At 36.9% G+C, this 144,179-nt stretch overlaps 1 long non-coding RNA gene across 2 annotated transcripts; it reads left to right on the forward strand.

The window, feature by feature from the left end:
• The first annotated feature begins 18,920 nt into the window (after window positions 1-18,920).
• LOC139080748 (uncharacterized) lies at window positions 18,921-111,538 on the forward strand. 2 transcript variants are annotated; one of them, XR_011535489.1, is made up of 9 exons: window positions 18,921-19,058; window positions 48,703-48,806; window positions 55,252-55,310; window positions 101,447-101,584; window positions 102,241-102,321; window positions 103,679-103,749; window positions 105,430-105,554; window positions 105,795-106,002; window positions 110,649-111,538. It is a non-coding gene; the product is annotated as an uncharacterized lncRNA (long non-coding RNA). The 2 variants fall into 2 exon arrangements; XR_011535488.1 differs by lacking the exon at window positions 105,430-105,554.
• The last annotated feature ends 32,641 nt before the right edge of the window (window positions 111,539-144,179 follow it).

The following is a 144,179-nucleotide window of genomic DNA, read 5'->3' on the forward strand; positions in this document are numbered from 1 at the left end:
TTAGCAAGGTGTTGGAATCTATAAAAAGGGACCAAAATAATACTCTAGAACTAAATAATAAAACATTCAAGATTAAGAACTCATTGGATGGTTTTAACAGCAGCCTGGACACAATTTTAAACAAAATTAGTAAACTGAAAGACTGCTCAATGTAAAATATACAAATTAAAGCACCAAAAGAAAAAATAAAGTAGAAATTAAAAGTAGAAGTATAGGACATTGTTAAATGGTCTCATATATGTACAATTGAAGGCTGAGAACTCAAATTCTCAGAATTGGACAATAACACAAAAGCGAAAACTGAATGCCTGACAGTTGAGAACTTTCCGATATTGATGAAATGTGTTAATGCTAAACCTAAGCAGAATAAATATGAAGGAAACCACATCTAGGTACAGCATGGTCAAATTGCTGAACATCAAAGACAAATTCGGGAAGAAAGAAAGACTGGAGAAAATAAACGTGTATAAATATTAAAGAAGATTGACTGTTTAAACAAAAAATAGCAACTATATCTATTTGCATTTGTAACAGCTGTAGACATAAAACTGCCAACATTAACACAAAGATCCAAATGAGGTGGAAAAGATTTAACCTGCTGTAAGACACTTGTACTATTCCAAATAGCAATTTAAGAAATAATCTAACAAGTTAAAGCATAGATGTTAGTATTCACACTTTTAATTAGAAAAGAATAAAAAAAGTTATGAAAACAACACAAATGGAAAAGATATAATTAAATGATTAAAAATACTTGATTATTCCAAAAAATGGAAAAGGAGGAATAAAGAAATGAAAAATGGATAGGACAAATGTAAAACAAATAGTGAGATGAAAAACTCAAAGGCAACAATAATATTAAACAAAAATGAACTAAGTACTTCACATTGGAAGATTAAGCATTGTTCTTCTAGTTGATAAACCTATTTAGAAGTCTGCAGAATTGCTGGTTAAAATTAGAATGGTGGTAAACTTTAGAACAGAGGTTTGGTGAACTCCAACCTTTTGAGATTATCCAAAGAAGAAGCCATCAAAGGAGGATGAGAAGGAGGAATCTGGAAGATTGGGAAGAAGTAGGATAATGTAGTGTCATGAAAGTCAGCAAAGGAGAGAGTTTAAGGAAGGAGAGTTCAGAAAGTGCTGAATTCTGCTGAGAGATGGACAGGAAAAGGACAGGACAGGGTCTCTTAGATTTAAAATTATGGTCTGTCCTTTCAAATCCTTATAAAAGATATTCTTTTTAGACTGTGGGAGAAAAACATATGAGTAGAGTGGCATATCATGGGAATTTTATTTATCTATCCATATGCTAATATGTTACTCTCTTAATGACTCTAGCTGCGCAAGTTTTCACCTCTAGATCTTTGTGTAAGATGTCTAACTTTATTCTTATCTTGGACCTTTGCATTCCCATAAAAATGTTGTAATCAGCTTGTCAATTTCCACAGTCTGCTTGACAAACTCTGCTGGGAGTTTTTCTAGAATTGCTTTGAAACTATAGATCATTTTGGAAGCAATTACATCTTTACAGCATTGAACCCTTAATTCATAAACTGCTATATCACTTCATATATCGAAGTCTTCTTTAATTATTCTGAGTGACGTTTTGTAAACTTCAGAGTAAAAGCTATGTACATTGTTGGTAGATTCATTGTGACATTTTAGATTTTTGTGATACTGTAAATGGTATTACTTTTAAATTTATTTTATTCACATTTAATTTGTCAATTTAATTATATTTATATTTATTTGCTCCTTGCTACTATATAGAAGTATAATTGGTTTTTGTATTGAACTCATCTCCAGTGACATTGTTAAATTCACATATGAATTATCATAATTTATCTGCAGATTCTTTTGATTTCTAGGTACACAAATATTTCATGTGCAAATAATGACAATTTTCTTTTTTCACCTTCCTGTATCTTACCATGTTGTTATTTTCTTCAATATTGCATTTAATTTTCTTTCAGCTAGCAGGAATTGAGACATTTTGAGTTCAAATTTCAGACATTGTGAGTACTATCTATTGAGTGATGGTTCTGCTGAGTAGTATATTCTCAATAAAGAAAGGAGAAGTCATCAACTGAAAGTGGGAGGCCACAGAAGTGGATAGAAGATAAAGCAAGGGTTCAAGAGAGTTTGAACAGAAAGAATAACGTTGAGAACCAGTAACCTTCAAAAATCTGAAAGTGCACTTAATAGAAAACGCTTGTGAATTGCCGGGCAGGTTATGTAATTTTTCTGTAAGGCAACTTTCTCACCTGTTTTATTTATCCAGCCCATCTTGCAGGCTTGATATAGGCTCTTAAGAAATAAAAGCTATAAAATGTCTTTAGAAGCTACAAAACATTATAGAAATACATTAAGGTACAAATAAAAAATAATGATTAGTAAAAGAAGAAATAGGATTTGGGAAATGTCAAAGAAAGTAGAGGAGTGAGAAATACCGAAATTCTTGCACTTGGCCCTGGGGGAAATAGGGAAAGCTGATTCAATTTTGTCTTGGAGGGGCCCACACTCCTGTGTTCAGTGAGGAGGAAGCGGAGGTGAGGTGCTTACCTTGGGAGTCAAATGTGAGAGCCCTGCTAGTGTACCAGGAAAGGAGTTTTGAACCCTGCACACTTAGGTGCAATTTTAGGAGATTGTTATTAATTTATTTTTGGTAATTAGAACATCTGAGCATTCTGCATCTCTGCAGCAAAGACAAGATGGAAAAACAAGAGTTAAGATTCATTATTGTTATTATTGTTATTGTATGTTTTAATAAATGCAGACTCTCAACCTACTGTCCCCAAAGGGGTTTTGCAATCACTAGGCATTCAGCCAAACAGTCATGCATTATTCATGAGGCTAGCCTGTTTACTTTAAAAGATATTTAAGAGCTGTTCCAACTGCATACCACACCCAACCTCTGTACAGCATCTGTGAGCTTTCAATTTTACTTGGGCAACCCTTTTCATCTTGAAGGCTTAAGATACATGTTCTTTACTCTCATTGTGAGTCTTTGATTCCTGCATCTCATTTATATATGTCTTCACTGCATTGTGTCATAATAAAGAATGTTAACAACCAGTAAAATCACATTGTTGAATAGCAACCTTGCGTGGAGCTCCCTGTGCATAACTTGATGATTGTGTACATCACAGGAGGCCTGTCTCTCCATGCAGTTTCTGTGCTTCTTGAGGACGTGATCTGTAGCTGGAGCTATGGAAGGATTCAGGGTTTTCTGAAGGTTACTGGTTATGTCCCAGGTATCCAGGCAATAGGATTAGTTAGCACTTTCAACAGTGCATTTGTTTGAGGAAAATTTGGTTGAAGGAATGATTGTTTCATCCGTTGGTAATGTATGAACTAGCATTTGTTTAGACAGTGTTTATTGAGCACCTATGATCTGCAATGGTTTGTGCTTCTATTAAACTTCTATGAAGTCAATGGAGTATAAAGTATGGTCCTTCTCTATCAGTAATTTTTAATTAGCCAAAGAGACAAACCATATATACATAAAGCAGTTTTAATAACAATAACTTACATTGCAGAGAATTTAATAGTTTTAATAGTTTACAAAAAACTTCAGTGACATTCATAAAACTCTTATAGGAAGATTAAAGCAATTTCTATAGTGTCCACTTTAAGTATATTAGAAGCTGAGTTTCAGAACTGCACATACTCATAAATGGCAGAGAAGGAGCTTGAGTTTTACATGAATGATACCCGACCCCCAGACTTGTGCAGTGGCGAGGCCCTGTCAGTGCACGTCCAAAGCAGTACATGCAAGGACTAGGTTGCGGGATTAAGCATGGTATGGCTGAGGAACTATAATCCCACGTGGCTGAAAGCAATGGAACCTTGTAAAGTGACCTTGGGCCTGAACACAGAAAGGGGGTGTAGCCTCTCGAGAAACGGAAGTTGGAGAGGACATTCTAATCCAGAATAGTGTCAGCCTAACTTTCACTCAAGATTGAGTATGACATATTCCATTGACAGTCCAGGGTTCTACCCAACTGAAGCAGAAGTCTCGGTTTTGGGTGTAGTAGATACAAAATTGGGTAAGAAAATAGGGAGTGAATGGAGATGAGCAGACAATGGGAGCCATTGCTGAATTGAATTAGGGAATTGACGCTGTCAAAGAGTTTTAGTTCTACTTATTGAAAGGCTTATTTTATGTAAACCTGTGGCAAAAGGGTGGTTGAGTTTATGGTGTCTTACACAGATCATGATACATTATTTTTATAAAGTTTAAAAAAATCTCTTTAATCATCACCGTAAGAGAGTTGTAACTTTACTCAGCTCTAAAACAATTGCACCCCTATCTATGTATATATTTAGATTAGAAAGATGCAGCTGGGCTTTGACATTGCCCCCATGCATTTTCCCTTCCGTAATTTGGCAAACCTATAGCAACCTTTTCTCAAGCCTTGGCCTCTTTCCTTGTTTCAGCATAAGGAAAGCTTTCACAGCTCTTCCAAAAGGCTTATTCACAATTATGCAGCCCTTTATGGAAGCTTCCTACAGAAAGCCACACAGAGGGATGCAAGAACCTGGTTTGTCTGGGATCCTGCCGAGAGGTACCAATTTAATGAAAACGAGGAAGCCAGACCACATCGTGAGTAAGATTTTAATGTGTGAGCCCAGCATACTAAAATGTTAACAACCCTGCTCATATTGTCCACATTAATAAAAATGCAGTTAGTCTAGCATCCTAAATGCACTTAATTTTAAAAGCACTCTTCAGTCACATAACAACCAGATTATGTACTATTTTTATCTTTTTTTTTTTGCTTGAACCTAAGATGATGGGTCAGAGAGAAATATGCTTCCTGTGTTTATACTAAAAAAAAAGAGCGAATTCTTGCAAATAGCAATGAGATATCATATTTCCACTCTAAAAGATTTAACATTATTCAGAGGAATATATTTAAATGAGACTAGAAACGAAGCATAAAATATTTAGTTTCCCCATGCAGCAGTGTTCACTCTCTTTCATTGTTTTGCTAACATCCTACTAGAAGCTGCATTGAGATGAAAAGTTCAACGCGGTTAGATTTGCTAGCTGTTTACTTTAATATATTTCAATAATTATGAAATTAGCTCATCATCTCTTCCACATTCGGTCTTTCCCTCCTAGCTACTTGCTTTGTTTACTTTAGGGACTTTTTGAAGTTCTGTGTATGGAATTAATAAGTGGAATAATTTATCTCTTCACCCTTTGCAAAGAATCATTCTGGTTTGGAGCAGGTTTATCCACACACAGTCCGGGACCCTCTGAGGATGCCACACTTCTTGGTTATTACTGATTCCAGGAATCAATTTAAAATATAGTTCACTCTTTATTCTGTTACATTTTGATTTTTTAACCTATAGATCTTGTATTTGAAGTCCTTTTTTTTTTTTTCTGGGGAAGGTTAACATCTACCGCCAATCCTCCTCTTTTTGCTGAGGAAGACTGGCCCTGAGATAACATCCGTGCCCATCTTCCTCTATTTTATATTTGGGACGCCTGCCACAGCATGGTTTGATAAGCGGTGTGTAGGTCTGCACCCGGGATCCCAACAGCGAATCCCGGGCTGCCCAAGCAGAGTGCAAACTTAACGACTGCCGCGTCCGGCTGGCCCCTGAAGTCATTTTTAAAGAAACTTCAAGTCAAGGATATTAAATAACTAATCAAAGAGTCATAACACATAAAATATGGAACTGGGATAGATTTGGGACTGAGAAAAAACAAGAGGGCACTAATGACATTTTGCCTGGAGAGATAGGACAAAAGTAAATAGAGTTTAAAAATTTTGAATGAAAATGGATGACAATTTTCTTTTTCTCTCTTTCCTTCCTTGCCTTTGAAAAATCTATTTAGAGGCTAGGAAGCTAAGCAGGAATGGCTACTGCAGAAAGATTTCCAGAGACATAGGAGGGAGGGAGCAACTCCGGTTGATTAAAGAAGAGAGATAAAGACAGGTGGGTACTTTCTTTGAGTGAGACAAGGATATCAACAGAAAAAATTTCCTAGAGATGAGAGGAGAGAAGGCCCTTAGCAAATGTACCCAGCACGGAGGCGATAAGATATTATTAAGATTGAATTAGCAGCTGGCCCTGTGGCCAAGTGGTTAAGTTCATGGGCTCTGCTTTGGTGGCCCAGGGTTTCACCGCTTTGGATCCTGGGCACGGACATGGTACCGCTCATCAAGGCATGCTGAGGTGGTGTCCCACATAGCACAATTAGAATATACAACTATGTACTGGGGGGCTTTGGGGAGAAGAAAAAAAAGAAGATTGGCAACGGGTGTTCTCTCAGGTGCCAATCTTAAAAAAAAAAAAAGATTGAATTATAAAATCTACCAAAGAAATTACTGGGAAAAAATGCATGTAGATTCACTGGAATTTTCCCCAAATCTGAGAAGTCAAACTAAGGAAGTACCGCGTGGTATAAATTAAATTGAAATGGGTTTCAGGTTAATTAAAAGAACTTCCAAACCATCAAAATTGTTATGAAAATGTAATGTGCTGCCTCAGCAAGCGACACACTTTTCATGAATTGAGATGCTCCAACACAATTTATCATCATTTGCTGGGTTCATTTCTGGACAACTCAGATATGATTACACAGAATTACTTCAAAGTTCTGTTTTAACATTTCATTCAAGATGCTAAGCTTTTTTTCTTTTTACACTTATTTTTTAGCTGTAAAGATAAGCAGATAGTATCTTTGCTAGTTTTATAAGAAGGATGAAAGGGTGGGATCTGATTTCACTTCAGCGAAGCACTTCATAGCTCAGAACATGACCTTTTTGGCCATGCTAATCTGGCTCAACGAAAAAAAGTAAAGAGACCAGTTTGGAAAAGCACATTTATGTCCATAATTGCTGAAAATGAAGGCATAACAACTTTGTCAACATTTAATTTCCAAACTTGAGCAGATAACATTAACATATTTTTTAATACCTATAGTGAATATATCCTGATATGCTGATAAAAATAGGATGAGGAGGCTAAAATCAAGACAAGACCAAGATAGAACTAATAAATAAATGGAGCAATTAAATGAGAAAAGTCCATAAAAATTCTTGTTCAATGACTCTGTATCTCATTATTATTTTTACATTAATTTAATTATGACCTCTCCGCAGACAACCTTAAACTTCTTAATATAAATAAAGAGGAAAATACCAGTTCGCAGCCTGTTGTATTTTCATTTCCCTTCAGTTATACATATTATCTTATTTTCTTTGAGGTTTTCTTTTTGATCTGTGGCTTATTTACAAGTGTATGTTTAATTTCCAAGTGTCTGAAGAGTTTCATATTGTCTATTATTGATTTCTAATCTGATTCCATTATGATCAGAAAACATACTCTGTGCGACAATTTCTTTTAAATGTGTTGAGGTTTGTTTTATAAACCAGAATATGATCTGTCACTGTGAATGTTCCAAAGATGCTTGAAAGAAAAGGTGTTTTCTGCTGCTTTTGGGTGGAGTGTTCTTTAAAGGTCAATTAGATCCCGTTGATTGAGGGTTATTCACAAACTATTGAAAAGCTCCTCTTTAGATGTTTTGTTATATGTTAGAAAAATATTTTAGATAAGACCCATTTTTTAAACTTCCTTTTAAAAAACTGCAAGATGCATTACATTCTGTGTATAAGTCTGATATAGTCTTAATTATAGTGTAGATTCCCACACAGGTTTCCCTCAGAACACTGTTTCAAAGGATTTTAACACTTGCTTAAAGGATTTCAGTGTTATAAACAAAAGATTCCATTATAAAATGGTAAAATAAACCTAGAATTAGGCAATGTTAACACACTTCCTTATTACAGTAACTTCAGAGCCATTTATATGGTAATGATGACATTAAGTTGAAGAAGTCCACCAAGGCTGTGTGTCTTCTTTTGTGGTGGTCACTGTAAGGTTAGTAACTTATCTCTTCCTTCAGAAGGGGTGTTCTCTTATGTCCAGTCCAATCAATATCTAGAAATGGCATCAATGGACAGGTTCCTTTGAGGTTTTGAGGGGAGAAGGTGTGGAGCGGATCTGGAAGAGCAAACAGATGACCGTGATGTCTATGCTGGGTGAAGGATGTGGTGAATGTCTGCGTATCATTGTTCCTTGATAAGAAAACCTGGGTGTGTTAAGCTTTTGTGGATCCTACTTTATGTTGGATCACTTCTATGAGCAGTGTTGCCATTCAGATTCTGTGAGGAGTGTCTTGTCTTATCAGCCTAAGACTTCAAGGTGGCTTTCTCCCGTCCTGCCATCCAGAAGGTTTTCCTTGCTTTGTCAGTTTCCAGGGGGAGAAAAGCCAAACAGCAAGTCATATGTTCTTCCTCCATCCCTTGCTTTGTTTGCTTCAGATCTGACAAGTGGGAGACAAGGGAAGGAATGAAACCATGAGTGGGGTTTCTCACCTAGGACTGAGAACGGCTGCTGCTCTCCATAGACCTATACCGTATAAAGCTTTCTACATTTTGAACACATCTGATGCATTTCCCAAGGTATTAGTCAGCAACTGCCACAGTGCTACCTCATTACTGTTGACCTTCAACAAATAGACAGCCAGTTATTTCTCCAGCAAAAATAGGTTTATTTGGGATCAGCAAAGAATTGCAACTTGGAGTCTGCAATTATGGTGAGCCATGTTCAAGTCCCAAGCAGCAAGGGGAGGAGAAACTTATTTACAGTGGGGAAGAGGCATATAGGAGAGCTATTGTGAGCAGAGTCCATTGGAGGAAACTGGGGTTCAAGCTGTAGCAGCTTTTCTCTGGTTGAGTTGTGGTGGTCTCTCACTGGCTGAGCTGTTGCGGAGCAAGGAGAGGAAGTCTTTTTTCTTCCTGTTGGGCTCTACAATCATTGTAGAGTGTGAGAGCTCCTCCTCCTGGCCCCCTGGATCCATTTGTAATGAAGTTTCTGTTTGTTAACTTTCACATTTCTCCCTTTTGATGGGGATCTTTCCCTGGATGCATCGCTGATCAAGAGTCAGGTTTTTCTGATTTCATCAGCTTTTTGTCCCTTCATGCCAGCAAAGAACTTTCCTGGGTGTCATGTCCCATGTCAGAGGGAAAGTGCACAGGGTGGAAACCTATTGGGGTCACATTTGACTAACAAGGAGAGGTAGGAGGGACAACTCTCCTGCTTTTTGTTTTCCCCTAAAGTCCAAATGTTATCGAGACCATGGCATTGAAGATCATCCGAAACTTTATGCCATCATCAAAGATTTGGCAGACAAACTTGCAACAGGCCTGGCTCAGACATCTTGGGAAAGATGTTTCATCAGATGTCATCTGCTTCAATTCCGGGAAATTTTTCCTTTTAAGTCACCAGATGATGCACAGGTCCAGGTAGGGTTTTGCGCTCTCTTTAGGTGTGTCACGCAGATCTAAGAGTTCTGTGGCACAAGGGGCAGTTAACAGTACCTGAGGGGCCCTTTCCATTGAGGTTAAAGAGACCCCTCCTGGAGATGTCTTTTCCAATGGAAAAAAATCTCCCGATTGCAAAGTGTGATGCTTATGGTCTGGAGTGCACTATGAAAGATTCCTCTACCCTGGAGTGCACTATGAAAGATTCCTCTACCAAGACATGGATGTTTTTAATAGGAGCAATTAGGCCTTTGCAGTTCTTGGCGTGGATCTCCTTTTATCTACTGTGGGTCAAAAGAAGCAGCAGCCAACTGGTTTGGGCATCTTTGACTATCTCCAAGTTTGAGAGTATATGAGTTCCAGGGGATGGATCTGAGTTTTAGAAGGACCACTTGCAACACTTTGACTCAGATAGTTGTAGATTCTCTACAGATTTTGCCAATTGAGTCTTCAAAATGCCATTAGTGCATTCAACTAAACCAGAGGATTGAGGGTGGTAAGTTCAGTCACAGTGTTGTTAACTGGCCAAACAGTGCAGACTTGTCAAAGTACCTAACCAGTAAAATGAGTTCTTCCGTCACAATGACGTGTGAGAGGAGTACACCGGGTAGGGGTAATCTTTCCCAAAAGGACTTTAGTCACAGAAGAGGCAGTAGCCTGTGAAAAAACATACAGACCATGACTAAAAACATATTTATATCCATGAGACAGGGGAAGTTGTAAGAAATTCATTTGTCAAAACTTGACTGGCCTATTAGGTAGTTTAAAATGCCCGGGGATAGTACAAAATAGGCCTCCTTGGGTTTTATTTTAGAAAAGTGGGACAAGTGAGGTTAGTACTTTTTGTGACCTTGCTAATATGTCCCCACCAATACTGATTCATGAATATTATCATTTTGTCAGTAGATCAATGGCTTAATGCATGTACCATGGTTAGGAGTGGGAATTTTAGAGTCTCAAGTAGGACTGGGTTGTTAATTGGTCCAAAGCAGAGCTTTCTCTTTTTATCAAACCAACAATTGTTGAAATTTCAATCTTGTTTTTCCTTTTCTGAAACAAATTGTTGCTTCTAAGTTATAATTTGGTGAAATATCCTTTTGGATCATGACAGAGGTTTGGCTCTTGTTGTTTCATTTAAGGGTTGCATTCCTTGCAGAAGTACCAGCAAGGTGATTTCCTTTAGCTTCCGGAGAGTCAAGTTTAGAATGCCCCGGGATTTGAATAACAGCTAAAGTGTCAGGTAAAAGCACAGTACCTAATAATTCTTGAACATCGGGACCATTTTTAATTTTATTTCTGGTGGAAGTAAGGAAGCCACATTGCTTCCACAACATTCCCAAATTATGAGCTACTCCAAAAGCATTAATTTTCACATAACAGAGTATCTCCAAAACTCAGTCCCTTATAAATATATGCACTTCTTCTCATGTTTGTAAATGTGCAGACAAGTGGCATTTGGCTGATGGAGGAAGTCCTTGACTGGCTAGCCGTACTTCAGGTTGTCAGTTTCCTACACTTGGTTCCAGCTGTAACTGGCTCAGGTGTTCTATCCAGGTGTTTGCTATCGGGCCAGGGCTGAAGATGCATCAGCTCCCTGGAGTGTGTTTTCCCATTTTAAATCACTGTAGCACAAGAGTAGAGCCACACTGCACAGCCTCTTAGGGTCTCTGCTCACATCATGTCCCTCTAACATCCCATTGGCCAAAGCGGGTGATACGGCCAAGCACCATATCACATGGTTCAGAAGACCTCTGCTTTCACTGATTGATGGGGGAGAAGGTAGCAAATATCTACTGAACAATTATTCACACTATTACATAAATCCAGAGCTTCCGTCCCTCTTCTCAATACACTTCTAATCGAACTTTTCTCATCAGGCACAAACAACATGTTTAAGGGAGACCATAGAGAAGGAGATATTATAATTAAGTAAAGAGGGAAAGGAGATCACATAAATTTTCCTATGATGAATATTGATTTAAAGCAGAGAAAAACAAATTCAAGATAAATGATGGACGAAGTGAGAACAATAGTTGGGTAAAAAATTGGGGCAATAGTATTCTTCCAAGATAAATAAACAGGAGGGAGTGGCTAATCTGTTTTTCCTTTGGTTTAATTTGTCTTTTATGAAACTGACAAGATTAGATTGCTTGACAATAGGAAAGCATAATTACGTAGTAATAAAAATGCCTCATATCAAACTCTCATGTACCTGTCTTCTTCTCCCCTGAAATGTAATTTGATGGAATTCTTTTTTTAAAAAGGGCCTTTATTTATTTCTTACATTGAAATTTATTCCTTGTGTGTTCAGTATTAGACTGGATTTACTGCTTGAGGAAAAATAGATTATAAAAATAACACCTAGGTTGTAACACTTTTAAATTGTGGAAAGCACTTCATTTTTTCCATAGAAAGTAATATATAGATTGACGAAGGGGATGACTGAGCCCATGAATCTACAACTCTCTCCCATATATAGTCTCTAGATATGCGTGGAGGGGCATTTTTAGAAAGATTAAGTCCAAAGAAACAAGAAACAATAAAGTGCCATCAGCGAACCTAAAATTATAAGTAATTTCTTAAAGGTAAAAGGCAGCCAAAAAGTGCTTCAGGAAATACCTGAAGCAGATTTGGCACAGCTATTAGGCTGTTAGGTGGGACCTGTGAAAAACTGCAGGGCTCCACTGGGCAGGATCCAAATTATGTAGCATTTGAAAATGATAGGATATATATATATGTGTGTGTGTGTGTATAAAATGAGAGCTAATAAATATGTATAATAATGCATATGTTATTTTAATTGCTTTGTAATTTTATGTCTACATATATAGGAATATTTCTAAGAGATTATATTAAGAAAACATAAAACAAGTTTTAGAGCAATAAGTTTAGTAGGAACTCATTTATTTTATTTTTTTAGTTTTTTGTGGAAGATTAACCCTGAGCTGACATTTGCCACCCATTCTCCTCTTTTTGCTTAGGAAGATTGTCTGTGACCTAAGATCTGTGCCCATCTTCCTCTATTTTATGTGTGAGATGCCTATCACAGCATGGCTTGATGAGTGGTGTGTAGGTCTGCACCCAGGATCCAAACCAGTGACCCCTGGGCCACCAAAGCAGAGTTCATGAACCTAACCACTGCACCACCTGGCCAGCCCCTCATTCAGTATTTTTTTAAATCACATCAATTATGTTTTTATTTGAATATAAAATTGAAAGTAGATGAATGGAGAAAAAATCTGGAGGGTAAGATATCTTGAATGAGTGAACTCAGACTTGAGAAATCTAGATTCCAGAAACAATTTCACTTCATCTATATCATGTGAGTTGCTAATGATGAGATTGTCTTTATCTATAATGTATGTATGTAATTAAGAACAAATAAAAGAGTAAAAAATAAAAATACAGATCATTAGAAAAATACTTAGCAAATGTGGAAAAGGAAAAAGAAAATCATCTAAATATCTCCATTGCTGAAAAAGAATACTATAATATTTTGGTACAATTCCTTACTTATTTGCAGATTTTACATTATTTTATTTTATGTAAAGCAGAGGTTTCTTTTTTTTTTTTTTTTTTTTACCATTTGCTCAACCTGTCATGCATATTATTATATTTGCATCTATTATTTATTCAACTCTTTCTGTTTGGCATGCCCTTTCCTACATTCTATGCCTAATTCCAAATTTTGCCTATTAAAAATTTATGTTTCACCCAGCAATGATTATACTTAACCCACAATTTTTCTTAAAAAACAACCTATAATACATGAATTTGTTAGCAATTAACTTATGTACCAGTTATCTTGTCATTTAGTTATATTCTCTTTTGTGAAGTTTTGGGCATGTGGATCGTGTGTGTGTGTGTGTGTGTCCTCTTCAAATAGAAAACCCCTTGAGGGCAATACTCTTCTCAGGACTTTTTTTTAAGTATACCACCTGGGGCCTACACAGTAGACCATTCTTGATGAAAGCATGGAAGGAAGGGAAGGAGCAGGACATACCGGAAGGAGAGATGGAGAGAGAGAAATTTTCTTAATATGATAATTCAGTTGACAGGGCTGTTCATGAAAGTCTGAGGACAGTAGTCTCAAAAAGCATCTGGAGAATATATTTTTTTTGATTTTTTTTTTTGAGGATGATTAGCCCTGAGCTAACATCTGCTGCCAATTCTCCTCTTTTTGCTGAGGAAGACTGGCCCTGCGCTAACATCTGTGCCCATCTTCCTCTACTTTATATGTGGGACACCTACGACAGCATGGCTTGCTACATGGTGCCAGGTCCACACCCAGGATCCGAATTGGTGAACCCCAGGCCACCGGAGTGAAAGGCGTGCACTTGACCACTGAGCCACCAGGCTGGCCCCCTGGAGAATATTTTTAAGATAAGTCCTTCCATCCCTCTCTGAACCATGGAATCAAGGGATACATAACCGTGCACGTTTTAGGTAAAGCTCTGGAGATATTCCCAGAGTCAGTGTCACTCCTCTCTCCATCTTCCTTCCCTGTCTTTTGAGGACCACTATTTTAATGAGATAGTCATACAAAGGAATACCTGATATATAGGGGCTGAAAGGACACAATAAAGAGACAGGATTGCATTATTCCTTTCCCCTGCTGACAGAAGAAATAATAAGCAAGAAAAAAACAAACAAAAATCTCCCAAGTTTGCTCATGGCCTACAGGAACAACCACGTTAATTTTTTAATATCACATAAAGTATTTTTCAGTCCTAAATGAAACTACATGAAAAATCAATAATAAAAATGTATCTAGATAATCTATATATAATTGCAAACTCTACAGCTCAATTCTAAATAGCTCAGAGGTCAAATAAGGAATTAGAAAGGAAATTTGAAAAAATATTTTGATTGAAAATGAAAATATAATCTATCAAAAATATTAGGAATGTAAGAGCGGATATCATGCCTTGTGAGGATACAATGAAAGACCTGTGACCCAGAAGAAGGCTCTCACCCTACCACGCTGGCCCACTGAACTTGGACTTCCAGCCTCCAGAACTGTGGGAAATAAATGTCTGTTGTTCATCAGCTACTCAGTCTGTGTCACTTCATTATAATAGCCTGAATGGACTAAGACAATGGAGATATGTCAATGCAGGTTTGTCAATTGTAACAAACGTACCACTCCAGGGGGGCATATTGATAATGGGGAGGTTGTGCATGTGTGGGGACAGGGGTATAGGAGAAATCTCTGTCCCTTCCTCTCAATTTTATTGTAAGCCTAAAATTTCTCTAGATAATAGTCTTAAGAAAACCCCAGAACAAACAGAAAATTAAATCAATATAGTTGAACTTATTACAGGACTAAAAGAAGAAAAAGACGTAATGTGATCTTACTATATGCAGGTAAAACATTTGACAAAATTACACAGCAATTTATGATAAAAACTCTGAGCACAGAAGGAAGGGAATTTTTTCATCTTATAAGGAACACCTATTTAGCAAAAAGAAATGACAATGTAAATCTACTCAAAGAACTTTTCATAGAATTATATTCATAATGGCCAAAAACTTGAAGAGGCCTAAACTTCCATCAACAGGCAACTTTGGGATATCCATACCATGGACTACTGCTAAGCAGTAAAAAGAAATGTACTATTGATATGTGCACGGTTGTGATAAGTACTGTCTGGGAAATTCATAACGTGTACAGCACAAAATGTACAGTAATGATAATGCCACTCAGCCTGGAACTGGTATCCACAACGGCTTTGCAAAGACACTTAGCCCAAGTCCCGGAGGAAGAACGGGAGTTAATCGCATGAAAATCAGGCAAATGTTTTGGTGAGAGTTCTTTAGGGTCATTGCAACTGCAAGGATCACGATGTGGGGAGGAGGTCCACGCATTTAAGGAACTGAGAAAGGATCAAAGTAGCAAGAGCAGAGATTAGAAAGCTATGCATGGACCAAAACAAGCTACATTCGAAAAATTCTTTTTCCTTTTCCTTTAATAGTAATTAAAATACCATTTTTGGGCCGGCCAGGTGGCGGGTGCAGCGCTTAAGTGCGCACGTTCCACTTCTCAGTGGCCCGGGATTCACTGGTTCCGATCCCGGGTGCGGACATGGCACCGCTTGGCACGCCATGCTGTGGTAGGCATCCCACATATACAGTAGAGGAAGATGGGCAGGGATGTTAGCTCAGGGCCAGCCTTCCTCAGCAGAAAGAGGAGGATTGGCAGTAGTTATCTCAGGGCTAATCTTCCTCGAAAAAGAAAAAAAAAACAAACTAATTTTTTCTTTACTGTCTTAATTGGTGAATGATATAGAATGAGTTCTAAGTGTTAAACCCTGAATTTCTGGGATAAACCTCACTTTGTCAAGATATTGTATCCTTTTTATATAGGGTTTGATTAAATCTGATAATATTTTGTCAATCATTTTCGCAATTACTTTCATAAGGGCTATTGATATGTAACTTTCTTTTCCTGTAATGTCAATATCATGTTTTGAAATTAAGGTTATGTTGGCATCATAAAATGTGTCAGAAAGTGTTTCCTCCTCCTTTATATTCTGAAAGAGATTTGTAAGATAGTTTTAATTCGTCTTTTAAGTATTTGAAAGAAGTCACTGAAGCCATTTGGTCTTGATTTTCTTTACAGTAAAATTTTTGAATTTGTTAGGCCTTGTTTTGTCTTTCAGTTAGTTGATTGGATGGTTTTAACAGGAAAGTTTATTACTTGTTAATGCCTGCCTATCCCACTCCTGGGTCCTGTACAAAATTAGTAAATATAGTTTCCGGTCTCAGGAATTTACAGTTAAGATTTTTAGTAGAAAATTTAAATGCTTAATGATTTAGCACTATTCAAATTTTCTGTTTGATTTTGTGTCTGTTTTGGTAATTTGCATTTTCCATATAATTTGTTTTATCTATGTTCTTGAATATGTTTGCATAAAGTTATTCATAATAATCTCTTTTTATTCTTTTGATGCATATAGTAAATCTTTGACTCCTAATATTTTCATTTTAGGTACCTCTTTTTATCTTGTTTGGTTTGGAATTACCAATTTTGTTGATCTTTCCAAAGAGCCAACTTTTGCCTCTGGTATTTTCTTCTCTCTTTTTTCTGTTTCCTATGTCTTTGATTTCTATTCTCATCTTCAGTATTTTATTCTTTCTACTTAGGTTAGTTTCTTCTTTCTTGTTACGTAAGGTTGCTGTGCTTTTCTTACTTCTTCAGGTAGAAATTTAGATCATTGAATTTAGACATTTATCCTTCTCAGATATATGCATTTAATGGTCTATGTTTCCCTGTTAGTGCTCCTTTAGTTATTTCCCACATTTGTGATATGTTGTATTTTCATTTCAATTTTATTTGAAATATTTTCTGTAATCTTTCATGACTTCTTCTTTGACTCATGTATTATTTAGAAGTATGTAGTTTAATTTCCAAATATTTTTACTTTTATTGATTTTTCAATTAATTACATTGTAGTGAAAGAAAATAGTCTGTATGACAGAAACCTGTTAAATTTATTGAGACACACTTTATGGCAAAGGATGATCCATCTTGGTGAAAATACCATGAGCATTTGAAAAGAATATGTATTCTGCAGTTGTTGGATATAGTGTTCCATAAATAACAATTAAGTCAATACAGTTGATAGTATTGTTCAAATTATATATGCCTTTACTATTTATTTTCTCTAGTTTTCTATAAATTTCTGAGAGAAGGAAAATATTAACTTTTCACTGGAGAACATTGATAATCTATGACTATGTAATCATATCTATTTACCTCTTGTTATGTATTTTGTATTGCCTTAAATATATACACATATATTTATTTGAGGCAATATCTGTACATAAAATATATAAAACGGTATATATAAAGCACACATACATATATATAGATGTAGGTATAGGTATGGTTAATACATGTAATTTAGGTAATATTCATTACAAAATTATTAGAATCATTTTTTAATTTTTCTTTCTCAGTTATATACTCTTTTGGAAAATGTAGCTAGTTAGTCATGCAACCAAGGATGCCAACTAACTAGATGGTAGTCACCTGTATTCTATACTCTCTCTATTAAGAAATGATTAACTTGTGTAAGATCAACAGAGCCAAACCAAATCCTAGCAATGCTAAAAAAAGACATTCTTTATTAATTTCCCTCTCAAGTGGATAAGTTTCCACACTTTTTAACGAACAAGTATTCCATCCCAAAGGTCTTCATTGCGGCTCAAGTATAACTGCCAATATATGTATTACTCAGGACCTTTTTTTTATTTTTTAAAACTCAAGTCAGAATACTCTGGATGTCTTTTATGTGCTGTGATAGATTTTGTGCAATTCAAAGTGTTATATTTTCTTATTAATAAATACTAAGAAATAAAAGAAATTTGATGTTCTCCTTCTAACGGAACATTTTGTCTCCTTAAAGATATTTATTTATACCGATTAATTAGATAGTTTATAAAAAGGACAATCTAGGAGAGCATTCCAATGCATTTTTCTCTTCCTCTTTTACTTTTGATGGTAAAGGTAGAAGGCTAGTTTGGAAATTCTGCGTGCATTCCCGCTTTTGTTTCAGTCTTGTTGCGTTGTTGTTATGTATTAGCTGTGTTTAGTTTGTGTCTCTCTGGCAATGATGCAGCTCGGCGGTGCTTGGCTTCTGGGTAAGTTAACCCCGGCTACCATTGGGGCAGACGACTACTTCAATTATTACATTATATTTCACAAGATGCCGTATACTGAAATACTTCCCATTTATCAACCTAATAGCTCAGTGAGTATCTCCTGTAGTCTTTATGGTCTGGGTCAGTTAGCTCTGGAGGTCAGAGTGGTGATTATGAGGCCAGGGTTGGTGGTTTTAATCCTTGTATGGGCCAGTTACCTTCTCAGTTAGAAAAACCCTCATACACAGCCATGACCTGTACTTCTAACCTTGCTGTCTTGTAGTTGCCCATTACGGATTATAAAGGTGATATGTCTGAGAATGTAGATGACATGGTGCAATTCATCATCACTATTAGGAAAAAAATTCAAAGCAAATATTCCCTTGACTAGGTATTTATTCCATCCTAAAATGGGGAAGCATATACATTGATTTGAAAGTATATATGCTTGCATCTAATTGAATCTTTTTTGATTAAATCAAATATAAAATCAGTAGCTTCATTGAATTTGGAATATTGAAGAATAAAGCAGATTAGCGCTTGAATTTCAGAATACTTTTAAAGCTCACAACGTGCCATATCCAAACCTCCCAGAGGCACATCTTACTAGGCTCATGAATCCCTTGAGGCTAATTTGAAACTGTTATTTTTCTTCTAGAATCATCATATTTGCTCTTTTTCACCGAGGTGCATTTATTTTCTAGCCTTGTTTGGATTGTCAACCCAGTCTTTACCTGTGTAGGTGGCCGAGTCCTAGTGTATTCTAAAGTCAGTCTTCCATCTTTTTAGTAATTGTACTTTGCCTAGTGTAAGCCATGCTTTTGGAACACTCTTTTTGCCAGCACCACCTTTCGACTCCACTATCAACAGAAAGAGTTTGGGCTCTTACTCAACATCTTTCTCCACCCCAAATATTTGCTGACCTCTGCTTTCTTCAAACTGAATTATAATGTAGAGAAAACAGCAATGAATTGCTTTGAGAAACTTCATGTTAGGCTCTAGGAAAAAAGAAAGGACATAATTTCAGTTCAAGAAAGACCATCGTTTCATGAAACAGAGGGTATGGTAAGTGTGTAACCAATGCTGAGGGAATCCTTCAAATACTGAACTGTGCTAAATGTTGAGTTCATTGCTTTGAATTTCATTCTTCTCAGTATACTTAGCAGAAAGAATATAGAATTAGGAAGCCAGTATAGTTATATTTAATTTATCCTAGCATCTCTATTTATTTGACCTAACATAAATAGTTTAGCTGTCTGAATGTTAATTTCCCCACCCATAAATGGAGGATGATAACACATATATTGTAGAGATTTTTGTGTGAACTATCAATAATATATTTGAAAATAAGCACATTTTCTGTTACAAAAGTAGATGTTCAGAAAGTGTTAAATAAACAGGTTGATAGATGGATTAAGGCTTGCTTCTAAAGTAAACTGTATTTCTTTAAAAGAATGATACAATGGTGAAATTATTATATCCTTGAAATTTTTTCCTAAAGCACGCATTTTCTTGCATTCCACCTCATACTGCCTCAGTTTAGGTCTTTACTACCTCATGAATGGAGTGCTAGAATAACACCCTTACTGCTCACTTCTGCCTCACCTCTTTTTACAAAACAAAACAAGCTGAAAAACAATGAACACAATCTATTTATTTGCAGTATATGCTAAATAAACTCACACATTGCAAATGTATACAGAGGGAGTCAAAATACCAATATCTGTTAATTTTGTCATCAGAATTTGTGGTTTTTCCAGCTATATAGATATAATCGACATATAACTGTGTAAGTTTAAGGTGTTCAATGTAATGATTTGATATATGTATATTTTGCAAAATGATTGACACATTAATGTTAGATAATGTCTCCATTGCCTCACATAGTTAAGGACTTTTTTTTGCTGAGGAAAATTCGTCCTGAGCTAACATCTGTGCCCATCTTCCTCTATTTTGTACTTATGTTGCCGACACAGCAGGACCACCCATGAGTGGTGTAGGTCTGCGTCTGGAAACTGAACCCGGGCCACCAAAGCAGAGCATACTGAGCCCAATCACCAGGCCATGGGGCCAGCCCCAGGTTAATGGCTTTTTAATTTTTTTGGTGAGAGCTTTTAAAATCTACTCTCACAGCAACTTTCAAATATACCCCAGTATTCTTAACTGTAGGCACTATGCTATACATTACATCCCCAGAATTTATTCATCTTTTAACTGGAACTTTTTGCATTTTGACCACCTTCACCCATTTCCCCCATTCCCTGCCCCCGACCCAGGGAAATCATCAGTCTACTCTCTGTTTCTACGAGTTTGGTTTTTTAGATTCCACATGATAAGCGAGGTAATTCAGTGTTTGTCTTTCTCCATCTGACTTACTTCACTTAGCATAATGTCCTCAAGTTTCATCCATGTTGTTGCAAATGGCAAGATTTCCTTTGTTCTGTGGTGAATAATATTCCATTGTGTGTGTATGTGTGTAGCTTCTTTTCCATTCATCTGTTGATGGACATTTAGGTTGTTTCCATGCCTTGCCTATTGTAAATAACACTGTTCTTAACATGGGGGTGTAGCTATCTCTTCAAATACCGATTTCATTTCCTTTGAATACATACTCAGAAGTTGAATTGCTGGATCATATGGTAGTTCTATTTTTACCTCCTTGGTTAAATTTATTCCTAAGTATTTAACACTTTGATACTATTGTAAATGAGATTGTTTTCTTTATTTCCTTTTCAGATAATTTGTCATTAGTCATAGAAACACAACTGATTTTTGTATGTTGATATTGTATCCTGAAACTTTACTAAATTTGTTTATTAATTCTAGCAAATTTTTTGGTAGAATCTTTAGGATTTTCTATATATAAGATCATATCATCTGCAAACAAAGACAGTTTTGATTATTCCTTTCTGATTTGGATGCCTTTTATTTCTTTTTCTTGCCTAATTACTCTGGCTAGGACTTCCAGTGCTAAAATAGGAGTGGTGAGAGTGGGCAACCTTGTCTTATTCCTGATCCTAGAGGAAAAGCTTTCAACCTTTCACCATTGAGTTTGGTGTTAGCTGTGTGATGTTGTCATCTAAGGCCTTTATTATGTCAAGGGGACCGAAGTCAGGAATGACCTATGTCTCCATCTTGATGACATCACTCCCCAGCATTTGTTTTTATCATTTGCTGAAGTCTGCCAATATTTTTTCCATGCATAAAATATCCGTATTTTTTATTTATTTTTATTTAAAAAAGTTTAAGATGGAATCCATTTCCTTTCAGCCTTACTTTCCTGCTCCAAAAATATATTTCAATTTCTTAAAATATATATGTATATAAAATACATATACATATATATTTTTTTCCAATGATACTTCTTATATAGAGGGTTAAAAGTTTAAAAGAATAGCTGTTTGTTTTGACATAGTTTTTCCTCAGGACATTTTCAGCACTTAAATTCAGGTCATAAAGATAGGTTAAAATGCCATTTTCAGAAGACAGGAGGGTGACAGCTGCAGTGTTTTATTTCTATGCTCTTCGCTTTATTTGTGCAACACTGCAGCATACATACAACAGCATCAGAAGACCACTGCGCAATGAAGGGTGACATTAGGGAAAGGAATCTCATCACATTAATGGGAGCTGTGTCTCTATCTCCCTGTGTGCTTTACTGAATGCCACTCCGACCTCTTCGGTCCCTTTAAAAGAGAAAAGCACATCTGCTTTGTCCACTTTTCTCTTCATGCTGCTTGCAATTTTGACCTCTGCTGAGATGTCCATGCATCTTGGCTCTGTGTCACAGTCACTGTACTTTACGGTATAAATGCTAAGGGCACAGAAAGAATTAATCTTGGAAAAATGACTGAAGTTGAACATTTTTCTATGAAAAAGAAGAGTTTATTAATGCACTCAGAGAAAGAAAATAAATGCTATATGTGATCGCATGGAGTGTAGTATAGTTTTTATTGCCAGGAGTTGGGAATAATCACATTACTCATCTGTGTCACAGATATGAGTGAGTTAGGAAGGTTTTCTTTATCAAATAGCTATAAAAGCTTTCTTTAGGACTATTCCACACCATCCCAATTTTTATTTCTGACAGTTGTTGTCTGTAGTTTGTTTGGATTTTCTCTTTATTATTCCCTTTTTGGAGCTGGTGAATAATACAATTTATATGCTTTCCCTTGATGATATGATAAAGAGTATATAATTAATTTGGAGATCCTAGAGTTTGAGATTGTTTCATATAGTAAGAGTTTATACAGTATAATGGAAACACAAGAGAGAAGAATAAATCTTTAAGGGCACAGGGATTGACTGAGTACTGATCTTTTTATGATACTTAAGAAATACATGAAGCCACTGTAAAAACCAAACAAATTTCCAACTGCACTACCATCAATCAGCATTCTGTAGGGAGAATGCGTCTTTGTTGATCTAGGAGGGGTATTGGTCAGGCATGGTTTCTTGACAAAATGATACTGAATCCTCAACAAAGAGGCATAGCAATAGAGAAATATTTTCAAAAAATAAAGATTAGTAGAAGATAAGGCTCTTATTCTACCAGATAGAGAAAAATATGATAAAGTTATAATGATTAGGAGTGGAATGCTATACAGCTTGTTTCTGGTTATGATGGATTGGATTTGAACTCCTGTCTTGAACAAAATACAAAAAGTTTTTTAAATTGTTTCAGATATTGGAAATAGGTGGCATAATATAGATATCCCTGGAGGAAGGGAGATGAATGAGATGAATCCTGGAGTTGACTCAGCTCTCTGCCTGGAGGGAATTTCCAGATTGCAGTACAGGGAATGGGAACCCATTGCAGGGTCTGCTTGTCTCCCTGAGTTGAGGCATTATAATTCAGAATAACTGAGAATTTATATTTCTGAGAGGATAGGCAGCTACACATCAAGAAGCCAATTACTAGAGAAGGCATAGCAATATACAGAGATCTGAAGCTTAGAAGAGGGGTCTCCTTGAGACTCAACTGAGACCTGAACAGTACACAAGCCTGGGAAAAGACAACTGGAAATGAGCCAGTGGAGTTATCCCAAAATCTCACTTTAGGTTAAGAATAGTGTTTGTTCTCATCAGACAGAGTGGGAAGATGTGCCAACACATGCTAGCTTGAATAGAATACTCCAAAGGCTCTTGCCTCAGTGCTTTGGCCAAATTAGCTCTAGATTAGAGGCTGTTCTGTTGCTACTTAAGAATGTTTAAAGACAAGCCTAGAAGGATCACCTGATTTCAAGTAACTTAACAGAATCCTAGAAAACAGCTCAAATATAGTGAAAGATATATGGGGGAAAACTACCACTCAACAAGGTAAAAATCACAATGTGCCTGTCAGGCTTTTGAACAAAGCAAGAAAAAGGACCCATGATAGGGAGAATAATCAATCAATAGAAACAGCCCATGAGTGGCACAGGAAATAGAATTCGTAGACAAGGACATTATATTTTGAGCATGTTCTATGTGTTGAGGAAAGTAGAGGAAACTATGAGCATGTTGAGGATAGACTGACGTGCATAATATACTCACATCAAAATTCTAGAGCTGAAATATGCAATGTTTCATAATATATATATGGGGGATTAATAGTATTCTTGACATGGCTGAAGAAAGATTAATGAATTTTAATTCATCATAATTAAAGGACATAGCAGAAAATAACTATCCAAAAGGAAACACAATGAAATAAATAAGTAAAGAGATAAACAGAGAATCAGTAAGCTGTGAGACACCAAGAGGCCTAATATATGTATAATTGGAATCCTAGAAAAGGAGAATGCAGAAAAAGATCTGAAGAAATATGGCCAATTGTTTTCCTAAATTTAATAAAAACTGTAAATAAATAAACCCAACAAACTTCTTAATGAATAAGCAGCAGAAGTATGAAGAAAAGTATAAGGATAATCATAATCAAATTGTTTAAAGTCAGAGGGAAAATATTTAAAAGAACCATCCAAAGATACTCATTATGCAAAAAGGGAAAAGGAAAAATAGTACAGCAGACTTCTCATCTTATCAAATAAAAAATATATAACACTAGTTATAAGACTGTGGATGAACACATTTACAGTAATATAAGGAGAAAAAATTAGAATTCTATATGCAGTTATTTTTTTAAATAAAGATGAAATTAATTTTTTTTGATATACAAAAGCTAAACAAAGTCATCCCCACCAACCAAAGTAATACTAAAGAAAGTCTTTCAGTCAAAGGAAAATTATACCAGATAGAAATATGGGCCTATACAAAGGAATTGAGAGAGCCTAAAGTGGTAAGTGTGAGAAATAACGCTTCATTCCTTATTTTAAAATTCATTTTAAAGATAATGGAAGTGTCTCAAATGAATAATCTAAGCTCTCACTTCAAGAAACTAGAAAGTGGATAACAAAATAAACCCAAAACAAATAGAAAGAAGGGAATAATTACAATAGAGCAGAAATCAATTGTTGAAAACATAAAAATAATAGAAAAATCAATCAAACCAAATGCTGCAGTTTTAAAAATAGCAACAAAATTGATAAACTTTTAGCAAAACTGTCAAAGAAAAAAGAGTGGAGACACAAATGGAGAAGATTGAGAATCGTGTGGAAGTGATATCATCAGAGACCCCAGAGCCTTTTAAAGAATCCTAAGGGAAAATTAGAAATACCTATCCACACATCAGTTTGACACCTTGGAAAAAATGGACCAATTCCTGGACAACTACACATTGCCAACCCCCCTCCCAAGAAGACTTAATCCTAGCAAACATTGAAAGAAGAAATAACAACAGTTTTACACAATCTCTACCAGAGATAGAATAGGAATGAACGCTTGTCATCTAATTTTAAGACACCAGCTTTACCCTGACTCTAAAAATACGCAAAGACCGTACAAAAAAGAAAACTGCAGAAACAATATCCTGCAAGAACAAAGACCCAAAACTCCTCAGCAAAATATTAGCAAGTCAAATCCAGTTATATATTTATAGATGGATAGTTATAGATTTATATTCATATACATTGGATGGATAGATGATAGAACGATCAATCAATGTATTGGTCAACTGATCTATCTGAAGAATAATACACCACCAACAAGTCAGGTTTCTTTCCAAGTGCTAAACTTGTTCGATATTCAAAAATCAATCAATATAACCCATTATATTAACAGTTTAAAGAAAAAACTCACATGATTGTATCAATAAATACAGAAAAAGCGTTTGACAAACTATCCTCATTCTTAAGGCTTTTCAGTGGCTTCTGATTGCCCTTAGACCAAAGAATAAATTCTGTCAAGTGTCCTGCAGCTCTGTCTGAGCTGGCTGCGTAGGATCTCTCTGGGACCGCTCTCTCCAGCTCGTTATTCCAGCCATGCTGACCTTCTCAGGGTACACGGAGTAGACTAAGCTCTGTACTTCAGGTTGTTCTCAATCAAAATTGTCTCTGCTTCTCCACCATTTCCCTCTCTGCATCGCTAGATTTAAGTCTGTGTGTAATTTGATCAGGGAGACTTTCCTAGAAAAGGCCAATATAAGTGAATTCTCATCCTGTTACAACTCATCCTCCCAATTCATATTTGTGATTGTGGTCATATGGTAAAGTTTATATACACATTTGTGATTGCTTACCACTGTAACTCTTTCATCTAACTCATAATGGGTACTAGCAAATATTTATTGACTGAGTGAATGACTCACTTCACAATGACTTCAGCGTTAGAAGTATTTTATTAATGGGCCTTTCATTCTTATTAGGCAGAGCAAATAGGAGAAAACACATGGTTGAAAGCAAGTATAAGTGGATCAACATTTTACATTTAAGTAGGCCTGCTATTTTAACTTTATTGCTATATTAAATGTATTTATTAATTTTGTGGTTTATTTATGAAATGAAATTTATTGAATTTCTAATATGTGCCAGGCACAAAGGACACAGCAGTGAATAAGGCAGACAAAACTCTCAAATCTATGAAGCATACAGGCTTGTGGGTCTTTTTGTTGTTGTTTGTTTCTTTTAAGAAAGAGAATACAGTAAATGAAACAAAGAGTAGTCAACAGTCTTCCTTCCCACATAACACTAGTTAATATAAAAGAGTGCCACTCACACATAGTTAAAATATTTAAACCATTTAGAAAGAAATGAAATGAAAAGTGAAAGCATCTATTGTCATCTCCAACCCTTATTTATCTCCCTAAAGGTGACCATTGTGTTAATTTTCTTATGATTTTTTATGGAGAAAAAAGAAAAAAAAATCATATATTCTTCTTTACTTAGAGAAAATGGATGACAAGATATTACTCATCTTTGTTTTTCACTGAAATCACGGCTTGGAAACTTTTCATATCAGCGCATGCATATCTACCTCCTTTTTATGGCTGTGCAATATTATAGATATAACATATTAAAGTTATTAATATAATTGTTAGTATTTCATAATATTAATATAACTATTGTCCTATTGAGTACTCTCTATGTTCTAGGTTTTCTATTATAAAAGCATTTTGAGGCCCAGTGGCATAGTGGTTAAGTTCATGCACTTCACTTTGGAAGCCTGGGGTTTGCCAGTTTGGATCCCAGGTGCAGACCAATGCACGCTTATCAAGCCATGCTGTGGCAGGCACCCCAGATATAAAGTAGAGTAAGATGGGCACGGATGTTAACTCATGGCCAATCTTCCTCAGCAAAAAAGAGGCTAATCTGGGCTAATCTTCCCCCCAAAAAATAAAAGGAAAAAACATTTCGATAAATACGAAATATGCTGTAATAAACAAAATATTTCATCAGTGAGGAGTGTCATATAATGACAATTAGTTCATTCGAAAAATAAAATAATAGACTTTATAATATTAAATATTATTCTGATCCTATAACCTTCCTACAAAGTAAAGAAGCAGAGTCCAGTAGCTCAGTATCTATTACTTATCTATGTATTAAAGGACCAGAAAATCAGTCATAAGACAGGGAGTGAGTAGTTACTGAATCAATCAGTTTTTTAACTATTTTCTCCTTTTTTGGAGCAGAGCTAAGAGCTTTTCCATAAGAATCTTCTTCTTCTTCATAAAAAGAGTCAATATTCCAAAAGTATACATGTATGTAGGGAAAAATTCCTGCTATATGTTTTGATAAACTCATATAGGAGTAATGGCAATGTCTTTTGACCAACAATTTGGGCTAAAATTCAGAATTTTCTATTGTCATGTCTCTGATGAGCTCCACATTTCTTCTGGAAGGCAGTTGATACAAGCATAGCAGTGGCTCTGCTAAAGGTAACATCCTCTGCTTTCAAGGAGCTGTGAGAAATCAAGACAGTCCACACAATGCATCACACATAAGCACTTTGACAACAAAATGAGAGCGTTCATCTGAAACAACCCACCAGATGCTTGCATGATATCCTGTCAATATGGTTCACTTAATTCTGTCAAAGCCCTTCTGACAGTGTGGTTGTTTCGTCTTGTAACTGTCAAAGATTCTTTTGTATTGGCAGGCCCAGCAGGTATCATTTTTGAGTTCCTTTTCTTCAAACTCACATGATCACACAGATGCAGTGAAGAACTGATCAATAAATTAGCATAAGGTTCTAATGAGGAAAATACATGTGCGAGCTAATCCATTTCATTGTTTAAAAAAATATGCTGGGGAGATGCTGTATACTCAAGAAATAGACAGTTCTCCTAACACATTGTTGCTGGCTCCACTTAGTCTCTGCTTTTTCATGGTGTTAGGAGTATGAGATACATGTTTTCCTTTTTATTTCTTTTAAGCTAGAGACTGTGTAACTAAATGTGTTATATTTGTTCCTTAAACCTGCAGGATTTCTGGCTGAACCTCTCTCTAAATGTTGAAAGCAGTGTTCTCTGAAGCTGAAAACTTTAAAGCTCAAACAAATCAATTTGTGGACAGAGCTGAACCAATCACAAGACTTAACTTGTGGAAGAGAAGTATCCAAGAAATATCAGGAATAGAACAGTTCAACTGGATTTTGACTTAAAGAATTTTGGCTCAGAATATGTCAGAAAGTTTCTCAAAAATAAGGTTCACTCTCCAAGAGTTAGATTTTTAGAAACTTTTAATTTGAAATACTTAAATTAAAAAAAGTTGGAAAAATGGTAGCACTCCCCTATATCTTTCCTCCTGCTTTCTCCAATGATAGCATTGTAAGAAACCACAGTACATTATCAAAAGCAGAAGTTTGACATTAGTACACTACTAATATATAGCTACACACTTTACCAGTCCTATTATCCTGGCAACTATGATATTGTCTCCATCACTGTGATTTTATTTCAAGAATGTTATAAAAATTAAATGATAAAGTGCATAAATTATTTTTAACAGCTTTATGACTACAGAATTACACGTAAAATTCATCCATCTGGAGTGTACAATTCAATGCATTTTAGTATATTCACAGAGTTTTGTAACCATCACCACAATCGAATTTTAAAACATTTTAACCTCGAAAAGAAACCCCATACCTATTTGCAGTCACTCCCCATTCCCCTACCCCCTGAACCTACACAGAATTAGACAATGAAGAATCAACTTCCTACTTTCTGTTGCTATAGATTTTTCTGTTCTAGATACTTCACATGAATAGAATCATACAATATGTAGTCTTTTGTGACTGACTTCTTTCACTTAACATAATGTCATCAAAGTTCACCCATATTTTAGCATGCTACAGAAGCCCATTCCTTTTTTATTGTTGAGTAGTATTTCATTTTATGGATATGCCATATTTTATTTATCCATTTATCATTTGAGTTGTCTTTGGCTATTATGAATAATACTACTATGAACGATTGTTTTCTCATTTGTGTGTGGACAAGTATTACCAATTGTTGAGTCATGTGGTAACTGTATACTATCATAATGGGCAGGTCACATCTTACACAGCTCTGGGTTGCAGGATTTGAGTAGAGATGTTTTAATTCCTCTATTATAAATATCCAGGAATGCAATTGCTGGGTCATATACTATATATTTAACTTTGTGATAAATTGCCAAACTGTTTCCAGAGTAGCTATAACCATTTTACATTCTCACAAGCAGTGCATAGATATCCACACGCTCATCAGAACTTCATATTTTGAGTATATAATTTTTTATTTTTGCCATTCATATAAGAGTGGTATCTCATCATGGCTTTAATATGTATTTCCTAATGGACAATGGTGTCCACATCTTTCATGTGCATATTTTCTATTGCATACCCTCTCTCCTTCAAAAGTCTTTCAAGTCTTTTGCTCATATTTGAACTGTGTTGTTTGTTTTCTTACTGTAACATTTAGAAAGTACTTTATATATTATGGAAACGAGTCCTTTGTCAGATATGTGATTTCCTGATATTTTCTCCCAGTCTGTGGCTTGGCTTTTCATCCTCTAACCAAGGTCTTTCACAAAGCAAAAGATTTTAATTTGGGTGAAGTCTAAGTTATTGATTATGTTTTTAATGGATTGTGCTCTTGGTATCCTATCTAAGAACTCTGCCTAATCTTAGGTCACAATGATTTTCTCCAATATTCTCCAAGGTTATACTTACACATTTTACATTTGTATCCATAAATTAATTTTTTAAATAAAATGTGAGCTTTACTGAGGTTTTTGTTTGTTTTGCCTATCAACATCCATCTGTTCTAATATCATTTGTTTAAAAGGCTATACTTCTCCACTGAATTGCTTCTGCCACTTGGTTGAAAATAACTTGGGTGTATTTGTGCTCATCCATTTCTAAACACTTGACAATGTTGAATTTTATCTGAGCCCTGCTATCCTGGAAAGCGGTAAATGTTAAGAAATCCCCTTAACCTTTGGATTTGAGCAAGATTAATGTTTTACCTGAGGCCAGTCTGTTTTCCAGGAGGAGCACTTGAAAAGGGGCAGCATGCTGGCTTAGGCTCAGTGGGCCAAAGTTCAAGAGAATCTTAACCAGTTTGCTTGACAAGCATTTTTTCCCATTGATGCATAGGGACAAACAGTTCAGTTAACCACTTACAAGGTAAAGAATGGGAATCTGGAGTGTCTGTTTCTAGCCTTGTCAGAGGTAAGCAGCGTGGCATCCCTGAGTCTTACCTATTTCATACGGCAGAGGATGTTACTTTTAGCAAAACCTCTGCTACGCTTTATATCAACCGCCTTCCAGGAGAAATGCAGATCTCATCAGAGATGTGATGATAGAAAATTCTGACTTTTAGCCCAAATTGTTGGTCAGAAAAAATTGCCGTGACTCCTATCCCAGTTTAACAAAACACGTAGCAGGAATTTTTCCCTATCCACATGTATGTTTTTGGAATGTTGCCTCTCTTTTTCTTTTTTTTTTTGGAAGAAGTTTACTTACGGAAAAGCACTTAGCTCTGCTCCAAAAAAGGAGAAAATAGTTAACAACTGTTTACTTTCCAAGTGTGATTCCGTAACTATTCGCTCCCTATCCTGTGACGGACCTTCTGGTCCTTTAATACTTAGGGAAAGAATAGTTACTGAGCTACTGGACTCTGCTTTGTGGAATGGTCATAAGATCAGGGTAATATTTAATATTATAAAGTCTATTATTTTTCTTTTGGAATGAACTAAACATCATTTTATCACATTCCTCACTGAGAAAATATTTACTACAGCATATTATGTATTTGTCAAAATTATTTTATAATAGAAAATTGGAGCTATTTAATCAAAGACTAGTTATATTAAGTATGATATAGCCATAATACTGCTTTGCTACAAAAATGAGATAGAGGGGCTGGCTCTGTGGCGTAGTGGTTAAGTTTGTGCACTCTGCTTTGGTGGCCTGGGGTTCTCAGGTTCAGATCCTGGGTGTGGACCTACACACTGCTCATCAAGCCATGCTGTGGTGGCATTCCACATACAAAACAGGGGAAGATGGGTAAAGATGCTAGCTCAGTGACAGTCTTCTTCAGGCAAAAAGAGGAAGATTGGCAACGGACGTTAGCTCAGGGCCAATCTTCCTCACCAAAATGAGGAAAAAGGAATGAGATAGACATGCATGCGTTGATGTGGAAAATTTCCACATCACAATTTCAGCGGAAAACAGAAGTGAACAACTATCACCCTTTTTCTCTAAGTAAACAAGAATATACGCATATGTTTTTCAGAAAGAAAGATATATAGACTATTTAAAGCAAGTAAATGAGACGTTGTACGAATGGAGAAAAACTCAGTACGTGGCTGGACAGAGAATAAGAAACTAGCAAGTGAATTGTGCAAAATTCAACCCACACAGGTCAGAGGAAAACTATGAAAATGTGATATCATGAAATCCAAGATAAATGAGTCTTTCAAGAAGGAGAATAGTTCAGCTGCTATTGAGAGGTCAAGAGTAGGAGGGAATACAGTGTTTACTGGATTTAAGTACGTAGAGATCACTGGAGTTATTGGCCATAAAATGTCCCTAAGGAATGACATTGTAGTGAACTGGAGATTGATTCAGAGAAGAGGAATGGAAAGAGGGAGTGAAAGATACTTTTGAGAGTCTGGTTGTAAAAGAGTATAAATTGGGAGGGCAGTAATTGGATAGAAACATAAAGTCAAAAGAGGGGCTTATCTGCTTTAGTGAGACATTCTAGAATATATTTGCATATTCAAGGAAAAGTAATTAGGAGAGAAAAGTAGGTTCATTAGATAGGAGAGAAAATGTGTGCCAAGGTAGAAGGAACATGATTCTGGGGGAAGCAGAATAATGCCCCCCACCCCCAAAGATATCCACACCCCTAATGCACAGAATCTGTGAATCTGTTACTTACGTGACAAAGGGCACTTTGCTGATGTAATTAAGTAAAAGATCTTGAGATGGAAAGGCCATCCTGGATTATCTCTGTGGATCCAATGTAATCACCAAAGTCCTTAGAAGTGAAAGAGGGAGGCTGGGAGACAGAGGCGGAGGAGAAGATGTGATGATGGAAGCAGAATGTTATTGTTGGCTTTGAAGATGAACAGGGGCCAAGAGCCAAGGAATTCGGGCGCCTCTAGAAGGTGGAAAAGGCAAGGGAAGGGATTCTCCCCTGGAGCCTGCAGAAGAAATGCAGCCCCTCTGACATCTTGATTTCAGCCTCCTGAGACCCATTTTGGATTTGTGCTATCACCAGCAATCTACTGCAGCTTCCATCTGGTCTGCTTCTCCTAAACGTTTCACATCTGAAATACTGGTTGTGGTGGCAGGACCTTATTTCTTACTGACTTATTTATTCATAAAACCATCTCATTAGAAGTGCAGACTTGATTCCTACTGACAAAATTGCTTTCCCTTTATATAAAGAAAACATTTAATTATCTATGTAATTAAAATATTTGGTATTCAGGTCAAGAATGACCAGTATAAGCTCAATGTTTTCTCATGTCTAAGATAGCATTTAAATATCACAAATGTGACATTTATTGGTTTTCTTTTTCATATCTTCCCAAAGTTAATAATCAGAAACAAAATCTTGAGAAATTCCTAACAACACATGATTATGAGGGAATTCCCAGGAGTGATATTTGACATGTTCCCGTGGTATATCAGACAGCACGGAATCTTCAAGATATAGAGTTCTTGGGGAGTCATCAGATCTTATCTTACAGATGTGATGTAAGCTTAGTCATAATACTGATGGAACTGTCACAGTTTCTGCATGTGTGGCTCGCACAAATGCCACACGTTCAGAAGGGAGCAGTCTTCTTTTCTCTGGTCTGCAGCTTTTCCTGACACTAGCATATGAGTTTCCACATACTTCATACATCGCTCTGTTATAGAAAATTTGATAATATATAATAGTTATTAATTTACAGTATTTTTTACCTGAAGGGTGTAATAAGGATAGGAATATTGCATAACTAATTTTTATATTTATAGCTCTAATCATCATACCTAATATATAATAGACATTTAATAGAACATCAAACTGAATATAAGTCAGTGTTTTTTATGACTTTGCCACAATTTGTACATTTGACCTTTCGCTTGGTCTGAACAGAATCTCTGAAGTTATGACAATAACTTGTCAAAAGCTGTCACATTTGCAGCCTGTGTCGCTTTGCTCAAGTTAGGAAGTCTACCTTTGGCTCAACTTTCACATCTGTAAGATAAAGATAATAATAGTACCTAGCTTGTGTTGTCATTTGAATATTATATAAGATGTTGCATACGAAACTCTTAGCACAGCACCTAACATAGTCTATCTTCAAAAAATGTTAACGGAAATCGTAATTATCCTGCAAAATGATAATATTATAGTTAACGAATATTGATATTGTTATACATTTATTTTTCTCAAATGGAATACTAAAGGACAAAGTAAGCTGTATTATCTATCACTTTTTATATTAGATACTTCATTGGAGCAACAAATAAAATATCACTAATGTAACCTGAAGAGGAATGTATTAAAAGGATATTGAATGATTCACAAAGCCCATAGGAAATCTAACAAACAAGATTTGAAGGCTACATAGAGAGAAGCAATTCTCAGAATCAAGCCAGCGGAAATACTACTGCTGGAGATATAGCCAGATGCCTACCACAAGCAGCAGACAATGCAACAGAGTCGTTCCCATTGTGACCTCTAAGACCTGGACGTAACTGCTATTGCCACCACCACCCATAACAAGAATGGGTTCTGTTCAGTCTGTGGTGTATCAGATCATGAGCTTATGACTCAAATTATTGGGTCCACATGTTCAGTTGGAGAATTCTAGGTCATGTGCCCTCCTTGCCTGCAAGAGAGCCTGAGAAAATGAAACTTTGGCCTTTTTAGTTTCTATGAGGGGAGGTGAAGCTCTGTTTCCTATGACGTAATTCCACAATCATAGAAAGGCATTTCTGTAACTCAATAGCAAAAGAAAATGTAAGAAATCCTCTATGTCCTAGCATGTGTTAATATGGAGAATTCATGGGATTTCAAAGAAAGGAAAATTAAGTTTAAAAAATGCACTATCGGGGCCGGCCCTGTCGCCAGAGTGGTTAAGTTCATGCGCTGTGCTTTGGTGGCCCAGGGTTTTACCGATTCGGATCCTGGGTGCAGACCTAGCACAGCTCATCAAGCCATGCTGAGGCAGTGTCCTACACAGCAGAACTAGAAGTGCCTACAACTAGAATATACAATTATGTACTGGGAGTGGGGTTGAGGAGAAAAAAAAAAAGGGAAAATAGGCAACAGATGTTTAGTTTAGGGCCAATCTTTGAGAAAAATAATAATACAGAAAATATACTATCTTGAGGTTAGTCATGTATCAGATTTAGCATCCTTAAAGATCTTTGTGTCAGTAGACTAGCCCTCACCTTCCTACAAACCAAAGTGATTTCCCCTCTCTTTCTGTGGTACAAATGTTTACAGTCCTATTTCTTTCCTCTTCTTGGATTGGAATAAGGATGTGGTATTGGGAATGATGGCTGAGACATAAGTGTCGTGATTCTTGGGCTATTTGTGGCAGGTGAGCAGCATGGGCGTGTTCTTCAACTCGGACATATTCTAAAATTCTCAGAGGGAAATCTTAAGGCCAATTCTATATGTGGAGTATGGTCATCGTATCCTCTCCTTTGTTCTATAATTAAATTATTCCTAGATTTCACTCAGACCATAACCAAATCCTACCTCGTGCCTACTACACAAAATGCATGGAACTTCCACATGCACACTAGGTAACTGAACAAAGTCTTTACTTTTACAACTTTTTAAGCAATTGTTTAAACTTTTTCACTTGCCTTTTGATTTCCCAAGGGCATCTTCTTGAATGTTGTTTCAAAGAAATAATGTTTCTGTGTTGAACATGGTAAATATGTAACTAGAATAGATGTGAAATTCCTGACAAAAAGGATTTCTCCTAAGTGTTTCACAAGTAATATAATGAATTTTCACTATAATTTCGACAAAAAGTCAAGTTTCTTATTATGGTAAGGTATTTCAATTCACTCGGAGTTAGAATATTCAGAAGCAGCACCGTATTTAAATATGTATGAATATGCGTGTATATAAATATTCATATTTGTACAGTTTATTAGTTACACACTATGTCTCTAAGCCCAGGGGTGCAGTAATATAATTTAAAAAACACATTCCACATTTCAATGTTTAAGGCATTTAAAGTCATTATGAAATATATGGTAACTAATAATGTTAATATAAATTTCTTTTGCAATAGTTGTGCGTGTGTATACATATCTATAAAATATAAAAACTATTCGGCTAAATATATTCTTACATGGGAAAAAAAGCTTTTTATTTCCTAAATATCAAGAACATATTAGATGTCAATGAATGGTAGATTAAGTTCATTTCTCATGAATTAAAATTTAAAGCAAAGATGTAAGGTCCTTACATAATATCCTGGACAAGAAGAAAACTAAGTCATGAATCTACAGGACAAGAAAGCTCTGGAACCAGTATTTCTCCAAGAGTGTATGCCAATTTCTGATGGCTTAAAACACAAATTTAAGAAGCCATTATAAGAGAGAAGAGAGAGATCCAAGTCCTTGAGCAAGGGGAGAAATTGCATTGAAGAAACCCTTCTTCATGTAAGACCCTCTGGTAGGTGGCCCATTTAGTGGATAAAATAGGAAAAAATCTAGAATTCACATCCAAGCTAAACATTTGGTTGTGCCAATCTTGGGTTGGTAGTGTCTCCTAGCTCCTAGAGAAAGCAAAAATAAAAATAACAATAATAATAAGCAAAATAGAATGTGTGCATATACAATAGAGAGAGAGAGAGAGAGAGACCTATTCAGAAAAAACAGACTTTTGTTCTAGGCCTCAAAGCTTTCTTACCAATGATGTTAAAAACAAATGTTCTCAAGCCAAATCTCTATATGTAAAATGAAAAGAGGCCACAATTATTCTGATCCATCAGCAAAAACTCACAGATATAGACACACGATGACTACCGGCATTTGACTCATCATATATAATACATAAAATAAATATATTTGATATACTTAACGAAATAAAAATGACTCAAAATATAATAAGGGAAAATAGAATATAATATGTGAGAATAAATTGAAAAATGAAACAAACGCAAGCTCTAGAATAAAAAAAATTACAATGGAAATTAAATGGCTGTACACCAAAATAAACATAGCTGAAGAGCAAATTGGCAATAGATCTGGAGAAATTACACAGACAATTTGAAGAAATTACACATGAAATGCTCCGTAAAAGGGAGAGTGCACATATTAAAGATAATTAAAAATACATATAGGACAGCATGAGAAAGCCCAGTACACATATCAGAACCCCAGAAAGAAACAAAGGAGAGAATGGAAAGGGGAACAAATTGGAAGGTGGGGATCACAAATTTCCATTTTTTTTGAGATACAGCAATGTACATATTTAGAGAACCCAGCAGTCTGAGATAGCCAGAACGAAAATAGAAAAACAATAGAGAAATCAACAGCGACAAAATTTTAAAATATCGAGCAACTGACAAGTCTTTAACAAGAGTGACCAAGAGAAAAGGAGAAGACTCAAATTACTAAAATCAGTAGTGAAAGAAGGGAAATTACTACTGAATTTTCAGAAATAAAGATCATAAGGGAATATTCTGAACAATTGCACGCCAGCAAATTATATACCATAGATAAAATGGGCAAATTTTTGAAAAGATATAAAATACCAAAACCAGTTCAGAAGAAATAGAAAATCTGAAAAGACCCATAACAACTGTACAGATTGAGTATTCCAGATAATATCCGCAAAGAACAGTCCAAATCTACATGACTTCACTGGTGAATTATAACATTTATTTAAGGAATTAACACCAATCTCAGAGGAGGAAACACTTTTTAACTCATTTGCTGCAACCAGTCTTACCTGATACCAAAACATTACAAGAATATAGACACAAAAACTCAACAAAATTCTAGAAAACTGAATCCAGCAGCATTTCAAAAGGACTATGCAGCATGTCCAAGTAGAATTTATCACAGAATTGTAAGGATAGTTCAACACGCAAGAATTAGTCAATACTATGTACCATGTTAATAGAATAAAGGGAAAAAATAAACACACAACCATGTAATAGACACTATTATCTCAATAGACACAGACAAAGCATTTGACAAAATCCAATACCCTTTCAAAATAAAAATGCTCAGAAAACAAGGAGCGGAAGCAAACTTCTTGACTTGATGAAGGGATCTACCAATAATAAAACAAAACAAAACAAAAACATAGCTGACATCATACTTAGGGATAAATTTCTGAAAGCTTTTCCTCTATGACCAGAAACCCGACACGGATGTTGTCTTAGTCCATTCAGGATGCTATAACAAACTACCACAGACTACGTGGCTTATACACAACAGAAATTCAATTCTCACAGTTGTGGAGGCTGGGAAGTCCAAGACCAAAACACTGGCAGATTCCATGTTTGGTGAGGATCCACATGTTGGTTCAAAGACAGCTATCTTCTTGCTGTGTTTTCACACGGTGGAAGGGGTGAGGGAGCTTTCTGGGGTCTCTTTTCATAAGGACACTAATCCTATTCACGAGCGCTCCAGCAACATGACCCAACCACCTCCAAAAAAGCCTCACCTCCTAATATCATCGCATTTTGGGTTAGAATTTCAACATATGCATTTGTGGGGTTTGAGGGCACACATTTTCAGTCTATAACAGGTTCTAATATGGAATTCTTGTCTCAAAAGTAGGTAAAAAACAAAAATAAGAAAAGTATTAACTGGAATACATAGGGCTTTCATATCACCTCTCCCATGTAGGGAAAGGATAGAGACAGATCTGGTTTACCGGTAAAGTGATCAGGACTAGGAATTTAAGAGATTTCAGTTTGAAACCTGGTTCCTCCACTAAGACCCTCCCATACCATTTCTGAGTCCCCAAAAGGCCATGTGCAATATATCTAAATATTAAAAGACTGCAAATCAAGGTACCAGGCTGTTGAATAAAATGTGTTCACTCCTCTTACCTCTTCAAATATATCTTTCTAACAATCTAGGAGGCTAGGATCAAATTGTGACTCCTTAGATTTCTCCCCAAGTCCCTGGCCTCACACTCTCTATTCTTACTCCCAACTCTATGTTGCAGCACGAGAAGTCTTAAGTGTATGTACATGGACACCTCCACTCACACACCTAAGCTGAGTCCCCTGAGAAGCCAGCCACTTTTTCTCCTGGGATGAAAATCTTGAGTGGTATGGTTTACCCTTGGAAGGAGAAAAGACTTACTGGCTATGGACGTGAGCTCTAACCACTGCGCAGGGAACCCTGGAGTTCCGGGGGCTTTGAGCATGGTCTATAGAGGGGAGTAGTAGCTCTAACAGCCATATCCCTTTGTTATCCAAGACTCTTTGCCTGTGCACAGAGATGTCGTCAGAGAAGAGCCATAGTGGGACCTCTGAAACACAGGCTCCCCTTCTTTGTCTCCAAAGACAGTATTTCTTCCACCAATTACTTGTGGAATATTTGGCAAGTGTTGTTATCCTCAGCTGTAAGATAAAGATAATATGTACCTCATTGAATTATGAGAATTAAAAGAAACGAGAAATAAAGAAAAAATATTCCACGTTGCCTGATACGTGGAATGATGAGAATTACCTTTCTTTCTTCCTCCTTTCATCGTTACCTTAATTTCCTCTGGAATCTTAGATTATTCATTTATAGAATAAGACTAATATTAGTGCTTAATTCTCAGGATTGATTTAATGAATACATCATATAATAAGTGAAAACGAAACCAAAAGCGGTCAATAAGTGGCATAAATGGCAGTCAATACATAAGGCACTGAACTGAAGAAGAAAATATCCTCTTGGGAAAACATAAGTGGAATTTATAACTATTTGGGAGTTTCTGATAGAACCATCCTGATAGTTACACTTTTATATAAAAATTTTCTCCGTTAGTTGACCTAGAAATGCTTTAACTTAGTTTTAGCCAAACCTGATAATATATAAACTAAATTTGGAAAACTCACCGAAGATTTATCGTATAATCTCTGATAATACATGTCAGGGAGATTTCTGTTGGTGCCAGGCCTCAGATGTTCTGCTTTTCTCTTGGCCAGCATAAGCAGACGACATCCTGCAAAGAAGTTGGCCCAGAGATAGAATTGGAGGAGAAACTCTGTGTGCATGTAATTTGAAAGCAATCTGGATCACGATAAACCAGACATCATGGTGGCATTTTGAAGCTCACTGGAGTCACCAAAAGAGGAAAATATTCTCAAGTAAGCCCTGAATAGTCTCTCTTATCCAGCCATGGCACCCTACCTACATGCATGTGAAACAGTGCGAAACCCTCTGAGATTTTTACAGCATCTTTATTCAACCACCACTTCTGCTACTCTACCCACCACACACCCCCAACAGCATGAATGAAAGTACCACTTTATTGCTAAGCAGTACATCTTCCAGAAGAATTCAGAAAGTTTAGCAAAATCTGATTCATGGAAACCTCTCAGATGCTGATGTTTAACTGGCATTTGGTATACAGTAGAAAAACAATTAATGGATTTTGCACTGTTAATTTAAGAAGGCATCATATTAACTTTCGGAAAAGTCAATCTGTCTGATACATAACTCGTTTAGTTGTATCGATACATTTTAATGAAGATCCTTGAGTTACAGAAAAGAAAGGAACAAACTTTAACCAAATTTTCAATTTATCTCCAGCCCAGCTTTCTCCAACCAATACACCTTTTGTCCGGATTCCTTTTTAATGAGAAAAATTGACTTTTACTTCCCCTAAGTTTCCTATATCATGCGAATATATTCTAAAATAGTAAGGACATATGGCCATGGCTTACTTATCTTAAAAAGAATATGCCTAACATGTAATCCATGATTTTGTTAATGTGAAGAGAAATTCCACTGAGAGACAATTCAGCATATGGTTATTTTATTTTTGAGAAGAATAATCCCTTAAAATTGCAACTTAATGTTAAAGTTGATAGACAAATATACAGTGTTCTATATGAAAAAGTTACTTTACATTCTCTCTATTGTATTCTTAAGAAACACATAAAGGAGAAAACTGTAAAGAAATTACAAGTATTCCATTATTTCTACAAAGTTCAAATTAAAAATAAATTTTACAAAAAAGGCAAATTTATAGAAGCAATCATTAAGGGATAAGTATAAAATTATATGATGGCTTAGCTGTACTTTTTCCTCTATATTACATAAATAGAAACTTTACAATATTCCTCAGAGTTAGGCTAGTGTATTCCCTATTATTTTACATACATTTTATCATATAAACCTCGTATATATTATCATATATACTTAAAGCTTTAAAGAGAGGAAGGACTTTCAAGTAAAGAAAGTGTTGTATAGTTACCATTGGAAGAGGACAAAATATATGAAACTTTGGTCTTCTTCTCATTTTAATAAATTACCGGATATATCAGTAGCTATCTTCTGAGGCATAGAAATCCAAGACTGATGAGCAGAGAGAATCTCTCCAAAGACCCAAAAAGCTGATATCCAGGCTAAAGCAGAGTGAGAGCTCCCCCAGTTCAGCAAGTAACTAGATGGGTGGTAAGTAAAAAGAATTCTTCATTTTTTTCCAGTGGATCACAAGCGTTGCTGATCAGAAAGTTCTGGTCTTATCCTCAAATTGTCAGAAGCCAAGGGTGAAGTGACTATTACCAAAGCAGGAACAATGTTCAGCCCTGGCTTATGCTGACTCATGCCACCAGGCTGGCAGTCTGACAGAAGGAGGTGTGTGCCATTTTCTGGGACTTAACATCACTTACTTCAGCCTCTACTTTTCTTTTACACACAAGGTCCAGCTTACAGTAAACAATTAGGAGAAACACAAAGAAGAAATACAATATGATCCATTGTCAAGAAAGGAAATTGTCAGCAGCGGCGGACATAAAAATAGACTACGTTTTTGAATTGTTAGATGGGTTATTTAATGTAATGTGTCTTTAAAATAACCTTTAAAACATCCAGAATATATACGTTAAAGTACCTAGTGAAAAGATGGACAAAATGCGTGAAGAAATTGGTAAGTTTAGCAAAGAGATGGAAGCTAGAAAGAAGAACCAAATGGAGATGACATTCGTGAAAGATACAATATCAGAGATGGACATGGTAGAGAACGTAATCAATAAAGATGAAGTCAGGTTACACAAATAATCTTATATGAAACATATTAAGAAAAAAGATTTAAAAAGAACAACATCTGATATCGGTGGAAGAGAATAAAATTGTCTAGTATACTTGTGATTAGAGTCTCAGATGAAAAGAAGAAGAGAATGTGGCAGAAAAGAACATATGAAGAAATAATATCCAGAGGCAGCCTGGCAGCATAGTGGTTAAGCTCATGCACTCTGCTTTGGCAGCCCAGTATTCGCCAGTTCGGATCCAGGTTGCAGACCTACACACTGCTCATTAAGCCATGCTGTGGTGGCATCCCACAAACAGAATAGAGGGAGGTTGGCACAGATGTCAGCTCAGGGCCAATCGTCCTCACCAAAAAAAAAAACAAAAAACAAAAAAAAGAGAAAGAATATCCAAGATTCTAAATTTCAAGAAAAACAACACCTAAGATCTAAGTAGAGTGAATCCTTAGCAGGAAAAATGCAAGGAATACCACAGCTAGATATAAAAAATTCAAACTGCTGCAACAAAAATAAGGAGAAAACCATAAAACCATCCAGATGGGGGAAATACACAGTATATAGGGTATTAACTATTAGAATGATAGCTGACTTCACATCAAGAAACTATGACTTCCAGAAAACAATGGAAAAAATATATCTTAAGTTGCTCAAAGAAAGAAAAAATAATCTGGAAACCTATGCACATGAAAAATTAGGTTAAAAAATACATAATTTTAGACAGATGAACATTGAGAGAACATATCCCCAAATGAACCACTTTACAAGAAATGCCAAAAGAAGTTTCTTCAGGGAAAGGGCAAATGATATCAGATAGAAATCCAAATCTGTAGGACAACATAAAAGACACCAGACAGGAAATATAAATATGTACATCTGACCATTGACTGTTTCAACAATCCCAAAATAGTAATGTATTATATGAATTATTATGTATGCAGAAGTAAAATATACATCAATGAAAGCACAAATTATCTGGTGAAATGAAGTTAACTATAGGCATACTGTTTGAAGAGTAGATTGTAATAAATTAAATATGCATATTGTAACATCCAGGACAACTATTAGAAATATAACACAAAGAGGAAAAACAATAAAGCTAATAAATAAGATAAGAAATAGTACTCACATAATACTCAATTCATCTAAAAAGAGTGGATGATGTAATCAATACTTGCATTTAATATGAATGCACTAAATAGCCTGAACAAACCAAAGACTTTTAGCCTGGGTAAAAATCGAACTAAGTAATTACAAGACTTTCTTGAAAGAAATTGACGACGACATAAAGAGATGGAAAGATATTCCATGCACATGGATTGGAAGAATAAACATAGTTAAAATGTCCATACTACCTAAAGCAATCTACAGATTCAATGCTATCCCAATCAGAATCCCAAGAACATTCTTCACAGAAATTGAACAAAGAATCCTAAAATTCATATGGGGCAACAAAAGACAGCGAATTGCTAAAGCAATCCTGAGCAAGAAAAACAAAGCCGGCGGAATCACAATCCCCGATTTCAAAACATACTACAAAGCTACAGTGATCAAAACAGCATGGTACTGGTACAAAAACAGGTCCACAGATCAATGGAACAGAATTGAAAGCCCAGAGATAAAACCACACATCTATGGACAGCTAATCTTCGACAAAGGAGCAGAGGGCCTACAATGGAGAAAAGAAAGTCTCTTCAACAAATGGTGCTGGGAAAATTGGACAGCCACATGCAAAAGATTGAAAATTGACCATTCTTTTTCACCACACACCAAAATAAACTCAAAATGGATCAAAGACCTAAAGATTAGGCCTGAAACAATAAGTCTTCTGGAAGAGAATATAGGCAGTACACTCTTTGACATCAGTTTCAAAAGAATCTTTTCGGACACTATAACTCCTCAGTTGAGGGAAACAATAGAAAGAATAAACAAATGGGACTTCATCAGACTAAAGAGCTTCTTCAAGGCAAGGGAAAATAGGATTGAAACAAAAAAAACCAGCTCACTAATTGGGAAAAAATATTTACAAGCCACTTATCCGACAAAGGGTTAATCTCCATAATATACAAAGAACTCACATGACTTAACAACAAAAAAACAAACAACCCGATCAAAAAATGGGCAGAGGACATGAACAGACATTTCTCAAAAGAAGATATGAATATGGCCAATAGACACATGAAAAGATGTTCATCATCGCTAATCATCAGGGAAATGCAAATCAAAACTACACTAAGATATCACCTTACACCCGTTAGATTGGCAAAAACATCCAAAACCAAGAGCGACAAATGTTGGAGAGGTTGTGGAGAAAAAGGAACCCTCATACACTGTTGGTGGGAATGCAAACTGGTACAGCCACTATGGAAAACAGTATGGAGATTTCTCAAAAAGTTAAAAATAGAAATACCCTATGACCCAGCCATCCCATTACTGGGTATCTATCCTAAGAACCTGAAATCAGAAATCCCAAGAGTCCCTTGCACCCCTATGTTTATCGCAGCATTATTTACAATAGCCAAGACGTGGAACCAACCTACATGCCCAGAAACTGATGATTGGATAAAGAAGATATGGTATATATACACAATGGAATACTACTCAGACATAAAAAAAGACAAAATCGGCCCATTCACAGCAATGTGGATGGACCTCGAGGGTATTATGTTAAGCGAAATAAGCCAGTCAGAGAAAGACGAACTCTATATGACTCCACTCATAGGTGGAAGTTAGTATATTGATAAGGAGATCTGATCGGTGGTTACCAGGGAAAAGGGGGGGTGGGGGGAGGGCACAAAGGGGGAAGTGGTGTACCCACAACATGACTAACAAAAATGTACAACTGAAATCTCACAAGGTTGTAATCTATCATAACATTAATAAAAAAAAAATTATGGAGAGGGGCACACCTATAAGATGACTAACAAATAATAGTGTGCAACTGAAATTTCACAATGTTGTAAACTATCATAACCTCAATAAAAAAAATTTTTTTAAAAAGCCCAAAAAAAAAAAAAATCAAACTAAGTAGAGCCAGCCCTGATGGCCTTGTCATTAACGTTCGCTGCACTCCACTTTGGTGGCCTGGGTTTGCTTCCTGGTCACAGAACCACAACACTTGTCTGTCAGTAGCCATGCTGTGGTGGTGGCTCACATAGAAGAACTAGAAGGACTTACAACTGGAATATACAACCACTCACTGGGGACTTTGGGGAGAAAAAAATAAATAAATAAGAAGAGGAAGATTAGCAACAGATGTTATCTGAGAGCAAATCTTTCCCTGCAAAAAAAAGAAAGAAAATAAAAGGGAAAAAGTAACAACAAAAAGGCCCCAGCCAAACAAAAAATTTTTAACTTATGACATAGGCAGGTTTATAGTAAAAGGATTGAAAATTATACATCATGTGAGCATTAAGCATAAGAAAACTGGAGTAATCCTAATGAATATGAGACAAATTGTAGCTCAAGATAAAAAAATATTATCATGAATAAAGCAAGCCATTTCACAATAACAAAAGAGTCAATTTATCAGATATCTATCAATCTTAACCATGTATGAATCTAATAATAAAGCTTTAAAATACATAAAATAAAAATTGAAAAAATACTAAGGGGATATATAAATATATGAATATAGTTGTAGACTTTGCAACGTTTCTCAAGGATGGAGAGAAATGTAGATAAAACATCAGTAAGGATATAGAAGATTTTAACAGCATTTAGTCAACAAAATCTAATCAATACTTAGAGAAAACTTCAGCCAACAATTGCAGAATGCACCTTCTGCTCCAGTAATAATGGAACATTCACTAAGGTGGGCCACATTATGGGCAATAAAATAAGTCTCAATAAATTCCAAAGGACTGAAATAATACTGAGAGACTTCTGGTTTTTGGTCTGGCACGTTAAGACCCTAAAAATGGTCATTCCCATTCTCACAACAAAAAAAAAGCTAAGAAACAAAAATCAAGGAGAATGGAGGTCCTAGGACAAACCATTGACCCAAAAACTGAAGAGACAGACAGGTGGATACAGAGAATCACAACTTACCGGAACAGAAACCCAGGAACCTCTGCGGGAACAAGTACCGGTGAGGAAAACCTAAACTGTAGTTGACAAATTGCCATGGGCTCAGTGTGCACAAGGTAGAGGGTTAAAAATTCTAGATTCTAGACTAGGAAACACTAATCTCTGGTAACAGAAATCAGAGTACCGGCTGTGGAGATTGGGGCACTAATTGATAAGGAAGATTCATGCAGGAACTTTATGGGTAATGAAAATTATATCTTAACAGGGGTGTAGGGAACATGGATGTATACATTTGTGAAAGCTCAATAGATTATACACTTAAAACCGTTATTTGAACTGTATTTGAGTTGTATTTCAATAATAAATTTTAAAAATTAAATAAATAAATGCACACCTAACTCTGCTACCATTTACTCTTTCTAAAAATAAAATTCAACTAATTCAGGAGAATCAATTCACTGCCTCTATTTCAGAATGTGTTGTGCTATATGCGTGTGTATGTGTATGTATGTGTTTGTGTGAGGGGGGAGAGAGAGAGAGGTAAAAGAGATGGAGACAGGAATGTAGAGATAAAGAGAGATAGATACAAATAGAAAGAAACATTAAAAAAAAGTAGAAGTGTAAAAAGCTTTTTCCATATCGGCAAACTTCAGGAAAGATACTTAAGTCTTTATTTTCCCACAAGGCAAAGGAAATGTACCTACTACTGTACTCCACTGTACTATTCCTTTTTTTTTTTTTTTTTGAGGAAGATTAGCTCTGAGCTAACGCCTGCCACCAATCCTCCTCCTTTTGCCAAGGAAGATTGGCCCTGAACTAACATCCATGCCCACCTTCCTCGATTTTATATATGGGACACCTGCCACAGCACGGTTTGATAAGCAGTGCATAGGTCTGTGCCTGGGATCAGAACCGGTGAACCCTGGGCCGTCAAAGCAGAATGTGAGAACTTAACCCCCTTCAAAGCAGGGCACACAACTTAACTGCTGTGCCATCAGGCCGGCCCCAGAACTATTCTTCCTTTTAAACCTTGAACAAACCAAGTAAATACAGTCAGAGATGGAGGCAGAAATTAGAACCAAGTAATGTTAAATTAGAAACGCAAGATACCTGATAATATTTTCCTCAAAATATCAGTTTTACCCACTTTTTCCTTCCATTTTAAGTGACCCTCATTTTTTCTGTGTCAAGAATTCCCAGAGTTTAGGAAAAGAAGGCACCGAGGGAGTCAATGGATAGCCTGCATTAGCTTTTCTGTTTCAAGCTGTCACAGCTGCAAAATTGTTCAGTGTAACTCCACAGGGAGTGCTACCCAGATATGTAAATGAATTCCAAATGTGACATTTGCCAGAATGGAAGGAGGTGACTGTGAAGGCTGAGTGACTGCCACCAGCCTGTCTGATGGATTGACTCATATCACCAAGGAGCCAGCCGCCATTGATTTCTGCTCATCCATCTCATCAGAGTGACCTTCTCCTGAAAGAAGGAAAGGAGGGAGAAAGAGTGGACGAACAAAAGAGTGTTACAGTGACAAAGAAAAAAATCAAAGAGTTTCTTTCTTTACTTATCCCCCTGACTCTCAAGTACTTTCATCGTTATGTCATTCCCCTTTACCAAGCCATTCCTTTCACCCCCATTACACACCATACTCATACCATAACCAGCTTAATAACTAGTCTCATCGCTCCTCTGTCCTTATTACGTCACATAGCTGGGTGTTGCTTAATGAGTATTTGTGTCACGTTTTTAAGTATTTACTAATTAAAGAACAGAAATAACATAAAGATTTTTCTAGTACGATGTAAATTCTAAACCATGTAGGCAGAAGATATAAAATGCTGTCATTACTCTTTCACTAAGAAACGCCTGTGTTACATTATTTACTGTTTTTGTCAGGAGACCCCTGCTTTAGTGAAGTAATCTCTTCCTTTAGGAAAACATTTTGGTGGATGGGAGGTAACAAGAGAGGAGAGGTAAACAGTAAGTAATGTGAAAAAAGGGGGTCGAGGGACCAACCCAGTGGCATAGTGATTAAGTTCCGGTGCTCCGCTTCAGTGGCCCTGGGTTCGCAGGTTCGGATCCCTGGCACAGACTTAGCACCACTCATCAAGCCATGCTGTGGTGGCATCCCACATAAAACAGAGGAAGACTGGCACCGATGTTAGCTCAGTAACAATCTTCCTCAAGCAAAAAGTGGAAGATTAGCACAGATGTCAGCTCAGTAACAATCTTCATCAAGTAAAAAGAGGAAGATTGACAACAGATGTTAGCTCAGGGCCAATCTTCCTCACCAAAAAAAAAAGGGGGGGGGATAGAATTAAAAGCTGAAAATATCCCAAAGAGGTTCATGGATCTGCAGTCTAGAATGTATTTCTTTCTAGATATTTTTGTTCTCTTAATCTTCTTTTTCTGAACTGGCATGGGTCATCCTGCTTTATGAAAGTGGACTTTTCATAGAAAAGAATTGTGCCATAAATTTAAGAATTTAAGAGTTATCCCTCTTGTTTAAAGAGTTACAGAGAAGGCAATGATGGAATGGTGAGAGCAGGGCAGTTGTACAAATAAGTTCCTGTTAACTCTCTTTGAGCAATTCACACTTTGATTCCCATAGCCTCTTTGAAATTCTCGGCTGAGTTCATTCAACAATTTACTTCTTCAATCTTTAAGCAGAATTAGTAGCAATATAGAAGACCCAGGGTATTATGGTCTGAAGAATTAAAAAAAGGATTTTCATCCTTAGAAGAGTCTGTAAGCAATAAAGACATCAGAATATAGATGAAATCAGGATGTGGCTGTAAGACTCACTTTTAAGGATTCAGGAAGATTTAAGTTAATGGATAGTGAATTCAGCTAGAATTTATGACAAAAGGGCTTTTAAGAATCATCAGCATATTGTGCTACAACTCTTTCACACAAGGGCTAAAGTATAAAAAGATCTATCTCCAAAAGATTTATGGATGGGGCTTCTGGAGCAAGGTTTGAATCCCAACCATATTCATAGGAAACCCATAAAAGGCTTAAGAAGGTTGTATGAAAGGAAACTCCATAACTAGCTTGAAGTAAAGGCGACAGGAACAGTTTATAATAAAAGAAGGACTAACAGCCTACAAATATCTATGGTGAAGAAGCTGCTGCTTGACAAAATTATACTTTTCCATTTTTATTTTTAATCAACTTTACTGAGGTTTTTAATACATAAACACAGACATATATATCTATAACCTATATATATGATACCTATATATATATAATTGTATAATTCACTGAGTTTTCACAAATGTTTATACCCACGTAACTGCTACCACAATCAAGATATAGAAAATTCCATTTCCCTAAAAAAGTTTACTTGACAGTTAATACATCCCTTTCTGTGTTCCATGCAACTACTATCTCTTTTCTATAAGTATTGATGAAATTTAACTTTTTAAGAATTTCATATAAAGGGAAATTATAAATTTTAAATTTTTAAAATTTTTTTATTTTTACTTTTTTCGGATGTACATCATATTTCGAATTCTGTGTACATTACATCATGTTCACCACCCGAACACTAATTATAGTCCATTCCCTCACATGTGAGTCTAATCACGTCTGCATTTTTTCAAATTTCTTATTTACAGATAGAAAAAAAAATCCACGCAAATTTTCTTCCAGTTAAAAAAGAAAACAAAGGATGCATTTATGAACATTATGGGCATCTCAATCTATCACAGGAATACTTCTGGTAAGATCTTTATGTTTTCTAAAACCTGTATTTTATCTCAGATAATTATAGCATGATTCTTCAAACACAAAATAATTGTTTCATCATTATGAATTATAAATAAAAATAATGAGATGCTTAATTGTGTTTTTAGAATCTCAGTACGGGTAAGCCAAGTTAAGCTGCAGTAATAACGCCTACAAAATCTCAGTGAGTTGCTGGAAAATTTACTTCTCCCTGACACAGTCTGTGTGGCCTGGGCTACTCTCAGTCCATGAGTTGGCTCAGCATTGCAGATTGCTTTGGTCTCATGGCACTTCAGTACCAATACCTGCCTCCACATGGCAAAGGCAAGATCATGCTGGAGAGTCTAGAACCAGCAATTCAGTGACACATCAGTTCTGTCCACTTTTCTTGTCCAGTGCAAGTCACTTGGCCATGCTTAATCTTGAGACGGTGGAGAGCTGCAAGGACCTTATGCCTGGAAAGAGTAGAACAGGAAATATGGGTGAGAAACTCTAACATCTACCACCAATGCCTACATGAAAAAATAAGTAAAAGTTTTGATATTTAATCGTTAATTATTTTAACCCGATGAAAGGGGCTATGCCAGGCCAAGAACAACTGAAGATTCTTCTAGAAAGAAGATTCTCAAAAACTTTGAGAAATTTGTTCTGGGGCTGATGGTCTGAAAATTAAGAAATCAAATATGTTATATGTTAATTAATATAACATTAATTAATACTCAAAACCAAAGTAATGACTAATTTGATCCTTCATAAGGTGAAATTTGTGCAGCTTTCTTGGATCAGATTAGAGTAGAAAGAAGTTTCTGCTCATCTAAATAGTATAAAATATTCAATGAAGTAGAAGACATTTAACCTGATTACTTAAGGATCTTTTAAAAAATATACCGACCAGGGGCTGGCCCCGTGGCCGAGTGGTTAAGTTCACGCGCTCCGCTGCAGGCGGTCCAGTGTTTCGTCGGTTTGAATCCTGGGTGCGGACATGGCACTGCTCATCAAACCACGCTGAGGCAGCATCCCACATGCCACAACTAGAAGGATCCACAACGAAGAATATACAACTATGTACTGGGGGGCTTTGGGGAGAAAAAGGAAAAAATAAAATCTTAAAAAAATATATATATACCGACTGTCTGGAACTGTTAATGTAATGGGGAGAAATATTTATAGTTTAGCAAAGAAATTCATTCCCATTTATTCATGCATGCAATATTAAGAAATATTGCTCTAGTCATTTAAAGACATAACAAGAACGACAATATAATAATAATAAATGGCAGTATGTACCATTTTAGGTAATAATTCACCATTTCTTTTAAGTGTACTAAAATAATTGGTATGTTTTAAAATACCGTAAGAACCATAGATTAGACAGGCATACTAAAATTTTGGAAATCTTTATTCAACTTTAGATAAATGTTCCCTGAAACATAGAATAAATTTTAATTTGATGATAGTATAAGTTAATTAAAATATTCACTTCAGTGAATTTAATGAAGAATCATTACTAACTTAAATGAGAGGTTGTTCTCTGTTTTTAGCTTCTCAGAGAATTTTTTAAACCAAAGGTTAGTCCAGGGATTGGGAGAAAATGTTTGCAATACATGTATCTGTTAAGGATTTGCATTTAGAATATATAAATAGACATTATTGCTCAATAATAGAAATAAAAAATGAATTAAAAATGGCAAGGGATTTAAATAGAAACTTCACAAAGTTAATATAGAAATGACCAATATGCATGTGAAAAGATGCTCAACATCACTTATCATATGGAAAAGATAAAATAAAACTACCATGAGATACCACTTTATATCCAAAAAATGCCAAAATTGAAGTTAATGACTCAACCAAATGTTGACAAGAATGTGGAGCAAGTACAACCTGTATACATTAATGGTGGGATTACAAAATGGTACAACAACCTGAAAAATTCTTACAAAGTGAAATATACACCTAATTTATAGATATCATTATCCCCATGTTCACAGCAGCAATACTTACAATAGGAAAGCATTGGAATCAACCTGAATGTCCATCGACAGATCAATGAATAAAGAAGTTGTAGTATATATATACAATGGAACATTATATGGCTATAAAACAACCAAGGAAATCCTACCATTTATGACAACATGGATGGGCCTTGAAGGCATTATGCTAAGTAAAATGTCAGAGAAAGACAAATATTGTATGATGTCACTTATGTATGGAATCTAAAAAAAAACCCCAACCTCATAGAAACAGAGATCAGATTTGTGTTTACCAGAGGCACAGGGTGGGGGAAGGAGGAAACACAGGAAGGTGGTCAAAAATTACAAACTTCCAGTTACAAGATAAATAAGTGCTAGGTATGTAATGTACAACATAATGACTGCAGTTAACACTGCTGTATGATATATAGGAAAGTTAAGAGTAAATCCTAAGAATTCTCACTACAAGGAGAATTTTTTTTCTGTTTTTCTTTTCTTCTTTCTTTTCTTTTTATTGTATCTATGTGAGAAGATGGAGGTTAGCTGAACCTATTGTAATCATTTCATAACACATGTACATCAAACCATCATGCTGTAAGCCTTAAACTTATACAGTATTGTATGTCAATTATTTCTCAATAAAACTGGAAGAAAGTTGCATAATATTCTAATTTTGTTTCTCTTGTATGTCACATAGTCTTTTTGCCTAGAAACACAAACGATCTTTAATTTTTTGTAAGTCTAGTAATTTTATCAGAACGCACACTGGTTTTGGTTATTATGCAGCAATATTATCATGTGCAGTGTTCTTTTTCAAGTTTAATTTTAATTATTTAAAAAATATATTTAAGGAAACCTTCCTGGAATTACAGCTTTAGAAATTTTCTTCTACAGCTTGCTATTTGGAAAATAGAAACAGAATATATTTTAAAGAGAAGAACTAAAATGTATGCCAATTTCTAGTTTTATCTTCTGGAAATGTCTAGAAATTAATATCAGGGAATGATCAGGATATTCTTAGCAGACCAACGCAGGTCTAATATATTAATCATGAAATCTACCATTCAAGTGAGGATAAAATTCTGAGCTATAATCCAGAGAGTGTTGGCTGAAAGAGTTGTGTTTGCTAAATTTCCTAAGCAAATAGAGTAGAAAGAATTGGAACTATATGGGAATTGACCTGGAAATGCATTACATCCAGGAGGTGGAGATGGGAACAAGAGAGAAAGACTTAATACCTCGCTGGAGAAAAGCTTTCTAATTATGCAAAATGTTTCTGTGGAAAACTTATTCCTTACAGAAGTAACATTGGGTTCTGACACTGTGTTTCTGACATGGTCAAGTAGGTTTCTATCAAAACCTTTATAACTAAAAAGAAAAAAACATCCTGAGAAACTATATACCAAACAAAGAATCTGCACTGCAATAAGCAGCATATTTAAGTAGATATTCTTTTAGTTGGGCTACCTGAGGTAGAAATTACAGGGAGGTGTGGATGCACGACATAAGTTTATGCACAAGGATGGCACAAAGACTAGAGGAGAAAGCAGAATGTCTGTCTGCTGTAATTCTGCACCAAACTGTCTTCAAGATATGAATATATTATGGATAATATAATAAAAATAGATAAAGGTTGTCAGGAGCTAAACATGATCGTTAAAAGTAGATTTACAAGAATGCTGAATTTATATGAGGGCTTCCTATTGGTAATGAAGATGTATGATGAGTTTAGGTGGATTCTTGGAAAACTACCTTTTAGAACAAAATAGATGTTTTCCAAAATGATTTCAAGAAAGGATACAGAAGAATTCAAAACTTTTTAAAAAAATGCTTGTTTTTTAAGCTATAAAAGATTGTCTATGATAAATGAGAATTAATACATAATCATAAACATCCAGGACATTCCTCTAGCACTTTTGAGAAATAATGTAGTGTATAGTTGAGTTTTCTGTCCCCACTTAATTGAATCCTTATCTGAGCCTCCACATCATGATTTTCTGACTCAAGGGTCTATAATAATGTACCTTGGTAAAGGGCTATGAAAATCCAATGATGACACAGAGCAGGACCTTGATAGATTAAAATGCTCACTGTGTCTCATGTTGTGAGTCTTCTGAGAAAGTGGGTTAATGAAAATAGAGTTTTCTCACAAGCCCAGATAAAACGCATCCCCAGAAAAAGTTTGAGAGGCCACCAGACTCTATAGTCAGGCTAGTTAGTGAAGATCTTCCTCTGAATGAAGCCAGTACATAAAGACTGGAAGGTGGCTGTTTTTATAAACACACAAATGCCACCAAAAAATGACAAATCATATGAAGAAACAGAGAAACTTAGTCCACTCAAAGGAACAAAATTAATCTTTACAGACCAGAGCTAAATAAACAGAGATCTATGAATTACTTGAAAAAGAATTCATAACCATCTCACAGATGCTCAGTGAGTTGCAAGAGAACACAGACAACTAAATGAAATCAGGAAATGATAAGTGAGCATAATGAGAATATCAGTAAAGAAATAGAAACTGTCAAAAACAAACAGAAATTCCGGACCTGAAGAATACAATAACTGAACTGAAAAATTCACTGGAAGGGGGTGTTCGATGGAAGATTTAATCAGGCAGAAGAAAGAATCAGCAAATTTGAAAATAGGTCATTTGAAATGATCAAATCAGAGAAACAAAAATAAAAATAATAAAGACCTGAGAAAAGCTGCAGATTAGACGAATATACACCTTAAGGGCGTCTGAGAAGGAAAAGAAAGAGAGAAAGAAGAACAGAGTTTACTTGAAAAAATAATAACCAAAAAATGTCCCTGATGAAGGAATCTGATGAAGGAAATGGATACCCAAATACAAGAAGTTCAAAAGATCCCCACTAAGATGAACCCAAAGAGGTCCACACCAACACACAATATAATCAAACTTTCCTAAGTCAAAGACAGAGAGAATCTTGAAAGCAGAGAGAGAAAGGTGACTTGTCATGTGAAAAGGAGCTTCCATAAGATCCTTAGTGGAATTTTCAGCAGAAACATTACAAACCAGAATGGAGTGGGATGGTATATTCAAAGTGCTGAAAGACAAAACCTGCCAACTGAGAAGGCTATATCAGGCAAAACTGTACTTCAAAAACGAAGGAGAGGGGCCGACCCAGTGGCACAGTGGTTAAGTTCCCTTGCTCTGCTTCAGTGGCCCAGGGTTCACCTGTTCGGATCCCAGGCTCAGACATATCCACCATTCATCAAACCATGCTGTGGCTGGTGTTCCACATATAAAATAGAGGAAGAGGGGCACAGGTGTTAGCTCAGGGCCAATCTTGCTCAGCAAAAAGAGGAGAGTTGGTGGCAGATGTTAGCTCAGGGCTTATGCTTACCTTCCTCAAAAACAAACAAACAAATAACAACAAAAAGAAAATGAAGGAGAAATAAAGACCTTCCACTTGTCAGTGCTGTACTGCACACTTAAAAATAGTTAAGAAAGTAAATTTAATGTTATGTTTCTTTATCACAATAAAAAAAAACTCCTCCCCATAAAAAGAAAATAGTTCTCTTCCTTTCTTTTCTCCATAATGGTAAATAGATCATGATTGCTTTCTCCATTTCTTCAGTATATTTAAACATGAAATGCAAAACTAATTTCTTGATTAGTCTTGGTTTAGTCATATGCTCATTGGCTTTTCTCAATATCAGGTATAAAAAAACACAAAAATATTTCTTGATTTTGTGACTGTGTAGGGAGAGAACTAAAACAAGTGGGCAAAATGCATGCTGGGTGTGGCGTATGTAGTGGCACCTGCTAACACCCTCACAATGGCTTGTATTCAATTAAACCTCCTGACAGTCTAGCAAATAAGGAGAATGTGTTTCACCTGAACATACTTATATTCCGGGAACAAGGGCAAGTCTAAGGAAACAGTCCATCTCTGTAAAGCCAGAGATTTGTTCAGTTTTTCAGTAGAAAGAAATCATAATCATTTCCGCTATGAGAGACAAGAGATTGACTAGTATGGAAAATTTTAAGTACTTCCATCTACAAAAGTCTGCTTCTTAATTTCACTATAGGCCCTGAGAAAATACAGACATAATACGTTTAAATGTTTACATTTTTTCAATAATTTTGGTAGTTTAAGTTTCCAGTTCTAAATTCTATGCTCTGACATATTCTTAAAAAGCAACTGCTTCTTTTTCAATATTTAAAATCAGAAACTTATCTTGAGAGCCTTTTCCTTTAAAATTGCTATATGAAGTCTATTCTTTCAATTTCCATATTTTTTAAGAAACCCAAGAATTTCCTTCTCTGAATTGGACTGTGAACCTTTATTATAAATAAGAGCAATAGCCTATATCTTTGAGGAAGCAGGTTACACAGGACCACTTTCCTCATGAACTATACCGGGATTCGTTTCATAAGCAAAATTTTAAGCGTCAGGTGATCATAGCAATTGACCTGCTTTTACTAATCCTTCCTTCTAGATTAGAGAATGCCATTTAAAGGTGGAAATGCACGTACAGTATTGGATGACTCCCTTCAGGTACGTTCTTGTTATTGTTGATGTTTTAGGATTCCATCGACTTCTAAAGTACTACTGATGGGGAAATGAAAATCTGAGCAGCATCTTTTTAATTTACAGCTGGAGATTCTCTTAACTCAGTGGGAAATATTGGGAGGCCATGTTTGCACTCAGTTTAGTGAATACACACCACTAGCAGAGCCAAGCACAGTTCTGATTGCCCTGTGCACCAAGCAGGGATCTTTCATTTCATTTTCATGCATCATTTAAAAGTCACTGCAGTGGTTCCACAAAGTCAGCACATCTCACCAAGTTAACACAAAGTGAATCCGAAGGGAAGAAATACATTCCGTGGTATGTAGGCATGTTTGCTTCTGTCCATTGATTGCATTTAAAACACAAGTCAATCAGGAAGAAAGATGAATACTTGGGGTGGGTGTTAGCAAGTGTGCAGGTCTCCACGTTAAGGGGATTGTTCACTGAGCTCATTTTGCAGCATCAACACGACAAAACTGAGCTTTGTATTCTAAATTTGGAGGATCAAGACGCAGACTTTACATTCTTTACATAAATATATGTGAGTAAAAGCATGCTCACGAAACAATTATACATAAAGAACTTCCACAACTAAATAGTAAGGGGGAAAAGAGGAAAAGAATTGAAGCAAACACTTCATGAATGAAAATAAACAAATGGCAAAGTATCACTTGAAAAGTTGGTATGTATCATTAGCTATTAGGGAAATGAAGTTTAACGTGACACTTATTAGAAACGTTAAAAAAAATCTGACAATACCAATTACTGGCGAGGACGTGGAGCAACTAGTACTCGCTTACATTTTGTGTGGAAATGCAAAACGATGCAGGCACGTTGGAAAACAATTTGGCAGTTTCTTATAAGGGTAAACATGAACTTAACAAATGGCTCACTCCTAGATATTTACCAAAGATAAATATAAGTATATATCCACACCAAGACCTGTGTGCAAATCTTTATAAAATTTTTATTCATGGTCACTGTAAGTGTAAATAACTCAAATTTTCATGGTGAATGAGTGAATAGGAAAAAGATTGCAATGCATGCATACAATAGAACGCTACTCAGCATTGAAAAAGCAGCCATTACAGGTATGTGTGACCACATCAATGAATCTGAAAAGCAGTGCTAAGTGAAAAAGCCTTATACAAAGAAAAAAAAAGACTACATACTCAATGATTTCATTTATGTGTGACATTTTGGAAAAGCAAAAGAAACAAAAAAACAGATGGTGGCTGCCAGGAGCCGGGGATGGGAGCGGGTGATTGACTACAAAGGAACAAGAGAAAACGTAATGAGGTGGAGAAAATATTCTGCTTCTTGAAAATATGGGTGGCTATTGACTGTGGCAAGTTTGTCAGGTGTCATAGAACTGCAAACCTAGAATGGGTAAATTTTATTGTATGTTAAATATACCTCAATAAACCCGACGTAAAAAAAAAAAAAATATATATATATATATAGAAAGACTAGGTCATTGTTTCTGAACTGTGCACACACAGCTCTGGGGGGTCTCATTAAAAAGGCAAATTCTGAAACAGTCTGTCCGGGCTGGCCTGAGATTCAGCATTTGTGACACGTTCTCAGGTGATGCTCATGATGCTAGTCTGTGGACCACTCTGAGCAGCAAGAGCTCAGGCTACACCCTGGTACAAATCTGATTGGACTGTATCTATGGAGTTAAAAACAATTAAAAGATAACTGGCACACACCATAGCCCATAATTTGGAAAAGATTTCGAAATGTTTGGAAGTTGAAAATCTTCTCGAGGGGCCCTATTTAGGTCAAATCTGTTAATTAACTGTAATCTGTGAGGGAGGACTTCTGGGTTCAGCAAGACAAAGGCTTCAGGAATTTGATTCCGTTGATCTTGATTTATATAAATTTTGTCGACATCAGCAGGATCTGAATTTCCAAGGTTCCGTCCACAAAATTCTTGTGAACTTTTGTGCACACATCCACTCTCATTACAAGATATCATGATGCAAAATTTATTTTTTTCACACTTGAACTTTTGGAGGCTGCAACATAATTTTACTAAGAGTTGAATATGGAATTGACATAGTACGTCACTAAACAGGTTGGTGATTGCAGTTCAACTCTTGCTGTGTATTAATACTCCAAGGAAAATTTCCATATTAGAGATTCCTTCTAAATTAGGCCACAGGAAATTAGTAAGGAAGATGTTCCTTTTGATCCGTTAATAGAGGAAAGCTTTTACAGTGTCAAATCATATTCCATTTTAAATTTTCCTTGATTTAGTTGATTGCAAAATGATACCTTTGCAAATTAACATATTAGATACCAGGATGTAAATTGCTGAGCATAATTTATGCTATAATTTTAATTTGACCTAATTTTTAAATGGCAATAAGGATATACTTAAAGTGTTTGTACAATATTAGAAAGATATTTCTTCCTAGGGGAATAGTTATGAATGTATCATATCCTAAATATTTTATTTGCTAGGTTGCAATACTTTATGAATATGATATATTTAAAATACTCCTTGTTGGGGCTGGCCTGGTGGCGCAGCAGTTAAGCGCGCACGTTCCGCTTTGGCAGCCTGGGGTTCCCCGGGTCGGATCTTGGGTGTGGACGTGATGCCTCTTGGCACGCCATGCTGTGGCAGGCATCCCATATACAAAAAGTGAAGGAAGATGGGCATGGGTGTTAGCTCAGGGCCAGTCTTCCTCAGCAAAAAGAGGAGGATTGGCGGAAGATGTAGCTCAGGGCTAATCTTCCGGAAAAAAAAAATACTCCTTATTTTGTCCTTTTATTCATGGTATAGAAGGAAGTGAGGGATTTATATACACAAAAATGCCACCAAAATAGTTCCCTTATATCTTGATGGCATTTACACTTATGACACACTAAAAGCTACCTTAGCATTTCTGTTTGTTCTTCAATTTTATCTCAGAATTTATTTTTTCTAGTATGCAATTTTTTTCGCCGATCATCTTCCCACAATATAACATATAAAACTGGATTCTAAAATTCAATATCATGTGTGGAGAGAGCAAGTGTCAACATTGATGACCTTTACCAGCTGGAAGCACTACGTCAGACTTTGCCATTCTGGCCAGCACTTTTTCAGTAAATTTTTTAACACAAAAGTCTATCAAAATCAATCAATTCTTTATATTGTTAAGTGGAAAAAAAATTATCATTCTCAAGTTGTGTCTTTATAACTGTTATATGCTCAATTGATTCTCATATTGAAATGCCCCAATGGATATCTTATAGCATATCTTACTGGAGAAAATTGGATTGACACTTAATTCTTGTTCAACAGTAAATGAGCAACTGTACTTCCTATTGTAGGAGAAGAAATACAGTGTATTGACTTTTCTTTCTGCCTACAGTATATTTGCTAACTGAATTTTTATTGTTTGTGTTTTTGTTTAATTTACATGAGTCACCGACAATCCTACAAAAATTAAAAAATCCATCTCAAATCATCTTTGGTCCTCAGATTACATCTTAGCTGGTCACTACAAAAGCCTAGACAATGTAGGTATGATATCTCTTCAAGATGCACAACTGAAATAGAGTTTTATAATAGCTATCTACCGCCACAACCAAGCTAGTCAAGATGAATTACGCCAGAGGTCTTGCTGCTCAGTAGGAAGTCGCAGCAACCTGGGTTTAGCTCTTCTCAAGTCTCATCAGTGACACAAGATGTTGGTCAATATTAGGCTAGAGGTCTTTAAAGAAAATAAACATGTGGCACTCTTTCATATTTCATATTCCCCCAAAGTGGTCTTTTTAACAAATAAAACTTATTTCAACAGGTTCTTATTGGAAAAATGTGTTGCTTCATCATTCTAGTGTTGGTGTTTAAAATATGCTCCAATTTTTCCCTTTTTTTAAATACATTTTTGTTTTTGATTTTTTATTCTTTTTTATTGCAGGAACAGTGGTTTATAACATTATATAAATTTCAGATGCACATCATTAGGTATTTAGATTTCTGTGTAGATTACAACATGTTCACCTTCCAAAGACTAATTACCATAGTTCCCATCCATCACCACGCACAGTGCCTAATCACCCCTTTCCCCCTCTTCCCTCCCTCTTCTCCTCTGGTAAACATCAATCCAATCTCTGTCTCTAAGTGTTTGTTTGTTGTTGTTTTAATCTTCTACTTATGAGTGAGATGATATGGTATTTGACTTTCTACTTCTTCACATAATACTCTCAAGGTCCATCCATGTTGTCACAAATGGCATGATTTCATCACTTCTTATGGCTGAGTAGTATTCCATTGTGTATATATACCACATCTTCTTTATCCCATTTGTCCCTTGAGGGGCACCTAGCTTGCTTCTAAATCTTGGCTATTGGGAATAATGCTGCGATGAATATAGGGATGCGTGTATCTTTACTCATTTGTGTTTTCAAGTTCTTTAGATAAATACCCAGCAGTGGAATCGCTGGACCATATGGAAGATCTATTTTTAATTTTTTGAGGAAACTCCATACTGTTTTCCATAGTGGCTGCACCAGTCTGCACTCCCATTAGCAGTGTATGAGGGTTCCCTTCTCTCCAATTTTTCTATCTCCATCTTCAAGTGTGTTCTGTAACAACCATGACTGGGGATGCCAGAATTTCCAGGAAAATATTCATAAGCTCTATTTTAAATCTTCTTAATGTGCTGATGATTGGCAGTTCATTTCCTACAAGGGCTTCTCCTCTGAAAAAGTTAGAAAGATCTGGGACAAGGATTTTATTTAACAGAGGTGCATTCTTTAAATTCTGTATTGCGTTCTGTGAAAGACGTTGCATTCCGTTAATGTATGTAATATTGTTGTGATTCATTTACTCCTTTATAAGTTTGTTCATTCATTAGTCCATTCATTCATTAGAAATGTACAAGGCTATATGCCAAATTTATAAGATACTGAAAGGAGAATCCATCATTAATCCTGGTACCATAGATCACAACCATTAAGAAACAGGAGGTGTATGATAGAACTAAGAAATGTAACACAGCATGTAATGTATGCAACTTAGTCCGTTAAGGTTGAATGTCACGAACATTCAGCTATTGGGAGATTATTTTTCATTGAGATTCTACCTTATTCTCTTGTATCAAGATTTCTATCAAACTTAACAATATATTTCTTTTTAAGCAGTAAACTCTCTTTCCTTTGGTAGCTAATTATTAAAGCTGGAAATTTTGTCATAAAGGGAAAAACATCTTCTAGAGTATTATAGCAAACTTTGTATTGGCATTTTTTTACTCTCAAAATTTCTAAATATATATAAATCTAAAATAGAACTTTTAAATAAGTGAAGTATTAAATTATACTTGTATATAATATTTTTAGTTGGTAGTTTTTAAGATGTTGTCAATGCTGATATTGAGACTGGCTCTAACAAACCTTTGAAATTTATGTTCCACAATATAACCAAGCAAACAAAACCAAACTGTTTTTAGCAAATACTATGTTTTATCCAGGCATCGAGATTGGTCAATATATATTTATTTTTCTCAAAATGCTTGCAAAGTAAATATTATTAGACCCCATGTTACAGAGAAAGTAGTCAAATTTTAAATGTGTTAAATCGTTAACTTTGTCATAGAGCTAGTAAATTTCATTTCCATTCTTAGGTGTTCAGACAGACATGGGTTAAATGTTTCACAGTTCTCAGATAATATTTTCATTTTCATGCTTACCGAAATCGCTGTTCTTGCCAGAAATACTCAACAATTGTAGGATACGCGACTGGAGAGGGGACCTTTGCAGGTACTTCCCCCTCACCATGATTATGATGGTCAGCATCTGTGTTTAAAGCTAAGAGGCTTACAGAAGGCACATGGTATAGGTATTTCTCTTTCTCTGGAGTTTCTGATGAGGATATTGTCATTTGGCCTTTTCTTAAAGATACAGATCTGAAACTCACATTTCCACCAGAATAAATTGGGAGGGCTTGATTCAAATTCTATGCTAAAGCAGCTGTAATGAGAAATTACTATATAGCATTTAATGCCTAGTTTTTTTTAAGTTCAAATGTTAGTTGTGAAAATAGAAGTATAGCTTCAGGCTCTGCTTTCTTTAATGTATTGGGCTAATGAAGTTAGTGTCTATGTTTCAGGAAAATGGATGATGACATTCACTATTGATCTTTGGACAGGTTGAGAACAATATTATAATAATCCATACCAGTCAGCTTGACCTTTTACTGATTTGGCCTTTACCTTGAGTGGGAGGAAAGGGAAGAATAAAATAAAGGTGCCTATATGAGTGAAGTATAAAACAGGAATTGTCACATCCCTGGACTTTATTATTATTTATCCTTAAAGCACAGTGATCCATCAAGTCATTAATCTCATTAGAGACCTGTATATCAGTAGGACAGACCATGGTGAAGTTTCATAGGATCTGCTCAGCATTGAACTTTAAACATTTTTCAAGGTCTTTATAAGAAAATGGGCCTTAAAAGCAATGAAGGGGTCTGTAAGTATCTGTCACAGCTCAAATATCACATCTGGAAAGGTTTCTGGGATCTTCCCACTTACAATCAATTTCTCCTTCCTACATATTACTTATATTATAGGTCATAGATTATAATCAGAGAATGTTAGATCCATGAAGTCACTTAGAATTATGACAGTTAATGACACAAAGCTCATTAAAGGGACATAGACATTTCTAGAACATCTGTCTCCCCCACTAGATTATAACTACTGTACATTAAACCTGGTCCTCCCAACTACCCCCATAACTTGCAATTCACATCAAAGATCATTGGTGAATAAGATTGTGCAGGTGAGAAAATCAGATCAGGGAAAGAACAGAGAAATGCATGTTGTGAGAAGCATTTCACAACTCTGAAATGGGTGAAGAGGCTGTTGAAGGAGGAGGCAAGAGTCTGCTGACACACAAGTGAGGCAGCCATAGAAAAGGGACAACAGGCAATCAGAGAAAGGGCATCCATTTTGCATAAAAGCAGCAGTAAATCTTCAATACAGGTCAGGATTATTTAATTTATCATTTTAAACTGGCTCTGTTTCCATACTCATGAGTATGTAAAGAGGAGACAAGGTTGCTTATTCTGTTGATCTCTAAACTGAATATCAACATGATTACTATCATTTTTGAACCTCAAAAATGCCATATGTATGTACAGCAGATATATAATACGCATGAAGCAGTACTGCACAGTGTTTAAAAGTGTGGGAGCTCCTCTCAGCATGTCAGGTTCAAATCCTGGCTCCATCAATTACTTACAGGCTGATTTGGGGCTATCAGATTACATCTTTAAGCCTCATCGGTAAATGAGGATAATAATAGTAACTCCTAGAGAAGAAAATATGAAAGCAGAAATTTCTATGAGAAAATATGCATGATTGTGCATCAGTCAAGAATTAGATATTACATCAAAAGCATGATCCATAAAAGAAAAGCAAAGACAAATTGGATTTCATCAAGATTTAAAACTTCCGCACTTCAAAAGACACCATTGAGACCATAAGGAAAGTCACACACAGGAAGAAGACATTTGCAAAACATTTATCTGATAAGTAACTTCCATCTAGACTATATAATGAATTTAATAATAAGGAGACAAACAATTCAATTAAAAAGATGTAGCATTGGCTAATAACACATGAAAATATGTTCAACATCATTAGTTATTAGGGAAAAGCAATTCAAACAACAAGATACTACTTCACATCTGTCCACTGAGATGATTATAAACAAAAAGATAAAAAATGTCTTCTGTTGGTGAGGATGAGAAGACTGGAAGGCTTGCATATTCCAGGTCGGAATATAAAATGCTACAGCTGCTTTGGAAATAGTGTGGCGGTTTCTTTAAAAGTTAAACACAAATTACCATAAGACCAAGCAATTCCACTCCTAGGAATCTACGCAAGAGAACATTTCTTCTACACAGAGAAATGTAGCAGAACTATTCATGATAACTGCAAACTGGAATAATCTAAATGCCCATCAACTAGTGAATGGATAAACCAAATATGGTATATTCAGAAAATGGCACATTATTCAACAACAGAGTGAAGGAATAAAAATATCCTACAATAGGAAATAGGAATTTTCTTAGACCCAGGCCATAAATGTTATTCAATTATTACTAATAATGTTATAGATGATTATGTCTTTGTATGAAAATGTTTATATATTTTAGTGTATATTAATTTATTTTGAAAAAAATATATGTGTATGCGTGCATGTCCACATGTAGTGGGTTAAAAACAAGAAACAAAACACAGTAGATGTCTCTACGTGATAATATTGTGAATTTTGCTTTCCTTTTTGGCTTGACTGCATTTTGGGGATGGAATAAGAAAAATGCAACATTAGATTTTAGAGAGGGAAAAACCAGAACACGGCTAAGAAAATCAGCTGAAGTCCATGAAGGAGCAACAAATAATGGTATAAAATAATTGTCCTCCCCACTAGTAAAAAATTAAATTATTATTAAAACAAATTAGATTTTTGACTGGTGCAATGGGAAACAACTGTGAAAGTAATATTAACTGCTGGGTCAGATTTTGGAGAATGGATAATACACTGCAACTGGAAGGAAATATGTTATGGATTACAATTTGAAATGCATATCAAAAGTCGTTAGTAAAAAGCAAATCACTTAATTCAGCAATCCGCATCTCACTTCTAGATATTCAACTGAAAGAACTAGCCAAAAAGACCACAAAATGAATGAACGATGATGTCCACTAATGTTTGCTTTCAATAATAGTAAAATTCTAATATAAGTAGGATAGTTCAATGAAACGAGGCATTTACATAAGGGTTGGTAAGCTTTGTCTGTAAAGGCACAGAGAATAAGTATTTTAGGCTTTGTACACCGTAAGGTCTCTGTCACACCTATTCAACTCTGGCTTGTAGCATGAAAGCAGCTTTAGGCCACATGTAAACAACAGACATGTCTGTGTGCCAATAAAACTTTACTTTCAAAACATGTAGTCATACCGATTGGGCCTCAGGGTGGTATGTTGCTGACATGTTACAGATTATTTAGTATAGTGGGAAAATCTTATTAATATTATCAAATATTATCAAATGGAAAAGAGAATGTGTAGAGAGTTTGATCCCAGTTTCTATTTGTGCATATAAATCTACTTAATTTTATTTTTTACCTATATATGTAGAGAAACAGGTGTAATAGCCATCAACATGTTTATATTTTTACTTCTTGATGGGAGAGTTATAATTTTGTTTAATTTCCACTTTGTGTTTTGTAATGTTTTCAAGCTATTTTAAACTTAGCATTTTCAATACCCTGAAAATGATGTGTAAAGAAAAGTGATTACAAACTCAAGCAAATGAACAAATCAAAACAAAATGATGTATGATGAGTCAGTAATAAAAATATCTATTTATTGATAAGAATAATTAGTCTATCAACTAGAAAAAGTAACTAGAAAAGGTAGAAACAAATTAACAATAAAGTAATGAAGTGCTCTTACGGAAGGTCAGAGTATGTTTACCTCTCTCATTGTTTGAATTATTCCCTTTAAAAAAGGTAAAAAAAATCTACGAGGCTGGTGAACCTTTCTCTTAGAAATTACATGTAATTTAATTACTTCAGGGAAACCATAGTAACATTCTCAATACACAAATTACAAAGTAAATTATCAGTTAATCACTTTTTTGGTATAGATATTGTTTGCAAAAGCTGAGACAATATACTACAGCATGACCAATAATGTCAGCCAGAATACATATGAGAATCTTGGTGTTAATTTGCAAGAAAGTTTGAAAAAAAATAGGGGTATTTCTCTACTGGAACTCTTTATTAATTTTGACCAGTATATTTCTGTCATTTTAGGTTTCCAGTTCTAACGCTGTTGTGGATTAATGCCGTAAATGATTCAGTAGATGGCATTCTTCCTCAAGTTAATATTGAACTGAAACCCTAGATATCAATTAGGATGAACTATAATATTAAAACTGACAAGGCTGTAAAGCTGGGTACTATTTACAAATATGTGCTCATGCATATTTGCATCAGTGTTCGATAATCATTAAAGTATGGTGTCTCTAGATCATTTTTTTCTAGAAAGTTAAAGTTTAAACCAATTTCTCATTAATTTATTTTTTTTATTATTCTCCCTGGTCCTAGGACACAATGCTGTTTTCAACAATTTAATTGCATAGTGCCCAGGAATATAGCTTATTGAACAATTGTTAACAGAATCAGATTTTCTTTAGCATTTTTCTTCTGTATGTTATCCTGTTATCTAACACAGTATTTGAATTAGTTTTAATAGTATAAATTTGGATGGATTCTAATGATATTAGACTTACTACAATACCATTCTTAAATTTCCAGTAGCATGTTATCCAATCTTACAAAGATAATCCATGCTTCAATATTTTACTGTCAGTTGATATATGGAAGCAGGGTGATTTAACAACGTGGTGGTGTGGCTGAAAACGGTAGACATAAAGTCAGTAAACATGAGTTCTAGCAGAAGTTGACACAGCTAATAACCAGCAGATTCAAGATTCAATCCTGTTCTATATCCAAAGCCCATGCTTTCATCCACTATGCAATACTGCCTCTCATTTAGAAAATATTCTCCATTATACCCATTGTTTAACTTTATGAACAATCAGTTGATTTAGTAGTTTTCCTTTTGAAAGCCTGCCCACATCCAGTCAGTTAGCTACATGTTTAATTAAATTTCTTATTTTCAGAAAATTGCAAATTTACATACAACTGTAAAAAATAATGCAGAGATATCCTGAGTACCCTTTATCCAGTTTCCTCCTGTGATATTCTACCAGAGTAGAATATCACAACTAACATACTGACTTTGATGCAGTCAAGAAACAAAAAATTCCATCACCAGCTTTTGGGATTTGCTTTTTCACCCAGCAAAATTCTCAGGAGATTCATCCATGTTGTTGCGTGCATCGATAATTTTCTTTTCCTTTTTACCCCTGAGAAATACAGTATGAATTCTACAGTATGAATGTACCACAGTTTGCTTCCTTCGCTTCTTGAAAGACACCTGGGTTATTTCCAGATTTTGATTATTACAAATAAAGTTGCTATAAACATTCATGTACAGACCTTTGTGTGACCATAAGTCTTCATTTCTCTGGGATAAACGCCTAGGAATTCAATAGCTGGGTTGTAAGTTGCATATTAGTTTTTTTTTTTTTTTAAGAAATTACCAAACCTATTTCCAGAGTAGCTGCAGAATTTTACATTTTTACCAGGAATGTATGAATGATCCATCACTAGTTTTGATGTTGTCACTATTTTTTTTTATTTTAGCCATTTTGATAGGTTAGCCATGAATCTAATTGTGGTTTTAATTTATTTCTTTAACGACTAATGATGCTGAACATATTTTAATGTGCTTATTTGTCATCTTTGTATTCTCTTCAGTAAAATGTCTCTTCACATATTTTGCCTACTGGGTTGTTTAGAATTTTCTCCTGAGTTTTCAGAGTTCTTCATATATCTAGATATTAGTTCTTTGTCAGATATGTGGTTTGCAAATACTTTATCCTACTCTATAATTTGCTTTTTTATCCTCTTAACAGGGGCCTTCACAGAGCAAAAGTTTTTAATTTTGATGAGGTCAAATCTGTCAATTTTTCCTTTTATGGATTATACTTTTGGTGAAAAGTCTAAAAAGTCTTCCTAGTTCTAGATGTGGAAGATTTTCTCCTATATTTTTCTAAAAGTTTTATGTTCTATTTTCTATTTAAGTCTATAATCCATTTTGTGTTAATTGTGTATAATGCATGACTTCATTTTTCTAAGGTCAAGATTCACTTATTTTAACTGTTGATGTCCAATTGCTCCAGCTGCACTTGTTGAAAAGGCTATTTTCCTTCCATTTAACTGCCTATATATTTAGTCAAAATCAGTTGGGCGCGTTGTATGGGTCTATTTCTGGGTTCTCTGATCCATTTCTTCGGTCTATGTGTCCATGTCTCCTCCCATACCAGTGTTGATTACTGTACCTGTATCATGTCTTGAAATTTGGTAGACTGAGTCTTCCCAATATGTTCTTCCTTTCCATATTATTTTAACTATTCTAGTTCCTTTGATTTTCCAAATAAATTTATGAATAATCTCATCTATACCTATAAAAAAACTCACTGATTTTTTTATAAGAATTATGTTAAAGCTAGGTATCAGTTTTGGTAGAATTGACATCTTTACTTTGTTGAGTTTTCCAATTCATGGACATGGTACCTCTCTCTATGTTTTAGATATTATTTGATTTTTCTTCATCAGGATTGTGGAGTTTTCAGCATACAAATTCTGCACATATTTTGTTAGATTTACCTAATTATTACACTTTTTGAGTGATAGTAAATGTATTTTATTTTTAATTTTGGCATCCATATTTTCATTGCTAGTTTATAGAAATACAAGTTGATTTTTTTAGTGTTTATCTTGCATCCTGAAATCTTGCTGAACTTACCTTATAGTTTTAGGACTTGTTTTTGTAGAGTTTTTGAAATTTTTCATGTAGTCAATCATATTATCTACAAGGAGGATGGTTTTATTTTTTCTTTCCAATTTATATGCATTTTATTTCCTACTCTAATCTCATTACATTGGCTAGGACTTCCAGCACTATATCGAAGTACAATAGTGAGAACAAATATCCTTGGCTTATTCTCTATTTTAGGAGGAAAACATTCAGTTGTTCACCTTTAAGTATAATCTTAACTGTTGGATTTTTGTGGTTTTTATCAAGTTGAAAAATGTCCCCTTCATTCCCATTTTTCTGAGTGTTTTTACTGTGAATGGATGTTTGAATTTTGCTGAGTGATTTTTCTGCATTAATTCATATGATCATTTGATTTTTCTTCTATCCTGCCATACGCTGGAATTTGTTGATTGATTTTTGAATGTTGAACCAGGCTTATATTCTTAAAATAAACCTCACTTGGTCATGGTGTGTAATTTTCTTTTAGAAATTGTGGAATTCTACTTGCTAATATTTTTGTTTTGTTTTGTTTTTTCTTTTGAGGAAGATTAGCCCTGAGATAACATCCATCCCCAATCCTTCTCTCTTTGCTCAGTAAGATTGGCCCTGAGCTAACATCTGTGCCCATCTTCCTCCACTTTACATGTGGGATGCCTGCCACAGCATGGCTTGATAAGCCATGCATAGGTCCACACCTGGGGCCTGAACCAGCAAACACTGGGCTGCCAAAGCAGAGTGCGCAGACTTAACTGCTGCACCACCAGCCAGCCCCTCTACTTGCTAATATTTTGTTGAGGATTTTTTTGGTCTATATTCATGAGGTTTGTTGGTCTGTAATTTTTTTTTTGTACTCCCTTTGCCTGATTTTGGTGTTGGGATAATAAGAGCTTTGGAAAATGAATTGTGAAGTGTTTCTTCTTCTACTTTCTGGAAGAGATTGTATAGAACTATGGTAATTCTTGAAACACTTGGTAGAATTTTCCAGTGAAATCACCTGGGCCTGAAGCTGTCCTTTTTTGGAGGAATTTTAAAATTACAAATTCAATCTGCATGATAGCTATAGGGCTATTAAAAGTATCTATTTCATATTGGGTGACTTGTGGTAGTTTTTGCTTTTCCAGTGCTTGATCTATTTCATGTAAGCTGTGAAATTTATGTGTAGAGAGTTGTTCACAGTATCCGCTCATTATCCTTTTGAGTCGTTATGGTCTGTAGTGGTATCTCCTGTGTCATTCCTGATCACAGCCTTGCAAGAGTGGCAGTTTAGGCTGCCCTCTTGACCTTTACTGGCATGAGTAGGACTGTGACCACATTTTTTTTCTGCTGTGTTTGACTGGAATAGAGGGGTTATCATCTAAGTTTTCTGCTTTGCTCAGCTGTTTCTTTCTGGGTCCTTTGGCGATAGACAGCAGGTATGGGGAGCTTCTTTTTTTCCACGTGCATTGGTGTTTCTGAGTTTCTGGCGTCTTCGTTTGTAAATCTGGGATATATGAGACAAAAAGATCCAGGGAACTCTCCACTGTGTCGTGAGTTTCAAGGTCCATTGAAAGTCAACCTCTTTCCCTCTGCCTTTCAGAAACTTATGTTTGTCTTGTGTATAATGTCTTAGAAAGTAGAATAGAGAAAAATATGGCTACTCCATCTTTCCAGAAATAGAAGTGCCTACCTGGTTTTTTTTTTGTACCAGTGATGATTGAAGTATCACTTATTTAATGATTTATACCCAGTGTTTATATCTTCCCTGAAAATGTTCTTCTGACTAATGACTTTTGATTGGCTATTATTATTGATAGGCAATCTGTTACATCTAAGGGTCATCCCTCAATAGAATGTTCTTCCATATGTTAGTAGAAATTTTAACCAAGAGGGTGCTTTTTCTTTTTTTTTTTCTTTTTTTTAAAGATTTTATTTTTTCCTTTTTCTCCCCAAAACCCCCCAGTACATGGTTGTATATTCTTCGTTGTGGGTCCTTCTAGTTGTGGCATGTGGGACGCTGCCTCAGCGTGGTCTGACGAGCAGTGCCATGTTCGCGCCCAGGACTCGAATCAACGAAACACTGGGCCGCCTGCAGCGGAGCACGCGAACTTAACCACTCGGCCACGGGGCCAGCCCCAAGAGGGTGCTTTTTCATATTTACAAATATATTTTAAAAATTCCATAGCTAGCTTCATCATTTGTCATTGCAAATTTTAAATTAGAAAAATTTCCAGGGTCAAATTCTCCCATACAAAACCAGATAACATAAAGCGTATTTTTAAATGGTTGAGGCTAGTTTATTACCATATTTCTTAGAGTGAAGTGTTTTTTTGTAATCTCTAATCATGGAAGAAACATTCTAAGAGTCCTTTTTCGGATGTTATAACTTTACAGTAGAGCAGCCATAAGATCTGGGCAGAAGCAATGTCAGGTGACAAATTATTTTATTCATGACTTCATAAATCAAGTGAAAGAATGTATGCTCCTTGTCCTAATAGTACCACATGCTTCTTATCATGTGTCATTACTTCATGGTTAACTACAGGAATCTCCAACTACATTGTCCTCGTTTGTAGCACATTCTGCAATTCTATCCAAGGCTAAGTGTGTGTTTATTTAATATCTACTTTTCAACCACTCAGAAATAAAATAATCACAATTTCCAGTAGCCTTGCACCAGTGTTTATTGCAAACACAGAATCACAAGCTAAAAGCTATCACTGTTTATCTATTTTTACTCTTTTTCGTCTTTCCTAATACTGACTAACTCTATCAGAGTTTGGTTTTCTTTGGAAACTAAAGAAAAAACAAAAATAGATTCTGCATACTTGAGTGGGTACAGAGCAGTATATTGCACAGTAGGAAATGTGTAGCTTTCGTAAATTCTGAAAATAAAGCTTTGACACTAGTTTACAGAAGCCACACATAAATCAAGAACAGAAAATGTCACATTAAAAATGGTACTTTATTTTGTGTACCTTTTAAATTCAAACTCTAACCCAAGGGCAATACAAATTAATACAGTTGCAAGTAGTAAGGGGAAATGGTAATTTTGAGGTTGCAAAGAATGGGTGGTTATTTTATATTGATAATCTCAAAATGAATGGAAAATAGTTGAATCAAGAGAAGAAAGCTACACTACATCACAGGGAATGCTAAAGAGAGGATATTAAAAATCCCAACCCTGGTGGCTACTGTTAGATAAGCAAATAGAGGACCCTGAAAACATCGAGATATAAAGCAATAAAGTGCTTATATGATGTGAAAGCCACTAAATGTCATTAGGAAAGATTCAAACTTTAGTTAATAAGAAACAAAAAGGTACATGTTTCCTCTCTCTTCCCTGCCATAAATTTGATATTTCACACAAAGTTTGATTTCTAGTAGTAAACATGAAGTTACATCGTCTGCCTCTAATTTAACACTCTTGTGGCCACTTGACATAGGTTACTTGACTGCATAAAATTTCCTGAGTAACTTGGGTGCACATTCATCCTCACTTTCCTTGTAGAAGGACATCCACTATTTCTATTTCCTCCAGGAGTGGAGAGTAACTAGGATTGTGCCATCCAAACTCAGCAGTATAGGTGTTTGGCATGAATTACGACAAGGAATGGTCTTAACCAGGAGGGTTGGGTGTGACTGATGGAGCGTTTCTACCTTCTTCAGGTTTTGGCGCAGATCTTTTGGGAGTAGTGGCATCAGCCCAAGAATAAAATGGATATGTATGCGGGAATTTTTGTAGACAGGTAGGGAAGGAAAGGAGGACAAAACAGAAGATCTGAATCAACAGAAAACAGAGAAGAGAGGGCACCAAAATGGGAGAGTTCACAGCCTCCACTTTGAGAAGACAGGGCCTCCAGTCTCCTATTTCAGATCCTTGAGCCTGGTGCAAAGCCTTCTTTCAAAGATGCTCTGGCTATTTTTCTTTCAATATAAAAATAAATGTGTAAGCAATAAAAATCTGGAAAAAGACCAACGCATTATATTTCCACAAATAAGGCTGCCTACCAATCACCAAACCAGCAACTTTTGAAGTTGTACAAAACTCACATGAATACATGAACTGGAAGAGAGCTCTTGTGGGATGCAAGCGCCCAGAATCAGATGCACTGGGTTCTAGTGCATTTGCCCCATCGCAACAGAACGACAATGGTCAGCGAGGTCCCACAGCACTGGCAAAAACTCCCGCCTTTTCTCCTTCAGCTGCCTTCACTGATCTTGTAATAACTACTGCAGTGAGGCAGGACACTGGCCCTTGGCACCACATAGATGCCCTCGTGTGGGTTTCTCCACAGATCAAGAAGGAAAAATCAGAATTTTGAAAAGTTAAGGAGTCTAGATTCTGCTTCGAATTTTATCCCTGGGCATCACAAGAGAGGTAGAGGCAGTTTTCATTCTTAAAACTCATGCTCTTGATGCATACCCATCTATGAGATTTTCACACGAACACACACACACACACACACACACACACACACACACACACACACACACATCACTGTGCATTACAGGTGGAGCCTAATCCAGTGAAGGATGGGTCTAGGCTGTGAACGAGTCCAGCACCCTAGGATTAGACAGTTTGATCAGAAATCCTTTACTACTTATGTAGACAATCCTTAGATTCACTCTACCCTTTCAAGTAGCCCAACCTCTCCTACCCTCTCTGCACTGCTTCCTGTCTAGGTTCTTTTCCATTCTTGCTGTAGAAGGAGGATAAGTCAAGGATGACCTCATTACAAGAAAGTCCTCATGAAATATTTTCAAGGTAGAGGAACTGTTCCAGGGCACACTGGGGCAGAGACCCAGCTCTAAGTGACAAAACAAGGTAGTTCAATGGCTCCTACACTCCAAAGATCTCTTCATGGTAAGAAAACAGCCGTCACCATCACTACAAAACCTTCCCTGATGGGTAGATCTGCAGCTTCCCAGAGTTTATCCATCACTTGAGGACATAGTGTAATAATGAAGACCTTTTAGCTTCAAATATCTCAAATATGAATATTTTAGTAATATTTATGTTAATTATGTTAAGAATATCTTCTTAATATTTATATTAAGAAAGAAAGTTAAAAATGCTGAAGATATGTCACTCACACTTTGTGCAGTATCCTGGAGAAAGTGGACCCAAGTCATGGACTTCCAAGGAAACAAATAAGTGACACCAATCAATCTGCATTGGATTGGGATTGAGCCCTAGAAGCAACAGGTTTGCAACTACTCCTCTAGCACCCCCTTTTGTCTGCATCACACCACATTGCTTGGGACAGTTTCCAGCCTCCTGGAAGAAGACAGTTTTATCCTGGGTGTGCACAATTTAATAATCTGTCATGGATTTGAGGAGGTGCCTGTGTGGATTTCTGGAGCGCTTCTCAGCATAACATCCTCCCTTCAGCTAGTCTGACTGTGAATTCCAGCTGTGTTGGTCTCCCAGCTCCAGTCTCCTGTTTACATTACCCTCCTGCTTCGTGCAAGTGGGAATCTACCTCGTTTGTTGCCTGTGTCTCAGTGATCACAGTCCAGTGCTGCCCCTTGCCCACAGTTGGGTCAGATATTTCATCCTGTGGGTATAAGCCATAGTCATGGGAGAGGACAAGCCCAGTGCCAGTTAGTCTTCATGGAAGGAAGCAGAAGTCTTGAAGCTTGAATGTTTTCAAGTGTCTTTTAAACTTTTGCTAGGGCAGTTCTGGACTGGCCATGATGCTAGAGCTAGTTGAGTCCAATACTAGGCATGACCCTTCTGGGGTCCCTAAAGAATGCCGGGGTGTTCCGCGAGGTCTCCCCACCCTGGTTGATTATTCAGACATCTTGCACCCCCGTATGATCCCTTGATCTCAGCCTACATCTCCGCCTCAGTTTTTCATTGTTGGCCTCATGAGTGTCACTCTACATGTGCACGTCTTAATATTCAGCCAAGGATTCAAAGGGCCACTATGTAGATTTCTGGGGTCCTCCCTCTGAATTACTTCCCCCTCTCCAGAACTCTGCCCCACAAATTCCAGCCATCTAACCCTCCCTGAACTCCACTGTCTGTCTCCTCAACTCAGTGACACCTCTAGGCTATGCTTCAATAGCAGCTCCTTGTAGCTCTGCCCTAAAGCACTAATGGCAGGAAGCCGGCCACCTCATCTGTTCCCTTTTTCTCAGGGTTGAGTCCTTTCCGACCTACAGTCCAATATCTAAAACAGTTGTTTCATACATTTTGTCTGGTTTTCTACTTGTTTATGGCAATTCAGACACCTGTTACTCTCTCATGACATGTCCTGATTAGTGATATCTGCATTGATTCTTTCACTCCACTATGGTGTTTTATAAGTATAGTTAACACTTCCTGAGCCCTTACTCCTTGTGCACTTTGCCTATAAAATAGGTATTCGTATTTTTATTTTATTAATAAAAAACTGAGGCAAAACTAGTTTGGATCATATGTCTTAGGTCACACAGCTGATAAGCTTTTGAGCCAGGATTCAAATGTGTGATGGTCTAACTCCAAAATAAGCTTATGTTTTTAACCTTTATGATGCAATGACTTAAAACAGAGTAGTTATTTGGCAAGTGGGTTAAAAGGCAAAGTTCTTATTTCAAAAAAATAAAATTTCACAATGAGGACTTTGCAAACTGGAAAGTGTTATGTAAACAATAAAAGACGGTGATGATCTTGAAGATAGATGCTCTGTTAAAGAGGCCTTTGAATGGATTATGCACTCAGTTACTACACGGCCTGAGATATATTTACATGTGGAGAAGTATTTTCTAATCTGGAGTACTGTCCAATCAGGACATTTCTTTGCTATTGTTCACTTGGTACCTACTGGGGTCGGCTCAGGAAATAAGGAGAAAATAAAACATAGTCCCCATTCTGGAAGAGGGTGACAACTCACAGCAGAGTTAACTAGACCCTCCTTAAATTTATTACCACCATTCCCAAGTGGGTTCTTCCTCCTGCCTGGCAATCCTATAAATTTCTGTAAATTACACTCCTGCTCTCTGACACATCTATTTCACATCTTTTCTTCCCTCCTCAAGTGTCCAACGTTCCTGCTTCCACCTCCTTATTAGCTCATGACATCTCATCTCATTTTACTTAGAAAATAGAAGCCACAGGAAAAGGAACAGCCTATCTCCCTTGGTACTGAGGTGCTCTGCTTTCCTTCTTGTTAAAATGGATGAATTACCCAGGTGCATTTCAAGCTATTCTATTTTTGCTCTGGATTCCATCCCTTCTTGCTTTCCCCAGCACTTCATTCTTGCAATTGTCCCTTCTCCCTTTGGCATCATTATTTTGCCCCTCTCTACTAGATAATATTTAGCAAAAAAACATGTCTTTCTTAAAGAAACAAATAAATAAATGCATAGACATTTTTGATCTCATAATTTGTTGAGTGCTTATACCCGTTCCTCTTTATAGCACAACTCCCTAGTAGGGTTTCTTCTAATTGTTGCCTCCACTTCCTCACCTCTCTTTACCTACTCTGTAGGCTCTGGGCTCTACTGTTCCATAAAATTTCTCATGGTAAAGGTACCAGTAACCTGCACCCTTCCACATCCAACCATCCATTTTGTGCCCTTTCTTAATGATTCACTCTTTTTGTGTATGTGTGTGAGAAGATTGGCCCTAAGCTAACATCCATTGCCAATCTTCCTCTTTTTGCTTGAGGAAGATTGTCATTGACCTAACATTTGTGCCAATCTTCTTCTACTTTGTATGTGGGATGCCACCACAGCATGGCTTGATGAACAGCATGTAGGTCTGTGCTCAGGATCCGAACCTGTGAACACTTGAGCGACTGAAGCTCAGTGTGCAAACTTAACCACTATACCATCAGGCTGGCCCCTACTTTTTCTTGAAACACTTTATTCACATGCGTGCTTCCAGAGTACCATGGTCTTGTTTTTTTTTCTCTTTTCTCTATTCTCGATCTCCTTTTCTGAATCATCCTTTCCTTGCCTCTAAAGGTTAAAGTTGCTTAGCACATCTCTACTCTGTATATACATTCACCACCTGGCACGACTATCAAGTTCACATTTCCAGCTCAGTCTGCACTGTCTCAAGTTCTCCAACCCAAGGTTCTCCTTTCTGATGTCTTATAGGGACATCCAAGTTAACTTGTCCATGAGATAATTTTTCATTGCACCATCCTCTAAATTACCGTCTTCCCCACCTTCCCCATCTCATAAATGTCACTCACATTTATCTAATTGCTAAGGTACAAAACTTAGAAGTCCTACCTCATTTTCTACGAATCATCAAGTTTTACCAAATCTTGCTGCAAAATATCTCCTGAATCTGATCATGTCCTGCTGTTCTATTCACTGTAGCTTTACTGCAAGTCACCAAGAACTCTCCACTCGGCTATTGCTCTCTTTGCTCCCATTTTTTTTTATTGAGGTCACATTGGTTTATAACATTATATACATTTCAGGTGTATGTCATTCTATTTCAACTTCTGTATAGACTGCATCATGTTCATCGCCAGAAGTCTAGTTGCCACCCATCACCAATTTTGATTTTCTAAAAATTTCTTCTCCATGCAGAATCCAGAGTAACCTTTTTGAAAATTAAACAAGGCCATGTTTCTTCACTGCTGAAAACCCTCCAAATAGTTCCATCACACATAAAATTAAATCCAAACTTCTCTGAGTCCTGGCCCTTATCCACCCCCTGATCTCATCTCTCATCCAGTTTGTCAGAGTGAGTTTCTCCAACCTGCCACGCTAACCCTATTTGGAAATTGCCAAGCCTGTCCCTGAATTAAGGCTTTGGCATTGGCCCTTCCCTCTGCCTGGACGGTTCTTTCCAAGATATTTTCATAGCTATTGCTTCACTCCTTTAGTAATCTGACCTAGTTTTTCCTCAGTTGGGTGATTTCCGATCATTTTGGTTAAAACAGACCCGTGCACACACTTGCCACCTCCTATCATGCTGCCTTGTTTTATATTTTCTTAGTATTTATCACTACATGCAATTATATTATATATTTATTTGTCTAGACTGGTTCATTTCTATTGGGATAAGAACGGGGTTTTCTTGACCGCTGTTTAGAAACCGCTGCCAGTAGCCCTGAGGACTGGACTCCATGGCTTATCCTGCCAATCCTCTTAGCATTGGAACTGCTACTTTCAGCCCTGCCCACACTGCCTTCTGCAAAGGTTTCTACTGTCAAAATGGTCCTCACCATTCCTACTTCTTTCATTCACTCGCTCCTGAGTCAAAAGCTGATGTGCACATGCTGTTTGGAAAGAAGTCTGGAAAGCAAGTTTCTGAAAGTTTTGAGTTCTATAGAGAAAGGCTTTCTCCACCTACCAATAAGACTCATATAATAAAGAATTCCTGCATCATCAGAAGACGAGTGAGATGCTCGTCTGCCAATATGTGGTAAACATCCACTAAAAGAGCCAAGAAGAGAATCCTGAACTTGTGTCACAATTAATTAGAGATGGAGGAAGAGAAAGAAAGATCATACAGAGTGTTGTCATTGAAGACTGAGAGAGGGGAGATTTTTAAAAATCGTAAGAAGCAATTAATTTCAAATGCTATAAACAGAATGAGTACTATGACAACAGAAAAATGTTCACTGAATTAAGTTATTTGACCATTTATGATCTGGATAATATCAGTTTCCATCGAATGGCAAGAACAGACATCAAAATGCAATGTGTCAAAGAGGAAATGCAAGAAATAAGTATTGACTTTTATCTATAAAACTTCACTGAGGAGATAAAGGAAAGGAGCAATAACTAGAGGAGGGGGAGAGTCAGCGGAAGAATTTTGTTTTATGACGGGAGAGATATGACTGTGTTTATTTACTGTGGCGAATGGGATAAGAGCCAATATAGATAGACTGGAAGTCCTGGAGAGAAGTTATTATAGCATCTAATGTTTTAATAAGCTCCCAAAGGAATTATAAGGGGCTTATTTTAAACACATGGGAAGATTAGCTCATGACTGGAAGAAACGGCATCTTTCACTGAAACTAGAAAGAAGAAAATAAAGACGGATTTCTATAGGATCTAGAGAGAGATAGACTTTCTTAAGTGATAGGGGAGAAAACCTGAGTGCAATTTTTTCACTTCCTCCACCTCTGGCCTCCATTCTGTCTGAGGTAAGAGACGTTACTTTCTGAGAGTTTTAGGAGAAATTGGTGACTAGGAAGATATAAAAGAAGAGCAATTCAGTTTTAAGAAATCATCAGAGACTAGAGACTATGAGTTCTTAGCGGTCCCATTCTGTAGTTTTTCATTGTTGAGCAACCTTGTTACAGTAGTGAAAAAGATGGATTTTTAAAATAGATTCAGGCCTAGGATTTTGATAGATGTAGGTAACACAAGATAGAAGTTTATCAGAAATAAAAGTATTAATAATAAAAGTTTAACTGCTTGACTTTGGCATCTAGATTGATACCAAGGAATAGTGGTGAAGCCTGGATGGAACTAAGAGATTGAGTCAAAATGGACAAAAGAAGGGATTGGAAATATCCATGATGATGAAGAATGTGGTAATAGCAGAAATGGAATGAGATCACTGTTGGCACAAGACAGCATAAGTCTGAGAGTGAGATGGTGAAACTCATGGAGTTTAAGACTTCAGAGAAGCAGTGATTCTGGGTAAAGGGACAGTTAAGATTATGGTCATAGAATTAGGTGACTGAAGTTGAATGATGCTTGACAATTTACAAAGTTAGGTTTTGTTTTTGTCTTTGTTTGTTCATTGAAGCATAGAATGGTGTCGAACGGGCAAAGTTCAAAGGGTTGGAGGAAGTAGGAGGTGAGAAATTGGAACATGAAGGCAAAGCCAAGAGAAATACAGAAATGGAAAAAAATGGAACATGGAAGATGATAGTTGACAAGGGATTGTATTTAACTGGACCCCAAAGTGACACAGTGGGAAGAATGGTAAGATTAACCAACTTCTAGGTTCCAAGTAGAGACTTGATTGAAATAATTTCAGTATTAGTATTAATTGAGTCTCCTGTATTCTTTGGGACTTGAAGGTTGTCATTTTCCAAAAAGAATTTTCATGAACCTCAAAGAAATTTTCAACAGCTTCAAAAGTAATGAAATGGGGGTTTTCCATGATGCATTACATGATTTTAGAAACAGGGTCTACAATAGTGGGTGAGATATTTTTCCAGGAACTAGCCATGACCTGAATTGGCCTTATCAACTTTCATCTGGAAGATAAAGCAGTGTTGTAAGGTTTTGATTTTGAGAGGTGGGTGTAGTGGCGAGAGTGACTGTTTCTTTCCTTCCCTATAGAACTACAGGTCCTGTCCAGATACAGCATTGAATCCTACACTACCTAACCTGTTATAATTAATTGTACTTAGCTTGCTTGTCATTCCTACTTGAGAACTTGAAATATTTTGCAGATCAGTTACCAATTAAGATCAGATGACCTTGACTTTCTGAAATTAAAGTTCTAAAGCCTTTTAAGATTCCTTATATAACAAAGATTGATATTCCTAGTTTTACTACTTATTCATCTATATTCCCAAAAATATTGAGTGTCTATCAGGTTATATTTGTTTAAAGTCATAAATATTGCCAATACATTGAAATATGTTTTTGAAATATAACCAAACATTATCTCCGTCAGAATTTGTTATTTATAAACTGATTTTGCCCTGTGAAACTTAAAGTATACAGTTAACATTGTTTAAAATTTTTAAGGGCAGAGTGTGGTTGAATGTATAATAATTTACCAGTCCAGTACAGATATTGCAGTGAAATAATATTTCAATAAAATTTGTGTCCAGAAAAGGAGTCTGGCATCTGAATAAGCAGATGAGAGAATTATTATTATGGTGCCCAAGGGGGCTATTTTCCTTTGAACATGCAACTTATCTAAACATTCAGAATTTGAGAAATGGAATTGCATTGGATTCCTATTACAGAGATAAGTGTAAGTGATTTAAAGAACATTATCCAGAAAGATCATAAATGGCACCACTTAAGGGTCTGTTTGAATATTTGCACTGCCCAGGTAACACAAGATATCTTAGTTCGTTCAGGCTGTTATAAAAAAATGCCAGAACGGGTGGCTTATAAACAACAGAGATTAATTTCTCATAGTTCTGGGGGCTGGAAGTTCAAGATCAGGGTGCCGGGTGCCAGTGTGGTAGAGTGAGGGCCCTCTTCTGGGTCACAGACTTCTTCTTGTGTCCTCACATGGCGGAAGGGACTAGATAGCATTCTGGGTTCCATTTTATAAGACACTAGAACCATTCATGAAGGCACCATCCTCATGACTGGAGCATCTCCCAAAGGCCCCACCTCCTAACACCATCACATTGGGATTCAAGTTTCAACATGTCAATTTTGGGGAAACATAAACATTCAGATCACAGCTCAAGGTTAAGGACAGCCACACCATTTGCTTGGATAAGTAGGTCTCTCAAACAGAATTTGACTGGGCTTAGAATAGACTGACAGTAGGCCATAGAACGTTTTATTCACTGACTTCTATGAAGAACAGCCCAATAACTATTTCAACCTGACTGTACGATCTTTGAGGGTACAGCTGCGTCATATTTACATTTATGTCTCAACAGGGGTGCACACAGAAAGGGCCGTAAAGGTATTCCTCTTGCTTCTTGGTGCAACCTAAGTTGAATTCTGGTGAGAATGGGAAGATAGGAAATGTCAAAGGTTGCATGATGATTCCAAAACCTGAGCTAGAAAAGCCACCTGCATGTTATCTATTCCTCCCCCACCCAAATTATATCAGCTGCATTTCTTACTAAGCAGCATGGTCTCAAATGTTAGTAACTTCTCAGTTTCCTTGTCTGTAAAATGGGGTCAGGTAGTATCTAACTTTTTTGTTTTGTTTTGTTTTGTTTTGAGGAAGATTAGCCCTGAGCTAACATCTGCCAATCCTCCTCTACTCTACGTGTGGGACTCCTGCCACAGTGTGGCTTGCCAAGCAGTGCCGTGCCCATACCCGGGATCCAAACTGGAGAACCCTGGGCCGCCAAAGCAGAACGTGCACACTTAACCGCTGTGCCACTGGGCCGGCCCCCAAGGAGTACCTATCTGACAGAAATATTGTGAGAATTAACTGAGGACTAAGAACTTTGCACAGTGATAAACTGAAACCATCAAGCCATATTATGTGGGTTTGATGGCAGTGAAGTGACCACAATGATGATTCTTCAACTATAATCCACTTAGCACCCAGCATCCTGAGAATTTCTGTCCTTCCTGTTCTGGCCTCTAAATGATCTGCAACCTTTCACACAGGCAAGTCCTGATTCTTCTGACAAGGGTCTCCTCTCCATTCTTAACAGTCTACTTCATCTTCCATTATCTTCTTTGTTGCTGTGCCAATCCAAGCCAGAGATAGAAACCACACAGTAGATTAATGAATAGGAGTTTAACATAAGAAATATTAATTATGAGATAAGGAAATTCCGTATGCTACTCTAGCGGTAAGGGAGAAAACCCAAAGGATGAACTTGCAGGAGGTTCAGACCTCCTTGGAGAAGATGTGGGTCAACCCATGGGAGAGCAGGGAAGTTTGGTGGTTTGGCCAGGCTGGAGCTGGTCTGGAGCTGCTGGGGTAGCCATAGGTCACCCCAAGAGTGCAGGTGGGGAGCAGTCTCTCTGCATGGGCGGCATCGGCTACAGTGGGCGCCCAGGCCCTGAAGGGGCAGGAGACCTTGAGATCACGTGTGCCACAAAGAGGCCTGCAGAGGGGCCCATGGCTGTGTGTAGACCCTTAGCATGGGCGGGAGCAGACATGCCATGTGAGGTCTCTGGTTTCCTTGCAACCAGGAAGCTGCAAGATTGCATAGAGATTACACTCTGGGCCGTGGCTGGGCAGCCTCTAACTGATGTCCCCACACCCACCACACACAGAGAACATTAGAGGGAGACCCCTCATTGCACTGTCTTTCCAGCGCCCTCTCCCGGCACCCTGCTCACTTTGAAGGAGAAATTTTACAGGAATTTTACTGATCACAGATCATCTACTGAAGGGAGAATTTGGAGCTGAGAAGCAAGAAACTGATAACTAACACACTCACTTAAGGCAAAACCTACATGCCAACTTGGATCTTTCTCAGTATTATTTATGGGATTGCTGTTTACTTTCACGAGGATAGTTTGCCTACAAAAGGAGTTGAGATAGAAATCTTCATAAAGTCAAGCTAACCAATTTGATCTTAAGTGGAATTTGATTCACAGAAACTTACATCATGGACACGGTTTCCAGAACACTTCCATCACAGAGAGCACTTACAGTAAACTTTCTGTGTCTCTGTTTTACATGCAGCAAAATAGGGATGGTGATGCCACTGCTGGTCTGTGTCACAGTTCCGCGGAGTCAAATGAACCGAGATATGGAAAATTACTCGGGAATTATCAGATGTATTATCAGCCCTCCTACTCTGCAAGCCTGGCTCTTCAGCACTGCTAAGCCCACCGTCCCACTTAATGTTTCAAAGACTGACCAGTTAGAAGTCCGTGTCTCTTGGGTACTGCCTGGTTCCATAAGTAGTTGGAAGGTTTTATTATTGAAACTTCAGTAGAATTATTAACGTGAAGTCAGACCAACTAGCCTCTTGCAGTTAGACTGAATTGATTATATCTGTGCCACACCGTTAAGAAGTAACATTAAGAAATGTTTTTTTCTTTATGGATGAAATGTTCTCTTTCAATTGTTGGAATTTCAAATATCAAATAAGGAAGTGGCAGCCAAATCATAAATATAAATTCCAATGAAGAAATGGCAGGAAACGCAGTGTGTGTGTGTGTGTGTGTGTGTGTGTGTGTATACTAAAATGAGTAGACCATTACTTCACATTTTGGAATGTGCCCTCAAAGGAGTGTTCATTCCTTGCATTTAAACCTAGCTCATTTGAATAGGCCTTTTAGGAGAGCTCCCAGGCATATCGGGTCCATGTTCTGATGACCACCTCCCCAGTCCTGCCCTCACCAAAAGCAGGGCAAGGTCAGATCAGTGATGGAAGAGCCTGGATCAGAACTGAGGAGGTAACTTCACTCCTAGTTCTGCCATTCCCTATGAGAACTTACACAATTGCTTAGCTTTTCTGGACTATTATTTGCTCATCTGAAAAAATTAAGTGTTAGGACTTGATAATCCTCTGTGTTCTTTGTAGCTCTGACACTATGCAAACTACTTTTTAGTTTAAGACGAGAACAAAAGCAAAGAGGTCGTGTTTATCTCACGACCTCCAAATTTTACCCTAGATAACATTATATTTTTCTCTTCCCTGAGAGAAGAAAACAGAAGATATATATAGTTCAAGCATACATCCAAACCATTTAAAGTGCTGTGCAGACTTATTAAAGTTATGGGAAGTGGGAAGTGGTAATAACAGTGTGTGGTCAATTTTTTCAGCCTGCATTCTCGTCTTGGACTTCCACATGCCTCCTAGCATGAATTGTGGAGACAGAGTCAGACACATCTCCAGAGTCTTAACACAAACTTTTCACATTAGAGGACTTGCATTTTAGGGTATGAATTAAAAGAAAATATAAAAAAGAGAAAAATAATACTCCATGTAATCCACAACATTTTTTTCCAATAGAACATGCTACCAAACCTGAAATATCATCAGCATAAGAGAAAAAAGTTTATTCGAGTTAGGGCTTATTAACCTCTATCACGTAATCTATGTATTTCCTGGCATTTGGCTGTCTTCTGCACTTTACCGCATTTTACCACCGTGACATGTTCAACCCCATCTATTCTCATTTTCTCCTGGTTATAACCTTAAATTATAGCTGATCTTTCCCAATCTTATCTTTGCTTCCCTGGGAGAGAGGGAGTGATTCTACAGAGCCCTTGGATTCTGAGAATTCCGAAGGCTGGTTATTATGTCTAGAATAAAAAGCCATCTCTTTCTGTTAGAAAAGGCAATGTCTAGTGCTTTTCAAGTCTTTGTCTTCCTTTTAGGGGTATGACACTTGGGAATTGAGAGCTATAGAGTCTAGAAACTGTTATATTTATCTAATATAAAAGTAATTAAAAACTTTTGCTCTTATAGAACCAGTGAGGAATAATGATGATGATCCTTACTAATAGTATCTGCTCAGGGACAGAAACTGTACTGAGAGAGTTGTGACACCTTTTTATTTAATCTTTAACTAGTCTCAGATTTTCAACACTGTGAAGTTAGTATCAACACTCCCATTTTAGAGATGAGGTCATTGAGATTTAAAGAGATTAAAAATTACTCAAGGTCTCATCGTTACTTGGTGTTAAGGTGAAGATTTGAATCCAGATTGAAGGGAAGTGACTGAAATATTTGTGCTTTTCAGCATTTGTAAACTTTTCACAACAGAACGAAGAGAATCGGGGGAATAAGAACATAGAAGAGCTGTCTAAATACAGCAATGATTCTTGGGATAGCTTGTAGTGTTTCTCCAACTGCAATATATCAGAACTTGCAGTTCTTGAAAATGAGTTCCCTTTGAATCAACCAATATTTGCATGCTCACAGTTGAATTTAGTTAGGTAAACCTGTATTGGACACCTGCTGTGTTCGAGGCAGGCAGCTAGAGATTAAACAGCAAAGTCATTGAGACAGCTCCCACCCTCAAGGAGATACAGTTCTGTTCACTAACTATGATCTGACATTCAGGAGTGGTATAAAAGAGATTCAAATAAAACTCTTTGCAGGCAAAGAGAAAGAAGTGCTGTATTTTGACTAAAAGGAAGAGAGGTGTCATAAAGAGGGTAACATTTGAGCTGAACCTTGAAGGCTATATTCACAGACCCTCAGTCTTGGTTAATTTGACATCTTACTTAATTTTCAATGTGATCTTTTCAAGCCTAAAGAGACAGTAAAACATAGAAGAGACACTATATTGCAGTGGATATATAAGACTGGATCAACGTCTTACCTGAACCTTTACTAGTTGTATAGCCTTTGACTAGTTGTACAACCTTTCTGCAACATGCTTGCTAATCTGAAAATTGGGAATAATAAATCTGCCCATCTCACAGTGTAGCACTGTGTAAGGTTCCATAAATGCTTGTCTCTCATTGTGTTTGTAAAGCAGACTTTCTGCAAGTTGCATTAGTCTGGGCTCTCAGCTCCTAATTTGAAAATAGAGATTATGTTCGATGATTTTAAAAATTGAGTTTCAAGCGTTGACAATAATAAATATTTGTGGGATAAATTGATACATGAGTTTACCTTCTTCCAGCAGATTTTTTTTCAGGTGAAGTTTGCAGAAACCACCTGAGATTACAAACCTGATTGCTCAGATCCACACGGTTCTATGACACATACAAATGACTGGAATACGCAAAGTATGGACTGACTCATCTATTTGCAATAAAAATAATTAATAAATTCTAACTAAAATCCTGGAGCATATAAGATTGCTAAGAATGGAATCAGTAAAAATTGTAGACAGCATAATTTGAAAGGGACTTGAACATGAGATATTAGATATTAATAAAGAATCCATTTTATTCTTGCGAATATAGGGTGAGATGTTTTAATAGGAATCAAATAAAGATATTTTGTGTTAACTGGAATGAGAAATTTAAAATAGAAAAATTTCAAAGAGCAAAATAAAGTTATTTTTTCATAGAATTACAAAATTAGTTGCTTAAAAGGATGCCACAAAGATATACAAATGGGCAATAAGCACATGAAAGGATGCCCAACTTCATTACCTCTCAGGGAAAAGTGAATCCAAACCACATAAGGTGCCACCTCGCATCCACTATGATAGCTATAATAAAAAAGACTTTTAGTAAGAGGTGTTGGCAAGGATGTGAAAAAAATGGAACACATACATTTTTGGGGGAACGCAAAATGATGCAGCCTCTTTAGACAACAGTCTTAACAATTTCTCCAAAAGTTAAAATAGGGTCTTCATGTCACCTAGCAATTGACTCCAAGTGTATAACCAAGACAGTGAAACATATGTCCATACAAAACTTGTAGATGAAAGTACGTAGCAACATTACTCATAATCGCCAAAAGGTGAAAACAACCCAACCAGTTGTTTGTCCCACTTGACGTCCACCAACTGATAAATAGATAAATAAAATGTGGTCTATCTCTCCAATGGAATGGTATTGGGCAACAGGAAGGAATGAATTACTGGTACATGCTACAACATGAATGAACCTTGAAAACATTATACAAAGTGAAATAAACCAGTCATAAGCTACCACTTACTTTATGATTCCATTTATACGAGATGTCCAGAACAAGCAAATCTGTAGAGACAGAAAGTAGATTAGTGATTGCCTAGGGCTGGGTGGGCTGGTGGGAAATGGAGAGTGACAACTCACAGGTATGGGGTCTCTTTTTGGGATGATGAAGATATTCTAGAATTTGTAGAGGTGATGGTTGCACAAATCTATGAATATACTTAAAAAACATTGGATTACACACTTCAAATTGGTGATTATACAATATGTGAATTATCATAATAAAACTGTTATTAAAAAGAATGGCACAGATGTTATAAATTAGGATTTTAACAAAGTATTTGATGGCATTGTGATAAATGTTTTGTAAAATTAGCTCAAAAACCACGTATAGTACAAATAAAATGTCTGCAATTAAAAAATTAATGGATCATTATCTTCATTTTATAATAAGTATCAATGATAAATAGTTTCAGGGTAAAGCATTGCAGAGTGCTTCTGAAATAGTTGTTCAAATTTTACTTCACTACTACCATTTTTTGAACGATTTTGAGATGGCTTTAAATTAGGAGATTGAAATTAGCAAAGTGACATATATCAATAAGGTTATACACATGCATGTAAAATAGAAAAGCAAAAGAGGAGCAAAACTAAAATTAAAAAATATTAACAAGCCTGGTATTTAATCAGTGGTTGAAGCCCAGAATATTTTAGAGTAAATATTCTTTCCTATGTCTGTAAAGTTAGATTTTTGTTTCTTTCCAAGCAGAAACCCTGATGCTTTTATTTAAAAATTAGTGGACAATGATATACCAACTCTTAAAGGATCATTTAAATGAAAACTGGAATAACGATCTAAAATATTGGTTGTAGTAAGAGGCCAGAACAAAAAAGAATTTAAAAAACAAATAAACAAACAAACACAGCTGGCCCAGTGGTATAATGGTTAAGCTCACGTGCATTGCTTTGGCAGCTGGGGCTTCACAGATTCGGATCCTGGGCATGGACCTAGCACCGCTTGTCAAGCCACGTTGGGCAGCATCCCACATAAAGTGGAGGAAGATTGGCACAGATGTTAGCTCAGTGACAATCTTCCTCAAGCAGAAAGAGGAAGGTTGGCAACAGATGTTAGCTCAGGGCCAATCTTCCTCACTAAAACAACAGCAAAAAAATTAAAAACCAAACATGAATCAGAAAATAGAGAAGTTGAGGGTGTTGAATATTAACACCTTGGCTAAGAAATGACTTAGAAATGTTATGATGACATTATAAATAAGTGAAGATATAAATGCCACTAAAGAAGGAAGCATCATTTAGTCTTGTATAAGAATATTGGATGGAGAGCATTAAGTAAGAAAAAGCACATTCCAGTGAAAACAAGGAAAAACATCAGAAAAGCGTCACTGCATGTGTCATGCAGGGTTTCCTCTCAATGATCAACAGAAAAGGGCCACTGTGCTGTCACCTTTTCTGAAGAGTTTTCACATTTTTTTTCATCAAGAATCTTTAGCTATAGAGAAGAAATTTTTCATAGCTTTGCCTATAAGATGACTTTTTTGAACTAAGAAAGAAGAGACGTGGGTCAAAGATAAATGCCCTGAAATTGTGATGGAAAAATCTCAGTGGAAATCATGCTCCCAACGCCCTTCCTTTCGTTTCTAGGATCACGGTGACTCAGAACCAGGGCTGAGTAAGAATCATGAACCCAGAACCCTATCATTACCCTTTTCCAAACCTAATTGTTCCCTCTCTTAAATCGAAGAGAGACAGTCAGAAACACAAGAGTAGATGAGGGAGCCAAAATAGCTTGTAATTGCTACTCCTAAAACAATGCGCTCTCTGAAAGAAAATCCTGCGAGTTAATTAAAAGCTGCGGAAATGTCTTTATGTTACTGGTGCCCCTGCGCTTCAGCAATGATGGCATTTCCACAAGGGCTCAGGCACTAGGAGAGGATTGCTGGGTGCCCTATGGGACGTCAATGGCTTTCTTTAAAAAAAAAAAAGTTATAGAAGTAAAATTCACAAGTTGCATATTGTCAGTATCTTCTCTAAAGAGATTTTGATCAGGAACCGGCCTGGAGGCGCAGGGGTTAAGTAGGCGCACATTCTGCTTCGGCGGCCCGGGATTCGTCAGTTCGGATCCCCGGTGCGGACATGGCACAGCTTGGCACGCCATGCTGTGGTAGGCGTCCCACATATAAAGTAGGGGAAGATGGGCAGGGATGTTAGCTCAGGGCCAGCCTTCCTCAGCAGAAAGAGGAGGATTGGCAGCAGTTGGCTCAGGGCTAATCTTCTTCAAAAATTAAAAAAAAAGAGATTTTGATCAATTGTGATGGTGCTTTCTTTTTCCTTTTGTTATCAATTTTGTGTTGATATTTAAAATTCTATAAAATCATATAAAGTTAAAAATGAAATTGCTATATATAGAGTGGAAAAAAGTTCATAGAGCTTTGGATATATTAAAATATATTTTATGAAACTATCTTGAACTCAGATAAACTTGAAGAGGGAATTTAATGTGCTATGAATTGGGCAGTGATTATAATATTGTAAATATTATAAACATATACATATTATTGTAAATATATTATAACTTAATATAACTGTGCTGACATTCAACAGTAGAGTCAGGATTAGTAATATTTAAAACTAGCTGCATGGTATTTTTTCCCGGCTCCATATGGATTAGTACAATTTGGTGAAAAGGCTCTAAACGAAAGGTAGGAGGTCTAATTCTGTGACCTTGAGGAAGGACATCAATCTTCAGGGCTCCACTTTCCCCTCTGTACAACCAGCGTTTTGGACTCGATCCTTTTTAGGCTTCTTTTAGTTCTAGCAATCTCTGATTCCAGATGCGGATGATAAAACTAGTCAGAGGAGACAAGTGACTTTCTCATGGGAAGTGATAAAGGTTCTTTCATATCTAGAACCAAAGATACCATTCAACCAAAGAGTATTTGTGGCTTTTTAAACTTTTTCATTATTTCATTTCTGATATCTAGTCCACGGAGAGGTTTGGGTTCTGTTACCTTATTTCATCCTCAACAGCTACCTCTATGACACCTTGAGCTGCTTGGTACATAAGAAGAAGTGGAGGAATTCCAGGCCGAGAATGCAGTGCTTAAATGTTTGTATTTGTTAGGATCTCTTTGAGATACTTGCTATATTTTTGTCTTTTACTCACTTTTAAAAGTACTATTCAATGAGCATTGACTATAGGGACCCTTCTGGAGGATACAAAGATGAACGTTTTCAGACCTCAGGGCTCATGTTGACTTGAGCAAACAGTCTCACAGGCCAGTAATTATCTTTCTCACTGTTTGCATCATAAAAATTGCACTCTGTGGAGTTAAACACACAAGGAAGACTTTATTCGAGACTATTGCAATAGGAGAGAGAGATTGAACTCAACTCCACTGAAACAAAAGTCAGGAGAGATTTTAAGCTGGAGTGGGTTAGTGGGAAAACGCTGGAGGACATTGGGCGAGGTTGGTCAATGAGATGAGGCCATCTGTGTTTGCTAACTGGCTCTTAAGGAGGAGGCCCCTAACTTCCCACAGAGACTGGGAGATGGGGCTCTATCTGTCTTGATGATCACGTTTCAAAGGGAAAACTCCCAGGTCTTTAAGAAAGACAATCCTGTTGTAAAACTGGCAAGAGGCTGCGAGAAGTTTTACATCTCAAAGGAGTAGAGAAAGAATTTACATTTGTAGATTTTCTAAAATAATGCTTTAAGAAAAGGGAAGGTAGAGGTGTATAGTCAGGAAGAAACCTAACTAAGGCTTAGTGAAGCTTAAGAAATGTTAAGGTGTCTTGGTCAACATAAAAGATGCTCTGAGAGCACGGAGAAGGAAGTAGTTCACTTACTTAGATGAGTATAAATCACGTCTTTCGAGGAAGACCCGGATAATGAGCTATCTGTTCCTCATAGCTTACTTCCGTCTCATCATTAACTCATAATCGAAGTTTTAACGGGCAGTTTCTGAACAAGAGGAAAAGAAATTGCTGTGACTTATTAAGCATCTGACTCATGACTGTGTAAGGTGGCATCCTGATTAGAATTAAATGTATTTCTTTACTTCTTTCTCTCTCTGCACAGTCTACTCAATGATATTAATGACTGTGAATTCAACATAAATGGTGTGCATTTGTAGGAAGTGTGGTTGAGTAGGGGAGGAGGAGGTAGGTGATGGCAGGAAAGGAAATCAGGAACTGAGAGTTGAGAGACTTGTGGCTGGTTGGAGAATGTCTCATGGCCATGCCAAGACCCCTCTGAACTCCACCTCATGACCCAGCCTCACTGGGTGTTCACATCTGTGACAACGCTAAGCACCCCAAATCCACCAGGGGCAGCCAGCCACTTGGCTTAGGAGATGAGGGAATAAATTCCTTGACCAGAGGGACACTGTTGAAGAGGATTGACAGGCTGGATGGAAGAAAAGGAAAACTTCCCCATGAAATAAGCATCCTTGTGGACCAGGAAAGTGTTTTCTTTGTGTGTGTGTGGTTTTTTTTTTCATTTTTGTTTTTTCTACAGCCTGAATGAGGGATCAATGAATAAAGTATATGAAAAGGCTTGGTTAAAAATGCTACATTACTCTTAATTTCTAAACAGCCACTACCGTTAAAAAGATATCTCGCACACACATATACATATTTACAAACACGTGTACCCGAGACTAACATTTATAATATTAATAGACTGAGACTAATAACAAAATAACAAATAGATAATGCATTTCCTGTTCATTTCTTTCTTTTTTTTTTTTTTTTTGGAAAGCACTTAACTCATGCAGTATTAACTTTGCGACACCATATGGTAGGAAGAACCTGCAGGCAAAACCATATTTAATTCTATCAGGAAGACTGCACCAGAACATTCAAAGAGTCAAATTAACTTCCCCTCAAAAAAGTAGTATTGTTCAGCCCACTCCTCATGGGGGTAGTAGCAAAGTTTCAATTTAGGGTTCAAAACAAGTTTTCAGAAAGGCATCCTTGGGAGTTTAAATATTTCTTTATGTTTTGAATCTTTATGTTTCAAACCGTAAGTCTCTGTGGTTGTGAGGTCTTTTTTTTTTATAACTTGAGAAGATGGGAACAGAGATTGTGGGCCAGTTAATGAACTTAGAGTGAATCAGTAAGACAAAATTAAAGCGGTTTAGAAGGAGAAGATAAAAAAGACTGTAAAAGTGAGCAAGAAGTGGAAATGGAGAGAGATGGGGAGCGTGGGGGAGAATTAGGAAGAATTAGGAAAGAGGAAAGAAGTTAGCGAAAGGAATATGAGAAAGCCTGGTGGCTGTCTCCATACCAACTCTAAAAATCATCAGCCATGTTCACGGGGCCATGCCTCACTGCAGCAGGACATGGTCTCCTGTCCTTCCAGTCACCTGCACATGTCACCACTCATTCATACCTGTGAAGGAACCTCTAGCACAAAGTCAGGGAGTAGAAGAGTAAGACCAGGACAAGAAGTACAGTAAGTAGATATAATGAAGGAAACAAATCTGAATTAGTGGCAATTAGGCTTAGGAATGTGATAAGCCAGTGAGCTAGGGGGCTTTTACATATTTAGAATTTAGAGATTGAAAATGGCCAAGAAGAATATCAAAGTTGCCCAGAGAAACAAGAAACATCATTTGAGAACATAGGAATGGCTGACTGGGTTTCCCGTTGAACATAAAATCGACAGTCAGATTAAATTTCTTTTATCATTTGTGCCACTAAAGTTTAAAAATGCACCAAATCTGTTGGAAATGGCCAATTTGCCAGGTACTGGCTGCACATGTTTTTGAACATTCCAGAATAATAAAGTAATGTCAGAATCCATCAAATATTCTCCTCACTTAGCCAAGAGTTCATCAGTTCTTCAACGTTTCAGGGACCCCTCGATAAAGTGCAGTAGAGAGAACTGAGATTTATCAATTTATTAGTGCATTTATTTACATAGAGCTCATTGGGAAAACAAAAGGGACTTGTTTACCAGGGACAACGAATGACAAGAGGGACTCTTCATAGTCATGATCTCGTCAACAAGAGTGCACGAATAGTGCCACATTCTAATGCAAGTGACAGGGTCCTAAGAGGAAAGTAAACTGAAAGTTGACTTGACATTCAATTGAATGTTCAATTATTAGTGAGTGCTAATACATGACATCCATTGGGCTAAGAATGTCACAGGTATTTATTTTAATACCCACAAAACACCTGTGGATAAGACATTCTTGTTCCAGTTTTACACATGAGACGGTGGTACCTCAGATATGTTAGAAGAGCCACTCATGTTCATACTGTTAAGAAGAATAAGTAAGATTTGAACCCAAGTCTTCAGATCCCCAGTTTTTGCATCATACCAGTGTTTTCTCACAATTCCAGTGAAGTAACTCCAGACAGAAGGAAACAAACTAGCATTTCCTAGATGCCTCTAACTTCATGGCCAAAATTGGCCTATTCTGATTTGAATATTCATTTGAAGTCTTATCGGTCAACCAAGTTTTAGAATGTGCATTTTACTGCATTATACAGCAGTTTTGATTTTTAATATAGAAAGATAATGTGGATTTTGCCGACTTTCAGAGTAAAATAGATAATCCAAGAAGTTACACAGTCTTGTTCATAGATTATACCAAGTTGTATACCTTGGAGGATGGGGGGGCAGACATCCCACTTAATAACTTAATAATGATATACCTTTGGTTTTAAATTTGAGAATTTGAGTTTTTTGTGAAAAGAATCATATCTAATATTACATACATTTAAAAATGTGTATTTTTTCTGTGAAGCAAAGTATTATATATCAAGTAAATAAAAACTTGTACTGCATATTTTCAAGGCTATTCAGGAGGAGAAGATAATAAAACCTCTCCATAGCACATATCTCTACCTTGCAGATTAATGTCCTCAATGATGTTGCTAATTAAAGACAATTTCTTCACATTCAGACCTCATAGGGCCCTCATGCAATGAAATTGAAGATTTTTGCATCCACCATTCACCCAATAATTCATTTACTTAGTAAACATTTCTGGAACACTAATTATGTGCTAGTTATAACGTTAAGTACTTAAAATACAAAGATAAATAAGGCCCCAATTTTCAAGAAGTTTACAGTAGAATAAAATATGCTTAATTTCCTTACTAGCAGAAAAAACTATGCTCACTATAACAAGATTCACATAAAAAGACACATGCCACCAAATCCAATATGCCAACTACTACTTGAATATATAGTTGGTTTTCTTTATCCAGCATATTATACAGAAGCCTCTATTTAATGCCTAGAAATGCAAAAATGATAATAGACAATAACACAGTAGCATTACATAATAGTTATAGATTAATGAACAATATTAAAAATTCAGACCATTTATTCTAAGAAAAAGCGAAGAATTAATCTCTGACACAGTTCTCCAGAATCACATTCGTTCTGTTCTCTAGTGAATACATTTATTTGAATATATTTTTTAAAAGGCCACACATCTTCCAAGAGTTAGAGAAAAATGATAAGAAAATCTCCTACTTTACTTGATTTCTCCATTATGATGTACTTACCATAATTAGCTCACTGAAGAAAAGGAGGGCAATTGATAAAAATACTAATGCAATGATAAATTTTCTTGGGGCAATAAGCCCTCAGATGATCGGTAAATAAAAACCCTGAACACCAGTAGCTCCAGCTGATCCAGGATTCAAATTGCCTTGAGGTATTAGTTAATTTTTTTAGGAATATGTCATTCGGGTAAATACACCTCAAAATTGCTCCTCGTTACTACTTCATCTAGTTATACAAAGGAAATATCATAATGTAGATTCTATATTTCATTTCACATTAAATAAATCCCAGGGCATGCCACGATGAAAGTACCCTGAGTGAATTTCATATTTAATGGCGACTGCGCTGTTCTCCAGCAAGCAGACCTGGCAGTGCCTCTATGGAACAAAATTTACCCAGTATCTAGAACTCTGTCAAAGATAAGTATCTGCTATCTTCCAAGTTGTGGCTTCAAGAAAACCCTATTATCTGATTACGCAACTAAGCAAAGCTGAACTCCAAGATTAGCATCATATCCAAGATATGAAATGGAATTGCACCAGAGCTTAGCAATGAAAAATACTGAGCAAGGAAAAACCCAGTATGTTTTTTTTCAAGAATACAAACTTCATCGCAGAATAGCTCATATTTCTTTAATTTGAAGAGGGAGATTGTGCTATTTATATCATTTTGAGAAACCGCTAAAATAACCTTTGAAAATAGGATGGCATGTGCCTTTAAAAGCCGACAGAGATGGTTCCTAAATAGTTTACCAAGCAACAGAGTCAAATTGTTGGGGAATTGCTCTTTAATGCATTAGGGAGTCTATTCCTATGGCACTTAAACTAGCCAAAGTAATAAATATAAAATGGTAATTTTTCTCCATGAGCTGCTCTTGCTGCTCCCACATGATTTTCTTCTCACCCAGGAGTAATATAACACGGCCTGCTAGCAGGCTCCGGAATTCATGGAAAGAGGCAATGCACTTCTGTTACTTGGTTAAATGTACTCAAAAGAAGTTAGCAATTACAATTAATCCCTCTGTTGCCTGGGCACCGCCTGTCTCTATTTCCAGAGTGTGAGTATCAATGGGGTGTTTCAAGTGCGTGGAAATTTTAGACTCCAACAATAGAGTGGTTGAATACCCTTTCAACACCTCCCCATCCTCCCCTTCCTTCCTCCAACTCTCAATCAGGCAGGGAAAATGCTGACCAAAGAATTTCTGTGTCAGTTCTGCGAATTTAAATAACAACAAAATCGCTGTTAAAGAGAAACGCACATTTCCAAAATTGAGTCATGCACAGGAAAAAGCTTATCTTAGGTAAAAGATGAATTGCAATGAAGGAAACTATTAAAGGAGGTTAAAAAAATTGAGATAGGTGGGGCATTATGAAACTGGAACGGTTGGAATGTCTGCTGAGAGATCATTTTCTGGAAACTCAAGAGCTGTCATTTAATGCAAACTTGTACATTGACAGCTTTGTTTTTGTAATAGTGAAACATGGAAAGAAGGCATTGACAGTTTGTATTATTGAGACTATAATAGAACCAGAGTTTGAAAATCTGAATCTTTTACCATCATCTTTTTTATAACAGTTTTAATTTGTCCCTTATTAACCTGGTATGTGCACGTTGCTTGGTAAGGTGATGAGGATATATAATCAAATGCTGATATTATATTAAAGGTGAAAACATTATCCAACTCTCAATGTATTAACTTAAATGTAAATAATATATAAATAAACATAAATCTGGTTTATTTGCTTGCCAATTTTTGTCCTGGTTACCCTCAAAAAATGGGATTCTGCTTCTGGCTAGGATTACAAAAGTTGGAATGCATGTCTACCTAACTGGAAAAAAAGCCAGAAAAACTACAAAATCATAGTTTTCTTGAAATCAGAAGAGACCTGTAGCAGCAGTGCTACCAGGAAAATCCGAGAAAAGACAGGCCCCTCCCAGGAGGTGAGATGGGAATATTTACTTACCTGCAGCAGAGCATGGGAGAAATTGATGCCAGGGGCCATACAAGTGGGTAACAGCGATTCAGCTGGAATTTTTAGAGTCCTGACTGCCAAGTGTGGGTGTCTTAGTGAGTCTGGTGACCCATAGTGAGCCATAGACAGAATGGCTTATAAACAACAGAAATTAATGTCTTACAGTTCTAGAGGCTGGAATTTTGAGGTTAGGGTGCCATCCTGGTCAGGTTCTGGTGACAGCCTGCTCCCAGGTTGTAGACTGCTGTATTTTCATTGTATCTTTAATGAGGGAAAATGGAGGGGGTTCTCTTGGGTCTCTTTTATAAGGGTACTACTCTCATTCATGAGGTCTCTACCCTCGTGACCTCATTACCTTCCCAAGGCCCTACCTCCTAATAAATCACATTGGGGGTTAAAATTTCAACATATGGATTTTGGCAGGGCACAAGCATTCAGTGCTTTGCAGTGGCCTAGTGTGAGAATATAGAAACCATGGGAGCTTCAGACAAAGAGGATCCACTCTCAGTCCCTTTTCCAAGGATCTCTACCAGGTACTCACTAGAAAGGTTGGGGGCTTGATGGGAGACTGGACAGGTAGTGCAGGTCTGGATGAGGGGAGTGGCTGTGCTATAGGAAAAGCACAAAGCCAGTCTGGGCTCTTGTGTCCTAAGGAACAAAAACTTAAACTGCTGAGGAAGGGTCAGCAAATCCAGTTGACCCCAGAGCACAAGGTCTGGTTGCCTTGCAGAGGAGCTCCAAATCACCGAGAAAACCTACCCCACACCCTAAGACCTGGCACAGTGGGCCTACTTGGGACTGAGTCAGAATCAGGACAATAGAGTGTCCCCCTGCTCTCACCACTCTGTAAACACCAAGTAACAAGCAAAAGCAGGAATACTTGGGAGAAGCAAGAGCACATAAAGGGGTCTCCCCTGTGTGGTGTGTCAGCATGGTGAGCTAAAAACATTAGCTGAGGGTACAAGAGGAGCAAAAACTTCTTGCCCAGATGACTTCATTGATTACTTCTACCTAATATTGAAGGAAAAAATAATATCAATTCTACAAAAATTCTTCCAGAAAATAAAAGAGGAATAAGCACTTCCCAATATATTTTATGAGGCCAGCATTATCCTGATACCAAATACAGACAAAGAGATCAGAAGAAAACTACATGCCAGTATCTTTCATAAACATAGATACAAAAATTTCCCACAAACAGTGGGAAAAATAGTAGCAGATAAAGTCCAGCAATGTGTTAAAAAGATTATATATCATGAGTAAGTGAGTTTTGTATTGCGAATATAAGTTTTGTTTCACATTTGCCGAATATTCAATGTAATTCATCATATCAACACCCAAAAAGCAAAGAACCATATGAAGATCTGAATAGTTTAAGACAAAGCATCTGACAGACTCCAACATCCACTCATAATAAAAACTCTAAGCAAACTTGAAATTAAAGGTCTTCAATCTGTTAAAAGGCATGCACCAATGGAAACCTATAGCTAACACCATACTTTTAATGGTCAAAGACTGAATTTTTCCCCTTAAAATCAGGAATAATGCAAGATTTCTCTTCTTACCCTTCCCATGCACCATTGTACTGGAGATCCTATCCAGTGCAATAAGGCAAGGAAAATTAAAATGAAATACAGATTAGTTAGGAAGAAATAAAAGTCTTTAATTTTAGATAAGTCTATATAAAAAAATCACAAAGAATCATCAAAAGAGCTACTAGAATTTATAATTTAGTTTAGCAAGGTCATGGGGTAAAAAATCAATATACAAAGTCAGCTGTCTTTCTATATATTAGCAATGACAATTGGAAACTGAAATTTGAAACACCATTCATAATAGTACCAATAGTTATGCAGTACTTAGATATAAATCTAATAAAATATATGCAAGATCTGTGTGTTGAAAATATTACAAAATTACTGAGATAAGTCAAAAAAGACAAATAAATGGGGAGATAAACCATGTTCATGGATTGAAATACTTAATATGGTTAAGGTGAGAGTCACCCCAATGCCCTATAGAATTCAAATTAAAATCACAAGCAATTTTGTATAAATCAACAAACTATTTCTAAAGTGTTATGAAAATGGAAGACAAACTAAAATAGCGAACTTTGAAAAAGAACAAAACTAGAAAATTCACATTTTCTGATTTCCAGATGAATTATAAAGCTACAATAATAAAACAGAGTGTGGTATTGGAGAAAAGATAGACTCATGTACCTATGGATGCACATATAGAAAGTTCAGATACAGACCCAAACATTTGGTTAGTAAATTTCAGCAAAGTTACAAAAGAAATTCAATGGAGAAATCATAGTCTTTAAACAAATGGTGCTGGGACAATTGGACATCTATATGCAAAAATGTCCTCCACTCATACCTTGTACCACATGTAAAAATTTACTCAAAGGGATCATAGATCTGAATGTAAAAATCTAAAACAATAAAACTTTTAGAAGAAAATGTGAAAGAAACACATTTGAATTTGGCTAGAAAAGAGTTTCTTAGCTATAAACAATTCATAAGTCAGTAGGAAAAAGCAAATACAAATCTCAATAAGCCCCCAAGATAGTTATTAAACTACAAAGAGAAAGATAGTGATCAAGGTCAGCATCTTTAGTAACACTGGGATCATGAACCATATGAGGCAATGTGAGAACAAGTCCTTTCTGTGGCATCCTTGGAAAAAGTGCATAATCTCAGTCCAATCACTAGAAAAAAAATCGGACAAATCCTAGTTGAGTGTCATTAGACAAAATAACTGCTCAATACTCTTCAAAAGTGTCTATGACATGAAAGACAGGGGAAGATTGAAGAACTATTACAGAGTCCTGAAGATTAAGGAGAAAAAGTAAGCAAAAATGATATTAGTGGAAAAATTGGTGAAATTCATATAAGATCTTTAGTTTAGTATATAATATTAAACTATATTAACTTTCTGGTTTCAATAATTGTATTCAGGTTACATAGGATGTTAGCATTAAAGGAAGCTGGGTGAGGGATGTATTATTTTTACAATGTTTTTGTAAGTCAAATATTCAACACAAAATTTTTAAAAATTGAAAATAAAAAATAACTATTAGGTAGAATAGAAATTGACTAAATACTGACATGCATAAAAAATGAAATTAAAAAGTAATACTTTATTTTAAAAAACCCTTACTGAGATGCCACTATTCTACACATTCATTAGAATTGAGGTCCTAAAGGATGGTAATACTGAGTGTTGGCGATAATGTGGAACAATCTTCATACATTGCTGCTGGAAATGCAAAACAGCCACTTTGTAAAGGAGTTTGGCTGTTTCTTATGAAAAGAAGTATAGACTTTCTATACCACCAGCAGTTCCACTCCTAGTTAGCTAACCAAGAGAAAGGAGTAGATATATTCATACAAAAACTTGTATATGAATGTTTATGGTGACTCTATTCATAGTCACCAAAAACTGGAAACAACACAAATGTCCCTTTACTGATGAAAGGATAATCACTCAGACAATGGAACATCACTCAACAATAAAAAGAGGAAAACCACCGATACACCCAACACAGCTGTATATCAAATGTGTTATGCTATGTGAAGCCAGATTCAAAACATTTCATACTGTAAGTATCTATTTCTATAACAATCTGGAAAAGGTAAGCTCATAGAGAAGACACAACAGAAAACAAATTAGTGGCTGCTTGGGATGTGGCGTAGGGGAGATGTTGACTCCAAAGGGGCACAGTGGAACATTCTAGCTGATGGAAAAGTTCTATATCTTGATTGTGGTGGTGGTTACATCGCTGTATGTTTTTCAAAAGTCATAGAATTATAAACTAAAAAGGATAAATTTATTGTATACAAAGTTCATCTCATTAAACCTGACTTTTAAAAAAGAGTAAGGCTCCTGTCTTTTCTTAGAGACAATGAAAGACAAGCCTAGAATTCAGTGAATAGACATAGTGTTTCAGGCCTAAGGGGTGAGGGGAATCTCTCAGGGGCCTTTGCAGTGGGTTTTGTAGGGCACGTAGGATTTGGGCAGCTGGCGATGAAAGAGGAGGGCTGGCCACTGGGCCAAGGGATCCGCATAATTGAAGACACCTCATTGAAAAACTGCACCTATGCTTGCACAATAATTAATATTTGAATTTATGGTATATTAAGTGAGGTCGGGGAGACCTGTCTTAATATCCTGCGTCTCCATAGAGCTACTTGTATAATCTTCAGAAACTCTACTTTTCTCATACAAAAGGCTGCAATAATAGTATCTGTTACGAACTGAATGATGTCCCCTTAAAATTCACATGCTGAAGCCTTGACCCTCACTGTGATTATATTTAGAGATAGGGCCTTTAAGGAGATAACTAAGGTTAAATGAGGTCATAGGGTGGGCTCTCATCCAACAGGATTGGTATTCTTAGAAGAGGAAGAGACACCAGCAATGCACACACACAGAGAAAAACCATGTGAGGACACAGCAAGAAGGCAGTCATCTGCAAGCCAGAGAGTGAGACCTCAGGAGAAATCGACCCTGCCAACATCTTGATCTTGGACTTTCGGCCTCCAGAACAGTGAAAAATGAATTTCTGTTGTTTAAGACACCCATTCTGGAGGCATTTTGTTATGGCCACCCTAGCAGACTAGTACATTATCTTTGCAATGTTGTTCTGGGAATTCTTGAGATATCTGTAAGACCTGGAACCCAGTAAGTGTTGTAATATATTAGCTAATATTAGTAGAGGATCAGTATTATTGGATTAGTAATTGATACTGACATTTAGGAATAGGTTTCGTCAGGTCATGGAAAGCCTTGAATATCACATTAGAATTTATATTATATTCAGGGGCAGGTGGAGAATCATTGAAGACCCAAGAACCAGGAGAGTGACATAATCAGAGCTGTACTTCAGAAAAATTAGTTACATCAAGGAGGTATGGTATGAAAATTCTGGCACCTGGGAAACAGTTTGAGAGCATAAGTGAGAGACGGCAGGGAACTAAACTCAGGATGAAGAGGGAGGCCGTGGTTTGTCAATGTCCACAAAACTTGGCATTTGGATGTTGAATGTAAAGGAAATGGAAGAGTTCTAATTGATGCTGAGTTTTCAAGACTGGTTGATGGGGATTGGAATGAGAATAACAACCTCTATAAAGAAGTAACAGTCACACGAGAAGGAGAAGGCTAGCATGATGGGGAAGAAGAAGTTCTCAATTATGGATGTAGTAAAGTGTAGCTTTTTGCTGGTATGGATTAATTGATGGATCGATTAGCAAAACAGAAATTATAATATCCTGCCTTCCTATGCCAAAGAGTTATTTTGAGAATTAAACGGGATTATCTAGGAAACTTCTTTTTGTAAAGAATTACACAAACGTTACTAAGATTTCAAATACTGAAATTACTTAGAACAGGATCCTTATAATAAATAATGAGATAAACACGGCAAATGTGGTCCATTCTGTGTGCCGGATGCCCCAAATAGAAAGGAATTCTCAGGTTTCATGACCCAGCAACGTCGAGAGCTTTGAGGAGAAACAAGCTGCATCTGACACTTTCAGACGTGTAGTGCTGATGTGAGGAAATAAGGGAACACAGGAGCTGGAGCCAACAGCAAATATGTGAGGACTGCAACCGTGGCGGGAAGCAAAGCGTTGATCTGGGCAGAGGAGCCTGGCAAGGCAGAAGTCAACCTCTGTGCTCATCCTGCTCTGCAATCCAGTTCTCCTGCAGGATGCAGGAGGGAGGCTGTTCCTTGGCAGGGGGGAGAGACTTAACTTGGCCCTAGGGAGCAGGAGAAGCAGGCTGCTTCTGTGAGCGCTGAGTCCTCAGTCCTTCCCTCTGCCAAGCAGCAGCTGCTCCACTGGCTCCCAGAAAGCCCCTCCTGCAGGCAATGTTTGAGGAGAAGCACAAAGTGAAAATGGCAGATCTCATCACCATTCTAGTAGAAGAGATGTTTTAAAGGGCCCCTAGCGTCCAGCTGTCTCTTCCATCTCACAGCGATAGGATTCTGACACGTGGTGTATATTTCTGTACTCTTTCAGGAGTGCCTTCCTGGTGTGACTAGAATATCTAACGGACGCCCGGATCTGGGGTCATAGAACCACCGGCAGCAGTCTGGGAAGAACGCCTCACCTCCTTCCGCATCTGGTGGTGGATTCCAGCACTAACAGTGCCTGACTGTAAGGGAACAGGGCTACCATGATCAGTGGAACTCTGGATGCTATTTAACCTAAAACATCATTTTCATCACCAGATTACTTACAGGAAGTTTTCACTAAATGAAAAATATACTAATTATTGTCTTTCTCTCTACGGCAGATGCTGTCAGAGTGATCATTAAGATCCAGGCTCCAAGAAGAGAATCAAGAGATCTCAATGGTGTAGAGAATAGATAATAAATTAGAACTTTTTTTTTTTCTGCTTTATCTCCCCAACCCCTCCCTGTACACAACTGTCTATCTTAGTTGCAGGTCCTTCTATTTGTGGGATGTGGGACGCCGCCTCAACGTGGCCTGACGAGCAGTGCCATGTCTGTGCCCAGGATCCGAACCCTGGGCCACCGCAGCGGAGTGCGTGAACTTAACCACTCGGCCACGGAGCTGGCCCCTAGACCTTTAATGATAGAGAACTGACTGCTATTTGCTCTATAACGTGAGGCATTTGGATTAGAGTGCACCTATTATCTAAAACATTTGTGTTTTCCAGATTGGTTTGAAGAAATTCAGCCTCCTCTGGCATGCTGTTAGAATCCTTTTTGCCTTGGCACAGAAGAGAGAAAAAAAATTGAAGAAACTCCATCCTAATTACTCATTTTTATCATACTGCTTTATTACAGTCTCTGGTACTGTGGAAGTGATTCGACTCATCCATTTCGCCCTTCTTTGCACGTGAAGAGTTAGACGAGAGCATCAAAATGGTGAAGATTTAATAATGTAGCATTTTTTAAATACCATTATGCAAATAAAGGACAATAAAATAAAATCTGCTGATGATTTCTCCTGCATAAATTTCACCAATCTCTGCTCCTTTTTCTGCTCTCCGCTTCCTTGACTTCCCTCGACTTCCTTGTTCAAGAATGGACTGACACGCTTTATACTGTCCACTGCCCCCTTAGGATTTATTTTATACCCATCATTCAACAACGGCTATGCTTTCGAAGTACTCTCTTGCCTCAATCACCAGATTCCCACCAGAATCTCATTCATCATCATTCATACTGTATCTTTCCAGAAGTTCACCCTACAGCCTCTCTGATTTACTGGTTTTGAAAGCGTCTGCTCTGGTCTATAACTGCATGTGCTTGACAAGCTACTTAAACTCTGGAGACTCACTTTGCTCATCCCTAAAATGGGAAATGAGTATGGCACCTCTTACAACAGTGTCTGACATTACTATGACACAGCGAATGTCATTGCTATCATTATTACTATTAATATTATCATTTTCATCATCATCGCCACCATCATCATTTTCATCTCTGATGACTTGATATTTGTAATTTTAATCCTCCAAATGTTATGGCCTTAAACTTTCTCTCTTCACTTTAATCATGAAAGTGCTTCAGCTAATCATCTTAACATGGGGATAATACCTACTTTGCATATCTTGTGAGGCTGTTTGGAAACTAAGAAGAGAGAAATTACTTAAATTTGCCTAGTACATTCTTGGATATTACATATTACCTCTATTATTATTATTATAACTAAGCATTATAAATACCTCTGCTTGCCCAGGCCACTGCAGTCTTAGAAAACATTGTGATTGTACACTGCTAAGCCCCAAACATTCTTTCTCACCAGTATGAGTTACTATAAAAGAAGAGAAAAAAAGTGCATTTTACCAATAACTAGCAGTCTATGCCTCATCACAAATCTAGGGTGTGGAAGAGCAGCAAAGACTTTAAAGCCACATCCTCTGCACTTGACCACTGTCCACATAAAAAGAAGCGTGTCTCACTCCCCCACCATGTACATGAAAGCTACAGCCTACAGCAGTCACGATGCCTCCTCTGTTAGCTTGCCTTTCTTCATTATGCCGATAAGACATTCAAATACATGAAGTAATTTAGAGAGGCAGATGTGGGTAATATTTTTGGATAAGATTGTCTCACATTTTTTGAAAAAATGTGTTTCTTAATTTTTAAGTGAAAATATTGATATAACAAAGAACTATTTAAAATAACAGATTTGTGGAAGAAAATATGTGCCGCTTAACAATATAAATAAATGCAGCTTATGAATAATTAAAATGTGCTTTTCCTTCTTGATTTTCAGAAATTTGAATTTCCTGTTCTCTAAAATAGTGATACCGTTATCATCATTAACATTCACATGAACATAAAAAGGTATGTTTAAATTTCATTTACAATTCAAGTAACTTTATCTTTATTGTTTAGGAAAAAGATATTGTCGGGAATTACCCAATATTCCTAAATATGATTGCTTTTTACACTGTAAGCTATCAAAGTGAATTGTCCATTCGGAGAGTGGCTGCTTTTTGGGATTCATAGCTACCTGTGTGTGACATGCTCAAACCGGTCCTATTGGGAAAAGATGTGTGAATGTTTCTTACACTGTACAATTAAGATATGATGAATTGTGCATTTTCATACAGTCAAAGGAAAAGAATTGAGCTCTATCTTCTATTCTACTCTTTATTTAATTAATGTCTGTCTACTTTGCCTATTTATACTGTAATCTAAATGGCAACTCTGCCCCTAAATTTAAGATGAAATTCACACACGCCCATATTCTACACCCTAGAGTAATCTCGTGTTATCCCTATAATTTATGTGAATTCCCAGGTGCTGGACCTCTTCTCGTCACCTCTGGCTCCAAGCTCTAGTTTCCAGAGTGCAGCTTGGGGATGTCCACCAGTGCTTTGGGCGTTGGCCCCATTCTTCTCATGTTAAAACAGCTCGAAATTGGGCAGCCAAATGGCGTCATGGTTGAGTTTGCACACTCTGCTTCAGCAGGACCGGGTTTGCAGATTTGGCTCCAGGGCACAAACCCATGCACCACTCATCAAGCCTTGCTGTGGCGACATCCCACGTACAAAATGGAGGAAGGGTGCCACACATGTTAGCTCAGGGCCAATCTTCCTTACCAAGAACAAAAAAGCTTGCAATCATCAGTTTCCTTCATTCCCCTCTAAATAAACGCAAACATACAAAAACTCTCCTGTGTAAATGGGGATAACAAGGAGACAGATCAGAGGTCTCACATCACAGTCAAACCCATCCTAAAATTTCGTGTAACACTTTTTGTTATTTTTTTTTTTTTTTTGCCTCTTTTTTGTGCTAACACTTTCCAGCCCTCCATGAGTGTCTTGGCCCTAGTCTCCTCCCCTTTGGCCTCTTCCGCTTTTCTCTGTTCTGTACCCATCATCAAATCCCTGTTCACTATTAGTGGAATGCTTTTATTTCCTTTTTTAACACTCAACTTTTGCTCTCCTCAAACTTGCAAATTGCATCCCCTAAAAAGCGAGTCCTTTAATTAGACAAAGACAACAGATGGTTGCCCCTTTACCCAGACAACCAGCTCAAGTGGAAATAAGTAATTCCTTGATTAAGCTTGAATATAAGCCAGTAGCCTCTCTCTTCTCCCTAGTCAGGGAGGGGTTGAGAGGATGGCAGGAGGCGTTCTCACGGATACAAAGCTGCCGGGATAATTGTGGAATGAAGAGCTACTTATGCTCCAGCATTTGTGACAGAATTGAAAAAAAGAATGTGGAAAGTTCATCCCTTTAGAAAATACTGATGGATCACAGACTATTTGGTATACTCCTCGAGGGCATGGTGATATCTGGAGGGAAAATCATCGGAAAGGGGAACAGCAAGTGGAAGGAAGGAGGCAGGAGTGTGCCTGGTAATTTGAGACCCACAGATGTGCAGATGGAGTTGAATGAGTGCAGGAGAACATAGTAGAACTTAGGTCAGCGTATGAATGATCTCAAGCCACCATAACAGGGTACCACAGCCTGAGGGGTTTAAACTATAGAAACTTATTTTCTCACTGTTCTGAAGGCTGGAAGTCTAACATCAAGATGCCTTTGGTTGGGTTTCTGGTGAGAGCTCTCTTCCTGGTTTGCAGCTGGCCGCCTTCTCTCTGTGTCGTCATGTGCGCCAGAAGAGAGAGAGCGAGCTCTCTGGTATGTCTTCCTCTTGTCATAAGAACACCGGTCATATGGATTAAGGCCCCACACTTATGACTTCATTTAACCTTTATCATTTCTTGTAGTCCCTACCTCCCAATGCAGTCACATTGGGGTTTAGGGTTTCACCATATGAATTCTGGGGGACCACAATTCAGTCCATATCAGTTAGAGATAGTATAGGGGAGCAAGATCATCCAGAGCCTTGTAGAGGGTTACAAATGCCCTGATTCTTAGTTCTAGGGAGATGGAAATTCACCGAAGACTTCAGAGCAGAGAAGAAACATTTGATAACCCCACTCTGGACCACTCTGATTTTGCTGCGTGAAAGACAAACCGTTTGTGAAGTGAAGGAAATCAAGATACCACAGGAGGCTACTGTAACAGTTTAGGAGAAAGACAATCGTGGATTGGCCCTAGTTGGTAAACGTGATCTAATTTAAAGGTAAAGCTGAGATTTGCTGATGGGTTGGAGGTGGGATGTTAAGAAGAGAGGAGTCAAGGGAGACTCTGAGTTTGGGGCCTAGGTATCTCAAAGAAGGAGTTTCCAATTATTGATAAGGGAAGTTCTTTAGAAGGACCAAGTTTGGGGAGGAAGAAATTCTGGAGTTTGATTTTGGGCGTGCAAAGCCGGTGTTGCCTGATTTACATCTAGCTAGAAATGATAGATAGGCATAATCTATCTATATAATATTTTATACTATCTCTTGCATTTTCATGAGTTTGTGCTGGCAGAGGTCAGGATGGGACATTAGCTGACATTAGCTTAAGTTCATCACGTGGCTGGAGCTCTTAATAAGGTGCTAATAACCTGCAGAGAAGCAAATTTCCAAAACTCGATAAAGAATATTTATCTGAAATCAACTTCATCATAGATAATAGTAGCTTTACCATTAAAGTAAGAAACCAGATAAATTTGCCTCTCACCACTATTATTTCTGTCCTTTCTGCATTTCTTTAACTCTTCAAATGCAATTATAACTTACTTAATACGTTTTACAGAGGTCTCCGTACTCGAAGGGCAGAGATTCTGAGTTGTTAGGGTCTCTGCCATTTATTCTGCAATTTCTCAAACTCCTAGTTCTATGTATGTTTTGAGGAATTTATGAATTTAAGTAGGTAGAGTAAAAGATGCATGGGATCAGAAGAGAGCAGCTGCTTTGCTCCTATTGTGAAAGAAGAGATGGTGATTTAAGTGTTTGAACCTTGTGACTAGATTTGGGACCCCAAATTCCCAGAGCTCACAGCCTGTGGAGGCATTTCCTCATGTATGTGAGTTCTGGGTCTATTTGTAACGAGCATGAAAATCTCCCTGCCAAGTAACTTCGACAGGGCATGCTCACAGTCCAGCTAAGTTCCTCCTCACACAGCCCCGTAGGGAGTGAACACGGCCAAGGAGTGGGGCCCTGGGCTCCGTATCTGCCTCTGCTGCAGTTTATAAGTGGCAGGTCTTGGGCAAGTCACCCAGCAATTCTAGCTTCTGCTCTTCATTCTCCCTATAGACCCAAGGTTCCAGCTGGTGTCATTTCACTTCTGCCAGAAGGACAGCCTGGAGCATTTCTTGTAGCCGGCAACTGCTAGCAAAGAAACCTCTCAGCTTTCCTTTAGCTGAAAATGTCTTTTCACCTTCATTTTGAAAGACATTTTTCCCAGACATAGAATTCTCGGATGGTAGTTGTTGTTGTTTCTCCCACCACTTTAAAGCTGCCGTTCATACCACTGCTTCCCTAGATGCAATGCCTCCTTTTTATTCTTGTTGGTTTTAAATTTTCTCCTTGTGTCTGGTTTTCAACAGCTTGGGTATGAAGTACCCAGATGGCTTTCTTTGGGTCTACCCTTTCTAGCTTGGAGTTGCTGAGTTTTGGGAACTCTAGGTAGACGTTTTTCATCGATTGGGAAATGTTCATCCAATATATCTTTAAACACTTTTTCTGCTCCATTCTCATCATCCCAGAGCCTGAATGGCGTGTGTGCTAGATGGTTTGCTGTTGTTGCACGAGTCTCAGGGGCTCTACTCATTTGTCCTCTCCTTTCTCTCTCACCTCTTTAGCTTTGAGAATGTCTATAGATCAGTCTTCAGGTTGCATGCCCATTTCTTTGGCCATCTCCAGCCTGGTATTAACTCCATTCAGGGATCTTTCATTGTAGCTATTGAATTTTGGGTTCTAGATCAGACATTTGATTCTTTTAAAAATTTTCATTTCTCTGATGAGATTCCCCATTTACTCCTTATGACTATGCCTTTCTTTAATTCTCTGAATATATTTATAATAGTTGTATCATCTTTGCCTAATAAATCCAGGTCATCTCATGGCTGCTTTTTATTTTACTTTCTGCTTTTTATTCTTTGCTTGGAATATATATATATATATATATATATATATATATATATATATAATAAACACACACAAAGGTATGATATCTAGTAGTATTTTGTTGTTTGCTGGACATCATGGATGACATTTGAGAGACTGCGGAGTTTGTGATCTTCCTCTGCAGTGTTGGCTTTTTGCTGTAGTCGGCAGTTCTGTTCCTGACTGCTCACCTTGAACTTGTGTGGGCTTCCTTTTATACTTTGTTGGGGAAACTCTATGGAAGACCCAAGGTATCGCCAAGCCCCTTTAGCTTGGCAATATTCCACTTCCCACTTCTCTCTTCCCTCTGGATATTTATGCTTGTGAGGGTGGGTCCAGAGCAGGCCTCACTCTGGGGTGAGGTCCTTGCTCCCAAGATATGGCCTGTGTGGTGTTTCAGATGGACTCCCCATTAATGAGGGGTTAGTGACACCTGTCCACTCTGGCAAGGCCAGGAGGCCGGCTTTCCTCAGCGCTATTTGATCTATAGCATTTCTGTTCTATTCTCAGCCTGCAGCATCTGCACTCTGGTAAGCGTCTGGTGTTTAGCCCTGCACATACGCAACTCAGACTTCAAGTAAGAATGTGGGGACGATTACACACTGTAAAAATTTGTGGGTCACCAATCTATACACTTCCTTTTGCTAGGACCCTTGTCTGCCTCCTCAGCCCTGTGGAATGCTGGGTTTGCCTAGACTCCAACTCCTTGCATTATGTTTGGGAAAGTATCCTTAGGCAGAGAGCTCACCTAATTGTGAGGCTCACCAGGGGAGTTCCTCTTTTATTCCGGGGATTTTACCCTATGACCAATGATGGAACTGGTTTCCACTATATTTGTACAGCTACAGCCTAATTTTTGGTGGAAGGACTAGTTCAACACTAGCCTCTGTCCCATCCTCACTATTATTTATCATATCTCTTAAACCCAAATTATTTCAATAAGATGGCAAGTAGAAGTAAAAGAAATGACCAATAAAAAGGAGTTAATACAATTATTATTATTATAAGATTATTATTATAATAATTATTAATATAATTACTATATAGTATAATTATTATTGTAAGTTCGTTATACCCATAAATCCAACAAAAGTCTATGAAAAAAATGGAATATTTTTAATTGATGAATTACAAAATTAAGTATATAAAGTCAATAGGTTTCCCATCTTCAAGCAAAGAACATTTGGAAATGTACCGTAATTAGGAAGAGCCATTCACAGTCGCAATGGAAATTCTAACTTAACCATCCTCAAATCCAAGCCAGTGTGGAGTATTTGTTTATAAAAATAATATATACTTTTTAAGAGAAAATAGAAAAATCATTGAGAAAAGTTGAATAGAGAATATCCAGTTATACCATCTTTGATAGTATCCACAATATCTGAGCTGTCTGTAATTATTTCCAAATCCTGATGTCTTACTACTTATAAATTTAACTAAACGAGACCAAATATCATATACAAACAAGCAGTGCTTCATTCCCCCAGCAATATTTTCCAAAAATCTTTTATGTCAATAAGCGTTGACTTAAATCACCTAAAAGATGGTGATATAGGATTCCAATGCATAGATGTACAACAACTTATTTAACCAATCCTCTTTGATAACTTTTTTAAATTTTTTATTTTTTAATCGTAGTAACATTGGATTATAACATTATATAGCTTTCAGATGTACATCATAATATATTTAGAATTCTGTGTAGATTACATCATGTTCACCATGCAACAACTAATTATTGATAACTGTTTTGAGAGTTGTCAGTTTTTAACATAATGAGAAAACTCAGGTAGGTAATGATGGTAGTTGGTAGTATTGTTCACCAAAAGTTTTCTGACTCCACTTATTCTAAGCATAAAGGGCATAAAGTCATTGCCTGGCCCCACTGGTAGAGTGGTTGGGGTGAGCTGTTAGTGGCAATGCCATCTGTCACTTCTAGACTACAGCACTTCATTGCAGCTCACATTCCTCAAGAGTAGCCTTTTCTTCTGCCATGGAGACAACAACACTTAAGATTAAGGTCTAGGAGTGAGGACATATGAAGGAGAGTCCCCATCTACAAGCAATGCTCATTCTATATAAGCAAAAAATGAACCTTGTCATTTTTACGACACTCAGATGTTTGCTCTCTGTTACGGCAGGGTAGTCTATTCAACCAGATCTATTCCAACTGATACAAACATCATTCTACGTATTTGTTCATTAGACCAAATATCTCTTTAGAATAAATACTTGGAATTGAATTCTGGGTCAGAGGATATATTCTTTTTATATTCTGATACATGTTGCTAAATTGTTTCTTTAAAAGTAAGCATGATAAAACATCATTTATGCTTAGGTATCAATATTATAAGATCCCCCAAAAAAGAGATTTTAAAAAAATGAATCATTCTTAAAAGTACTATTTTAAAAATGGAGGAAATTTTTTTGTAGCATTTGATATGTGGAAATGATGTAAACTAATAAGCTAGAACCGCCCTGGTTGGTAATCATGAAACAGACAGAGGGCTATAGGTCCTAATGGGTTGGTGCAAAATGGCTCACTCAAGGGCTATTTCCTGTTAGCAAAAATGTCATAAATTACATGGAACAAAGATCATTTGCTACGGATGGGGCGATGCTCTAGGTATTGACTGAACCAAAAAAGTGAACAAATGGCATCTCGACAGCAAGCAAATGACACCAAGATGTCTTTTCAAAAGCTCCATCATCTCACCACTTCTTTCTCTGTCTGCAGATGCTGTTAAAGGAAATCTTGCTGGGAAATGATTTTTGCCACATCATTACCAGAAGATCACTCAGGATTTTCTCATTTATCAAAAACTTCTGTTTTTATTATTATGTGAGATCTTATCTTTTACCAATTTTAAGTAAATGCATAAATATTATGCTCTAAGAAAGGGAAGAAAAATATTAAGGAAATGTACTTATATTTACATCATTAAATATGTAATATTTACTGTTCTCATTGATAGGTATTATTGGGAAAGTTCATTCATTCTTTAAGTAAACAATACTTGCAATAGAAAAATGTTTTATAAATTTATTTCTTCCTATATCTAAAGTTTCACATTATTATGCCATAGGTACCAAGATGTTGTTTTCCATCCTTATTTTCAATATTAGATATCTGAATTCTAGAAACATTGTTAATCAAGAGCAAATCATGTCTAGACATTGAGGGCAGTCATAACTGTCTGTATGCTCCACATCAACCTAGAAAAGGTTCTCAGGACGCTCTGGCTGCCTCCTTGAAGGCCCTGGCTCACACTGTACAGGTTGAACATGTCGTCTTCTAGACTGCTGGACTCTCTGAAAGCTAGGACATCAGCACGTGACCTGACTCTGACCCTTTGCACCTTTAAGATAGTATTCTAGGGAACCTCTATGAAAGGTTTTCTCCCAATTAAAATATATTACTTTTGCTGGATATTTTAATCACGCTGATGCTTGGAACTCAAAGAACAAGCACAAGCAGGAAGCTAGTAAATCATGGACAAACGGCAGAAATATGTAAAGAGGCTGAGTCCTTCCTATCATATTGGAGCCTTTGTAACAACTTGGAAACTAATCATCCTACACCTTGGTATTGTTTGAAATAATAAATGTATATATTGTTTAACTGACTCTTCATCAAGAATCTGTCGTTTGATAGCTGAGGCATCCTGCTGAGAAATTCATCAGTCTGTGTAGTGTCTGTGTGTTTCATCTTTGGCAATCTGATGATCAAATTTACCCCTTTTTGTCTTCATTTGTAATTTTTTAATTAAATTACTAGTGGAGTACCCAAATATATGTATATACAAAGCAACATTTATTTAAATATATTTAAGCATAATATTGCTTCAATAGATGCCCAAATTCCATTCAAGTACCTATAATATTTAGATTTAATTATTGTATTTTATGTTAAAAGATTTGATAAATTAGCAAATGGAATATAGATATAAAGGAGTAGCAGATGTATATGGTTTTATGATTATTTTAAACAAATATATTTTAGTATAGAGTAATATGTGTTATATAACATAGGATGGATATTTTAAATTATAATATACATAATCATATACAGTCTTATATTAGACATTTAATACACATTATCCATAACATTATTTTATTGATCCTTAGGAATAATCTGAAAATCAAGGGGCAGGGGATAAAAAAAATTTAATTAGAAAATTAGAAAACTATTAAAGAGATTCATCAGGTGTGGTGGGCTGAACGGTGCCTCCCAAAGATGTCAGGTCCTAATCCTACATCTTGTGGCTGTTACCTCATAAGGTAAAGATTTCATAAATGTGATTAAATTAAGGATTTTGAGATGACATTATCCTGGATTATCAGGGTGGGCCCTAAATGCAGTCATAAGTGTCCCTTTTTCCCTCCTGCTTTATTGAAGTATGATTGACAAGTAAAAATTGCATATATTTAGGTTGGACACGATGAGTTGTTTTACACATGCAAACTAATGACTTAATATACATATACATTGTGAGATGATTACCCCAATCAAGTTGCTTAACACATCCACCACCTCACATATTCACCTTCTCTTTCTGTGTGTGGCGAGAACATTTCAATCTACTCTCTTAGCAAATTTCAAGTATACAATACATAGTATTAACTATAGTTGCCCTGCTGTACATTAGATCTTCAGAACTCATTCATCTAATAATTGAAAGTTTATACCCCTTGACCAGCTACACCTTTTATACCCTTTGACAATTTCCCTCATTGCCATGCTTGGCAGCCACCCTTCTATTCTCTGATTCTGGGAGTTTGGCTTTTTCAGATGCCTCATATAGGTGAGATCAAGCAGTATTTGTTTTTTTGTGTCTGGCTGGCTTATTTTACTTGGCATAATGTCCTTTAGATTCATCTATGTTGTCACAAATGGCAGAAGTTCCTTCTTTTTTATGGATGAATAATATTCCAGAGTCCTCATAAGTGACAGGTGGAGCTAGATGAGACAGACACACAAAAGAGGAGAAAGACGTGAAGATGGATGTGGCCATAAATCAAGGAATGCCTGCATCCACCAGGATCTGGAAGAAGTAAGGAAGGATTCTGCCCTAGAGCCTTCCGAGGGAGGGAGCATGGCTTTGTGGATGCCTGGATTTTGACTCTGTGACACTAATTTCAGACCTCTGGTCTCCAGATGCGAAAGAATAAGTTTCTGTTGTTTTAAGCGACCAAGTTCATGGAATTTATTACTGCACCCCCAGGAAATTAACACATCAGGAAATCATAAACTGAGAAATTCCTCTGATGCAGATGTTAAAGTATGCATATTGACAGAAAAACAAGAACCCAAAACTCAGACACTGAGAGCTTCTGAGATGCTTCAGTTCAGAGAATCAGACACACTATCAGGCAGAGACCCTGAGATAATCTCTGCCCTTTCCCTTAACCCCTTCATCAGGTTGGGTCAAGCAATGGCAACAAAAGCCATGAGATCATGGGCTCTGGATTTGAGCAGAAAGAGTGGGCACTTGAGCAGAAAGCCCACAGAAGATGGGAAGTACGTCTGTTGGCTGACAACACAAAGGCAGTGCCCATGTCCAGAAAACTAGCTATGAATGCAGCATCTGGCCTTCCATTCCCAGATCACAATCACAGGAGATGGGATAAAGGTGATAATTAGAAACACTCACCAAGAATTGAGGAAAGAGTCCAGTAGCCAAGAGGAACACACAACCAGAAATCCATAAATATTTGAAGACAAGAAACATCAGAAAAAGAGAATTCTAAAAACTAGCCAACAGATATTAAATATTAGAAGATAATGTAGAAGATTCTAAAAATATAAGACGAATGATATCAACAAGTATAGACGTCATCTAGACTGATGTTAACTAAAACAAAGCTTTTGCAACATTAAAATACACTAATAATTATAGTGTAAATTTTTCCTCATTTCCCTTTTTTCACAATTCCCCTATTTTAGTGTTCAAAAATGTACTTCAAAATTATTGTATTAAGTTACCAAAACAGCTCCACTTAATTTTCAATCACCTGTCATCATATCTATTTGTTTTTCCTAAAAATACTTTCAGGTTGCCACTTTTCCACTGCAATCTATATGTGATTTTCAAGGCTGCCCATATTACATTTTTCCTCTAGTATTATTTGCTTATTTACTATTCTGCCTCCCAATATGTCCCAGAACGAAGAGTATTCATTTAAGTGGTGTTATTCAAACTTTTATGGTAACTTTGTATGCATGTTCATATAGAAACAGGTGACCAAAACTGCAAAAATTTACTGCCAGTTATTCAACATGATTACCCTGAAAACACGTGCAACTAGAAGGCTGATATTAATATCATCCGCCTTTTATAATGTATTGCATTTATTTTACAAAAAAAAGTATTTCAAGACTAATTATTTAGTACATTGATTTATAGTGATTCAGATTTGATTAAATCTAGAATATGTACTTTAAAGTTAAATTTCATCTTAAAATAAAAAGATTCTTTAATAATGTAATCTATTATTAATAATATTTATGCCCTTGCAGTGGGAAATATAGAAATTATGGAACTCTGGACGTATTAGCAAAGTAATTTATTTGACTTACATTCTAAACTTGATTTAAATTTTTGCAAGAATAATTGTTCATCTATCTGCTTATATGATAAAGACTTTTCAAATCAATTCTATAGATTTTACTTCTATGGTGGTTCTTCCCTCAGCCAATAATAGAAGCTGACTCGAGCTAGAAGAAGGAAGAGAAAGCTGAAGGGGAAGGAGGAGGGGGAATAGGAGGAAGAGGAGAGAGCCTTTAGAAAGAGGGCCAATAAGACAAAAGGAATGCATTTTCACCAGGCTCACTGCCATTTGAAGACAAAGAAGATGTCTTCATCCTTTAAAAGACTGGCTGAACTATCACTGTTCTTTTTTAAAGGACGTTGTGACATTAAAGGGAGCAAAAGCTAACCTAGGACAAATGGGACTTGATAAACGTATTTTTTAAAATTATATAATAGATATTTTTGGACAAATTAATTTCTGCAAGCTTTGACTTGGGAAAAACTTGATTTGATGAAGTAATGGTCCCCAAAGACCACAGTGGCAGAAGCTGTAATTGGTAAAAATCTAATATGGTGAAAATTGTCAAAAGGGGAGAGCAGTGAAGGCAGTTGAAGTTGGTCTGAAGAAAGATGATGGTAAATGAGGGTGTTGTTAGTAAGAGATGGAAAACAGTAAAGTGAATTGGGAGATTTCTTTAAGGTAGAAACTCAAGGTCTCATGATGGAATAGACATTGAGGATAAGGAAGGGAGAAACAACAGCTGGTCAGGTAGACAATGGTACCACTGAAGAAATATCAGCATTGATGGTGTAGAGTTTGCTCTCTTTACTTTTTAAAAATTTTTCTTCCTTTTGTTTGGTGTTGGAGAAAAGGGTTCTAAAGACCGTTGCTACACTGTCATCTTTAAAGTGAGTAGAGAAGAAGTATATGGTCTAATAAGTGTTTCTGGGAAAAGTGCTTGATTATTTCATGATGGATGAAATAAGAACTCTATCATACATTTTAGATCAAAATAAAGTATACCCAAATTAAAGCGTTAAATGTAAAAGTTGAAAACGTAAAAGAGTGAAATGGCATTTTGTAGCATAAACACATCGAACAACTGATAAAGGAGAACTTGAAAAACTTAACTTCATGCAAATTAAAGTTCTATACATTTAAAAAGGATAAAAACACAAAGGCAAATATAAACTGTCAAAAATTATTATAACATAATATATATGTGGGTCTGTCTATATACTTTTTAATAAGAAAAGATCAGGGCATGAACATGTAATACAAAAGAAAGATTACAGGGGCAAAAATATGTGAAAAAATTTAGCCAGATTGATAATTTTAAAAAGCAGAGAATAAAATTCCATTTTACCATTTACCAAAATGTTTTTAGTTGATAATATTAAGCACATGGAAGGCATATGGAAAAGACATCTTCCTATAGTTACAGGGGAAGATGGATAGTATAAATTAGCACAATTCCTCTGTTGCGATTAATAATATTTACCAAAAGCTTCAAAATTATTAATAAAAGGGGACTATGCCTTGAAATGCATCCTACGGAAACATTAAGATCTATGCATATAAATTAATCATAATTTTATTCAAAATTTTTATAAAATGGAAGCAAAACATTCCAAAAATATAAGATTACTCAAATAATTTTATCCATAGGATGGAATAGAAAATAGTCATTTAAAAAATGTATTTGAAGAGTATATAACAAAATTGGGAAAGTTTTGATAGGTCATAAGTCGTTTATAGAGATAAACTAATTCCATTTTCTGAAAATAATGAATATATTATATGTGTTGTATAAAAGATGCTAGAAGAGCATGCCTCAAATTTTAAAATGAGATGAATATAAAACAATGTAACACACACAAAAAAAGGTGTTATTTTTCTACTTGTAACTAAACCATGACTTGTAACTTTCTTCTTAATACCATGTTATCCAAATTTTCCAAAATGTCATAATTTTTTTTTTGGCTTGTTTTGCACTTGGTTGATGCTTGCTACAGGAAGGTTTTTGCCTTTTCTGAGAAGTTGGATAACTTCTGCTAAAGTAATATTTTCAAAGTGCTAGAAGGGAATTTTTTTTCCCCTTGCCTAAAATGTTTGCAAATCTCCAATGTAACTCCTGGAACAAGTCATCAGTACTGTGTTGATCTGCCAGCTGACTTCTTAGTCACTGCTGTTGGCAAAATTATATGCATAGTATTTACTGGAATCTTAATCTAGAATTTATTATGTAGTAACTGTAGATATTGAAATAAAATATAGGGTCCTTGTGCTAACAGACCTTACTAACCAATCAACAGGAACATATTTTTATTATTCATGCTGAAATTAGAAGTTCTTAAAGCACTTCTCCAAAAAGATGAAAGCATTTTGACAAGCCCTTCACTATAGAAATACCACCAAAATGAGCGTTTAGTACATATATTGGAGAAGCATTTGTGCTGTCTTTGACAGCATGGTGTCTGTTGACTTCCTGCTCTGCTCTGTGACCTTGGATGAGTTACTAAACCAATCCTTTCACCACTCAGTAAGAGTCAGCTGGAGTTGCTCCTTATTTTAGTTCAAAAACACTAATGTAATGCTCATTGGGTCTAGCACTATTTGGAACGCTCTACAAATATTATCTTAATTCATGATCATAATAATGCTGTGATGTAATCACTATTATTACACCTATTTTACAGAAGAGGAAAATGAGGATGAAAAAGTGAGAAAGATAAGTGATGTGCCCATAGTCACACACCTCAGAAGAATCCTTGTTACTGTGACATAAAGCACTTAGTAATCCGCTCTACAGGGGAAAATATATTTATGCAAGGCTTCATCAAGGAATCATCCTTCACTTGAGAATCAAGAGTGGAGGACACAGTTCCCCAGGGGGAAGGGAGTCTGAGGGAGATTAGTCACATGAACAGGATTATCATTAAAGATGCCCTTCTCTGTTTTCATACTACATTCTTTGTTCTATCTTATATTTTTTATGACCAAATATGAATATATATATATATATTTATATGCAACTTCTTTCCAATCGCATCCATTTTCATATCTCAGAAGCACTTTAAACTCAGGATGTTGAAAATTACAATTATTACCATGACCAGTGCCCTCTCCTCCAAAACCATCCCTCTTCCTGTGCTTCGTATCTCAGTGAACAGCACCACTGTCCCCTGCTTTGCCCAAGCCAGACAGCAAGTGGGAGCATCCTTGACTTTTCTCCATCCTTCACCCTCTAGATTCAATCAGTCACCAGGTCTCATTGATTCTACCTCCTAAATGCCTCTCAAGTCCATCCACTTCGACCAGCCTGGTCCAATTGTTATAGACAGTGCTGGAGAGTGGTCCAGGCTCTTGGTGACTGACCTGACATCTTGCTGTGAGCCAGCAGCTTACCTTGGAGGGAATGCTTTCTGGGCTGTGCCTAATGCACAACACTCCAATCTCAGGCCCTAGTGCAATGTCTGTCTAGCTAGCAGTAGAATAGTTTTAATTACTTTAAACGTTCTGTTTTCACCTAAAAGATGTGAGATAGTCATTCCATTGCCTAACTAGTTATAATATTTTTTATGCATTATGATCTCATAGAGCTTCCTTTAGCTTGAGTCTCTAAGATTCTACTCAATACTTCTTTGAATGATATTTTATTTATAGTCAATTACTTCCAGAGCAGCACAGGCCAACTTCTGTCTTTCTTGATCAACTTTATTTCTAATAGAGATTGGAAAGAAATGTACTTCCTTCTTTGTTAAAAGCATCTTTGCTTAGAATATACTGTCCTTGCCTCAAAGATTACTAAGTAGTGCACTATGCTGTTGGTTCACTCCACTGAGCCTCAGAGGGCAGCAAATCAATTTTCCAAGGCTCCTCCAGTTTGACTTGTTGGAGAGGTGCATGATGCTTCTTGTTTTTCTGAATCTTACCCGAGAGCTTGCACTGCTCCATGATCCAAAAGAGAAGAGCATACTGGGAGGAGGTGTGAACAAGGCGACCCCCCTGAGTCCTTGCATAAGGCACAGCTGTGGTTAGAGGGCAGCAGCCTTTTGCCTACTTTTTCTGCCTCCTGTGCGTTTGACATGGAACCTCCCATGGATATACATGATCAGACTGATTAGCTCTGAATCCAATATCCTACTGTTCTGAATTGACATCTGCGGTTTTTGCAATAACAATAAACCTGGGCTTAATGACATGAATTCTGAGAAGCAAACAGTAGCCTACCCTTCTCTGACAATCAGACTGTATCTACATCACCCCCAGATGCTGCTGTGGAGGGTCCTTCCAGAACGGAGAAGAACCCGAAATGACCTCCTACAAATTCTTCGGCAGGCACGTTTATCTCAATGCTTTCCCTCCCCACCCTGCTGCAGCTGGCCTTCGTTTGCATCCCAAATTTGCCTTCCTTTCTCTTTCTCCAGTCTAGCCCTGCTTCTCTTTAAGGACTTGGTTGTTAAAACTTGAAATTGTGAGACATGTCGTATTTTAAATTTATACCAGAGCTCCTTAAGAAAATGCTTTCTGCATGCCAAAGTGCTAGGTGTGCATAGTTTTCCCAAGGCTCCTTTGTTCAGACATTCTTCTTTGCTCCTGAGTATTATGACAAGATCCCCGGTTTCTGTAGAAGCTGCAAAAGTCCTAGTACAAATGCCATTACCCAGGAGAACATCTTCCTTACTTATAAGTCAGTCATGTGAAGAAGGCACCCCTCCTTGGCCAACGAGGTGGATGTATGATTGATGGCCCACTGTCACTCCACCTTTGACTTTCCATTACAAGAGTCTCTGCAGTGACACTAGGAGGTGAGGGGATGAGTACCTGCCTCACCTGGCTTATGCCTATGAATGCTTGTTCTCCACAGGAGCCACCAGATAGTAAGATACCAAAAGGGGTGTGTGAGGGGACTGCTGGAGGCTCATTCAGACTATTCAATGAAGAGTTTTATGTCTCCTCAGTGGTGCATTTTCCATTGTGTTAATTTAAGATAAATATTACATTAATAAACAAAAAAAAAAACCCAAAGCAAAACAAATTTAAAGCACAATTAAAGAATATCTTTTCTCTCCTGTACATGTAGCCAGAAAGTGAAATAGTTGAGCCCTTCCGCTTCTCAACGAGAAGTATTTCCAATATGAAAATGCCTTATTTATTAACTATTTGCAAAGACCATTCTCTCTCTTCTGCTGATGTTAAGCTGAGTTAGTTCCATGTATGAATCATTGGCAGGTTTAGGAAGCCACACAGATGCACATGGTCTGTGGAATATCTACAAAGATCGCACAGTCGTAAATACAGGCTGCGTTTCCCAATGAGCACAGAGGATTTAAGGCAGGCTATAAAATTGTCACAGTTTATAAATCAGTGAAATTAGTGCTGAAGCTCATTGAATCTATATGAAAACAGTACCATCTGTAATTGACATGCACGTATTCTATAAGGGGCAATATGGAGGTATCTGTGTGACCAAGTGGTACATTGTAGCTTGGTTCTGGCAACAATTCACTGTGTAAAGATCCCCTAATTTGACATGAGTGCTTTAACCAGAGAACCAATGTTCCCATTAGAATTTAAATTAGAATTTACCCAGATGAGGAGCTACAGGTACCTAAATTTATTAGCTCTACTACAAAAAGATACAATCAAATTGCATATGTTAAAAATTAGATATCACTTTTTTTGTTGTTATATTCAAAAGTTTGTTGGTATTTTTTGTGACTGCACCTTTTGTCTGCTTACCACTTATATCTGGTTTAATTAGTATGGTATAGCAAATGGGGGAGACCTATACTCTTAAATTTTACCTGTGTTTTGAAATCCAACTCATATACTTAGACTCTTGAAAAAGATGGTATCTGGAGCAATGATGCAAGAAATCTTGGAATCAAGCTGTCAACAGGGAGGAAGCACAGATGTTGAATTGGTTGCATGTAATTGACTAAGCCATAGAAGCATCTAATACACGTCTACTTTTGTATATGGGACTGATTTCAGTCTAAACAAAGTTATGTCTTTAAAGTTTACATTGACCATGTCATTTTTTAGACTCACGTTATAAAATTACAGACAGTTTTACCACAAATTATTTTGTCTCCATAAACGTGGAAAATGCTTAAAGACAATGATGGCTCATAAAGTATCTATTTAAAGAAAATGGATGTTGTCATGAAAAAACACTGATAATTAAAACACATCATAAATTTGAATGTTGAGATGATCATTGTGGAAGGTCATACAATAGCAGATGTGAATCAATGTCTTTTTGCTTTAGGCATAATTGTTAATAAAGTTGCAGTTGTGGGTAATATAAGATGTGTTTTGGCTCTCTTACTGCCTTCAAGCATATCAACAATTCCTCTCTCTCCCTCCTTTTAAAATACATTTTTTTACTTACTGCTCACTTTGGGTGGTAAAACATTAGATGGTCTCTTAACACATCATTGTTTATAGTATACCTTCTCATTGGTAAGTCACTTATATAGTACTTTGTATAATTTTAAATCACTGGATATAAAAATCCAGAAAATGAATCCACTTCTTACCTCCATTTGCTATTCAGAGTCCTCTCTCTTATCATTACTCCATCTCCTCAGTCATGGCACATAATATTGGTGCAAATTCTTCCTGTGATATAGACGTCTAACAATTAACAAAGGTCTTGTGAAAATGTGTCAAGGTAATCTAGAACTAGCTTTTCCGTATTTGAATGGTCATGACATTTTTCTGCCCTAAACTATCCCTAGGTTGTGACAAATAGGAGAAGTTGGGGAATTCTACACTTTAGAAAAGATTAGGCAGAAGAAAATGTGCAATGACCTAGAGTGGAAGCCTACATTTTACTTGTTTGACAAACCCCACCCCACTCAAATGCAGCCGCCCCCCTTTGCCTGTACACGTGAAGATGACTAGCCTGAGGAAGAGCCTACAGCCCTGTGGGCTGGTGTCACTTTAAATTAAGAAACAGTGACCTAACAGGATCCTTAATCTAGACTATTATTCACAGTGTATTCCCTTGGTCATTCACCCTCTAGATCTCCCGGGTCAATATTCCTTACCTTCTCTTCAAAACTTCAACACCATCACCCTATACTCATTCTCAGCTATTGACTTTACTACCTAATGCATTGAAATCCAACGGAAGAAATAAGAAGACTTCTACAACCTACCCATCTTTGCCCATCTATCCAGCTGCTCTCCTCTTCCTTTGATTGAACTCTCTGTGCTCCCAGCTACATTCAGATTCTCTCATTGCGTGTTAGATCCCATCCTCTCGCACTTACTCAAGGTCATCATTTCAGCTAACATTCTCCTCCTCTCCTGCATAGTCAGTTTTCCTAGGTTCACTGGATGGTACCTATCAGCTTTCAAACATTACTTCCCTTAAGCTAAAAGAAACACACACAATCCTTACTTGACCCGTTACCTCAGTAACTTTAAAAGTAAACTTTCTTTTGCTTTATACTCCTCAAAGTGTTGCACCTATGTTCTACCTTCAACTCTACACCTCCAACAATCCTTGAACCTACTCCAATCCAGCTTTTGTTAAACTACTCCATCAATTGATGTCTTGAACATTTGTAAATTTTTTATTTTTATAGCAATGGCATAATTCTACCTATATATATCTTTAGAAACCTAATTAGTATATATACAATATTTGAAATTTTAATATTACAAATAATATTCGACCTTATTTGAATCTAATGGTCAATATTCATCTTCTTTAACTCCTTCTGTACTTGACTATCATGACAATAAATTCTTCCAGTTCTGTTCTTACCTCACTGGCCATTCCTTTTCAGCTACTTTGCCAATTCCTCCTCATATTCCTAACCATTTAATTGGAGCCATCCAAGTCTTCTTTGGTACAACAATCTCTTCTCTACAAAAACTTGATAATTTTATCTAATCTCATATCTCTGAATACTACCCAAATTTCTGTTTCCAACCTGGATCTCTTTACTGAACTCCAGGTTTGTAGATCTAGCTGCTTTTCCAACATTTCCATTTGAAATATGAATTTGGTTTTCAAGTTTAGCATACCAAAAACTAAATTCTTGATTTACCCTGTATGAAAACACATTCCTCCCACCATTTTCTACATATTTTGGCAGTTTTTTGGGCTAAAAACTTTAGTAATTATTGACTGATCTCTTTCTCTTATGACCAGCAAAGTTAGCAATGCTGGTGGTGAACTGCCTTTATGTTTCAGTTGGATTATGGAAAGCATCTCCTAGCTGGCTGCCTGGCTCCCGCACTTGCACCTCTACAGTCTATTCTCATGACATCATCCATATTATTGTTTTAAAACATAAGTTTGTACAGACGTTAGGGGGGTTGAAAAAAATAATAAAGGAATATTGTGAACAACTCTATGCCCTCAAATTTGGTAACTTAGATGAAATGGACCAGTTCCTTGAAAGACACAATTTGCCAAAACTTACACAAGAAAAAAAAAGACTACCTGAATAGGCCTATATCTATTAAGGAAATGAGATCAATAATTAATAATCTTACAAAAAAATAAAAACATGCTCATGGATGGATTCACTAGTAAGTTCTACCAAATATGTAAGAAAAAAATTACATCAATTCTCTACAATCTCTTTCAAAGGATAAAAGAAGAAAAAATACTTCCTAACTCACCTATGAGTTACATTACATCCATTACATCCAGCATTACACTAATACCAAAATCAGATAAAGACATTACAAGAAAGAACACTACAATCCAACATCTCTCATGAATATAGATGCAAAAATCATGAACAAAATATTAGGAAATCAAATCCAATAATGTTAAAAAGAAATATACACAATATACAAATCTAAGTGGGATTTAGCCCAGATATGGAAGGCTAGTTCAACATTTGAAAATTAAATAATGTAATCCATCACATCAACAGATGAAAGAAAAAATGTAACATGATCATATCAATAGATGCAGAAAAAGCATTTGATAAAATCTAACACTGATGATAAAAACTCTCAGTAAACTAGGAGAAGGGGGGACCTTCCTAATTTGATAAAGACTACCTTCAAAAATCTGTAGGTAATGTCATTTTTAATGGTGAAAGCTTTCCCATTAAGATCAGGTACAAGGCAAAAACGCCCCATGTCACCACTCTTTTTCAACGTTGTAATGGAAGCTTTACCTAATAGAATATGACAACTAAAGGAAATAAAACATACACAGTTTGGAAAGGAAAAAATAAAACTTTTCTTGCGGATGACATGATCATCTATGTAGAAAATCTGACAGAAGTGACCAAAAAGCTCTTGGATCTAATAAGCAATTATAGCAAAGTTGTAGGATACAAGGTTAATATATAAAAGTGAATCATTTTCCTATATACCAACAATGAAAAAGCGGAGTTTGAAATTAAAAACACAATTCCATTTACATTAGCAGCCCTCCCAACATGAAGTACTTATGTTTAAATCTAACAAAATATGTACAAGATCTATATGGGAAGAACTATAAAATTCTGATAATGAAATCAAAGAACTTAAGAAATGGACAGCTATTCCATTTTCATGGATAGGAATACTCAATATTGGCAAGACATCAGTTCTTCCTGACTTGACCTACAGATGCAATACAATCCCAATCAAAATCCCAGTGAGTTACTTTGTGGATATTGACAGATTGATTTTAAAGTTTATATGATGAGTAAAAAGACCGAGAATAGTCAACATCACATTGAAGGAGAAGAACGAAGTTGAAAGACTGACACTACCTGATTCCAAGACTTACTACAAAGCAACAGCAAATAAGACAGTGTGATATTGGTAAAAGAATAGACAAATAGGTAATGGAATAGAATAGAAAGCTCAGAAACAGACCCGCATGAATAGAGTCAATAAATCTTTGACAAAGGAGGAAAGACAATACAATACAGTAAAGATAGTCTTTTCAATAAATGGTGCTGGAACAACTGAATATCTACATGCAAAATAATGAACCTAGACACAGAGTTTACACCCTTTACAAAAATTAACCCAAATGGATCACAGATTTAAATGTAAAAGGCAAAACTACAGTACTCCTAGAAGATAACATTGGACAAGACCCATATTACCTTGGATATATGGCAATGACTTTTTAATTACAACCCCAAAGGCATGATCCGTGAAAGAAATACTTGATAATTGATTCATTAAAATTAAAAAATTTTGATCTGTGAAAAACAGTGTCAAGAGAATGATAAGAGAATCCACAGACTGGGAGAAAATATTTGCAAAAGACACATCTAATGAAGAACTGTTATTCAGAATATACAAAGAGTTCTTAAAACTTTACAATAAGAAAACAAAAAATACAATTAAAAAACGGACCAAAGACTTTAACAGATAGCTCACCAAAGAAGATATATAGGGGGTAAATAAACATATGAAAAGATGTTACACATCATATGTCATCAGGGAGAGGCAAATTAAAGCAACAAGGAGATACCACTAATATCTATTAGGATGACCAAAATCTGGAACACTGACAACACCAAATGCAGATGAGGATGTGGAGCAAGAGAAACTCTCATTCATTACTGGAGGAAATGTAAAATGGTACAGCCACATTGGAAAATAGTTTGGCAGTTTCTTAAAAAAACTAAACATCCTCTTATCATATGACCCAACAATCATGGTCCTTGGTATTTACCTAAAGAACCTGAATACTTATGTCCACACAAAAATCTGCATGTGGATGTTTATAACAGCTTTATTCATATTTGCCAAAACTTCAAGCAATGAAGCTGCTCTTCAGTAGGTGAATGGATAAATAAACAAGGGTACATCTAGACAACGGGGTATTATTCAGCACTAAAAAGACATGAGCTATAAAGACATGACTGGAATAGAATGGAGAAACCTTAAATGCCTAATATTAAGTGAAAGAAGCCAATCTATAAACGCTACTCATTTTATGATTCCAGCTATATGACATTCTGGAAAAGACAAAACTATGGAGACAGTAAAAACATCAGTGGTTACCAGGAGTTGCAGGGTGGGAGGAGGGATGACTAGGCAGAGCATAGATGGTTCTTAGGGCAGTGAAAATACTCTGTATGATACCATAATGACAGATACTTATCATTATACATTAGTCCAAACCCATAGAACATGAAATACCAGGAGTGAACCTTAACGTAAGTTATGGACTAAGTAATTATGATGTGTCCATATAGATTCATCAAGTGTAACAAATGTAGCACTTTGGTGGGGAGTGTTGATAATGGAGGAGTCTATGCACGTGCATCTCTCTACCTTTCCCCTAATTTTGCTGTAAACCTTAAACTGCTCTAAAAAAATAAATCCTTAATCAAAAAAAGAAAGTAAACTTGAGCATGGTATTTGATTACTTAAAATCTTTCATAGTTGTCTGATCTTATTTTACTTTACTTGAATTAAAGCTAAAATATTTGCAATAACTTAAAATACCCGATACCATCTGGCTCCATGATACCTCTTGGGTCTCATTTCCCACCCCTCTCCCTTTTGCTCACTCTGTATCAGCTACAATTGCTTCCTGGTCATGCCTTAGAGCTCAGACACAGTTCTGCCTCAGCTCATTGCACTTGTGATTCCATCTGCCTATAATTCACTTTCCAGATGCCCTGCATGCAGCTTTCTTACTTTTCTTTCATGTATGTGGTAGGCAGAACAGTGGTTCCCCAAAGATATCTACGTCCTGCTTGCTGGAATTTGTAAATGTGTTACCTTATACTGCAAAAGGGACTTTGCAGATATGACTAAGTTAAGCATATTGAGATGGGAAGATTATCCTGGATTATCTAGATTATCTAGATCTAATAACAAGGATCCTTGCAGAGTTAGGCAGTTGGAATCAGAGAAGAATAAGTGAGCATGGAAGCAGATGTCAGAGAGAGGTTTGAAGATGTATGTTATTGGTCCTGAAGATGGAGGAAGAAGCTTCATGCCAAGGAATTCAGGCAGCCTCTAGAGTCTGGAAAGGCAGGGAAATGGATTCTCACCTGGAGCTTCCAGAAGGAACACAGCCGTACCAAGACTTTAGCCTAGTGAAAGTGATTTTGGAGTTCTGACTTCCAGAACTGTAAGATGATAGATTTACATTGTTTAGGCTGAAAGCTTTGTGGTAACTGTTACAGCAGCAATAGGAAACTAATACACATTATTCATTGAAAACCTTTTGTAACTTCTCCATTGAAAATTACAAGTGCTTCTTCCTACCTTCCACGCCTGATTTTCATGCTTTATTTTTCTCTTAGCGTTTATCACTATCTGAAATTTTGTTTATTCTCTTTCCCCCACATCCCACTAGAATTTACATATCCAGGAGAGCAGAAATCTTATTTAGTTACTGCCATTTTGTCAGCACCCAGAACAGTACCAGACTCATGTGGTTACTCAGACCACATTTGTTGTATGAATGATGAATATGAAAGGAGAAGGAATTTGTGGGCTCTTAATTCATCAAGTGGAGAGACACTGTTTTACCTTCTTCTGTTCTGCTCCCTCTCTTTACCAGCACTGGTTCTTTTCTGGGCTTTGCTATCTTCTCTCTGAACATTTACAATGGCTCTAGTGACATAGTTTTATATTTAGTTATTTATATTCTACGTTCACATTAATTCTGGAAGAGCAGGGCCATGCTCATCTTTGCAGTACACATCCAACTACCATGACAGCCAGAGGTAGGGTCTCCAAGTGAGGCCAACTGGTGCAAAAGTCAACACCATTTGTGCTCATACAAAAAACACAATATGATCTACTGAAAAGACTCCCTCAACTAGGAAACCCAGTGTAGGTTCCACAAAATCCTAGCTGTAATATCCCATACAGCTCACTAATCCTTTCTGAGCCTCCCTTTTATTATTTATTTATTTATTTTGAGGAAGATTAGCCCTGAGCTAACTGCTGCCCATCCTCCTCTTTTTGCTGAGGGAGACTGGCCCTGAGCTAACATCCGTGCCCATCTTCCTCTACTTTATATGTAGGACGCTTACCACAGTAGGGCTTGCCAAGCAGTGCCATGTCTGCACCCGGGATCTGAACCTGCGAACCCCGGGCTGCCAAAGAGGAACGTGCTCACTTAACCACTGCCCCATCGGGCCAGCCCATGAGCCTCCCTTTTATTAAGTATAGCATGAACCCTGCCTCATAGGGTTATTATAAGTTTCAAGTGAATTAATATATACACTTTTTCTCTATGAATTATAAAGTATTATGCAATTACAAACTTACGCTATTATAGCCCTAGATCAAGTAGGAAAAAATTTGATGTCTGGTGAGGGATGTCTCCTTTATATAGAAATATTTTTAGCTTTTTAATCAATCACACTCACTACCATGGACTTAACTTCCAAATATAAATTAATGACAGTCAAATCTAGATTGCCATCCTTGAGTTTTCTCTTAAATTCAGGAATAGACATGTAATTTCATCACTCAATGAAGTGACGAAAGTTGGCACGGCTGAAATGCAGCCCATTGACATCTATCAGTTCAATACATTATTGAACAAATCTTTCCCGTTGACTATAATATTACCTGTAATCTGCCGTGGGTGATAAAATGTCCTAGCATTGGCATGCCATGGCCATTTGTGCTTCAGAAGGATCACTAAACAGCTTTGTGGAGGCTGGATTTAAGGACCAAGCCAAAGGTGTGGTGCTCCACTAGGTGGATCTTATAGTAATCCAGAGAGGGGATGACGGTCCTGCTAACTAAAGGTATCGTTAATATGCATCTATTGGAGTTAAGTGCACTTGAGAAACTGAGAAAATAAAATATACAGATTTATTGTTTAGGAATGTAGCTGAGGCAAAAGTGGGAATTAAAAATCACTCCCAAGATTCTAGCTTGGGTGGTTAGATCGTTAGTGACACTAGCTACGACAGAAAATGCAGGAGAGGCCACTGGTCTAGGGGAAAGATCATTAGTTTAATATATGACAAGCTATTTTGGTAAGTTGACTTGGGGCATCTCAGGGGCATGTACCATGATCCACTGATGTTTAGACAGTGGATAAATGATAGGGCTTTTTAATTCTTTCTGAAGCACTACTGGGCTAACATCTATCAGCAAGCCCTTAGTTTTGATGAGTGGAGTAGACATTTCCCTCCAAGTCATCACATTGAAACATTCCAAGTGTTAGAGAATAAAATTGGATAAGTGACATTATTCTCTTGAGTGATTTGTTAAAATATGTTTAGTGCCCAGTGGCAGATTTTCATCTTTCTGGTTAATGAAGAAACCTAAGCATTAACACTCCCAAAGGGCCTTTCCAACAACTCTGATAAGCACTAAAATAACTGTCCTCCATGAAGCATTGCAAATAGAACCATCACAACACATCATAATGAAAAAGTGTGTCATATATTGATTTTCTAGCTACCACTGGATCTTCATTAACACACGCTGTAGATACTTTTTCTGAAATCTCATCCCATTTTCCTAGGCTAAATGCATTTTAGAGAGGAGCTATGACAGATCTGATGTGACAAGCACTGTTTTGCAATTACTGTGTGTCTCTGACACTGACACCCTCTAATTCACACTCACGACATTCTTGTGCATATAGAATTATTAGCAATTATTTTTTAGATGAGAAAACTGAATCAATGAGTGAAGTGACAATCAAAGTAAGAGTATTGGCTGTGAAGCCAACAGACTTAAATTCAAATTTACGTTTTAGCAAATTACTTAATCCCTTTGAGTTGTATTTTCTCATTGATACAGTAAGATGATCTAAAACAGAAATATTTAAAAAAATAAATAGCTAACCTGGTCAGTTAATTCTTAGTAACTGGTGTCTTACAAATGCTGGTCACTTCCTTTAATACCACTTACACTATGCAGCCTTATTTACTTCAAAACCACAAAAACCAAAAATAAATTGAGCAGGGAACTCCTGCTTCCGATAATAACAGAGAAGAGATGGGTCAATCAATACAACTGCAGAGAATAACAAAAAAGCTTGGAGTGAGCGTGCATACACACGTATACTATGTGTGTGCAGTTGATTCTCACTATCCGTGGTAAGTATGCTCTCGAACATTACCACGAACACTGGAGTAGCGAACACTGAACCACTTCTCCTGGGCGGAAACACAGAGTTACTTTCCTTCAAACATCCAATCATAATATTGTTGACAACTGATCAACACATAACCTTGTTTTATGTGTGCTTCTGTCTAAACAGACCTTATTTAATATATATTGTTGATTTATTAACATTGAACTCATGGGCAACTGTACTGTTTCTATAACTTTAACTCATGTCTGAAAGAAGCTTTTCTAACCCATATTTTCTCTACAAGGCACGTCATAACCTTCTTGTGCTTGGAAACACCAGCAAGCATTTTAGCACTAGGTTTCAGGGCCATTTTAGATGACAAAATCCACAACCAAGAGCACAAAAATTAAAAAAGCATGGCACTAAATAGACCACAAAAAGCCCACTTGTTTACAGTATGTGAGCTGAAATGAGAAAGCAGACAGTGTTGCCTTATGCAGCCTCAGCTAGGAATGTATGCTGAGTGACTCAAAGTTCTGGCCATCCTACATGTCTGTGAATGACCATGAAAGCACTGTGAGTACTGATTTTGAGTTACAAATAAATTTTAGCAAGTAGGCGAAGTTGTAAATATAGAATGTGCAAATAATGAGGATCAACTGTACTTGTATCTATTCTGCATCCAGAAAAAGTATTTTCCAAAACTGAAAGAAAAGAAGGCACTATCGGACAAACGAAAGGTGGAAGAAGTTATTGATAGCAGAAATCTACAGCAATAAATACCAAAGGGAGTTATTTAAGCTGAATAAAAAACATCACACATGGAAGTAAAGGAAAATGGGGATAATGCTAAGAGGATTGATATTTGGTAACTTTAAAAACAATAGAAATGAAAGGCATGCTCATGCATAAAATATATTTACCTTCATTATCTTCTGTCATATACTACGTGCTCAATTTTTTTTAATAGCTTTTTCTTTTAAAGATTTTATTTTTTTCCTTTTTCTCCCTGAAGCCCCCCAGTACATAGTTGTATATTCTTCATTGTGGGTCCTTCTAGTTGTGGCATGTGGGACGCTGCCTCAGTGTGGTTTGATGAGCAGTGCCATGTCTGCGCCCAGGATTTGAACCAACGAAACACTGGGCCACCTGCAGCGGAGCGTGCAAACTTAACCACTCAGCCCCGGGGCCAGCCCCTATATGCTCAATTCTTAATAAGTTGTTATGTAGATTACAAAAAGGTAAAAACAAAATGAGAGAAGAAAAAGAAATTATCAGAAGCAGACTCAAAAATGACACAAAATTAGAAATAAAAGATAGAGATTTAAAAATAACCATGATTGTTACATTAAAGCTAATGGAAAAGGTAGACAAGATGTAAGATCAGATGGGTAACTTCAACAGAGATGGAAGCTAAAGATGAAACCAGAAGGAAATTCTGGAAATCAAAACAGAGCAGCAGAGATGAAAAACATCTTCAACTGGCTCTTCAGTACATTCCACATAGCCTAGGAAAGAATGAGTGAACTTGAACAGTGAATAAAAATTATGTAAACTGAAATTTAAGGAGAAAAAAATTAAAAGAACAGAACTTCCCAAGGCTGAGGGGGGAAAAATAATCTCGTATACATGTAATAGGAATCTCAGGAGGAGAAGAAAAAGAGAGGAATATTTGAATATGTAATGGCCATAATTTTCTAAAGTTGGTGACCAATAGCAAATTATAGATCTGAGAAACTAATAGAACACAAAGCAGGGTAACAGGCAAAGTACTCACAACTAGGCATATCATATTCACACTGCTGAACAAAATAAAAACATAGAAAATCTTGAAGGCAGCCAGAGGAGTGAAGCAGCAGGAGGGGGTATATTACCTACAGAGAACTATAAGCACACATCTTGTCAAAAAGTATGCGAGCAAGGAGACAATAGAAAGGCATCTTTCAAGTGCTAACTACAGCAAAAGAAACTGTCAACCCAGAATTCTATGCCCTGAGAAAATATCTTTCAAAAGCGTAATAAATACTTTGACAAACAAAAATTGAAGAGAGCAGACCTGGTCCATAAGACACATTATCAGAAGTTTTTCAAGTAGGAAGAACACAATATATGTCAGAAACTTGGATTTTCACAAAAAGAGACTAGAAAGTAACTAAATGAAGATAAAATAACTTTTTGGTTGTTTACTTTTTTTCAATTATTTTGTTGAGGTCATATTGGGTTATAACATTGTGTAATTTCAGGTGTACGTTATTATATATCAGTTTTTGTATAGACAGTATCAGGGTCACCACCAATGTATGGTAATGGAAAAAAATTAGACTATTGGTGACAACTTTTTAAAAATATTTATTTATTTATTTTGAGGAAGATTAACCCTGAGCTAACGTCTGCCACCAATCCTCCTCTTTTTTGTTGAGGAAGACTGGCCCTGAGCTAACATCCATGCCCATCTTCCTCCACTTTATATGTGGGACTCCTGTCACAGCATGGCTTGACAAGCAGGTCCACTTCTGAGATCTGAACTGGCCAACCCCAGGCTGCCAAAGAGGAATGTGCGAACTTAATCACTGTGCCACTGGGCTGGCCCCAGATAGCTTTTTATTTTTAATTGCCCTAAAAGATAATGGGGTATTTAAAGCAATATTAATAATAAAGTGTCCCATGTTTACACCACATGTAAAACCGAAATGTGTAACAATGACATAAAGGATGGGGAGGGGATATAGGGAATATGCCGTTATAAGGTCCTCGTAGTAGACATGAAACAGCACAATATTATTTGATGACAGACTCCACTTACTTAAAAATATATATTGTAAACCCTAGAGCAACTGCTAAAATGTTTTTAAAAGGTTTATAAATAATAAGTCAATAGATGAGATAAAATATATTCATAAAAGTGCTCCATTTAAAAAAATAAGGCTGAGATATAAAAAAAATTAAAGAACAAATGAAATAGGAAGTAGCTAAATACATAGTGGATTGTAGTCCAACCATATGAATCATAACTTTAAATGTGAATGGTCTACACATATCACTTAAAATACGGGGACTGCCAGGGGCTGGCCCCGTGGCCGAGTGGTTAAGTTCGCGCGCTCCGCTGCAGGCGGCCCAGTGTTTCGTTGGTTCGAATCCTGGGCGCGGACATGGCACTGCTCATGAAACCACGCTGAGGCAGCGTCCCATATGCCACAACTAGAAGGACCCACAACGAAGAATATACAACTATGTACTGGGGGGCTTTGGGGAGAAAAAGGAAAAAATAAAATCTTTAAAAAAAAAAAATACAGGGACTGCCAGATAGTACAAAAAAGTAACACCCACATATACTTTGTCTCCAAGAAACAACAGAGCTTCTCTTTTATGAAAGGTGATCATTTTCTGGATCTTAGTTTTACATTTTATCTCTGTTATCCTAAGTTCTCTTATGAGTTTTAATAAACTAATATGTGTAATTTGTCCAGATTATTCTTATTATTAAGGTAATACTGTTAGTCTCCTGTTACTTCCTATACACTAACAAGAAAGATCATCTTACTGATCTTACATTTAGAGGAAGTCTTTTGCAAGCAGCCATTTTTAAAATTAGCTACTTGATTCTCTGAAAATGGGAGATGGACAAATTCCCAATGTGGTGAGCTAGGTGGAGGTGGGGGCACATAAAATGCATCTTGAGAAATGAACATTTTCCAGCCTCATCCTTAAGTACTAAATGGAATACTCCATCTGAGGCTGCTGAACCCATCAATGAGGTAGACTTGTAATAATAAAGAAAGGAAGATGGGATTATTCCAAAAAATGGAAATAGCAAGAATAAAAGGATCCCCCAAATTCAGAACAGTTAAACTGAGTGGAAATGTTCAGCTGTTTAATTAAACATAGAGGAAAAGGGAGATGATCGACGGAGTTGCTACAAAAATTGTAATAAACGCTATGAGACCAGGTGTTCTAGCTGTTCTATCAACAGCTCAAACTGTAAAATGTCTGTGACAGATTTGTGCAGCTTATCCAAACCTTGACGAACTAAAAGATCTAACGATGACACTAAAAAGAAATCTGCAACCCTTCAAATCCAGGGGTGATTATAATACGTGCAACGTAAAGAGAAGGATTATTTTGCTGAATGAAAAGATGGCAGGGTTTCTTGGGGCAACTTTCAGAAGAGGACCTGAGATCTTTTGCTTTGCTTTGGAGAAAGTGGCTGTGGGCGGTGAATAAACTTTATTGGGATTTCTCAACAGTGATTCAGACTGCACTGTCATACTACAACCTTCCAATGAAAAGCCAAAGGGGAATTTAATTAGAAGTGTATGGCATATGGAGTTGCATCTTCCCTACCAGAACTTATTATAGGAGCAGATGTGATGTCTGAATTGAGGACTTTCTCCTTACACAAACCTCTGGAGGAAAAGTGGATGTTGTGCAAATCTCATGTCCAACTTGTCATACTATCTTTTATCCTAAAGTCTGTAGAGCATTTTCCCTTATTTTGGAACATAAGGTAATAATCAAGGTAAAGAATATTTGAAAAGCTGAAACTGATCTTCGTTTACAGGTGACTTGGTGAGCTCACATGTCTACCATTGATAGCCCAAATATTTGTTGAATGCGCCTGTGGAAGCTCTTTAGCACACGCAAACTGAATTGTATTTGGGGATGACTCTTAATGACAGTATCTTGGAGAAAACTTTTTGGGGGTCCAAAATATATACTTAGTTGTCTTCAAACAATGAGCACTCAACTGCAACAATATGTTTGTTGGATAAACCGGCATTGGCAGAAATGCTCTAAAAGTCTTGGGAAAAATTAGCATAGATCTAGGAGTCCTATGACTAGCTGAACTTGTCTTTAATAAGGAGAAAATGCTGAGGGAAGAGACTTGTTGGCCCATGTTGGTTGCTTAGAAGAGATGTTATTCCAGAAGGAAGGGAAGGGATGGCGAGCAGCCTAGTAAACTTAGAAAAATAGGTCAAATAAACCCAATAGACTATTAAACAATAAGACAGAGTGAAAAAAATGATAAAGTGAATGTATCTTGACCCAGAAGAGGCCATTAAGTGTATTCTTCCAGATGAAAATAGAGGTAACTCAATGAAATGGGGTGGCACCTTGCCAATGTGTGGTAGGCAGGGTTCTGAAGATGCCCTTCACTCTCCCCTTTCCCCCAGTAGTCTTGTCCCCTGGTAATTCAACCAACACTAGTCTAGGTACTTCTGGGAAGGGATTTTGCAGATATAATTAAAGTCTCATGTCAGTTAACCTTTGTATACAGAGATTATCCAGGTGGACTTGATCTAATTGTGTGAGCCTTTTAAAACGCAGAATAAGACAAAGGACAGACTCCTGCTGCCCTCCTGAAGAAAGCAAACAGCTGTGCTGTGAACTGCTGGTGAACAGGCACAGCCAGTAGAAGCTGAGAACAACCCAAGGCAGAAGCCAGAAGAAAATAGGGACCTCAGTCCTACATCCGAGGAAATGAATTCTGCCAAGACCCTAGAGCTTGCAAAAGAACCCAGAGCCTCAGATAAGAACATCTTGATTTCATCCTGTAGACTTGAGCAGAGGATCCAGCTAACTTAGGAAAAGACTACTCAGTAACCTTTCATCTTGAGTCCCCTGAGACTAACTATCTAGCGTGGAGTTTGTTGGTACAAAACTTGAAGATGGACCACGTGCTGTGCAACTGAGAAAGGGCCCCCTAAGCTGTACCTGGATGATCTAGGCTTCTATGGTCTCTCTGTTTACCTTCCTTCGCCTGGTGTACTGCATCATTTCTCTTTATTAAAGCTGCACATGAACATACTCTGTGTAATCTTGTAGTCCTTTTGATGACCTGACTGTATGGGATCGATAGAGTTCTAGTAATCAAGGTGGTGTGGCAGGGCAGGCTAAAGGACAGACATATCTATAAATTGAACACGATTAAGTTTAGAAACAGACCCACACATATTAGGTACTCGACCTATGACAACAGTGTCATTATAATTCCAAGGGGAAAGGATGTCATTTTCAATAAATGATGTATGGCCAATTGGCTATTCATAGGGAAAAAGTCATATTGATTCATTCCTCCCACTGTACACAAACATAAAGTCCACATGGATTGTTAATCTGAGGGTGAATGTTAAACAGCAGCAAAAACAGCTTTTAGAAAGTAAGGTAAAATTGTATCTTCATGGTCTTAGGGAAGTATGTATCTCAGATAGAACACCCACCTTTGAGAAAAGAGTCGATAAAGTGGGCTAAATTAAAAGTAAGAAGTTCCATTCATCAAATGACAACACTATCAGAATGAAAATGCTAGCCACAAATGACAAGATATTTGGAATACAAAAAATAAGTGCTATCTAGAACAGAGATGAGTTCCTACAACTCAATAGATAAGGGCAGATAACACAATAGAAAAATGAACCCAAATAATTGAACACTTTTCGAAATAGAATAGGCAAATGGCATACATAGTAAACAAGTGCTCAACCACACCAGTTACCAGAGAAAAGCAAATATATTATTGCCACACATGGTTAATATTTTAAAAACACTGCCAATCATATTAAACCTTGGAAAGGATGTGGAGCATACAGAATTACATTATACTATTGGTAGGAGTATAAACATGTAAAATCCCTCCAGAAAAAAAATTTCTCATCATCTAATTAAGCCAAATATTTTAGTATCATCTGTTTTATACTTTAAAGTGTATGATCAAGATAAATGACCATATATGAGCAGCAATACAAAAATTATCATAGCACCGCTATTTGTATGCTCTCCAGCTAGAAATGAACCCAGTATCATCAAGTCTAGAAGAATAAGTAAATAAATTATGAATGTCCACACAGTATAACACCACACCATGCAACAATTCGAATGAGCACAGTAGCACAATATACTATAATACAGATGTCTCTTACAACTGTCATGTTGAACACAACCCCCAAACACCAAAAAGTACACTGTGCAATTCCTTTCATATAAAGACCAAAGATGGTAAAACTAATTAGTGGTGATAGAACTTAGGAAAATGGTTACATCTAGAGAAGGAGATGGTGACTATGAGGGGACCCTACAATGACCTCTGGAGTGCCGATAATGTTTTCATCCTTATTTTGCTCTTGTGTCAATGTTTATAAAATGCATTGAACGGTACATATGTGATTTATGTTCTTTTTGTTACATATGCACATCCATAAAAATGTATTTAAAGTACACACAAACCACCGTCTGTAGAAACAGAACCCTTCAATGCTTCTAAAGTGAACTTTCAGGTTTCTAACTTCTGGCCAGGCTTTCTTCTTTTACAAAATCGTGATTGTTTTTGATTTCTGTCTCTTTTTAAAAAAATGGCTCCAGATTACTTTAAAACCCAATTTGGAAGATCATCAAAAAGTTACAGAAGATCAGACAACAGGTGCTTCGCTACCTGGAGACTTCTGGCATCCTGTCTGGTCCTTGTCCTCACATAATAAGCAGTCATCTGCTGTGATTAGAGAGACAATCCCTGACTCTAAGTGTGTCCCCTGGAACCTGCCACAGTACCATTCTTTCCCAGATTGCGATGAAAGAATGATAGCATCTCGAAATTCAAAGAATCCCTAAGTTTATTTTAAATTCCTCTCCCTTGGGCCATCACAGCACGTTTTGAACATTATTACTGTACATGGCTGTCTTTTCTACAGTATCAGCTGATAAAAGAGGAAATACTGTCTTACGTAACTGTGTTCACATCTCCATGACATAGCACAATGCATGGGAATGGTAGGAGCTCCACCAATGTCTGAGCCGAGGGTTAGGTACGTGAATGCAGGAACCTTCTGTATAGCATCCACGGCAGGTCAGTGTCTGATGTTCGCCTAACACTAAGTGGCAGGGACCTCGCCACTGCTGAGAATCACCCAATGTCATTTTTGTCTATCTGTATTAAATTTTTTTAAAAAAATCTCCTATCATTAAACTGAAATCAGCTCCCTAAAATTTCTACTGTCTAACGAACGACATAAAATAAGATTCTTAAAACTGCTACAAATTTACTATCCAAATCGAAAAAAAGTTCTTCCTTATAAATAATTTCTTCAGCTTAGAAATGCTTTTCCTTTTTTCTCTCATAAAGTAAGATTTCCAGACCCTTTTCATCCTGATTTCCCTTGCTAGTAAACACCCCAGATAACCGGAGACCTCAGGATGTAGCTTCCGAAATACCTCCCTCCATAGCAAAGATGCTCTCCCTGCATTAGTGAGGCCTTCAATTGCCCCTTAATGCCTCCATGTATAATGTTATAGCTGGCACTGAGATTGTACAGGATTTGCTAGTTTTTCTGAATATAAAAACCTAATACTTTGTCACTGGAGAATATCTTGGGAAAAAATTGAGAAAAGAATAAAGGAAAAAATAAAATTACTCATAATTTTCACAGCCGGTGAGAACTATCATTCACAGCTTCCTAATAAAATTACTTATAATTTTCACAGCCGGTGAGAACTATCATTCACAGCTTCCTAAGCCATGTCTCTTTCTCTTGAACTATAGGTAAATTTACTTCAATGATCATATACCTTGATGTCTAAACCTAAATTCAGGACTGCCATGGAGCCATGTGGTTTCTATCCATTGTTTTTGGTCTTTAAAACTCCCTAAGCATCTTGACTCTGTCACCATCCTACAAGCCCATCCTTTGCATCCTCTTCTTTGTCACTGCTAAGGGTGGGCTGTCGGTAGAGGCCACAACGGCTCCCCGCTGCTCTCTTTCAGAGATCTTGCTCTGCTGTGCCCCGACCCCAACTCCTTTGGCATCCATTTTGATACTTGGAATGGTACCAAACTTTGAGCTGCCACAGGTCCCAGTAACAGATTCCCTTGATGAGAGCAGAATATGAGAGCATAGGAGATGAGAGAGACTCTTTGAGGCAGGGAATTTGGGGCTAGGGAGAGAAGATGGGGAGGAAAAAGGTCAAGGGTAAAGAAATAGGTTACCTGGTGGAGTGCGGGAATGTGGGAAGAATAGCTGAGGACATCACCTAATAGGATCATGTTCAAGGAAGGTAGAGAGAATGTTCACTTCACACATTGCTGCAGACCTGGGTTCCACTTGGTGTGTTTCCAGGCATCAACCTAGACCAAGTCTAGTGAATTTTTTGTTTGTTTGTTTTTGAGGAAGATTAGCCCCAAGCTAACTGCTGCCAATCCTCCTCTTTTTACGAGGAAGACTGGCCCTGAGCTAACATCCGTGCCCATCTTCCTCTACTTTATATGTGGGACGCCTACCACAGCATGGCTTGCCAAGTGGTGCCATGTCCGCACCCAGGATTCGAACCGGCAAACCCCAGGCTGCCAAAGCGGAACGTGCACACTTAACCACTGCGCCACCAGTTTGGCCCCAAGTCTAGTGAGTTTTAATGACATCCATGAAGTGTGGTATTTCCGCTGCCAACATAGACTTGAAACCAGACTTCGGTTTGAATCCTGGCTTCATGTCTTACTAGGTACCTGACTTAGGTAACTTCTTTGATTTCTTTGTGCCTTGGTTTTCCAATAAGTAAAATGGGAACCATATCAGAGTTGACCTCATAGTTGTTGCAAGGAATAGAGAAACTAATCTATGGAAAGCACTCATAACAGTGCCTGGCATACAAAGGAAAACTATAAGTGATAGCTGTATATTTTAAAAGAACGTCAGTTTAGAAATCCAGTTAACTTAGGAAGTAAATTAACACAAAAAAACTGTAAAAGAGAGGTTTAGCTGTTTAATGTGCTCTTCTATTCACAGATTCTCTTCCATTCATTTCATGAAAGCACTAGTAGTTGAATTGTCACCAGAAGCAAGCATTTGCAGAAAAGGAACCAGTTTTTTTGATACTCAAAGCAAATAGACCACCTCAAGGAAACTCCTGGATGCTTTATCATTAACACTTGCTCAGACGGCAGTGGTGCCCTGTGGTCAATAGTGAGGGCCCAGCGGGCTGGTGTCACCTTCAGACACTCATCCACTCATCCATCCATTCTCTCCTTCAGCATGGACTGCAGAAGCAGAATGCATCCCGTGGGATCCCATGGAAGCATGTGTAGGAGATCCGATGTTAAAGCAGCCTTGACTAAGGAAGAAAAAGTTTAAGTTTCTTTCAGGAAATTGTAGAAAATAGTCTGGAATCTTAACAAATAAAACAAATTCTTGTTGAAATGAAAGTATTTCTGCAAATTGTTCTGGGGTTATTTGTAACATTGTTTTTTTAAATTCATATGGAGTTACAGTAGATATTTACATTAGCCTGGGAAATTGTCTTGTCTAATAGATCAACCTGTAGCTTGCAGGCAGGCTGTCTCCACATGGTTTACCACACTCTTGCATTACGGTGTTAATAAGCAGCACATAAGCTTGACTTGCTGTCAACGCTTTAACATTTTAGTTCTCTCTCAGATTCCAGTTTCATGGCGTTTTCTTTTGAAAAATAAAAATGCTTTAAAATGCTCCTATTAAGATGTCTTCCTTTTGTATTTGCAATATTCCCTATTTTATATGGCCATTAAAAGTTTGAATTTAAAAAGAAAATTAAAAACATTAATTTTTAAAACTTGAAACTGCATAAGAATAAAAAAAAAATCAGTAATATTCAAGTCACAAATTCCTACGGTGTTGATCTGCCATCTGTCCCCTCCCCCCACCTCCTTTATGTTGTGTGCTTCCTTCTTTGGTCTGTGGCTCTCTACTTTACTGGAGGCATAATTCCCATGCAGAATTAGACTCTTTACTATCAATTTCTGCTCAGTAATGAATATAATTGAGAATTATAAAGAAACCTACATTTTACCTGTGCGAAAGAATCAGGATCGTTCCAGGTTTTGTCATTTATACGTGAAATGCTGGAGAGGGTGGGTCAGTTCAGTATATTTTCAGCAGACATTTAGAAATGGTTAATGAGGGAACGTGTTCTGAAAGTACTTTATCAAGGGCAGTGCAATAGCAATATCCACTACTGTGAATTTTCTCTGTATTGTCCTGTTCTCTTTCAATCTAGCTAAGCTGTAAATGCTGAAAAAAAATTTTTAGGCAGTTCAAGAGTCACAACCTTATGAAGTTTGAAAATTGAGAAAATCTTCTCTTGGGGGACAAAAAATGAAACAGTTGCTCATGTGTGGGAACCCCTGCCCTGACTGTACCCCTGGAGGGAAATAAGAGCTAGTCCTACGCTGGCAAGTGGATCAGTCCTCATTCAGTCTGTCTGCAGGCCCAAGCTCTTTCCATATATCCAAGCAAATTACAGTCCCGTTATTTTTGGGTTATTTAAAGGACAATACCTACATAAGGCCATAAATATGATGCATTAAGATTTATTTGGGTCCCCAGCCTAAAATATAAACCGTTATGCCTGAAATTCCTGCTTATTTTGAATCATTTGGTTAAAACAGTATTCCAAGTTAAAATGGCAATATTTCAGCCTCATTCTTACTTTCTGAAAATGTGTTTGAAAGTCATAAGTTCAGAAGTCAAAATCAAAGGACATCATTCTCAGATATAGAACACATATTACAATTATGGCCACCACCACTCTCAAGCTTAGGCATCGAGATGGGTGGGTGGGATCTTCATGGCCATCTGGGGTTCCAGCATGAGTGGATTGCCATCTAAAATTCCCATGGCCATAAATACTGGAAAAGTCCATCTAGGCAATTCCCCTTTCCGTTGGTCTGCTTGCTCAAAATCTTTTTTAGGGTTTCAAGCAGAAAGTTGGGCCAAGTCTGTTCTGCAAAATGCGATTGTTATCAGAAACAAAAGTGGAGGAAATGGTTTCTGTTGCCTTCATAGACCCGGTTGAATACATGACAACCCACTAGCGTCTATGATGTCCTGGGTAAGGACTCTGACATGGACACAGACCACACACAAAGGTATATGGCACTGCAGCTGCTCTTCCAGACACCATCCCCACTCTTCCTTGGAAGGCCTGAATGTAGGAATAGTAGGGGGGTAAGCAAGGATACGGAGATGAATGAGGGCACATCTACCCGTAAGAGGTTGTACCGAGTAAGCATATCCCAGCACTCTTGGGTCTCATCCTAGCCCCTCTGCATAGGGTGGCATTTGGCGAGAAGGGAAGCGGTTAACCTCACCAGTCTTTTCTATTTCCAGTTCTCTCTCTTCCTGGGTAAAGAGGAGACAATTAATTCCCTTGCAGTTGAGTGAGGACATGTTATTAACTCTTGCCAAGAATAATGAGTAGAGCTGATGTTGGTCATTCTTGACTGAGGCAAGAAAATGCCCTATGTCATTCCCTGGCCTGTCCTTCCTCTGCCACAGCATATGGTGATGCTCTGGGTGGTGGATTTCCATCATGCTGGTCCCCAAATGACCAAGTGGAAAATAGTTCTTGATGACCACCTCCCGCCTCCCCTCGCCTACTGCAAACTGGATTGCCTGATGACAAATAAAGTGCCATAGGGAAAAGTATTGACCTGTGGGCTGTTTACTCCCATTGAAAAAAACATAGCCTTCCTGATGAACACAAATGATAAGCACAAAGTCCTCCCCTCTGCTGATGTTAGTGCCCAGGAGTGCAAATACTCACAGACAGATACACGTAGGAACTCCAGGGAGCCCTGTCTTGGGACACCAGCTGACAGTTTCCACCAATCAAGTATGATTACTCGAAATCATCCTTAGTTATTTGTGAGAGACCAAATTCATTCCATGAGAGGAGTTTGAAATAGCTTAAAATGTGGAACGTATGGCTGTAGAAAGATTGAGTGTTGCCTAGACATTTACGTAGTAGCAATCATAGAGTTGAATGCTTACTGACTTAGGGTGAGTTTGTTTTCTTGGTTTGATTACTGAGGTGCTCATAGACTGTGATGGAAGCAGCTGAGGTCGCATGGGCAGAGAAGGAATTCCGATGTGTGACAGACTTTCCAGGGGCTTCTCAGGTGGTACCACGGGTGCCTTGGAAAAGCAGGGGGACCAAGGACCCATAGGAACCAACACTAATGAAAAGAACTTGGCAAATATCATCAGGGTGCTCTGCCTCCTGCTGAAAGAGAACACGGGTCTCAGAAAGGGAGACAAGTGGGACAGAAAACAGACCCCACAGATGTGGACCTTTATGGACTATAATGTAAAGGGATCTGATTGTTTAGCTGTTTTGCAGAAAGCAGCATGAGGCTCCTATGGATGTCGTAAGATTATGGAAGTATTAATGAACACCCTTTTTGTTTTCAGAGACTTGAAATCAATCATAAGTACCCCTTGTGTGTGCGTGTGGTTCTTTCATATGTACAAAGTACTCTTAAAGTCACTACTGTATTCGATGCTTACAACAATCTCATGATAAAGGCGGGATAGATACTCATATTACTTTCATTTTACCAGTGACGTTGCTGAGACACTGAGATGTGAAGTAACTTTCGACATTCACACACTGAGCTGGGACTTAAGTTGAGCTCTTAAAGTTTTTGTCTGTCTCTTCATTTAATGTTTTATACCAACTTTTCGTAATTAAAGATATGATTTCATTTATGTAAAATGTTGCATGCCAAAAGTGATCAAAATAATTAGAAAGAGCTTAAATCCTAATAATTTTTATTTACTGCCCCATAGATATAATATTTACAGTCAAAACATTAAGTAGTTTTCCTTGAAATAGGTATTACGTTATCTGGATTGCCTATGAACAATTGAAAAGCATTTTATAAATGATAATGGAACTTCGTATGAAATGCTGATTAAAGCAGAGCATAGAAAATTTTTCATGCATTACATATCTCCATAACATATGACGAAGCACAGCTTGTATTAATTTATTATGGAAAGAGTTGTCACAATTAATCAGATATTATAAAGTGAGTTTCCTTAATCTACGCTGTGCTACTATTTTGTTTTATGTAACATTATTCATGCAAACGGTATAAATAGCCTTAAAGAGTTAAACAACAGCCATAGACCATGATGACAAATAATAGGAGAGAAAATATTAATGAGTGGAAGAAAGTGAGAAAAGATACATTATCAAATGAGCAAGGAGAAGGGATTGCAAGTGTAATTTAAAGTCTTGTGGAAATGAATTGGTTGTTTCCAGGAAGAACATTTACATTATGCTCCTAGAACATTAACCAGCCAGCACAGTCTGAATAATATTTCACTCTAGTAAGAACAAGGGAGATGCAGCACACAGCGCTGCTCTTTTAAACGCAGACTGGAGGGATTTCAATCTCTAGTGAAGAGAAAGGAATTTCAAGTTCTTTTCTTGTGGAAAAATGTGAGGTTCTGAAGTTCTCTAGCTCATAGTAACAAATAAGAAGCCCCTTATTATCACCATATTAGCTAAAATCTGAGGATAGGCTTTTCTAAAACTAAAAGGGCTATTACTAATTTTCTTGAAAGGCATTTTTCAGAAAACGTTGAGCCTAGGGATGAAATGCTGTGAACATGGAGATTCCCTGAAAAAGGGAAACACGAGCACTATCTGTCTGTATTCCTGGATCTGTGTGGGACAGACCACCCCCTAAATGGAGGAAGTTGTCTTCAGGACACATGGGACCAGCAAGGAAGAAGCCCTGCCACCAAAAATCATTCAAACACCGGCGCAAAGTTTCTCTTTTACCAGGAACGGCAATCAGAGCTTTCTCCTTCTCAAAATGGCAGATGAAAGTGGCACTCTGGGCAAACTCAAGGAAGCCTGACTATAAAAAGTGAGACAGATTTTCATATGTGAGATTTGGAAAAGTGTCTTAATAATTTTCAG

Source organism: Equus przewalskii, chromosome 32 (genome assembly GCF_037783145.1).
Source record: "Equus przewalskii isolate Varuska chromosome 32, EquPr2, whole genome shotgun sequence".
Classification (NCBI taxonomy): domain Eukaryota; kingdom Metazoa; phylum Chordata; class Mammalia; order Perissodactyla; family Equidae; genus Equus; species Equus przewalskii.